Here is a 144,179-nt window from a genome sequence, read left to right as displayed (position 1 = left end):
AAACTGTAAAGATCATGGGTAAAGAATCAATACAGTGGGGAGCGGGTAACAGTGCCAAACGGGGAGGGCATTCGTCGTAGGGAGGGTGTGTTTCTTCTGTAGCCAAATTGCCCATTGTATCCAAACACGGGTTTAACAGAGGAAAGGAAGAAGCCATGGCCTCTATTGTGCTCGGGAGAATGGCCTGAAAGAAAGGAGTTATCAAACATCAGAATAAAATCATGACAATAAACATTCATACAATGTGAGTGTTTTAACCAGAGCATGGTGTGTCAGTACTATAGTGTATATATAATATTGTATCTTTTCCTGTTCTGTTAATGTATTGTGTGAATGTGCAGCGCTGCCTACACACAGATGGCTATATATATACAAATATACAAAAGCTATGGGACCTTAGTTGGGTCAAGTACAAGGAAATACTTTTTGAAATTTTGAATTATTTAATGAAAGTCTATGGAAGATGCCCTTCCCGTAATTCCAAGCTTTCTGATTAACGGGTTTCTGGATACTGGATCCTATACCTGTGCATGCAAGTGCAACCAATAAAATGTGAGATAGAGTGAACAGTTGGTGATTCTTGCAGGGCAATGCCTTGTAGGTGCGAGCGAATGCAAACAGCCGGTGCCACCGGGTACAGGGATAGTGTAGACCAATGGCAAGCTGGCATAGATTGGGTGCCAGGGGTAAGTTTCCAGCTGCCAATGCGCTGCTGCATCTCCAGGTTGGTACATTAACCTTCAGGTAAACCATTTGGAATTCTTTCTCAGATTTTAATCATCATACAAAGGGGGTATGTGCATTTATTGTCTTTAAATGTTCAGCAAAACAATTCTGCACACAATTTAACAACTGTATTTATTAAAAGCTTCCATATTGCTTGCTCTGCTCATACCAGTTATCCAAAGACGCAGTGAATCCGCTGCCCACAGAAGTCAAAAGATGATTAACTGAGCAATAAAATGTAATTAAACCAGCAGGAAAGTCCATATAGTACATATTAAGGGCAATTACAGTTCCGTACACCTCTCATTCCCTCTGTGCTCAGCTCATATCAGACCCACACTTGTCAATGACTTGTCATCAGATACCTGTGAGTGCTGAGGGCAATGAATGCCCGACCCCTACTGCTCCCCCCGTGTGTTCATTTAATGTACATGATGGCTTTGCCAATACTCATGCCAGTAGGTGACCCTGCTCCTTAAAATCCATTTTAAACAGAGAAACTGCTATGCATGTATTTAGGATATGGGATCCCTATGGGGATGTTTGTCTGCTGAACGTACCTGCCCCTGCGTTATTCCTGGTAAGCAGATACAGAGCGGCAGCTCCTTTGTACTGGAAGCGATCAGCCAGTTCCCCATAGGTAGATGTCCCTCCATGAGACTGGAAAAAAAGACCTCTTTACGGCAAAATAAAGTATTAAGAACTGAAACATTTTTAGGGACACATTGCTGCAGGTTTGGTGGATCACATGGGCTCAGGCCCAGACTGGCAATCTGTGGGTTCTGGCAAATGCCAGAGGGGCTGCTGTAAGATGCCATAGACACTCACTATTTATTGGGCCAGTGGGGGGGCTGTTTGGGCCTCTATGTACTTGAAATGCCAGGGCCTATTATGAATCTCAGTCCATACCTGACATGGGGCCTAGTTGCTACACCAAGCAGTTGGTTAAATTAAAGGCTCATACAACTGGAGCCCAGCAGAATGTATGTTATTCCTTATAATTCATATGATTTGATGGTGCATATGTGTATGGGGGCAGATGTTTATTGAGGTTTGAGGTGCTGGAGGGCTGGTTATTTGTGGGAACTGAGGGCAAGAGCAGTTCATGTGCTTATAGATAGAGATCTAGGAAGGATTAGGAGATCTCCATACAAACATTCATTTTTCAGTTTTAGCTTGAATCCTGGTATTTATGGGGCAACTACCAGGGTCGGCTCAAGAAGGATGACCTGTGTTGCTTATATGACATCATCACACCTGAGTGATGTCATCAGATACCATATAGAGCTCATGTGATAAACTAACAGGAGAATTGCAGTGAATATGTGGCTACAGCAGGCAGGGCAGGTGCAATAATAACAATATGGGCAATTCATTAAATGAACCTACCTGCCCAGTCTTCTGCAGCAGCGGGGGGACCGGCCGGGAGTGGAAATAGGCTCTGACATGGGGGTCCCGCTGGGAGTTGTACGGGGGGATGACGGAGCCGAGCTTGGGCAGGGAGCCGCTGTAGTCTCTGGAAATCCGTTCCACCGCCACACAGTCCAGAACGAAGCGCCTCTCCCTCGCCTGCAGCTCCGCCAGAGACGGGCCGGGGGCAAAGCGGCTCAATAGGCACGAAGTGACTCTCCTCTGGGCCGGATCTGCCATAGCGCTTCTACCGGGTAAGTACTGGCACCGTGTTACTCCTCTACCTGTACTACTGAGCGCCCAGAGCATTCCTAAGCACCAACACAAACCAGGGCGCGTTGCTAAGGCTACATGGAAACCGAGCGGAGGGGGGGTGGCTGGGCATTGGGCAGCTCCAGCTTTCTCTTCTCTGCACTGCCCAGCAGCAATCCCTGGCACCCACTGCCCAGCAGCAATCCCTGGCACCCACTGCCCAGCAGCAATCCCTGCCACCCACTGCCCAGCAGCAATCCCTGGCACCCACTGCCCAGCAGCAATCCCTGCCACCCACTGCCCAGCAGCAATCCCTGCCACCCACTGCCCAGCAGCAATCCCTGGTACCCACTGCCCAGCAGCAATCCCTGCCACCCACTGCCTGCCACCCACTGCCCAGTAGCAATCCCTGCCACCCACTGCCCAGCAGCAATCCCTGGTACCCACTGCCCAGCAGCAATCCCTGGCACCCACTGCCCAGCAGCAATCCCTGGTACCCACTGCCCAGCAGCAATCCCTGGCACCCACTGCCCAGCAGCAATCCCTGGCACCCACTGCCCAGCAGCAATCCCTGGCACCCACTGCCCAGCAGCAATCCCTGCCACCCACTGCCCAGCAGCAATCCCTGCCACCCACTGCCCAGCAGCAATCCCTGGCACCCACTGCCCATCAGCAATCCCTGGTACCCACTGCCCAGCAGCAATCCCTGGCACCCACTGCCCCAGCAGCAATCCCTGGCACCCACTGCCAGCAGCAATCCCTGGTACCCACTGCCCAGCAGCAATCCCTGCCACCCACTGCCCAGCAGCAATCCCTGCCACCCACTGCCCCGCAGCAATCCCTGGCACCCACTGCCCCGCAGCAATCCCTGCCACCCACTGCCCAGCAGCAATCCCTGCCACCCACTGCCCCGCAGCAATCCCTGGCACCCACTGCCCAGCAGCAATCCCTGGCACCCACTGCCCAGCAGCAATCCCTGGTACCCACTGCCCAGCAGCAATCCCTGGTACCCACTGCCCAGCAGCAATCCCTGGCACCCACTGCTTTAAATAGGGTGTTCATCAAATGTATTTGTTACTTTCTGGAAAAAAAGGTAGGAAAAAGGCAAGAAATATCCTCATAAATGTGACAAAATAATTATAATAAAAATTGTAATGGGAAAACAAGTGAGACCATTTGGCCTTATTCTTGGTCATTTCCTATTCTCTATGGGAACACATCAATTAATATAAAGAAGAATAGATTATAGTATGTACAGATAAAAAACTAGGAAAATATAGAGGTTGAGTGATAAGTGAATGAAAAATATTTCAAAGAGTGGGCCCATGGTCTGGTGGTTTTGTGGTGGGCCCCTGGCATCCCAGTCCGACACTGCATACACTCTCTCTGCAGTCTGTGTGCAGCACTAACACACATAAGGTCGCCAAATGAGCAGATCTTCCCTGATATACCCACCTAAAGTGGCCGATATTGGGCTGAAGCGACTGGCCCAGATCACAACAACTGGACGCCGGCTGCCGGGGCAAGGGCAACATGAACAAGCTGATGCGCTGCTCAATCCAATGGGAGAATCAAACCTGCCTGATTAATATCAAACAATTTTCCGCCAGATATCAGTCGGGCAGTTCCGCCAGAGGGCCCCATACACAGGCAGATAAGCTGAGTTATTCATGTGTGGCTTATTCACTTGTGGTTGTGACTTGTTCAAATTCTAATAGTAAGTGAAACACTGTAACATTCAGATAGGACTCTGCTAGCTGTCTTTATTAAACTGTAATTAGACTGGTATAGCTGGGGGTTGTAGTTCAGCAGCAGCTAGTGAGCCACAGATTAAAGATTCTGGATTTGCCACATGGGCCAACAATATTTTGCAAGGAATTAACCCCAAACATGCCAGGTAAACCTATGGGACCCATGGGAAATGTGGATGACCTGTGTGTGTCATTGTGTATCTGTGGGCAAGAGTGTATGATTGTGAGGGTATGTGCCACTGTGTGTGTCTGTGGGTGAAAGTGTGGGTGTGTAAAACTAATTATACTAGACAATGAAATGAAAAACAAAAACAACAAGTAAAGGATATTTCCATAATTAAAAGTTCAAGTTCCTAGAAAGCAAACAATGGAGTTCTAACAATCAGCATTCATCTATGGAGCTGGCTCATTTTCCCATGGCCTGGGAGCCCCTGTATTTATTCACGCCGACACAGTCCCCGCACACAAGTGGCCTTCAGAGGTACGGCTCAAAGCCATTGCAGGTGGCAGTGCAATCACTATCAATCAGATGGTTTAATCTCTCATTTGTTATCTTAACTCCCTGCAGCTGGCACTCACCCCCAGTCATCAGCATCACAGCCACTTGCTCTCTGCTTTCATCTCCCAGGTTCAAAGGGGGAACAGGAATGCTTATTGTGGAGAGGGGCTGCCCCGTGGCACCCAGTGGGAGAAGGTGGGTAAGGCTGTGAGTGGCACAGGTGGGCATGCAGCAGGGTGCAGGGGCAGCATATAAGAGCAAGCCCATCTATGTCTGAAGTTACCCTCACTGAATAATGATCCTATAGAGGCCGAACCTGGCACTTGTTGCTGCGGGGGGCTAAGCTGGCATCACAACACACTTCAAAGCTGAGTGAGTTTGTGCAGAACTAGGCCCTTCATTACACAATGAGCACATCTTAATTGCTCTTAAATGCAATGATATTTTAATGAATCTAGTAATGCCTAAACGTGCTGACTACACTACTACATGTACTGAGCTTGCTAAGCCTTTGTTTATATATATAATTACTGTGTAAGGATTGTCCTGTCTATTTCAGTGGGCCCAAAGGTGATGCCATTTCCCATGGTTTAACCCAGTGATCCCCAACCAGTGGCTCAGGGGCAACATGTTGTTCCCCAACCCCTTGGATGTTGCTCTCAGTGCCCCCAAACCAGGGAGTTATTTTTGAATTCCTGACTTGGGGGCAAGTTTTGGTTGAATAAAAAGATTTCCTACCAAATAAAGCCCCCTGTAAGCTGATAGGGTGCATAGAGGCCCCTAATAGCCAATCACAGCCCTTATTTGGCACCTCCATGAACTTTTATGGTGTTTGTGTTGCTCTCCAAGTCTTTTCACGAGTAAGAAAGGTTGGGGACCCCTGGTTTACCCTCACTTTATCATTAAAGGGGAACATCACGCAAATATAAAATGAAAGATGTAACTCCAAACAGCTTTCCAATATACATGCATTTGATATTTCATTTGTAAATATATTTGCAATTAAAATCAGTATCTGCCTGTCCCTTTCTATTCTCTCCACTGCCTATCTGGACTACAATTACCACTAATACATTGCAGCAGTGACTGACTTCTCCTCCCTAGCCTCTTGCCAGGACTTCAATTCCCGCAATGCCTTGCAGCCTTCTGTTATTGTCAGACCTGAGAAGATGTACAATGCAGAGGTGTGCATAGGGCAGGCCCAAACTGGCAATTTTTGGATTCTTGCAAATGCCAGAGCGGATGTTGGGGGACTTTTTGAGCCTCTGCGTAAATGAAATGCCAGGGGCCTACTTTAAATCTTGGTGGGGGGGTCAGGAGCACTGCAGATTCACTAGGTTCCCCTGGGTCTTTCTGCCCTGACCAACTGCACGGGAGTCAGGATGGAGAGAGATGATCTGACTGGATCTAAAGAGAGATGAGCAGAGAGCGGTACAGCAGTTACCGGGACAGTGGGAGAGGCAGGAATCATTTGCCCACACAACCTATCCATCCAGCAACACTCCATTTAGGGGGGCCCCAACAAAATTGTCTACATTGGGTCCCACAGAAGATAAATCTATGTCATTGTGGATAGTGTAGCAAGCAAAATGCACATGAAGACAGATGCTGACAGTGGGGTAACAACAAAGGGTGCACCCGTGACTTCATGTGCATTGAGGGTCACCTGTGATTTTGCAAATGTTGTGGGTTGGGGGTGTTCCAATAAATTGTTTCTTTGGGGGCTCAATAGGGGAAGCATTTATAGGGTTGGACTGGGTTGGTAGGGCACCGGGATGTTCGCAACTGGGGTGGGGGGCCCCGAAGGTGACAGACCCAGTGGGCACTGGACACTCCAGTCCAACACTGCATTTATATGTGTGTTGCAGTTGGTGGGATATATTCAGCTAATGAAATGTAAAATAAAAAAATGTACATTTTAAAGAACGACAATTTATTTTCTCTGTTATTTATTTCGGGAACCATACTGTAAGTAGACAAATTCCTTTTAATTCGCCTCTTAATGATGCAGCAATTTGGCCACTAGAGGGAGCTGCTTTAATTGAGTTTGGAATGAGTCTTCCTTTAAAAAAAAGGTAACTGACCTTTAAAAAACTTTTAATACAAAGTAGACAGTTTGTAATTGGACTTTATGTTTTATCTTTTGTGTTATGTGAGTTATTATGTTTAATTGAGCAGCTCTCTAGTTTGGAATATCTGCAGCTATCTGGTTGCTAGGGTTCAATTTACCCTAGCAGCCAGGCAGTGGTTTGAATGGAAAACTGAAAGATGAATAGGCGGTCTAAATAGAAAGATAAGTAATAAAAAGAAACAATAACAATAAAATTGTAACCTCAACGTGCAACAGTTTTTTGCTGCCAGGGTCTATTTGAAAGCTGGGAAGAAGCAGAAGAGGAAACCAAATAATTAGAAAAATACAAAAAAATTAAATTTGAAGTCAACTGAAAGGTCGACTAACCCTTAAGTATAATTATACATGTACATATAAAAACTCCATGTATATCCATTAGTTTTAGTTACCATTTATTGAAAATAAAGTAATTAAAATGTTGTAAATTGGGCATATTTCCCCATGGTTTCCAGGGCACATACAATGGAATCATGGTGGAGGATTAGCAATATAAAGTGTTATCAATCACAAGGAAATCAACTTCCACATCCAAGCAGAAACGGTAAGTTAAGGGTTAAGTAATAAATTGCATCATATGTAGAGAGTAAATGGGCTCAGACAGTAGTAAATTGACAGACGATTGCCTTCCATTCCCTGCCAGCAGCCAGATGGGAAGAGGCTGTTTCCATGCAAACATTCCTAGCAAATTCCAAGATTGCAGGTCACAGTTGGCTCGTACGTCTCCCACTAGTAGCCAGATCCTGCTGTAACCATCCTGTTAGTGCCACACAGGGCTGATTCTTGGCCTGTGGAAAAACGCAGAATATGAAGTCCTGGTAGAATGGAAACATTACTATGAAATCAATAAATGAAAATACCCTCTCCATCATATAAATGCATATATACAGTATTTCATGGCTCTGTAATTACATGCTCGGGATGATTTATTGCCATCCTCCTGTTGTACTGGAACGTGGGCCCTCTCTGTACTGTATGACAGGGATTGTTTAGCCCTCCCCAGATAGTGTACGGATAATACTGCCATGTAAAAAAACGTGAGACTTCGCATTTCCAGCCGATATCCGCTGCGTCTTAATGCACCAACATGGAGACAATGCTTCTGGGTGCAGACAAGGTAGTGGGCTAGTGCCAGCATAGGGGCTGATTATTGCCCTGCATTTTCCACAGACTGAGAATCAGCCCTGTATGGCACTAGCAATGACACATGGAGCTACTTGTAGCCAGTTACTTGTTGCAGCTACAAAATAGACAATACTGATAATTGTCTCTATGTGTATTTTAGCAGAGACATTTCTCACTATTGTCTATGGCAGGGTATTTTCTGGTATTTTGTAACCACAACAAGTATGGCAGGGTATTTTCTGGTATTTTGTAACCACAACAAGTATGGCAATGTATTTTCTGGTGTTTTGTAACAACAACAAGTAGCCCCTTGTCATAGCCCTTAGGGCTCTGGCACACGGGGAGATTAGTCGCCCGCAACAAATCTCCCTTGTCGCGGGCGACTAATCTCCCCAAAATCGCGGGAAATTTCCTCACAAGGCATTTTCACCGGTGGGATGGCCAGTGTGCCAGGACCCTTAGTGTTTGGAGTATGTAGCTAATACAAAACAATGAGATCTGTTACACAGTGTTGCTAAAGTCAGTACAAATGAGAAATGTGAACAAATACTAATAAATAAAGACTATATCCTATTCCATAGAATGGCAGGCATGAATAGCTGAAATGGCAGTATTATCCAGACACTATCTGGGGAGGGCTAAACAATCTCTGTCATACAGTACAGAGAGGGCCCACGTTCCAATACAACCAGAGGATGGCAATAAATCATCCTGAGCATGTAATTACAGAGCCATAAAATACTGTATATATGCAATTATATGATGGAGAGGGTATTTTCATTCATTGATTTCATTTTACCAACTCTGAACTTCACAATCTTAAGGTGGTCATACACGTTACTCCACATGTCCGAATCATCAGATATGCGGGTAGAAACAATAAGAATTCTACCCCTATCTGATTCAGCATTAACATACAGCCCATGTTTGATAAAAATGTTCCATCCTGCCTGATATCCAAGGCATTTGCCAATATGGGTAACCTACACTGCATCTTTCTGCTCTGGTTACAAACAAGATATCATCATCCCACAAGAGGGAGCCCAAGAGTCACATGTCATTTTTTAGGTTGGGGTTTGTATGAGGGACACAGCAAGCAGTACCTTCAGTTTTATACCCCCACCCTGAGACAGTTTTCTGCTTCTAGTCCAGCTACGTCTGTGCTATACTGCACCCCTGCTACAGGAATTACCCCCATTCCAGTCCCTCAAATTATCTACTCACGTAGTAGGAATAAAGCTTTTAAAGTTCTCTTTTCCTTCTGCAAGATTTTTCCCTTAAGCCCTGCACCTGAATTCTCATAGTATTCTTATAGTTCATATTCAGGGGCTACAGTGTCTTAAAAGTGAATTAGAAAGTTCCCATGAGCCTCCCAGGAGCCACAGTTCCCCCTTTTCTGTATGTTTCTATAATCCTTATGCATTATCATTAACATTTATTTATAAAGCGCCAACATATTCTGCAGCGCTGTACAATAAGTGGGTTTTATACATTGGACATACAGAGTAACATATAAAGCAATCAATAACCGATACAAGAGGTGAAGAGGGCCCTGCCCAAAAGAGCTTACAATCTACAAGGAGAAAGGGTTGAGACAGAAGGTGTGGGAATGGGCAAGACCAGAGTTGTGAGAGGTGTGGCACAGAGTATTGCTAAACTAGATTAGGGTAAGCCTCTCTAAATAAATGTGTTTTTAGAGATCTCTTGAAGGCAGAGAGATTGGGTGAAAGTCTGACAGTTTGTGGGAGCGAATTCCAGAGAAGGGGGGCAGCGAGTGTGTGAGGAGGGAATGAGAGAGGAGTTGAGGAGCAGGTCAGTAGAGGAGCGTAACAAGCGGGTTGGATGGTACCTAGAGATGAGTTCAGAGATGTAGGGTGGGGCAGAGTTATGAACTGCTTTAAATGTGAGGGTCATTAGTTTGAATTTTATCCTGGATGGTAGGGGAAGCCAGTGCAGGGATTGGCAGAGCGGCACGGCAGAGGGGGAGCGGTTGGAGAGGTGTATGAGCCTGGCAGCAGTATTCATTATGGACTGGAGAGGGGACAGTCTTTGGAGGGGAAGGCCAATTAATAGGGAGTTACAGTAGTCCAGGCGAGATATTATAAGAGAGTGAATAAGAATTTTGGCAGCATCTTGGGTGATAAATGATCGGATTTTGGAGATATTTCTTAGGTGAAAGTGACATGATTTGATAAGTGATTGGATATGAGGGGTGAAGGACAGGGCAGAATCAAGGATAACCCCAAGGCACCGGGCCTGGGAAGATGGGGTGATGGTAGAATTGTTAACCGTTATAGATACCTCGGGAACAATGTGGGCGTTGGATGGGGGAAAGAGAACCAGTTTTAGAGAGGTTTAATTTAAGGTAACGTTGGGACATCCAAGGAGATAGCGGACAGGCAGGAAGAGACGCGAGTTAGAAGCTCTGGGTTGAGATCAGGAGAGGAAAGATAGATCTGAGTATTGTCAGCATAGAGGTGGTACTGAAAGCCAAAAGAATTGATTAGTTTGCCAAGTGAGGAGGTATAGAGAGAAAATAGTAAGGGGCCCAGGACAGAGCCTTGAGGAACCCCGACAGAAAGAGGCAAGGGAGAGGATGATTCCCCATTGTAAGAGACACCTATTAATCCTGTCATTACAGTCCCCTGGTATAGTTCCTTAAACATCCTGGGCAATAAATAGACCCCCCCCCCTGTCCATACCTTATAGTCTGGGATTCTCTGCCTTATAGTGATTTTATAGTATTATAATAATTTAGGCTGGAAAAACATACCCCATCCTTTAAGTTCAACCATATAAAATGAAATGAATGGAACCCCCACTTATAAACAGAAGTATATTGAGGGCCAGAGAAGGGGGTGCTGGCACAGAAAACAAGGTTGGGGCCCACTATGTGAGGGGGTGATACATAAGTCAAGGGTATGCAGCCTGCAGTCCTCTAGCATCCCTGGCCCACAGCAGCATTCAGCTGGTATAAGATTACTGAGAGTTGCAGTACAACAACAGCTGGAGATGTCAATGTTGTATATCCCTCATGTATATACTATAAACATCTGGCCTTAGTTACATAATATATCTCCTATTTACTTTTAGCTCCATATCCTGCCCTGTAATATTGGAGGGCCATATTGTTGACAAAGATGCAGAAGGCTCTCTACAACCATGCAGTTGGTCTTGATACATCAGATATTATGCCTTTTACAACTTCTACCTTTTTCTTTATCCCATTAAGTTTCACAAAAAGAAGTCCAGCATATTCTTACCATCCTGGGTGACGAATGAGGGGAAAGAATACCAGAGGAAATCCCTACATAAAACACAAGGGGGCGCAAGATAGCTATCTAATGGCAATACCTTTGCCCAGTTATCATCATCATTTATTAACATTAGGATGTTCCATTAATAGATAACATAGATACATGGGATAAAATGGATAATCTACAGCCACTGGTCCAATAGTTTATTTTTACATGATACATGTGCCCAGATAGTACAGACTTTTAATTACACTCTGCAGTTACAGATTGATTGCTGTAAAGTTTTTGTTCTATAAAGGAATCTATTTCTATTTTCTTGGACCTACTGATGCCCAGGCCCACACTGAACCCTAACGTAGTGGCCTGCTAGATCAGTCCTGTATATACTCACAGGGTCAGTGCTAACAGAAAGACTCAGGATTTTATTAGGTACCAAAAGAGAGGGTTATTATTCTTTGCTTTAAAGAACCGATATTCTATATAGCCTTTTCTCTGAAGTAGCAACTATAAATTGAGGGGCCACATATATAACTGCAGTGCCCTTATCTTTTGGGTACTGTATAGGGTCAGGCCCCTGGGTGATACAGAGTAGAACTAAGTATTAGTTTGCTGGTACCTGTACAATTGTACCCACTGTACACTCCATTGGCTCTGCCAGCCCACATATGCCAGTACTGCAGCAGTGGAAACACATTACTACTAGCCCTGTCTGATGCAGGAAATGCAGTTACACCAGTGCCCATGCTAAGTGAATGCAGAAATATTAAAAAAAAAGGCACAGACTGGCAAAAGGCCTGTAGATTCTGGCAAATGCCAGAGGGGCTGCTGTAAGATGCCATAGACAGTCACTATTTATTGGGCTGGGGGGGCTGTTTGGGCCTCTGTGTACTTGAAATGCCAGGGCCTATTTTGGATCACAGTCCAGACTTAATACTGAATAAATGGGGCAAATGCTGTTCCTGCTATCCTGTTGTAGAGCTTGTATTTGGCACCCAGAAATCCACACACCAGTTGCTCACTCGGGGGAGTATAAAAGTCACAATTGCTGAAGTTTAAAAATGCTTAATCTTTATTGCCACATCTATACAGCCCATATTCTAACACGTTACGTGCCAGCAGACTTCCCTTCATTAACACCCATACTCATACCCATACTCATACCCATACCCATACTACCTCCCATACGATTACCATACATATGGTTTCTGTCAATAAAACAATTAATTAACTAACTTAAAATTTATAAATGTTCAACAAACCTATTTGATGTGTCAGATAATTGATACAACATTATTCAACAAGTTCCATTCTATTAAGTCAAATAAAATGTAATATATTACAGTCATGTTAAACACACTTAGACACATTGTTGCAGCTCACTGGTTACAACATATGGATTTACAAAAGTAACAATTTCTAAATATTACCCCCCCCCCCAATTCCTGTAATCTCACATACTCAGTATTACCCCCCCTACTCCCTGTAATCTCACATACTCAGTATTACCCCCCCTACTCCCTGTAATCTCACATACTCAATATTACCCCCCTACTCCCTGTAATCTCACATACTCAATATTACCCCCCTACTCCCTGTAATCTCACATACTCAATATTACCCCCCTACTCCCTGTAATCTCACATACTCATATTACCCCCCTACTCCCTGTAATCTCACATACTCATTATTACCCCCCCTACTCCCTGTAATCTCACATACTCAATATTACCCCCCTACTCCCTGTAATCTCACATACTCAATATTACCCCCCTACTCCCTGTAATCTCACATACTCAATATTACCCCCCTACTCCCTGTAATCTCACATACTCAGTATTACCCCCCTACTCCCTGTAATCTCACATACTCAATATTACCCCCCTACTCCCTGTAATCTCTCATACTCAATATTACCCCCCTACTCCCTGTAATCTCACATACTCAATATTACCCCCTACTCCCTGTAATCTCACATACTCAATATTACCCCCCTACTCCTGTAATCTCTCATACTCAATATTACCCCCTACTCCCTGTAATCTCACATACTCAATATTACCCCCCTACTCCCTGTAATCTCACATACTCAATATTACCCCCTACTCCCTGTAATCTCACATACTCAATATTACCCCCCTACTCCCTGTAATCTCACATACTCAATATTACCCCCCTACTCCCTGTAATCTCACATACTCAGTATTACCCCCCTACTCCCTGTAATCTCACATACTCAATATTACCCCCCTACTCCCTGTAATCTCACATACTCAATATTACCCCCTACTCCCTGTAATCTCACATACTCAATATTACCCCCCTACTCCCTGTAATCTCACATACTCAATATTACCCCCCTACTCCCTGTAATCTCACATACTCAGTATTACCCCCCTACTCCCTGTAATCTCACATACTCAATATTACCCCCCTACTCCCTGTAATCTCACATACTCAGTATTACCCCCCTACTCCCTGTAATCTCACATACTCAATATTACCCCCTACTCCCTGTAATCTCACATACTCAGTATTACCCCCCTACTCCCTGTAATCTCACATACTCAATATTACCCCCCTACTCCCTGTAATCTCACATTACTCAATATTACCCCCCCTACTCCCTGTAATCTCACATACTCAGTATTACCCCCCTACTCCCTGTAATCTCACATACTCAATATTACCCCCCTACTCCCTGTAATCTCACATACTCAGTATTACCCCCCTACTCCCTGTAATCTCACATACTCAATATTACCCCCCTACTGCCTGTAATCTCACATACTCAATATTACCCCCCTACTGCCTGTAATCTCACATACTCAATATTACCCCCCTACTCCCTGTAATCTCACATACTCCATATTACCCCCCCTACTCCCTGTAATCTCACATACTCAATATTACCCCCCCTACTCCCTGTAATCTCACATACTCAATATTACCCCCCCTACTCCCTGTAATCTCACATACTCAATATTACCCCCCTACTCCCTGTAATCTCACATACTCAGTATTACCCCCCTACTCCCTGTAATCTAACATACTCAGTATTACCCCCCCTACTCCCTGTAATCTAACATACTCAATATTACCCCCCTACTCCCTGTAATCTCACATACTCAATATTACCCCCCCCTACTCCCTGTAATCTCACATACTCAGTATTACCCCCCCTACTCCCTGTAATCTCACATACTCAATATTACCCCCCCTACTCCCTGTAATCTCACATACTCAATATTACCCCCCTACTCCCTGTAATCTAACATACTCAATATTACCCCCCTACTCCCTGTAATCTCACATACTCAATATTACCCCCCTACTCCCTGTAATCTCACATACTCAGTATTACCCCCCTACTCCCTGTAATCTCACATACTCAGTATTACCCCCCTACTCCCTGTAATCTCACATACTCAGTATTACCCCCCTACTCCCTGTAATCTCACATACTCAGTATTACCCCCCTACTCCCTGTAATCTCACATACTCAATATACCCCCTACTCCCTGTAATCTCACATACTCAATATTACCCCCCTACTCCCTGTAATCTCTCATACTCAATATTACCCCCCTACTCCCTGTAATCTCACATACTCAATATTACCCCCCCCTACTCCCTGTAATCTCTCATACTCAATATTACCCCCCTACTCCCTGTAATCTCACATACTCAATATTACCCCCCTACTCCCTGTAAATCTCTCATACTCAATATTACCCCCCTACTCCCTGTAATCTCACATACTCAATATTACCCCCCCTACTCCCTGTAATCTCACATACTCAATATTACCCCCCCTACTCCCTGAAATCTCACATACTCAGTATTACCCCCCTACTCCCTGTAATCTCACATACTCAATATTACCCCCCTACTCCCTGTAATCTCACATACTCAGTATTACCCCCCTACTCCCTGTAATCTCACATACTCAATATTACCCCCCTACTGCCTGTAATCTCACATACTCAATATTACCCCCCTACTCCCTGTAATCTCTCATACTCATTATTACCCCCCTACTGCCTGTAATCTCTCATACTCAGTATTACCCCCCCTACTCCCTGTAATCTCACATACTCAGTATTACCCCCCTACTGCCTGTAATCTCACATACTCAATATTACCCCCCTACTCCCTGTAATCTCTCATACTCAATATTACCCCCCTACTGCCTGTAATCTCTCATACTCAGTATTACCCCCCTACTCCCTGTAATCTCACATACTCAATATTACCCCCCTACTCCCTGTAATCTCACATACTCAGTATTACCCCCCTACTCCCTGTAATCTCACATACTCAATATTACCCCCCTACTGCCTGTAATCTCACATACTCAATATTACCCCCCTACTCCCTGTAATCTCACATACTCAATATTACCCCCTACTGCCTGTAATCTCACATACTCAGTATACCCCCCCCTACTCCCTGTAATCTCACATACTCAATATTACCCCCCTACTCCCTGTAATCTCACATACTCAGTATTACCCCCCTACTCCCTGTAATCTCACATACTCAATATTACCCCCCTACTGCCTGTAATCTCACATACTCAATATTACCCCCCCTACTCCCTGTAATCTCACATACTCAATATTACCCCCCTACTGCCTGTAATCTCTCATACTCAGTATTACCCCCCCTACTCCCTGTAATCTCACATACTCAGTATTACCCCCCTACTGCCTGTAATCTCACATACTCAATATTACCCCCCTACTCCCTGTAATCTCTCATACTCATTATTACCCCCCTACTGCCTGTAATCTCTCATACTCAGTATTACCCCCCTACTCCCTGTAATCTCACATACTCAATATTACCCCCCTACTCCCTGTAATCTCACATACTCAATATTACCCCCCTACTCCCTGTAATCTCACATACTCAATATTACCCCCCTACTCCCTGTAATCTCACATACTCAATATTACCCCCCTACTGCCTGTAATCTCACATACTCAGTATTACCCCCCCCTACTCCCTGTAATCTCACATACTCAATATTAACCCCCCTACTCCCTGTAATCTCACATACTCAGTATTACCCCCCTACTCCCTGTAATCTCACATACTCAATATTACCCCCCTACTGCCTGTAATCTCACATACTCAATATTACCCCCCCTACTCCCTGTAATCTCACATACTCAATATTACCCCCCTACTGCCTGTAATCTCTCATACTCAGTATTACCCCCCCCCTACTCCCTGTAATCTCACATACTCAGTATTACCCCCCTACTGCCTGTAATCTCACATACTCAATATTACCCCCCTACTCCCTGTAATCTCTCATACTCATTATTACCCCCCTACTGCCTGTAATCTCTCATACTCAGTATACCCCCCCCCCTACTCCCTGTAATCTCACATACTCAGTATTACCCCCCTACTGCCTGTAATCTCACATACTCAATATTACCCCCCTACTCCCTGTAATCTCTCATACTCAATATTACCCCCCTACTGCCTGTAATCTCTCATACTCAGTATTACCCCCCCCCTACTCCTGTAATCTCACATACTCAATATTACGCCCCCTACTGCCTGTAATCTCTCATACTCAGTATTACCCCCCTACTGCCTGTAATCTCACATACTCAATATTACCCCCCTACTCCCTGTAATCTCACATACTCAATATTACCCCCTACTCCCTGTAATCTCACATACTCAATATTACCCCCCTACTCCCTGTAATCTCACATACTCAATATTACCCCCTACTCCCTGTAATCTCACATACTCAATATTACCCCCCTACTCCCTGTAATCTCACATACTCAATATTACCCCCTACTCCCTGTAATCTCACATACTCAATATTACCCCCCTACTCCCTGTAATCTCACATACTCAATATTACCCCCTACTCCCTGTAATCTCACATACTCAATATTACCCCCCCCCACTCCCTGTAATCTCACATACTCAATATTACCCCCCCACTCCCTGTAATCTCACATACTCAATATTACCCCCCCCACTCCCTGTAATCTCACATACTCAATATTACCCCCCTACTCCCTGTAATCTCACATACTCAATATTACCCCCCTACTCCCTGTAATCTCACATACTCAATATTACCCCCCTACTCCCTGTAATCTCACATACTCAATATTACCCCCCTACTCCCTGTAATCTCACATACTCAGTATTACCCCCCTACTCCCTGTAATCTCACATACTCAATATTACCCCCCTACTCCCTGTAATCTCTCATACTCAATATTACCCCCCCTACTCCCTGTAATCTCACATACTCAATATTACCCCCCCTACTCCCTGTAATCTCTCATACTCAATATTACCCCCCCTACTCCCTGTAATCTCACATACTCAATATTACCCCCCCACTCCCTGTAATCTCACATACTCAATATTACCCCCCCACTCCCTGTAATCTCACATACTCAATATTACCCCCCTACTCCCTGTAATCTAACATACTCAATATTACCCCCCCTACTCCCTGTAATCTCACATACTCAATATTACCCCCCTACTCCCTGTAATCTCACATACTCAATATTACCCCCCTACTCCCTGTAATCTCACATACTCAATATTACCCCCCCACTCCCTGTAATCTCACATACTCAGTATTACCCCCCTACTCCCTGTAATCTCACATACTCAATATTACCCCCCCTACTCCCTGTAATCTCTCATACTCAATATTACCCCCCTACTCCCTGTAATCTCACATACTCAATATTACCCCCCCTACTCCCTGTAATCTCACATACTCAATATTACCCCCCCTACTCCCTGTAATCTCACATACTCAGTATTACCCCCCTACTCCCTGTAATCTCACATACTCAATATTACCCCCCTACTCCCTGTAATCTCACATACTCAATATTACCCCCCCTACTCCCTGTAATCTCACATACTCAGTATTACCCCCCTACTCCCTGTAATCTCACATACTCAATATTACCCCCCTACTCCCTGTAATCTCTCATACTCAGTATTACCCCCCTACTCCCTGTAATCTCACATACTCAATATTACCCCCCCTACTGCCTGTAATCTCTCATACTCAATATTACCCCCCTACTCCCTGTAATCTCTCATACTCAATATTACCCCCCTACTCCCTGTAATCTCACATACTCAGTATTACCCCCCTACTCCCTGTAATCTCACATACTCAATATTACCCCCCTACTCCCTGTAATCTCTCATACTCAATATTACCCCCCTACTGCCTGTAATCTCACATACTCAGTATTACCCCCCTACTCCCTGTAATCTCACATACTCAATATTACCCCCCTACTCCCTGTAATCTCTCATACTCAATATTACCCCCCTACTCCCTGTAATCTCACATACTCAGTATTACCCCCCTACTCCCTGTAATCTCACATACTCAGTATTACCCCCCTACTCCCTGTAATCTCTCATACTCAATATTACCCCCCTACTGCCTGTAATCTCACATACTCAATATTACCCCCCTACTCCCTGTAATCTCACATACTCAATATTACCCCCCTACTCCCTGTAATCTCTCATACTCATTATTACCCCCCTACTGCCTGTAATCTCTCATACTCAGTATTACCCCCCCCCCTACTCCCTGTAATCTCACATACTCAGTATTACCCCCCTACTGCCTGTAATCTCACATACTCAATATTACCCCCTACTCCCTGTAATCTCACATACTCAGTATTACCCCCCTACTGCCTGTAATCTCACATACTCAATATTACCCCCCTACTCCCTGTAATCTCACATACTCAATATTACCCCCCTACTCCCTGTAATCTCACATACTCAATATTACCCCCCTACTCCCTGTAATCTCACATACTCAATATTACCCCCCCCACTCCTTGTAATCTCACATACTCAATATTACCCCCCCCACTCCCTGTAATCTCACATACTCAATATTACCCCCCCACTCCCTGTAATCTCACATACTCAATATTACCCCCCCACTCCCTGTAATCTCACATACTCAATATTACCCCCCCCCACTCCTTGTAATCTCACATACTCAATATTACCCCCCTACTCCCTGTAATCTCACATACTCAATATTACCCCCCCACTCCCTGTAATCTCACATACTCAATATTACCCCCCCACTCCCTGTAATCTCACATACTCAATATTTACCCCCCTACTCCCTGTAATCTCACATACTCAATATTACCCCCCCTACTCCCTGTAATCTCACATACTCAATATTACCCCCCTACTCCCTGTAATCTCACATACTCAGTATTACCCCCCTACTCCCTGTAATCTCACATACTCAATATTACCCCCCCTACTCCCTGTAATCTCACATACTCAATATTACCCCCCTACTCCCTGTAATCTCTCATACTCAATATTACCCCCCCTACTCCCTGTAATCTCACATACTCAATATTACCCCCCCACTCCCTGTAATCTCACATACTAAATATTACCCCCCCACTCCCTGTAATCTCACATACTCAATATTACCCCCCCTACTCCCTGTAATCTAACATACTCAATATTACCCCCCCCACTCCTTGTAATCTCACATACTCAATATTACCCCCCTACTCCCTGTAATCTCACATACTCAATATTACCCCCCTACTCCCTGTAATCTCACATACTCAATATTACCCCCCTACTCCCTGTAATCTCACATACTCAATATTACCCCCCTACTCCCTGTAATCTCACATACTCAATATTACCCCCCTACTCCCTGTAATCTCACATACTCAATATTACCCCCCCACTCCCTGTAATCTCACATACTCAATATTACCCCCCCACTCCCTGTAATCTCACATACTCAATATTACCCCCCTACTCCCTGTAATCTCACATACTCAATATTACCCCCCTACTCCCTGTAATCTCACATACTCAATATTACCCCCCCTACTCCCTGTAATCTCACATACTCAATATTACCCCCCCTACTCCCTGTAATCTCACATACTCAGTATTACCCCCCCTACTCCCTGTAATCTCACATACTCAATATTACCCCCCTACTCCCTGTAATCTCACATACTCAATATTACCCCCCCTACTCCCTGTAATCTCACATACTCAGTATTACCCCCCCTACTCCCTGTAATCTCACATACTCAATATTACCCCCCTACTCCCTGTAATCTCTCATACTCAGTATTACCCCCCTACTCCCTGTAATCTCACATTACTCAATATTACCCCCCCTACTGCCTGTAATCTCTCATACTCAATATTACCCCCCTACTCCCTGTAATCTCTCATACTCAATATTACCCCCCTACTCCCTGTAATCTCACATACTCAGTATTACCCCCCTACTCCCTGTAATCTCACATACTCAATATTACCCCCCTACTGCCTGTAATCTCACATACTCAATATTACCCCCCTACTCCCTGTAATCTCTCATACTCATTATTACCCCCCTACTGCCTGTAATCTCTCATACTCAGTATTACCCCCCCCCTACTCCCTGTAATCTCACATACTCAGTATTACCCCCCTACTGCCTGTAATCTCACATACTCAATATTACCCCCCTACTCCCTGTAATCTCACATACTCAATATTACCCCCCTACTCCCTGTAATCTCACATACTCAATATTACCCCCCTACTCCCTGTAATCTCACATACTCAATATTACCCCCCTTACTCCCTGTAATCTCACATACTCAATATTACCCCCCTACTCCCTGTAATCTCTCATACTCATTATTACCCCCCTACTGCCTGTAATCTCTCATACTCAGTATTACCCCCCCCCTACTCCCTGTAATCTCACATACTCAGTATTACCCCCCTACTGCCTGTAATCTCACATACTCAATATTACCCCCCTACTCCCTGTAATCTCTCATACTCAATATTACCCCCCTACTGCCTGTAATCTCTCATACTCAGTATTACCCCCCCCTACTCCCTGTAATCTCACATACTCAATATTACCCCCCTACTGCCTGTAATCTCTCATACTCCAGTATTACCCCCCTACTGCCTGTAATCTCACATACTCAATATTACCCCCCTACTCCCTGTAATCTCACATACTCAATATTACCCCCTACTCCCTGTAATCTCACATACTCAATATTACCCCCCTACTCCCTGTAATCTCACATACTCAATATTACCCCCTACTCCCTGTAATCTCACATACTCAATATTACCCCCCTACTCCCTGTAATCTCACATACTCAATATTACCCCCCTACTCCCTGTAATCTCACATACTCAGTATTACCCCCTACTCCCTGTAATCTCACATACTCAATATTACCCCCCTACTCCCTGTAATCTCACATACTCAATATTACCCCCCTACTCCCTGTAATCTCTCATACTCATTATTACCCCCCTACTGCCTGTAATCTCTCATACTCAGTATTACCCCCCCCCTACTCCCTGTAATCTCTCATACTCAGTATTACCCCCCTACTCCCTGTAATCTCACATACTCAATATTACCCCCCCTACTGCCTGTAATCTCTCATACTCAATATTACCCCCCTACTCCCTGTAATCTCTCATACTCAATATTACCCCCCTACTCCCTGTAATCTCACATACTCAGTATTACCCCCCTACTCCCTGTAATCTCACATACTCAATATTACCCCCCTACTGCCTGTAATCTCACATACTCAATATTACCCCCCTACTCCCTGTAATCTCTCATACTCATTATTACCCCCCTACTGCCTGTAATCTCTCATACTCAGTATTACCCCCCCCCTACTCCCTGTAATCTCACATACTCAGTATTACCCCCCCCTACTCCCTGTAATCTCACATACTCAATATTACCCCCCTACTCCCTGTAATCTCTCATACTCATTATTACCCCCCTACTGCCTGTAATCTCTCATACTCAGTATTACCCCCCCCCTACTCCCTGTAATCTCACATACTCAGTATTACCCCCCTACTGCCTGTAATCTCACATACTCAATATTACCCCCCTACTCCCTGTAATCTCTCATACTCAATATTACCCCCCTACTGCCTGTAATCTCTCATACTCAGTATTACCCCCCCCCTACTCCCTGTAATCTCACATACTCAATATTACCCCCCTACTGCCTGTAATCTCTCATACTCAGTATTACCCCCCTACTGCCTGTAATCTCACATACTCAATATTACCCCCCTACTCCCTGTAATCTCACATACTCAATATTACCCCCTACTCCCTGTAATCTCACATACTCAATATTACCCCCCTACTCCCTGTAATCTCACATACTCAATATACCCCCTACTCCCTGTAATCTCACATACTCAATATTACCCCCCTACTCCCTGTAATCTCACATACTCAATATTACCCCCTACTCCCTGTAATCTCACATACTCAATATTACCCCCCTACTCCCTGTAATCTCACATACTCAATATTACCCCCTTACTCCCTGTAATCTCACATACTCAATATTACCCCCCCCCACTCCCTGTAATCTCACATACTCAATATTACCCCCCCACTCCCTGTAATCTCACATACTCAATATTACCCCCCCCACTCCCTGTAATCTCACATACTCAATATTACCCCCCTACTCCCTGTAATCTCACATACTCAATATTACCCCCCTACTCCCTGTAATCTCACATACTCAATATTACCCCCCTACTCCCTGTAATCTCACATACTCAATATTACCCCCCTACTCCCTGTAATCTCACATACTCAGTATTACCCCCCTACTCCCTGTAATCTCACATACTCAATATTACCCCCCTACTCCCTGTAATCTCTCATACTCAATATTACCCCCCCTACTCCCTGTAATCTCACATACTCAATATTACCCCCCCTACTCCCTGTAATCTCTCATACTCAATATTACCCCCCCTACTCCCTGTAATCTCACATACTCAATATTACCCCCCCACTCCCTGTAATCTCACATACTCAATATTAACCCCCCCCACTCCCTGTAATCTCACATACTCAATATTACCCCCTACTCCCTGTAATCTAACATACTCAATATTACCCCCCTACTCCCTGTAATCTCACATACTCAATATTACCCCCCTACTCCCTGTAATCTCACATACTCAATATTACCCCCCTACTCCCTGTAATCTCACATACTCAATATTACCCCTCTACTCCCTGTAATCTCACATACTCAGTATTACCCCCCTACTCCCTGTAATCTCACATACTCAATATTACCCCCCCCTACTCCCTGTAATCTCTCATACTCAATATTACCCCCCTACTCCCTTGTAATCTCACATACTCAATATTACCCCCCCTACTCCCTTAATCTCACATACTCAATATTACCCCCCCTACTCCCTGTAATCTCACATACTCAGTATTACCCCCCTACTCCCTGTAATCTCACATACTCAATATTACCCCCCTACTCCCTGTAATCTCAACATACTCAATATTACCCCCCCTACTCCCTGTAATCTCACATACTCAGTATTACCCCCCTACTCCCTGTAATCTCACATACTCAATATTACCCCCCTACTCCCTGTAATCTCTCATACTCAGTATTACCCCCCTACTCCCTGTAATCTCACATACTCAATATTACCCCCCTACTGCCTGTAATCTCTCATACTCAATATTACCCCCCTACTCCCTGTAATCTCTCATACTCAATATTACCCCCCTACTCCCTGTAATCTCACATACTCAGTATTACCCCCCTACTCCCTGTAATCTCACATACTCAATATTACCCCCCTACTGCCTGTAATCTCACATACTCAATATTACCCCCCTACTCCCTGTAATCTCTCATACTCATTATTACCCCCCTACTGCCTGTAATCTCTCATACTCAGTATTACCCCCCCCCTACTCCCTGTAATCTCACATACTCAGTATTACCCCCTACTGCCTGTAATCTTCACATACTCAATATTACCCCCCTACTCCCTGTAATCTCACATACTCAATATTACCCCCCTACTCCCTGTAATCTCACATACTCAGTATTACCCCCCTACTGCCTGTAATCTCACATACTCAATATTACCCCCCTACTCCCTGTAATCTCACATACTCAATATTACCCCCCTACTCCCTGTAATCTCACATACTCAATATTACCCCCCTACTCCCTGTAATCTCACATACTCAATATTACCCCCCCACTCCTTGTAATCTCACATACTCAATATTACCCCCCCACTCCCTGTAATCTCACATACTCAATATTACCCCCCCACTCCCTGTAATCTCACATACTCAATATTACCCCCCCCACTCCCTGTAATCTCACATACTCAATATTACCCCCCCCCCACTCCTTGTAATCTCACATACTCAATATTACCCCCCTACTCCCTGTAATCTCACATACTCAATATTACCCCCCCACTCCCTGTAATCTCACATACTCAATATTACCCCCCCACTCCCTGTAATCTCACATACTCAATATTACCCCCCTACTCCCTGTAATCTCACATACTCAATATTACCCCCCTACTCCCTGTAATCTCACATACTCAATATTACCCCCCTACTCCCTGTAATCTCTCATACTCAATATTACCCCCCTACTCCCTGTAATCTCACATACTCAGTATTACCCCCCTACTCCCTGTAATCTCACATACTCAATATTACCCCCCCTACTCCCTGTAATCTCACATACTCAATATTACCCCCCCTACTCCCTGTAATCTCTCATACTCAATATTACCCCCCCTACTCCCTGTAATCTCACATACTCAATATTACCCCCCCACTCCCTGTAATCTCACATACTCAATATTACCCCCCCCACTCCCTGTAATCTCACATACTCAATATTACCCCCCTACTCCCTGTAATCTCACATACTCAATATTACCCCCCTACTCCCTGTAATCTCACATACTCAATATTACCCCCTACTCCCTGTAATCTCACTACTCAATATTACCCCCCTACTCCCGTAATCTCACATACTCAATATTACCCCCCTACTCCCTGTAATCTCACATACTCAATATTACCCCCCCTACTCCCTGTAATCTCACATACTCAATATTACCCCCCCTACTCCCTGTAATCTCACATACTCAGTATTACCCCCCTACTCCCTGTAATCTCACATACTCAATATTACCCCCCTACTCCCTGTAATCTTCATACTCAGTATTACCCCCTATCCCTGTAATCTCACATACTCAATATTACCCCCCCTACTGCCTGTAATCTCTCATTACTCAATATTACCCCCCTACTCCCTGTAATCTCTCATACTCATATTTACCCCCCTACTTACTCCCTGTAATCTCACATACTCAGTATTACCCCCCTACTCCCTGTAATCTCACATACTCAATATTACCCCCCTACTGCCTGTAATCTCACATACTCAATATTACCCCCCTACTCCCTGTAATCTCTCATACTCATTATTACCCCCCTACTGCCTGTAATCTCTCATTACTCAGTATTACCCCCCCTACTCCCTGTAATCTCCATACTCAGATTACCCCCCTACTGCCTGTAATCTCACATACTCAATATTACCCCCCCTACTGCCTGTAATCTCTCATACTCAATATTACCCCCCTACTCCCTGTAATCTCACATACTCAATATTACCCCCCTACTCCCTGTAATCTCACATACTCAATATTACCCCCCTACTGCCTGTAATCTCACATACTCAATATTACCCCCCTACTGCCTGTAATCTCTCATACTCAATATTACCCCCCTACTCCCTGTAATCTCACATACTCAATATTACCCCCCTACTCCCTGTAATCTCACATACTCAGTATTACCCCCCTACTGCCTGTAATCTCACATACTCAATATTACCCCCCCTACTGCCTGTAATCTCTCATACTCAATATTACCCCCCTACTCCCTGTAATCTCACATACTCAATATTACCCCCCTACTCCCTGTAATCTCACATACTCAATATTACCCCCCTACTCCCTGTAATCTCACATACTCAATATTACCCCCCTACTCCCTGTAATCTCACATACTCAATATTACCCCCCTACTCCCTGTAATCTCACATACTCAATATTACCCCCCTACTCCCTGTAATCTCACATACTCAATATTACCCCCCCACTCCCTGTAATCTCACATACTCAATATTACCCCCCCACTCCCTGTAATCTCACATACTCAATATTACCCCCCACTCCCTGTAATCTCACATACTCAATATTACCCCCCCACTCCTTGTAATCTCACATACTCAATATTACCCCCCTACTCCCTGTAATCTCACATACTCAATATTACCCCCCCACTCCCTGTAATCTCACATACTCAATATTACCCCCCCACTCCCTGTAATCTCACATACTCAATATTACCCCCCTACTCCCTGTAATCTCACATACTCAATATTACCCCCCTACTCCCTGTAATCTCACATACTCAATATTACCCCCTACTCCCTGTAATCTCACATACTCAATATTACCCCCCTACTCCCTGTAATCTCACATACTCAATATTACCCCCCCACTCCTTGTAATCTCACATACTCAATATTACCCCCCCACTCCCTGTAATCTCACATACTCAATATTACCCCCCCACTCCCTGTAATCTCACATACTCAATATTACCCCCCCACTCCCTGTAATCTCACATACTCAATATTACCCCCCCACTCCCTGTAATCTCACATACTCAATATTACCCCCTACTCCCTGTAATCTCACATACTCAATATTACCCCCCTACTCCCTGTAATCTCACATACTCAATATTACCCCCCTACTCCCTGTAATCTCACATACTCAATATTACCCCCCTACTCCCTGTAATCTCACATACTCAATATTACCCCCTACTCCCTGTAATCTCACATACTCAATATTACCCCCTACTCCCTGTAATCTCACATACTCAATATTACCCCCCCTACTCCCTGTAATCTCACATACTCAATATTACCCCCCCTACTCCCTGTAATCTCTCATACTCAATATTACCCCCCTACTCCCTGTAATCTCTCATACTCCATATTACCCCCCTACTCCCTGTAATCTCTCATACTCCATATTACCCCCCTACTCCCTGTAATCTCTCATACTCCATATTACCCCCCCTACTCCCTGTAATCTCACATACTCAGTATTACCCCCCTACTCCCTGTAATCTCACGTACTCACATACTACATTCCTTTAGCCTCTCCTTTAAGGATCTATTAGTGCAGCCAACATATTGTTTCAAACATCTTGTCCAGGTAAGTAAATAGACCACCAACTTGTTATTACAATGTATATAAGATATTATATCACACCATGTATTTGTTATACTGCATCTAAAGGAATCAGAGACCCACCCCAGCATCACTCACCTGTTTGCTCCATACTTACACATCCCTTTATACTGTACCAGGTAGTTTGTTGCTTATTCCACATATAAAGACTGGGGGCTAGGATAGAAGCCAATGTGGGGACCTTTTTAGCCCCCATCTGGAACCCCAAAACCCTGATCAGCATGTAGAACTGGCAGCTACTTTCCCACAATCTGCTTTATCTGCTCAAACTGCCCAATATATTTTGTAATAAACATCACTGGGCCCACATCGTTTTTCATTTTTACCACTCCATTTATTTTTATTTTTCTCTTTATCAACCAGTCTGCATCTATCCCTTTCTAGTGTAGATCTAAATGTGCAAATGAATAACAGTAAATGTCCCCCCTGACGGTAATAATACAACCCCTGCAATAAAGTTGCCCACATCGCTGCATGTTATATCAATCTACAGAACTACAGAGCTCAGCTATTGGGTTAGGGGGGGGGGACAGCAGGTTTCTTCCAAATGCAAGTTAAGATGGCTGGGACCTCAAAAACGAAGAAAAATCTATGAGACAAGGGGAAGGGGGGGTATACCTAAAACTGATGGACATAGATGCCCCTTTAACTACTTCATCCCTGCTGTGAAAATGGCCATTCTTTTTTTTATATTCAGATCCCTCCCCCATATTGCCTTTATAAGGTTGATAATGGACAGCACAAACAAGACTGCAACTGATTGTAAGCTCTGTTGAGCAGGACCCTCTTGTATCAGTCAATACTTGTATATGTATGATGTATGTAGTCTGTATGTATGATGTATACGCCCTTCTATTGTAAAGTACTGCAGAAGATGTTGATGCATTATAAGTATGTGTTGTTGATATTATTAGTATTGCTATTATATATTTTTTATAATTATAATTAAAAATAGTAATAATAATATTAATAGTAATTTATACGTTGTAATTATAAAATGCCTATGAGTATATAAATTCAAACAATACGAGTTAAAACCCCCTTATGGGGTTCGGACCCATTACTAAGGTAAGAGATACATGAAACTAAGTTGTATTAGTGCCGTTCCATATAACAGCAGCAAATAAGCATTCAGCCCTCAGACTCCCTCCAACCGGCCTTTATGCCTCCTCCATTACTCTTGGGGGGGGGGGGGGGGGGTAGGAGAAATGATGAGGATCAGACACACTTCTTCTGTCCTTTGGTCTCCCCAATAAATCTCCCTTTATTCATACAGCCCAGGGTTACCTGCTCCCCTTGTAGACACCATGAAAACCATCCATAAGCGACCATGTCATCGGATTTGCCAGACAATCTGCCCAGCGCTTGCCCATCATTTATTACGTTCATTGAGCGTTTTGCTCTAATTGTGTGCGTTTGTGAAAGGGAAGCGGAGCCCCCTCCCGGCTGCGGCCGGCACAAGTGTTGAGATTCCCATGGAGCGCCTCACAGTGCAGCTTGGCTCCCAGTCTGTCCCAGTCTGTCCCTGCAGGCAGAGCGCAGCCGCCCGTGTGCTGTCAGGGCTGAGAATGGGGCCCAGGTACAAGCGCCATCTCTCACTGCCAGCCCATTCACTACCCGCCGCCCTTGCAGGTGCTGCTTTTCAAGCGCTCATTAAGTCCGAGCTGTTCTTTCCTTAGTGCGCACTTGGTAACCCCGGAGCGCTCCTAATTGTTCTCTATGGCAGCCCCTGCCTGAAGCACTGTCTCAATGGATTCAGCTAGTGGGGAAACTTGTCTTTGCGCTTCTTATTAAGAGCTTTCCAAAGTACCGGGGGGGGGGGGGGGGGGGGGTCTTTCCCATAAACTCTAGTGGGACCCCAGTACCAACACACACTCAGCTTCTATAAGGATATCTCCCTGTAGCTTTATATACTGGGAATAACAAGTGTGTCTGTGGGATCCGATATTAGTGATGCCATTTGTTAAGTATTATAAGTAATAATGAACCCCCTGTTGTAATATTAAACGTATGTATATCTTTATATATATTATATATTTATAAAGCGCTACCTATGTATGCAGCGCTGTACAGTAGAATACATTAATACAAACGGGGGTTATTAAGATAATAGATAAATACAAAGTATAACAATAAATACAAATAAATACAAGATCCAGTTGCAATAAGTTAAGAGTCAAAGACACAAGAGGATGGAGGTCCCTGCCCCGTAGAGCTTACAATCTAAATGGGAGGGTAACTTACAGACACAAATAGGCAAATATAAGCGCTGTAGGTCACAGTAGGTGACACTATAATATAAGTGCAGTTGTGTTTTAATAGTGTATTTAAAAGAAGTCATAGGTAAACTCAACCCCCTGTTGGTGATTTATAATATCCTTACAATTTACAATAGGAGGTATATTATTCCCTATATAAATGTTGTATAGTTCAAAGGGGTCTGTAATGGTATTTTAACAAGAAATGGATGAGCACATTCATAAATGTTACTGGGAAAAAAATGAAGGTATTTTGTATTATATATTTGATATTTATATTGGGTACACTGTGATATGGAATTAGCAAATATTTCATTTTATCCAGAATGAGAAAATAGAAGGGGAGGGAAGTTTAAAAGTGGAGAAAGAGAGAATTGCCAGAATTATATATGTAATTAACACAGTACAGTGCGTAGTTCCATATGGCTTCCCTTTAATAACTATGTTACTCGCTGGCCCCAAAGGCTTGCACTCGCAGCTGGGCCACTCGCTGGGAAGGGGCAGAAAGCGGCCAACAAGTCGGAGTAGGTTTGTGTGCAAGTCCCCACACACACAAGTGATACTATAAGGAGAATACACATTCATGCACCAGTGAGTGGCCCTAATATGACTGATAATAGTAGGCATGTAATTAAGGGAGCTGATGCCTGGGGCCCGGCTGGGGAGGGGCTATGGGTACCCTGTCACTTGAGTCTGTAGATCGATGCTCCTCATTTGTTTTCGTGCTGCTGTGCGGGGGGCGGGGGGGGCTGAGAGCACAAGTGCTGGGATTCCCATGGATGTGCAGGCTCTGCACCTTGCGCAGCAGTTACGGCTCCAACAGGCAACGGGGCGGGGGGCACACACCCTGACCTCCCCCCATGAAAGGGACTGCCAGGAGGGTCTCTATGGCACATTACCAGCAAAGGGCCCAGGTACCAGCTCTGTACAGCTTCCACCCCACAAATGACAGGCGCTGGGTTTGTACATATGCTAATAGCCCCGCAGTGTTTGTATTGGGGAATAAAACTGACGGAGAGGTCCACGAAGCGGGGGACAATGGGCCCTTAATTGCCGGCTGCGTTCCGGGCACCTAGTGGCTGCTTCTTAACTGCGCTTGTTCATTCGCGGTGTGACTGAGGCGCTGCAGGGGGTTACTCGACCTGTATGTTATTAGGCCACTTGTCTGCGCAAAGGATCTTAGCGTGTGAGTGCGCCCTCTGCTGGTACTTACGGGAGTACATTGGGCACAATGGGACCCGCTCTCTCTCCTGCTGGTCTGCCCGGTACCAGTGCCGCTTGGGGCAACGCTGCCACCCTAGGGACCCCCAGCCGCAAGCCCGCAGCCCTCTCCCTACATATCCGTTCGTTCTCCCTATATATTGGCCTATATTAGCGCTGCCTGATATGAAACTGCTAGACTAGAAGTTTCTTTAAAAACAAAAACAAAAGACAATAAATGATTATATGGCAGAACTATCCCGTCTCCTACAAGAGCTGAAAGTACTAATGTACCTACCTAGTGGGCCTGTGCTAATGCCACTTTTGCCCATTTAAACCCTTCTATGTCACCGTCTTCTGATTTTAAAATTCATATATCCAGCAGCTTTATAACAACTATATATCCTGTCACTGAATGACTGTATGAACCTCCCTGCTAATGATTATTGTACATAAGAATTCATTGGAATAATATGCCAACACTGCGATACTTCTATTTTAATAACGAATAAACTTTATATCAATTAATTGGAATAATATGCCAATACTACACACAAACAAGTATAGGACATATTAATTCATTATTTATTTGAATGTTGCAACCCTGCTATTTTATATTTAATAAAAATACTCCTGCTACTTAATTAGTACTCACATAGAAGGAACCATACATACTTTATGTGTTCCCCACCTCTAGGCCCCTGGGCCTGTTGCTGGACTCCATCTTTATATCCAGCTGGGGGGCAGAGAGGGGCCCTTCTATCGATACATTGGGTTCCATAAAGGCAGAGATCGCATCCATTTCCCAGGCTAGAAGTGACTGTTCTATTGGGCTGCTCTTTAGGGAAAATGAATGGTATTACAAAGCCCCTAGTATATATAATATATCCCATATTGCAGCCATAAGGCACAGCAGCTGAGATGCAGGCAGATATCAAACAAAGTCTATTCAGATCATGGGGGAGGCAAATGACCCCGTATCCGTGCTGTAGTTCATTATCCAGCAAAGACCCCCGTTTAATCCAGTCCATTGAATAGAGTTCCCCTCCTCTCCCTCCAGCCCTGGGAAAACAACCCGCAGTTTATTGAATAGAAGACAGAACTGCGCTTTGTTCCCCAACCTCATTGCTTCCCACTTTGTTTACTGTAACTCCCACATTACACATTATTAATCGCTTTACATGTGACCTTGGCATTTAGATCCAAAGAAAGAGCACGGAATAAATGATCGTGTTTGCTTTGCCACTTGCACATTATGTAGAACAGAGACATGAAAGTAGCCTGGGTTACCCACTCCTGCTTCGCCTCGCTGGGGTCTGCAGACATAGACAGATGCGTATTCTTCATTAATATAGTATTGATATTACATTCAGTGGAATTTCACAGCAATGCCCCACACACTGAACTGGCATCGAGATAGGAGAAATCTAATTATGAGACCACAATCTGCTCTGGAAATGAGCAATAAATCTACTTGCGCCGCGACTGTCGCTGCCACTGAGGGTTTGCTGAGGAGGGGATTCTGGCAGCTGTAGTTTGGCAAATGTTGCTTGTTCCTAGGTTAATGGAAATTATATTCTGCTGAGTAGTAAGAGGGCTACCAAAAGAAAGTAACTTTTTACATACTAAATACTATAATATGAGGTCCCTGTGTATGTATAACGGGGGTAACTATTGGTATTCAGGGCCCTGGCACAGAGAGCCCCCCCTACAGTTGCACTGCCTGTACCCCACTGATGGCTAACCTGCATAGCAATATCAGGTCTCATAGTTATTAGCAAACAGCTAAGGCACAATGGCGAGTCGCCTCCCAGGCAGATTTGTGCCACTTTAACCTCTTCGCTCCCTGAGTTCCAAGAGTCAATGCCTGACTTCCCTCTGTAGGAGAGACACAGGGAGTTGAGACACAGGAAGCTGTGCCAGACTGCCCCTTCCTTACCCCCCCAGCAAGGTACTGACTAGCGAGTGCCACTTGTTGATTGATGAGGATCGCAGGCCCTTTATGCAGACAGTCCTATAAACAGTCACATCAGTGGGGTCAATTGGGGACAATTGCAAGTTTCCTTAAGTGCCATACGGGGTTAACTAGGTAAGTTTATTGGCAAAAATGCACTTGATCTGTCAGGCGGGAGAAATAAATGGGGAGGGGGGTGAAAGTAATAGGGGATTTAAAAGGAAAAGCTAAAATGGTCAGGTAGGAAAGCCCGACAGATAGAGCAGGTATTAAGGTAATGGCCATGTTGCCTGGCGAGTCTGACACCTTATTGAGAAGAGAGGTTTCTGAGTAATTTGTAACACTATATATGGGGGTGCAGCCAGTAACGCTGTATATGGGGGTGCAGCCAGTAACGCTGTATATGGGGGTGCAGCCAGTAACGCTGTATATGGGGGTGCAGCCAGTAGCGCTGTATATGGGGGTGCAGCCAGTAACACTGTATATGGGGGTGCAGCCAGTAACGCTGTATATGGGGGTGCAGCCAGTAACGCTGTATATGGGGTTATAGCCAGTAACGCTGTATATGGGGGTGCAGCCAGTAGCGCTGTATATGGGGTTATAGCCAGTAACGCTGTATATGGGGTTATAGCCAGTAACGCTGTATATGGGGGTGCAGCCAGTAGCGCTGTATATGGGGTTATAGCCAGTAACGCTGTATATGGGGGTGCAGCCAGTAACGCTGTATATGGGGGTGCAGCCAGTAACGCTGTATATGGGGGTGCAGCCAGTAACGCTGTATATGGGGGTGCAGCCAGTAACGCTGTATATGGGGGTGCAGCCAGTAGCGCTGTATATGGGGTTATAGCCAGTAACGCTGTATATGGGAGTATAGCCATTAGCGCTGTATATGGGGGTGCAGTCAGTAACGCTGTATATGGGGGTGCAGCCAGTAATACTGTATATGGGGGTGCAGCCAGTAACGATGTATATGGGGGTGCAGCCAGTAACGCTGTATATGGGGGTGCAACCAGTAACGATGTATATGGGGGTGCAGCCAGTAACGCTGTATATGGGGGTGCAGCCAGTAACACCTATATATGGGGGTGCAGCCAGTAGCGCTGTATATGGGAGTATAGCCAGTAACACCTATATATGGGAGTATAGCCAGTAACGCTGTATATGGGAGTATAGCCAGTAACGCTGTATATGGGGGTGCAGCCAGTAACACTGTATATGGGGGTGCAGCCAGTAACGCTGTATATGGGGGTATAGCCAGTAACACCTATATATGGGGGTGCAGCCAGTAGCGCTGTATATGGGAGTATAGCCAGTAACACCTATATATGGGGGTGCAGCCAGTAACACTGTATATGGGGGTGCAGCCAGTAACGCTGTATATGGGGGTGCAGCCAGTAACACTGTATATGGGGTGCAGCCAGTAACGCTGTATATGGGGGTGCAGCCAGTAACACTGTATATGGGGGTGCAGCCAGTAACACTGTATATGGGGGTGCAGCCAGTAACACTGTATATGGGGGTGCAGCCAGTAACGCTGTATATGGAGGTGCAGCCAGTAACGCTGTATATGGGGGTACAGCCAGTAACACCTATATATGGGGGTGCAGCCAGTAACACCTATATATGGGGGTGCAGCCAGTAACACTGTATATGGGGGTGCAGCCAGTAACACCTATATATGGGGGTGCAGCCAGTAACACTGTATATGGGGGTGCAGCCAGTAACGCTGTATATGGGGGTGCAGCCAGTAACGCTGTATATGGGGGTACAGCCAGTAACACCTATATATGGGGGTGCAGCCAGTAACACTGTATATGGGGGTGCAGCCAGTAACGCTGTATATGGGGGTGCAGCCAGTAACGCTGTATATGGGGGTGAATGTACTGAGCAGAAGCGCAATGCTATGTACTATAAAGCTACACGGCGCAGTATGGTGCTGCTCTCTGTATACTCAGCGCTCTCCCTATTCTGTGCAGCATCCCAGTGCCACATACTAGGGGACAGGAAACCCCCTGGCACCCAGTAACATACAGTAAGGATGTCGGTGCCATTCCCGGTGCCTGGGAGGAGCTGTCAGTCGCTGTTACTGGTGCCTACAGGAGATGCCAGGGGATTCTCTGCCCCAAAGCGCAGATCTGACAGGGACCATGTGGGCACCCGATGCGCCGAGAGCTGTCACTGTACCAGGAGGCGTGTCCCCCGGGGCCCCTCCCACCAGGCAAGGTGCTGAAGCGGAGAGGGGGAGGCAATGGAGCACTGTGATTGGCTGCGGCTGCGGGCATTGGCACGCTTGCTGCTTGTACCTATAAGTACTCCCGTGTGGGACTTCAACTTCAGCCTCAAAGTCCCGAACCGAGTGAGGAGCCCCCGGAACCGCAGCATCACCCGGGCCGGCACCATGGAAACGGTACTGGAGCAGTTCGCAGGTCTGGAGTCCTTCCCTTCCCCGTACTTCGATGAGGATGATTTCTTCACTGACCATTCCTCTAGGGACGCCCTGGACCCAGACGACTTTTTGGAAGACGATGTGGACTTCTTGGCCGGTCAGATCCAAGACTATTACCGGGACAGCCGGGGGCTGCACACTGATGATGAATACTGCGATGCCGGCAACTTCTCCTTCTCATCCTCCTCTTCGGGGGGCTTCCCCTATGAATGTGGGGAGGGAGGCTGCGAATTGTCGCCGGGGATGAAGGGAGGGAGTCTGGTGATGAAGAGGAGGAGGAGGCTGAGGTCGGACGCGGAGATGCAGCAGCTCAGGCAGGCGGCCAATGTCAGGGAGCGGCGCAGGATGCAGTCCATCAATGACGCCTTTGAGGGGCTCCGCTCGCACATCCCCACTCTGCCCTACGAGAAGCGACTGTCCAAGGTAGACACCCTGCGTCTGGCCATAGGCTACATCAACTTCCTCAGCGAGTTGGTACAGTCCGACCTGCCTCTAAGGAACCCCAACACCGACAGCGGCCATCAGCCCAAGAAAGTCATCATCTGCCACCGGGGCACAAGTGAGTACCATTATTGCCCCTTGGGGTGTGTACCCCCAACCTACTGTCTGTGTGTTTGTAGCCATAGGCTCTGAGTTAATCGTGACCCAACATAATATATATATAATACTAATACAGCGCCAAATGTATGAAGAGAGGCTGTCCCCTATCTTTCTATGCAATATTTTCTAATAACAGATATTCCCAGATTCTTTCCTGACAGCCCAATTGCATTCAAAAGTTTCTTTTCCATAGATAATTCGTTTGCAGTTCTGTGTTACTAACAAGCCCTCTGCTCCCTGGCATTATTATACGGGTTATAGTAACTAGCACGTCGGTTACTTTAAACTGAATGAAAAACAAAAACATTAGTTCGTGTTACTATGACAACAGCATGATTAATTGTACTTCACTTATTAGCCTAATTAGTATATGGTATTTCTATCGAATACTTTGGTGCGATGATGTCTAACGTAAACTTTTGTCCGTTCCCTTATAGGGTCCCCATCCCCAAGCGACCCCGACTATGGGCTGCCTCCCCTTGCGGGCCATTCTCTTTCCTGGACTGATGAGAAGCAACTGAGAGACCAAAACGTTGTCAGAACGGCCAAAGTGTGGACCCCAGAGGACCCCAGGAAATTAAACAAATCCTCATTCAGCAACATTGAAAACGAACCCCCTCTGACTTTGTGCCTTGATATGTGACTATTTGAGCCGGACTGCTTGGTACCAGTCGGTACCGATGTGTTAATATGTACATAAGACATGGGACCATTTAATTTATAGCCCTGCTTTTTATAATTCCAATGGCAATCACCACTTGTGTATTTATATATTTATTACCGGTTTGATTAATTGTAATTGGGATTTGAACGTGTAATTTATATAATTTAATGACATATGCAATAAGAGCACCTTTTTTTGCTACAACGATCTAATTTTTATTACAATATTTTGGAAGAAATAAATCTAATTTATTATTTAAATGCAATCTACTAAGGTTTCCGCGTTGCGCTCTATGTATTTCATGGCAGGATTAGTCGCTCCTTATTGGGTGGGTTTTGGGGTCCCCTTGACAGAAGGGATGTCACAATGGGATTCGTGTTCTAACTGGAACTGAGCCTCAGCGCAAAGTCTGCGCCAGATATGAGCAATTTGCCCAAGTAATGAGCCGGGTACAAGAGCTGAAGGCTCAGTGTATCCAGTCCGCTTCGCTTCATTGTTGCAGCTTTAGAAACGCTGGCTGGTTATCCGCCTTATACCGGCGCTATCATGTGATTGCTTTAGCGCTATATATACCTTTGCGCTTCAGGGCGCCTCAGCCGTCGAAACTCATGTCAAGGGATTCTGGGAGCTGTAGTTCCACAAGATCTGGATATATTCTGGCTACAAATCTACAATCCATGTAAAGGGGCAGTGCTGATAGGTACAGCTATGGGCCCTCCAATCTGCTGCTCCTCTGGGATATTGAGCTTATATAGGAAATGTGAGGGGCAAGTTGGGTTACTGGCAGATGAGACAGAGGGTTAATCGCCATTTTTGTAGGGATAATTAAAACATGAGTATATATGGGGCCAAATTAATGAAACTGCAGCTGTAACTGTGATATGTTTTACCTAGAAAAGGAGGTTCTAGTTTGTGGGGATGTGGAGCCCAGTAGCAGTGAGAAGGGCCCCAAGATGGACAGTATAGTCACCCATAACATGCCCACCCCTTGCAGGTGACTGGGACCCCAGGGGCCACTAGGAAACCTCAGCCATGGGCCAAACTATCTCTCCAAACTATGTTTCTTCCTCTTCTCATTTAACCTCTTGGTTTTACTAGTCTATTTTCTTTACATGCTATAATCTATTCTTTAAGCAAAAAAAAAGGGAATAGCCATGATATAGGGCAAATGCTTAGAGGCAGAAAGGCCCCCTGACACCCGGGCCCCCCGGGAGTTTTCCTGGTATCCCTGTGGGCCAGTCAGACACGGGTGGCAAATACTAAACACAAACTGCTTCTCTCCAACCCAACCTGTCTGATTATGGCGCTACTGGGTATTTCATGGGCAAGTTGTTGTTGAGCTTTACTGTTCCTTATTCACCTTTCCCTTTGAACAGACACGCAAGCTGCCCTGAGCACAAAGCTCTTCAGATGGAGCACAAAGAAAATGTTGGGACCAGTAAGGGTAAAAACACACAGAGCTACTAGTAGCAGCTACTTGTCGTGGCTACTAAAAGAGACAATGCTGATCTTTTACTGATAATTGTCTGTACAAGTTTTTTTAGCAGTGGCAGTTTTAAGTATTGTCTATGGCAGGGTATTTTCTGGAGTTTAGTAGCCTTGAAAAAGTAGCTGCTACTAGTAACTCTGTGTGTCTTCAACTTAAATGTGGGCAGAGGTGAAGTCCGAAAGTCAGCAGGGTCAGAACATTGCCCAAGTCTTCCTTCCCCAAGCAGAAGGCTGCAATTAGCTCATGTAGAGTGCCACTACACACAGAGTGCCACTACACACAGAGTGCAACTACAGACAGAGTGCCACTACACACAGAGTGCAACTACACACAGAGTGCGTCTACAGACAGAGTGCAACTACAGACAGAGTGCCACTACACACAGAGTGCAACTACAGACAGAGTGCGACTACAGACAGAGTGTGACTACAGACAGTGTGTGACTACAGACAGAGTGCCACTACACACAGAGTGCAACTACAGACAGAGTGCGACTACAGACAGAGTGTGACTACAGACAGAGTGCCACTACACACAGAGTGCAACTACAGACAGAGTGCGACTACAGACAGTGTGTGACTACAGACAGAGTGCAACTACAGACAGAGTGCGACTACAGACAGAGTGCCACTACACACAGAGTGCGACTACAGACAGAGTGCCACTACACACAGAGTGCAACTACAGACAGAGTGCGACTACAGACAGAGTGCCACTACACACAGAGTGCAACTACAGACAGAGTGCGACTACAGACAGTGTGCGACTACAGACAGTGTGCGACTACAGACAGTGTGCGACTACAGACAGAGTGCGACTACAGACAGTGTGCGACTACAGACAGTGTGCGACTACAGACAGAGTGCGACTACAGACAGTGTGCGACTACAGACAGTGTGCGACTACAGACAGAGTGCAACTACAGACAGTGTGCGACTACAGACAGAGTGCAACAGCAGACAGAGTGGGACTACAGACAGAGTGCGACTACACACAGAGTGCAACTACAGACAGAGTGTGACTACAGACAGGAATGATACAGGACTGAAGCTAGGGGACTGGGTCAGGTTAAACTACATGAAGGGAAACTGACAGTGCAGGGGAATTGGGAAAGATTGTACCCCAGGGAACTTTCTAAGCATCTTTCCTTTATTCAATTATTGCAAAATTTTTAACAATGTGCTTAGTTATTTGTAAATGTAATTGCTGCTGAAAACAGTACTTGTCCCTTGTTGCTGGCTGCATTCACTACTACCTTTGATTCTTCTGGAGCAGAAGTCAGTTCTCTCTTGTGGGTGGAGTTCCCCTTTAAGGACGTAACAGTTATAGGCCCTGAATGATCCATGTTGGTGTGGCGCAGAGTATGGTGCAGGGCATGATAATCTAATGGAAAGTGCAGTGCAGTTCATTGTGGGTGTGTAGGAAGGGAATGCATTGCTCTGGGTCTGTAATGGCTCTGGGAACACACAGTGCAGGTGCTGGCCCTGCTGATTTTCCCACCATATCCCAGTCTGGGCTACTCATGCAATAGGGCAGTCTGAGCCTCCAACAGATGCCAGGCAGTACCTAGGCCAGTAGCTCCCAAACTGTGCAGCTGCCCCCACCCCCCTTTGGGTGGCCCGAGGCAGTAAGCCCAGCCTGAAGGCTTTTTAGTATAGGATTTGGGCTGAAAACATATTTTCTTCATATTACTGGGACCATAGTAGAATGGCAAATACACAAAAATGTAATATTCCCATAGCCTTGTAATCAGGTAAGCGGTGACCAAACTTGGTTGGCTGCACCCTAAGAAGTCTGTAATATTTAGCCTTATTCTCTGTGGGTGTCAAGGGTCCACATTATCTTCAGTTTGATCACCTTCAGTGTCATTAGAACCAGCAAATATGTGCAACATGGCCAACACATCAGAACAATAGCCAGAGGGCCCTGCCTTGGGAGTAGGAAGGATGAAGGAATGAGATGGGGGTACAGGTTTATGGCTGGAGGGGATCAAAGCAGCTGGTGCCTCACTGGTGGGCTCACTGGTAGAGATAGTTAATGGGGGGGTTGTTATACTGGGGAGAATATATATTTGCTAACAGATTTAAGAATATGCACCCTGACATTGATATTCTGTGCTTTGGGTGTCTTTCTGTGGTCTGCAGAGGCAGGTCATTATCTTTTGCTATTTGACATCAGTATTGTGCACTGTAATTGCACCCACCTACATCCCTGCTGCAGAGGCTCCCAGACTGGGGGACTGTTTCCACTAAGCGGCCAAAGGAGTGGAAGGGGCCCAGTCTATAAAGCTATCAGGGTGGGGTTTGGGTACATCATCATCATCATCATCACTTACTTATATAGCCCCAGCAAGTTACAAAGCACTTTATATTAATATACAACAAAGAAGGATCTTGCAATAGTTCAACAAACAAGGGTTACAGAATAAAATCAGATCAGAAGGCTCTGCTCACAAGTAAATGTTTTTTTCACTCGTGGATCTGACTGCTTTATATCAGCGTCTGATTAATTTGGAACACTGGCAATAGCCAAGGGATGTCTGACAAAAAATGTTCTCCAAACAGGGTGGGTGCTTGAACCTAAAAATGGCCACAGGGTTTGCAACAACACTCCAAAAGCATTCTAATGCAGTAGCACTATTTTGCAACTAGGTGGCGCTCTATGGATTAACTCATGTACTATATGTGCCTGAGGGCTCATATGGTTTGTTCTGCTGGAGACTTTATTGGGCTCATCAATGTGAGTGCAAAGAGTAAAACCGCTGCAATTCAAATGCTATTCACAAAAAAACTTTAGTCTAAACACACTATACTTGCACTTTGTGCTAAAAAGCTGGTGGAGCCAGTTTGCTGCAAAACATTTAAACACAAAAGCATGTATATGTGTAATGAATAGGGCTTGTGCTGAACACACTTTTTGCCCATTATTTTACTGACAAAATATCTATGGTTTTTCTTATTTCTTGGGCTAAACATGGGAAACAGGGGGATTTAGATTCTGTCAGACTGATACATTACCAGTGCAAAGTGCCCCCCTGCATACAGGACTTGTGCTTACCTTGGGCCAAATCATTCACAACAAAGTGTGAAGGAAGGAGCTGTTTACTGGGGATCTAGGATTAAACAAACAAAATATGGAGTAACTTTAATATCACTGTCCTGTTTAGCGCAAGAAATTGAAAAAAAAAAAACAACAAAAACCTAGATTAGGACAATGGCAAAAAGTATGTTTAGCACAAGCCCTATTTATTGAACTCATATTAAAGGAGGGTACACTGACCCTTTAAAAGTACTGGCAGCAGGGTGCACTGTACCAAGTGCTGTGTTGGAAGGACTTGTCTGTGATTATGCACTATCCAATGTAAATAAGTAGGTAAAAAGGGCAGGTAAGCCTGAAACATGCACCCCCCATCTGTAATAAAATACACTATGTTTGCACAGGTGCAGTAACCCATAGCAACCAATAAGATGTTTGCTTGTGAACAGCTGATTGGTAAAAGCTACCTGCTGATTGGTCTGTATAGGTGAGTAGACCTGAATCAAACTTTACAGCATAAGTAGTGCTTTGTAGCACTCTCCCTATCTGCTTTATATATTTTATATATATATTTTATATATAAGCAGTAAAATAAGATTGGCACCATGCTAACGAATGCTTTGCACCAACATTGTTGCACCCCTAATGCATGGGCCAAAGTGGCAACTATTGAGAATAAGACACAAAGTACAATACTGTTAGCACAATGGGGGCCTTTGAGCAGGGATTAAGCCTCAGATAGAAAAACATTTGTGCCAACAAAATAACATGGAAGGCGGGTAAGAGAACGCCCACATTGATGCCCATTTAATACACACACAATTAACAACAGGGTGTACATTTTGAGGTATTATTGATGTATAAACTGAACAATAAATTTATGTCCCAATCTCTGCATTTGCACATTTTAGTAACAGTATTTACTAAGAACCATGGAATCTGAATGAGCTGAAGCCTCTCTGTGGTTGGCCCTGCTGCCCAGTAACTGGCACTAATTATAGTAAACTTACCTACATCTACTTATTACAAATGTAGGGAATTAGATCTGTGCAGATGCAAAGAAAGGCATTTATGGGTAATGCTAAATAGCCAGGGATATGGTACAGACAACACTAGGACAGAGCATCTGGGCACCTCTAGGCACCTCTAGGTACTATGAGTTTACACATTGCTTTTTCGCAACACCAATATTTTTGGTTTTGGTAAAACATTTGCGTGTCGCAGGTAGGGTGCAACTCTAACTGCAGCTCCTTGTGGAACCAAGGGTGCCTTCAGCTTAATGGCTGCTGGAAACCAGAAGGGGTGAATGGAAACTTGTGAGGACTGAGTAGATGTATTATTAGCCATATACCCTGTACCCTGCATATTCAGTACTGGGAAGCTGCAAGCACAAATTTGGTGTAAAGTACAATATTTCTGTGCCTCAAGGTGCAGACACCCAGATTGTGTTCCCTACTGGCACCCATATTATTTGTAGGCAGTTTGTGCTGCTTTTGAAAGAAACAAACAACCATTGTGACATTGTGAGCAGCAGTGTTTGTGAAGGTAAGTGTATTTATAATGGTGTGCAAACCTGCCCGTGTAGGGGCAATAGTACATATCCCTGGAGATAGTACACTGGATGTTGATGCACTTTGGCCACACCTGTTGCTGGCAAAGTAGATCGACCAATCAGCCCAGACAGAACACATTCTGTAATGTTTTGGCCAATTAAATGTGATGTGCATGTGTAAAAGGGCTTGTTTACCTTTCAGGTAGCTTTTAGTATGATGTAGAGAGTAATATTCTAAGACAATTTGCAATTATTCAGCAGCTCTCCAGTTTGGAGTTTCAGTAGCTATCTGGTTGCTAGGGTCCAAATTACCTTAGCAACAAGGGAGTGGTTTGAATGAAAGACTGTTATATGAATAGAGGAGGACCTGCTTAGAAAAATAAAAGTAATACAAAGTAACAATAACAATAACACAGTAGCCTCACACAACAATAGTTTTTGGCTGGTGGGGTCAGCGACCCCCATTTGAAAGCTGCCAAGAGTTAGAAGAGGAAAACAAATAAAATGAAGACCAATTGGCAAGTTGCTTGCATTTGGCCATTCTATAACATACTAAAAGTTAACTTAATGTTGTGTATTGCATGTACTAATAATACACCCATCTTACACTGCGGTTTAATGGCCACAAACCCCGCACACAAATAACAGGACCCCCAGCAGTTACAGTCGCACCAGGCGCAGAAGTCGCCGCTCTGAGAGCCCCCCGGTTTCTTGCCCCCCCCATGCCCCCCATTGATGCTCGGATTGACATGCAGTAAATAAATGCCCTTTGGAGGCAGGCAGAGGTATAATTCGATTTAAGCCAAACATTAGGGGCTCATTAAACACAGTAAATCGCTCCTGTACAAACGCTCCCATCAGGCATGAAATCTCATTAAACTCATTACAAAGTCAAATGTTAGTTCATTGCACTTAATTAAAAGATATGGAAGTGCCTGTGCCCTTGTGTGCCAGCCTGTAACCTCCCCCCCCCAGACTGGCGATACAATGTGCTCCTGTTGCAGTTGGCGCTATTATATTTGGGGGGCTCTGGAAGACAAAGGGTTACTGAGATATAATGGGGGGCACCTTCCTATACCATTACATGCGCCCTATTTGTATAATTCCCCTCGTACCTATTATGTGGCGCAGACTAAGGAGAAACCCGGGACTTTGCGCCGAGACGGGCCCCTAGGGGCCCCCCCTGACTGTCCTTGTTTCACCCCGTAATTCCCCTGGGACAGGCTTATAGCTCTTGTTAGGGATGTGGCCTTTGTTTCCCATGCCCCATGAAAATAAACTCTATATACAGTACTTAATACATGGAATCTATTGCACCTCCCAGACTGGCAGCCCAGTGGCATCTGTGCAGGCTTCTGTGCCAGTGTGGGCACTCGCTAAACTCCCTGGCTTGGGTGCCCTAACGCTATTCAATTATCCCTAATCACATTGACCTTGCCAAATGCAGAAATGCCCCAGTATCCAATATTAACCCCATTTGGCCGTCTAATCTGCATGAAGACCCATATGAATATCATAAGGAACATTATTGAGGGCAATGAACCGGAAAAAGAAAAAACGGCGCAAATGCATATACTGATATTTACTGTGCAAAAAGTAGTCGCTGATACAAATAACATAGACGTATGAATTAAATAGAATTAAATCAACCTAAAATAACAAATAGTTTTGGTGAAATATTGTATTTATTTGCGAGAAGAACCAAACACATTTCCCATTAACACAATGGTTATATATATAAATAAATATGTGTGTATATATATATATATATATAGTGATTATGCCATATGGCTAAATGTACCTGACCTAACTGCAGCAGTCATTCTGACAATCATGTGCTTTTCCCATAACCAAGGAAGATGGTGGGTGATTGTGTGTATGGTGCAATGGGGGCTACAATAACGCAGCGGCTAGGGGAAGCTTTGTGCATTAACAGATATTAAGGGATGATCTATATCCTATGTCTGGAAAGCCTGGGTATAAAGATGTTTCCTGTCTGTGAATCTGCACCAATCCGATTCCCATGCCTCCTAATCTGCCAATAGTGGGATTAGCGCCCTATAATATACAGGGTGTGAAAGATCCTAAATCCATGAACTCATCCCATGTTCATTAATGTATCTCTCTCTGTGGCACCGAGTGCCAGCTGCCAGGTTGAGAGGGAAACACACTAGAGTCTCCCTGGTACAAACCCCTGGCTAAATCTCCCTCTTTCTCCAAGTTCACTGTCTGTGAGAATGACCCCAAATCGTGGCACAAATAAATTGTACTTGTGTCTATGTGGAATCGCAGGGAGGAAACGATTCCCACGACGGGATGTGAGGTCTGGCCAACAGGTGTTCGGATTTGGCCGAGGGAGACTCGTCTTGTACGGAAACCCAGGGAGGGAGAGAGGGGGCTTTAATGGCAGAAAAAGAGGGGTTTGCCTCGGCGCTATTTTTCCCCTTTACATGGCGTGGAGGCTCCAAACAATCGAAATGATATCTTTATTGCTAGGTTCATGTCCTGGGCTATAACATATCAATCCCTGTCTTGGTTCTCTGGGGTGCACCTGGTAGTTCAAACTTGTTCTTTTTTTGTGCTTTCTGGGTCCTGGACTGCAGCTGCCTAAAACAAGCAAAAAGACAGAGGCCTCACAATGTCTCCAAGAAGTGTTGGCATGGTTTGCTTGTCTTTAATGTGCCATTAACTATTGTCTTTGCACAATATGGGAACTGTAAGGCATGGCATGTGTTATAATAAAACACATTGTCAGGGATAAACTTGGACTTGAAACTGGGTTGTAAGCAAACAAGTCCCCCCAAGTCTTGTTTTGTCTGCTCTGCTAAGCTCCCTGGCAATTAAACTTCAGACCATTTTCCCTCTGATCAGCCAATTAAATTTTATGTCTTCTAATTTTTTACATAGAAAAAAAAAGACATGCTTGGCCCCTACAGACATTGATTTTCCTGCTATCACCTGGTGTTCAGACCTTAGTTTCATTTATCAAGAAGGGAAATGTCAGGCGTTCCATGAAGTGACTCTGTTACCATAAGGCTCTCACCATCCTGCCCCATTGTTTTCCCTTGTTAATAACTCATTACCAGGATTTAACAAATCAACCATTACATATGTTTTGTGTCTCCATATTTTGATCCGTACGATTAAGCAGATGTTACGATTGAAAATTGAAAAGTCCAAGGCTGCTTCTAGGCTGAAAGAAAAAAAAGGGACTCGACAGCAAAAGCTCACAATGAAAATTCACAAGATCTTCAGAAAAAAACATTTACTACCAATAAACAGACTCCAACCTGCTCCATTTCAACCATTGTTTGGCTTTTTGAATAATTACGTTTAATAGGAATAGGTTTGTGAGACTGTGAATGTCAAGACCACAGGTGCAGGGTGGCATGATGAATGATTGGCTTGATTTTTGCCAAACTCAAGGGCTCTTCTCTTGGACTTTCAAGCAGATAGAAAATATTGTCATTTCTTTAATTCACAGCATTACTTTCAGGCAGAACAAAGCCGGCTGATGAAAAGCTTATGCTGTAATGAAACACGCTATGTGGCGGCTATTGGGCTTCCCAATGAAAGAGAAGACTCAATGGCACAAGCGCCGTGCGTTTTCGCGCAAGGACTCTCTGTAAACCACACAAAAGTTCTTTTCTAGTCATTTAAAGCTTGATTTTTTATCTTTTCAAGCCCATACAGCTTTATTCATGGGCCATACGGTGCTCCAGCAGCTTGCATTTGCATTGCCAATGGCACCCAGCCTTCATTATCCATGGGGGGAAACTTTTTAAACTTTGGAAAACTTTCCGCACCTTGCCTGGCTCTGGATAAGTCAGTAGGGCGCACATGCGTAAGGCACTTTCTCCGGCCGATTCCTTCCTCTGTGAGGTGCAGGTGACCCACCAAAGCACTGGTGGATGTGGCACAGACCCTCTTGGATATTTTGGCCCGTTTATTTTACATTTAGGGGGAATATATTCCTGTAACTATCTTCAGACAAGCGCAGTAGGGAGGAAAATGCTGATTACGCATGGAGGTGCCGCGGGCAGTAGAGGGAGCCCCCAGTTAGAAGGGTCTGGGTATAAGCGGGGTTTGGCTATGGCTTCGGGTTTACTTGCATTTAAGTGTCTCTGTGCCCTGTCCAGTTCTCACACACACAGCCCCAGTCCCTGCAGCTGCTCTTCCATTCCAGCACAATGAATTCTAACTAAACACCTTGCCTGAAGGGCCTAACATAGTAGGACTGGTGATAAAAGAGATGGCTGATTCCCCTACAGCCCAGATGAAGAGCTTTTCTGCAACACCTGCTCCCACCGACCTGTTGCACCAAATGTGTGATTCCCATGCTCACTACAATGGCTGGTCAGTAGGGCACCATGCACACAGCCAGGCTCTCCTATGTACAACAATGGTCAATGTCATGTCATTTCTTTGTTGTTCTTGTATTCACTTAAGGGCAACAGGCTAAAGAACAAGCAGATTGTTTATTCAGTCGGCATAATAAATACCAAATTAATAGTCTCCTCATTCTAAGTGTTTAGCAATATTGTGCAGTAAGGTTGCTGAGGTCTGGAAATTTTCTCCAATAATATGGGCGGAATATTTTAGTTTAAATATGGTTTAAATATACAGGTATCTGGATTAATACATATTAAACTGAGTGTAACAGAAGCCATCTTGATGTAGCACCACTCCACTTGTTAACTGCAATTGGCAATGAATGGGTTTAAAAAGTATCTACCAAAACATTCACCATCATTTGTTAAGCAGCTTTGTATGCTATTATGCATCCTGGCAGTGCTGGTAGTGAATAGAAACAACCATATGCATAGGATTAAAAAAAAATCACATAAGCAAATACACATATAATACACAAATAAAATGAAGCACAATATGAACCATGAGCGCAATCGTATGAAAAAAGTCTGCTTTCCTATTGATTAATATTAACATTTGCAAATAATACGTCTTGTAGATCAGAAATCAAACCTAGAACCCTGAATATTAGTAATTCGGTCTCCCAAGTGAGGCTGCTCAGCTTATTTGCGCTGCTCGGATACCTATGGATACAGGTGCGCCCTATGCTCTTATGGTTCTTATTGATGGAGAATGAGCGCTGGGCTGTTGCAGGTGTAGAGCGCCGCTAACAAGCATGCATGTGTGCCCACCAACGGCGACAGTGTGACAGGGACATCTGGCTCAGTTTACACTGTGAAAACCCCCCCTTGGTGGAGCAAACACAGAGACTTGACCTTTCTGCAGGGGAATGAGAGACGAGCACTGAGCTGAATTAGCCATAAAGGCGTCTTGCTATGACTTTTGTTCCTCGCCAAAGCCAAGGCATCCTGCGTTTAATGGAGAAGCCTGGCTCACAGCTTTTCGGTGCCCGTTAGCAAATGTGATGGAGTTGATTTACGCACAGTGACTGGGGCTGCGCAACAGAGACGCACAGTTACATGAGCATTTAACAACTGCTGGGGTGGGATTTGTTTAGAAATTGCTACTCAGAGCCAGTAGGCACGATCCCAGGGTAGCTGTTATATTGCAAAAAGTCTTCTCTCCTTCACAGCCCAATTGTTATTTAATGTTTCATTTGGTAAATTAAGTGAACAAAGTCATCCTGCACACTTTGAATTTTGGGATGCAAAAACATGATGAAACAAAGAAACACAGAAAATAAATATTAAAAGAAAGCTGTCCTACAATACTATATACACGCCCATTGCAGTGGCTACTTTCCTAGACCCCTCAGGACAACAGCTAAAGGTGAAATGAGAGAGAGAAAAATCAGCTTCAACATATCTCAATTATGCAGGCAGTGCAGGAGCACATTGAGTAGCAGTGGGGACTGCAGCACTAATGTAGTAGTACTAGCAGAGTGGGGAGGCAGTGGGAACCTCTGGGAAGGGACTGGGGCTGTGGGATAGCAGGTATAGTAGGGAGAGATGGTGCCTATAGTAGCAGTGGGGGGTTAATAGCCTCTGGGAAGGGACTGTGGCTGTGGGATAGCAGGTATAGTAGGGAATGATGGTGCCTATAGTAGCAGTGGGATAATAGCCTCTGGGAAGGGACTGGGGCTGTGGGATAGCAGGTATAGTAGGGAGAGATGGTGCCTATTGTTGCAGTGGGGGGAAAATAGCCTCTCGGAAGGGACTGGGGCTGTGGGATAGCAGGTATAGTAGGGAGAGATGGTGCCTATAGTAGCAGTGGGATAATAGCCTCTGGGAAGGGACTGGGGCTGTGGGATAGCAGGTATAGTAGGGAGAGATGGTGCCTATAGTAGCAGTGGGGGGATAATAGCCTCTGGGAAGGGACTGGGGCTGTGGGATAGCAGGTATAGTAGGGAGAGATGGTGCCTATAGTAGCAGTGGGGGATAATAGCCTCTGGGAAGGGACTGTGGCTGTGGGATAGCAGGTATAGTAGGGAGAGATGGTGCCTATAGTAGCAGTGGGGGGTTAATAGCCTCTGGGAAGGGACTGTGGCTGTGGGATAGCAGGTATAGTAGGGAATGATGGTGCCTATAGTAGCAGTGGGATAATAGCCTCTGGGAAGGGACTGGGGCTGTGGGATAGCAGGTATAGTAGGGAGAGATGGTGCCTATAGTAGCAGTGGGGGGATAATAGCCTCTCGGAAGGGACTGGGGCTGTGGGATAGCAGGTATAGTAGGGAGAGATGGTGCCTATAGTAGCAGTGGGGGGATAATAGCCTCTGGGAAGGGACTGGGGCTGTGGGATAGCAGGTATAGTAGGGAGAGATGGTGCCTATAGAAGCAGTGGGATAATAGCCTCTGGGAAGGGACTGTGCCTGTGGGATAGCAGGTATAGTAGGGGGAGATGGTGCCTATAGTAGCAGTGAGGGGATAATAGCCTCTGGGAAGGGACTGTGGCTGTGGGATAGCAGGTATAGTAGGGAGAGATGGTGCCTATAGTAGCAGTGGGGGGATAATAGCCTCTGGGAAGGGACTGGGGCTGTGGGATAGCAGGTATAGTAGGGAGAGATGGTGCCTATAGTAGCAGTGGGGGGATAATAGCCTCTGGGAAGGGACTGTGGCTGTGGGATAGCAGGTATAGTAGGGAGAGATGGTGCCTATAGTAGCAGTGGGGGGATAATAGCCTCTGGGAAGGGACTGTGGCTGTGGGATAGCAGGTATAGTAGGGAGAGATGGTGCCTATAGTAGCAGTGGGGGGATAAAAGCCTCTGGGGAGGGACTGGGGCTGTGGGATAGCAGGTATAGTAGGGAGAGATGGTGCCTATAGTAGCAGTGGGATAATAGCCTCTGGGAAGGGACTGTGCCTGTGGGATAGCAGGTATAGTAGGGGGAGATGGTGCCTATAGTAGCAGTGAGGGGATAATAGCCTCTGGGAAGGGACTGTGGCTGTGGGATAGCAGGTATAGTAGGGAGAGATGGTGCCTATAGTAGCAGTGGGGGGATAATAGCCTCTGGGAAGGGACTGGGGCTGTGGGATAGCAGGTATAGTAGGGTGAGATGGTGCCTATAGTAGCAGTGGGATAATAGCCTCTGGGAAGGGACTGTGGCTGTGGGATAGCAGGTATAGTAGGGAGAGATGGTGCCTATAGTAGCAGTGGGGGGATAATAGCCTCTGGGAAGGGACTGTGGCTGTGGGATAGCAGGTATAGTAAGGAGAGATGGTGCCTATAGTAGCAGTGGGGGGATAATAGCCTCTGGGAAGGGACTGTGGCTGTGGGATAGCAGGTATAGTAGGGAGAGATGGTGCCTATAGTAGCAGTGGGGGGATAATAGCCTCTGGGAAGGGACTGTGGCTGTGGGATAGCAGGTATAGTAGGGAGAGATGGTGCCCATAGTAGCAGTGGGGGGTTAATAGCCTCTGGGAAGGGACTGTGGCTGTGGGATAGCAGGTATAGTAGGGAATGATGGTGCCTATAGTAGCAGTGGGATAATAGCCTCTGGGAAGGGACTGGGGCTGTGGGATAGCAGGTATTGTAGGGAGAGATGGTGCCTATAGTAGCAGTGGGGGGATAATAGCCTCTGGGAAGGGACTGTGGCTGTGGGATAGCAGGTATAGTAAGGAGAGATGGTGCCTATAGTAGCAGTGGGGGGATAATAGCCTCTGGGAAGGGACTGTGGCTGTGGGATAGCAGGTATAGTAGGGAGAGATGGTGCCTATAGTAGCAGTGGGGGGATAATAGCCTCTGGGAAGGGACTGTGGCTGTGGGATAGCAGGTTATAGTAGGGAGAGATGGTGCCTATAGTAGCAGTGGGGGGATAATAGCCTCTGGGAAGGGACTGGGGCTGTGGGATAGCAGGTATAGTAGGGAGAGATGGTGCCTATAGTAGCAGTGGGGGGATAATAGCCTCTGGGAAGGGACTGGGGCTGTGGGATAGCAGGTATAGTAGGGAGAGATGGTGCCTATAGTAGCAGTGGGGGGATAATAGCCTCTGGGAAGGGACTGGGGCTGTGGGATAGCAGGTATAGTAGGGAGAGATGGTGCCCATAGTAGCAGTGGGGGGATAATAGCTAGAGATGTAGCGAACTGTTCGCCGGCGAACTAATTTGCGCGAACATCGGGTGTTCGCAAGTCCGCAAATTCGCGAACTTTTCGTGATGTTCGCAATTTGGGTTTGCCGGCACAGAAAAAGTCGCAAAACTTACGATAACGTTACGAATGCTCCGAAAAAGTCTCAAAACTTACGATAACGTTACGACTGCTCCGAAAAAGTCGCAAAACTTACAATAACGTTATGAATGATCCGAAAAAGTCGCAAAACTTACGATAACGTTACGACTGCTCCGAAAAAGTCGCAAAACTTACGATAACGTTACGAATGCTCCGAAAAAGTCGCAAAACTTACGATAACGTTACGAATGCTCCGAAAAAGTCGCAAAACTTACGATAACGTTACGAATGCTCCGAAAAAGTCGCAAAACTTACGGTAACGTTACGAATGCTCCAAAAAAGTCGCAAAACTTACGATACCGTTACGAATGCTCCGAAAAAGTCGCAAAACTTACGATAACTTTACGAAAGCGCCGGAAATTACGAAAAAGTCGCAAAATTACCGATCATTTCGAAAAACGGCGTGTGCCAATTTTTCAGAGAAGTTTTTGCCCTTGATCCCCCTCCTGCATGCCACTGTCCAGGTCGTGGCACCCTTTAAACAACTTTAAAATCAGTTTTCTGGCCAGAAATGGCTTTTCTAGGTTTTAAAGTTCGCCTTCCCATTGAAGTCTATGGGGTTCGCAGAGTTCGCGAATATTCGCAATTTTCGGCGGAAGTTCGCGAACAGGTTCGCGAACTTTTTTTTTGAGGTTCGCTACATCCCTAATAATAGCCTCTGGGAAGGGACTGGGGCTGTGGGATATTAGGTATAGTAAGGAGAGATGGTGCCTATAGTAGCAGTGGGGGGATAATAGCCTCTGGGAAGGGACTGGGGCTGTGGGATAGCAGGTATAGTAGGGAGAGATGGTGCCTATAGTAGCAGTGGGGGGATAATAGCCTCTGGGAAGGGACTGGGGCTGTGGGATAGCAGGTATAGTAGGGAGAGATGGTGCCTATAGTAGCAGTGAGGGGATAATAGCCTCTGGGAAGGGACTGTGGCTGTGGGATAGCAGGTATAGTAAGGAGAGATGGTGCCTATAGTAGCAGTGGGGGGATAATAGCCTCTGGGAAGGGACTGTGCCTGTGGGATATTAGGTATAGTAAGGAGAGATGGTGCCTATAGTAGCAGTGGGGGGATAATAGCCTCTGGGAAGGGACTGTGCCTGTGGGATAGCAGGTATAGTAAGGAGAGATGGTGCCTATAGTAGCAATGGGGGGATAATAGCCTCTGGGAAGGGACTGTGCCTGTGGGATAGCAGATATAGTAAGGAGAGATGGTGCCTATAGTAGCAATGGGGGGATAATAGCCTCTGGGAAGGGACTGTGCCTGTGGGATAGCAGGTATAGTAAGGAGAGATGGTGCCTATAGTAGCAGTGGGGGGATAATAGCCTCTGGGAAGGGACTGTGGCTGTGGGATAGCAGGTATAGTAGGGAGAGATGGTGCCTATAGTAGCAGTGGGGGATAATAGCCTCTGGGAAGGGACTGGGGCTGTGGAATAGCAGGTATAGTAGGGAGAGATGGTGCCTATAGTAGCAGTGGGGGATAATAGCCTCTGGGAAGGGACTGGGGCTGTGGGATAGCAGGTATAGTAGGGAGGGATGGTGCCAATAGTAGCAGTGGGGGGATAATAGCCTCTGGGAAGGGACTGTGGCATAGCAGGTATAGTAGGGAGAGATGGTGCCTATAGTAGCAGTGGGGGGATAATAGCCTCTGGGAAGGGACTGTGACTGTGGGATAGCAGGTATAGTAGGGAGAGATGATGCCTATAGTAGCAGTGGGGGGGATAATAGCCTCTGGGAAGGGACTGGGGCTGTGGTATAGCAGGTATAGTAGGGAGAGATGGTGCCTATATTAGCAGTGGGGGATAATAGCCTCTGGGGAGGGACTGTGGCTGTGGGATAGCAGGTATAGTAGGGAGAGATGGTGCCTATAGTAGCAGTGGGGGGATAAAAGCCTCTGGGAAGGGACTGGGGCTGTGGTATAGCAGGTATAGTAGGGAGAGATGGTGCCTATAGCAACAGTGGGATAATAGCCTCTGGGAAGGGACTGGGGCTGTGGGATAGCAGGTATAGTAGGGAGAGATGGTGCCTATAGTAGCAGTGGGGGGATAATAGCCTCTGGGAAGGGACTGGGGCTGTGGGATAGCAGGTATAGTAGGGACAGATGGTGCCTATAGTAGCAGTGGGATAATAGCCTCTGGGAAGGGACTGGGGTTGTGGGATATTAGGTATAGTAGGGAGAGATGGTGCCAATAGTAGCAGTGGGGGGGATAATAGTCTCTGGGAAGGGACTGTGGCTGTGGGATGGCAGGTATAGTAGGGAGAGATGGTGCCTATAGTAGCAGTGGGATAGCAGGTATAGTAGGGAGAGATGGTGCCTATAGTAGCAGTGGGGGGATAATAGCCTCTGGGAAGGGACTGGGGCTGTGGGATAGCAGGTATAGTAGGGAGAGATGGTGCCTATAGTAGCAGTGGGGGGATAATAGCCTCTGGGAAGGGACTGGGGCTGTGGGATAGCAGGTATAGTAGGGAGAGATGGTGCCTATAGTAGCAGTGGGGGGATAATAGCCTCTGGGAAGGGACTGTGGCTGTGGGATAGCAGGTATAGTAGGGAGAGATGGTGCCTATAGTAGCAGTGGGGGGATAATAGCCTCTGGGAAGGGACTGGGGCTGTGGGATAGCAGGTATAGTAGGGAGAGATGGTGCCTATAGTAGCAGTGGGATAATAGTCAATATCAATGTAACCCATTACCTTTGGCTGTTATTAAAGTACAAGTTCAAGGTAGGTGCTAGAAGTTGTAATGCTACAGTATCTGAATGCCTGAATGAATACAAAGTCTTACTTGCCCCAGCCAAAGATGGCTCTGTGTTTTAACTATCTTTTCACTGGCCTTAGGTTAACAGAGGTTACTAGATGTCATAGTTAAACCAAAATGATGCAGCATCAGAAAATGGCAAATTTGTGTAAATCGGGTAAAAACATGGATTATACCAGAAACATGAAATAAGAAATAAAAAACCACTAGAGAAGCAGATCAGCCCGATCTCCCCATCAGATTTCCCAGATAGAGAATCCGTTCTCCCCACAGAATACAATGCAGCTCGTTGGGACTCTCCCTTGTTATTGTGGCAGTCCCTAAGTTATGCACAGACTCTCTGCTCATGCTCGCTCTCTTTTTTATAGTCCGTTGTTATTTACATAGCAGAAAAAAAATGCTCAGGCCAAAATGTGATAAATTACAGATATGCAAATGTCTTTCAAGCGTGTGTAGCCGGAGCTGAATGAGTCCATCGCTGGGGATGTGTGGGCCACTCAGGACCCCAGGGAGCTGATCAAAGCACCCATTCTTTTTCATGGTCTCCCATTCTCTTCCCAACTATCTCCATCGAGCACTTAATATGCCAGGACATAGAAGCCATTGCAAACTCACTGCCTGCCGGACCCCTTTTGTTCCCAGGCGCAGAGTGAGAAAGGAGAAGATTCTGTCACTTCCCAGCTTTCTGAAATGGAAAACGTGTCATTTTTCACTAGTTTTTCCCCCCTTGATATACTGAAAAGGCAACTATAAAACAGTCCCAGCTCTGTTTTGGCATTAATTACACTGCTGTCCAGCAGATCTGCCGTTTCCCCTATTATATACAATTCTCAGCAGGGCACAAGCTCAGCGCTATTGCAGCTGGGAGGGAAGCTATGAATGAGTTTTATCCCTCTGAAAAAATGAGCATGGGCAGAACGTATATAAAGGGATGAGAACATCAGGATTGGATCCATGGATTGTTCTGAGGAAGGGGGACAAAGGGATGCACCAATACATAGTTCTGATGGGAGAACAGGCACCATGGTTTGGCACTGTGTCACTATTAGCATTACCATAGGAAATATTAGTGCAGGCAGGTCCAAGCTGCAGTCTCCAATCTGTTGTTGATATACAACTATCCATGCTACACCCAGTAGTTGTAGATCAATCCAAAGTGAATGGCTGTGGGTTGGCTACTCTTGTTTATGTAGGACACTACATAATTCAGTTTAAATTGCAGTAAGTCTGTGTAATGTAGTGCATACCAGAACTTAATGTAACACAGCACCTATGATCTGGGTAAGAAGCAAGCAACAGCTTAGGCAAGTTTTCAACAGTCCTAGCAATACAGAGTGTCAGGCAAGATAATAGGAATGGCATAGGCTGAAGGCTGGAGTAAAGACCAAGTAAAGGTGACCATACAATCTAAGTTTGGAGCCTAAAGGGCTAGAAGTTTGTGATCAGCCCAAAGCCTCAAACAATTGATCACAGGCTGATCTATGGAGATCCAAAACCACAGGGGAGAAATGGAAATCCATCCTTACCAAGCAGCTCTGAATGTAACCATCACCTTTAGTATCGAAAAGCCTCCGGGTCTTAATATCAAAATATTCTGTGGAATCCAAATAAGGGTGCCAATTACACAGGACTGGAGGGTCAGAATAGGCAGAATACGACAAAGGTTTACAGGCAGAAGGGTAAAGCTGGCCATACAAGCACCAATATTATCGTACTAAAGTAGGTTTTGTATGATATTCGGTGCATGTATGGTGGATCGACGAGATGGCCGATATCGCAAAAGCCTTGGATATCTGTCATTTTGTTAAATGGATGGGACAAAAGATTTTGATCGAGCACCGTTGAAGGCCCCTGAGCAAAAGCTGCATTTAGGCCTGAATCATCACATATAATGGTAGAAACAATACGAATTCTACCCCTATCTGACCTGAACGTCAGTGGAGGGTACGAGCGATCTTTCCTGTGACCAATAGTGACAGGAAAGAATGTAATTGTAACGTGTATGGCCACCTTAAAGCACATCATAGGATTATTCATATAACAAGCCAAAGGTAAAAACAGACACCCACCAGCAGAAACAGGCAAGGAGCAAGCAAGGAAAAGTGCAGACGTAGGTATTGGATAAGTAACAGAGTGACCTACTGTAGATACTCCAAGGAAAGACATTTATCCTGGGAGGTCAAGTGATGACCAGACAAAAATGTTTGTGCCAAAAACCACCACAATACAATTTATGGCCAGCTGGCTTGCTACTGCATAGATGCCAACCAGGTATATCCAGTACACTAATGTGCTTGCTTATGTACATGGCAGGCACTGGTCCAGCATGCATTAAAGCTAAACAGTGCCGACATGTCCAGCTCTGGCAGGTATGTGATATTAAGCAGTGCCCTATACTAAGCCTACACCCAGAGCAATAATATTATTACTTACCAAGGTTATTCAGCTTTTCCTTTTGTGGCCAGAGCTGATTATAGTATTTTAGAATCTGGTTGTGAGAGGGCGCATCATACAGCCACCGGGTACTGTTTTAAATGCCACTTCCTTTCACTTAAACAATTTAAAGAAAGACATTTTACATTTGTGTCCTTTTTGTCATCTGTCAGTCTGTGACCTGTCTGCCTGTCTATCCGTCATCTATATAGTATGTTTGGATGCTTGCATAGTCTATTTAGCTCAGAAAAGCTGCAAAGTCTGCCCATATCTATGTGTGTTTCCGTCTATGTACTTTGGCTGGATGGCGACCGTGGCTGGAAGCCAATTCTGGGAAAGATTCCAAATTTGACTCCTATTAACCCTCTCTGGTAAAACTCTGCTGGAAACCCACTCACCAGCCATTGCCATTTATCTGCTTACTAATTAATCCAATTCATCTCTGGAGGAGTAAAAGAAACCCTTTTCTGTGGTCAATGGAATTGGAGGATATTTGAAAGAAGCGCCAAACTGTGTAAATGTAATTCAGCAAGGAGCTGCCTGAACGAGTCCTTGATATATAGCAGGAGGTTTAACAGGGTTCTTCAAGTTTCTAGGGCAACCCTGCCGTGGCGACTGGTACAGGGCACAGCATTTGTAAGGAGTCGCCTGTTGCTGCCATTAGCAAACAATACCTTGCGCAAAGCTACGTATAGGCTTTACTTTGGGGTTTTTTTTCTTTATCCCCTTTATCTCAGATGCCAGAGCATCATTCCAACACGCTGACAGTTATGTTTAAAGGAAATAATGCTTACCTCACAATTAGAAGAATAAGGCAAATAACATAAAAGTTCCTACTGGGTAAATCTTGAGTATTCTGGAAAAACGTTACAGCCTCATCAATCTATAACAAAAAGCATGGAAGGATCCTGAAAACACTATAGAAATATTACATTCATACACACATATATTCCTGGACTAACAACAACTGAATGGATGTATGTTCATATTTAAATTACGTCGATATATGGCAATTATTTTCACAACTGTGCAATGATAATGCATTCAAGAACATGTTTATTTACGAAGGCTTATATCACACTTGGGGAATACTAGTTGCTAATTGTAGCTGCCTACAAATAGGTTTAATAGGGTTTATGTCACATAGGATACAATAAATAGTAACTGTAGATAAAAGTAGCAGCTACTAATGAAGCTGAATGATACAAGTGAGCAAAAAGAAAATAAAAATACTGGGATTTATTAAATGTTTGCCAAAATGAAATAGAGCTTACTACATAAAACTTATCTATGCTCTATTCATTCCTATAGGAATATTTGAAGTGTATCTATCGATAGGTGAAATTTAGAGTTCACCAATTGATAAATACGCTTCTTAAGATCCAATAGGAATGAATAGAATGTGGGTAAGTTTTTATGTATTAAACTCTAAACTCAAATCTGCCCCTAAAAGTAGGTACCATTTTGGGATGATACAAACCCTTTCAAAGGATACTTATCACCACAGGAATAGGGCTGTTTTGTGTGTCTGATGGTGAGAGGAAAAATAAAATACGACCAGTAACATATTTTTAGAACCTGTTACCAGAACTGCATGATAATGGTTTTACCAATCACTTATCAAACATAGACAAGGGGGCACATTTACCAATCCACGAACGTCTGAAAAGCGGCTGAATGCGTTTTTTCCGTAATGATCGGTATTTTTCCGTCGCCGTTTTGTGACTTTTTCACGAATTGTCACGACTTTTTTGTCGCCGTCTCGAAAAAAACGGATTGGTTTTTCCGCCGTTTACAATTGCTCAATACGAAAAAAATCACGACGGCGACGAAAAAGTCATGCAAGTATCACATGTAAACGAAGCTGAAGATGGAAGAACTACCAATAACAAATATAAATGAAAAGACGGCACTTACATAACAATCTCAAAATACAGTATAGGAATTTGGTGCAAAAGCAACCCAAATATTGTACCCCAATATAGGGTACCAGAGTAAATGTATTTTTTATAAAATAAGGGCTTGCACTCAAATAATGAAAGGCACAGTGGTAGTATTAAAAAGTAATTATCTTTTATATAGTATACAAAAGAATTAACAAAATTCAATTTTAACTGATACAGTCAGTTTCACATAATACTATAAGATAATACATACCACAAAAATGTGCACAGGTAAAGAAAAAGGACACACAGGTAAGCAGATACACTTGCCAAAGATGAGAATTACCCCAACAGTTCGGCACAGAAAGCCTTTCTCAAGGGGAATCCTTGATGGAAGAACCACCAGCCAGACAAAATGATATTGTAGGTTTATAGCTGTAGAACCCCACAAGTGCTGTACTTTTACTTTATATTGAGCTACAATTTCTTTTCCTATGTCTTTCAGCTCTGAGCAACTTTAAATATGGCGGCCTGCTCCCTTTTTCTGATCCACCACTTTCCCTTAGCCCTGAGTAAGACTCACCCAACTATTTATTGGGCTGGGGGGGCTGTTTGGGCCTCTGCGTACTGGAAATGCCAGGGCCAATCCCATTCCAAACCTGTTGTATGTGCATTTGGAGTGATTTTTGGCATGCAGCAAACTGTATAGGAATGTTATGGATGGGAAGGGACACTACAGCTCTAGGCCTCACTACAAAAGATACTGGAAAGCATATTTGGGGGTTAAGGTTTTCTTTAATTGTCACAGAAATTATATTTAAGTAGAAAGTAAATGTCTTGTGACTATTTTCAGCCTAGTGTCAAAAAGACCAGGTCTCCTGCCTGAAACACTGAGGCATTCAATGATTTGCAACACTCTTTGATAAAAGATTTAGCGGCAGATGTATCAAAATGTGAGATTAGGGCCCATAACAAAAAAAATCACCCACTTTCTACTCATTCCTATGGATTTTTAGATGCATATTTATCAAATGGTGAACTTGAACTTGCACCCATTGATAAATACACTTCTAAAAAGTAATGAATAGAGAGTGGGTGAATTTTTCTTTGGTGAGCTCTAATCTCTTATGCTGATAAATATGCCCTTTATTCTCATGGGTAGGCTTTCCCTTGCCTTCATGGATAGTCACAACTCAAATGAGGTGTTTGTTGCCTTCAGGTTACACAATGCAGCTGAGAGGGTGTGGTGTTACTCTCTGGGATGTCACTGCTAACAACCCCCTTAACTCCAGAGTTCATTGGCTGCTTAAACATCTGCCCCGTGGCCCCATAGCTTGCAAGGCAGATGGATGTACCATGTGACAGGCAATTGCGGGAATATTCAGCTGTCTGCGCCTCACACTGACTGTGGGCGTCAACCGTCGTTCGTGTAATCTGCAACACAGAGCTCAATTGTTCATATTTTGGATGGCTTCCAGCAGTAATTATATTGCTCCAGCAGACCGGTCCATGTATGTACGCTTAGCAGAATTAATTAGAGCGGAGCAGTGAATTAAGCACGCAAGGCTGTAGAATTCAAAAACTACATTTAAAATATTCTTTATTAGCCAGGAAATAATATTTTGAAAATATATATATGGGAAATATATACATATAATTGACCTCAAAGAGCTATATTTTATATTAATACATCAGTTTTTCAACCCTAGGTATGGAGATCATGGAGAGGCCCATGTGTAGGGTCGAAATGTTGACATAAAAATCATATTAGTCCTAGGAGTTTGGTTATTTGTTTTGTATATTATAGCACCTTGACCCTATATTAGACCATGAGTACTCTCAGTCAGCATGTACTTGCATATCCTATACCCTCAAACACTTGTACATATATATACACAGATCAGTATAATGTTATTTTTTAATGTAGACATGAAAGAGGCCAACCTGTGTTTCCAGTTTTGGGTGCCAGTTCTGAATACTACAATAAAACAAAAAGATGAAGTTATCCTATTGGCTAAACCATTGTATTACTAAGCCAGTGAGGACCTTAGCCTCTGCAGTGCAAGAGTGAGACTCACCATATACTATTATATAATACAATGCACAGAATCAAATTGCTGTACATTTGAGGGTACATCTATACATTTTAACATGAAGTTTAAAAAGGGCACTTTCTGCATGTATCATACAAAATCATCATATTTATGTCATATTTATAATAAGACTTAAAAACTATGGTGGAAAAAAAGGTGGCTCTTGATTTCTCCTTTAATTTATATTGGGAGGCGGTGGGAGAGGATGAACATCTTCCAGATCCTCTTCATCGTCAGACACAACCTGTAGCTCTAAAATAAAAACAGGAAAGGTTTAAAAACGTATTATTTATTCTTTATTATTTCTGTGACATCATCTACACACAGGACACCAATAAGTCAAAGTCCACAAACTATGCCAGGAAAAAGTAGCCGTGACTACATGCAGGGTGCCAGTCTCCCTGGTCCTTCCTTCTTCTGTACATGGTCATGGCCCAGCTGCACAACTGTTAGACCCAGTACTGGGGGCCCTGAACCTTTAATCATGGTCAGTTACGAGGTTTGGGAGGTGATAGGGGGCCCTGTGCGACGTGGCTATTGGCTTAAACTAATATTCTGCACAAATGAGTTTACCATTTAAGCACTTGTTGACATATTTTAACCTAAATTAACAAATAATTAATACATGTGTTCAATGTGGGAACCTTTAATCACACAGATAGTTAATCTGGGATTCTAAGGACTGAAAAGTTAGATTACCTGCAAATAATGAATGGCCAATTTGTACTAATTGTTCAATTTGCACCAATAGCACCAAAGGACTGGATAAGAAGAAGCAAGCCATTTTCAACCACATTTGGAAAGATTTACATCAAACCAAAGAGATCTCTGTCTGTACTTAATGTGACCAAGGGACCGAATAGGACGAAGCAAGCCATCTTCCACCACATTTGGATAGCTTTACATCAAACAGGAGAGATCTCTGTCTGTACTTAATGTAACCAAAGGACTGGATAGGATGAAGCAAGCAATTTTCCACCACATTTGGATAGATTTACATCAAACAGGAGAAATCTCTGTCTGTACTTAATGTGACCAAAGCACTGGATAGGATGAAGCAAGCCATTTTCTACCACATCTGGATAGATTTACATCAAACCAAAGAGATCTCTGTCTGTAATTAATGTGACCAAAGCACTGGATAGGACGAAGCAAGCCATTTTCTACCACATTTGGATAGATTTACATCAAACCAAAGAGATCTCTGTCTGTTCTTAATGTGACCAAGGGACCGAATAGGACGAAGCAAGCCATCTTCCACCACATTTGGATAGCTTTACATTAAACAGGAGAGATCTCTGTCTGTACTTAATGTAACCAAAGGACTGGATAGGACGAAGCAAGCAATTTTTCACCACATTTGGATAGATTTACATCAAACCGGAGAGATCTCTGTACTTAATGTTACTTTGCCCACCACGAAGTACATTTGGGAAATGTTCCTTTGCAGGAAGTATCCATGGACAAGCAATTCTTGGCTGCCCTACTACACAGCCTTCACATTCAATATTACACATTATGAGTACCCCAAACAGCCTTTTGGCATTCCATAAAAGCAAGCAGACAGAGCAGAAGTGCTGGCATCTTATAAAGATGAGTGGTAGCAAGGCACAGTAATCTGCTGTGTGCCCAGTACAATTGCATTATTATTATTATTATGGCTTCTAGGTAGCCGGATAGGTTTTATGGAAAGGCACAATCTAATTAATAATCAGACAGGTTTAGTCCTGCTTTTTAAAAAAGTTTGTTATCAAAACAGGAATTTTTTTTAGTCCATAGGACCATTAAAAGACAGTGTGACATAACCATTCCTCCTCTGATTAGATAGAGGGTAAGAAGGGGTTATATACTGCAGAAAGTGCGCTGTATAATAAAAAAAACAGCAAGGAGACTAGGGAGGATCATGTCAAGAATCTCAGCACCATCATCTGTAAGTTTGTATATAATTAAACTATGTTAAATAGGGAAGGGCTTAAAGAATAACCATTATTCACCAGGCACTCAGAATAGGTACAAATGGCCAGTAACCAGGCGTAAAAAACCTTTGAAGAGTTCTGCTCTGAGATTTCTCTATTGACTTAATACTAAAAGTCAGTGTCTAGACATGCCTCTTGTTGCCATATCTGATAGGTGGCTTTGATGGCAGGCAAACATGCAGAAACAAAATGGACACAATGGCCAACATGCATACAAAAAGACATCTTCCACAATCCTTAAAAAAGGCCAAACAACAAATCTGCACAGGATAAAAAATGATTTACTGATTGTGTGTCTCGGACTCACCTCCCTTCCCATCATGGTTTCTGGGAATCACTATTTTGCTTGTGAGCAAACATCACTATAACTATGGACAGTCAAAATTTTGAGCGATTGTTAATTCAATAAGCACAGTGATTCCCAATAATCTAAGTGGCTGTTCCTAAATATATCCCCACAAACCTTGCTTTTTTTACAAAATAATTTTCATTTATTGTCTTTATTTTCTTTATATTTATTTACAACCTAACCAATAACTTTTGCAATCGGTGAAGAAAGATCTCTGCAAAAGTCCTTCGAAAAATAGTAATGTTGTTAAGACTCCAGATAAGTGGTGTCCAACTTCTTAGAGTAGAAGGATCTTCCTCAAAATTATTTTATATCCCTTTCCATTCTTCTTCCCCCAGTCTTCTTATTCTCTCCTTTTGTTCTCTCCCCCCTTGTCCAATCCCCATGAGGCTTGCATCTCTGCTGGTATTAGAGCACAATCACACTGGCAAACAAGGGAGCCACACAGCATTGGGACAAGCAGCATTGTTGTCAAAACTAACCAGTGCCAAGCCCACACACTTTAACGCCATTTTTTTACCATAATGTGGGGCTTAAAATAGGTATATATTGAAATATGACATATTATATGATATATTTTCATATAAGTATATATGAAATTCATGGGCTGGGGATGTCCTTGCAAAAACACCAGAATATAAAGCCAGGCATAGCTAAGTGATAATGAATGTAGCATGTTGGGTAATGTGAAATCCTGACCTATAGGGATCACTTCTATTGGATAAAAATGCACCGTGTGTGGTATGCTGTAGTGTGGTAAAGGTGTCTGTATTGTGGGGTAATGTTTTGCAGGTTAAGATTAATTTATATCCTTCATGGACAACTCAAGCAAACAAATATTTACATATGCTGAATTATAATTGTGTGTTTAATGAAAGGAAACTTTTACATCATGGGCCTGACTTACAAATGATCACTGTGCTCATCAGAGCCAATAACGTGGACGCCCCTTTTGTGGAGCCATAAGTCATGTGACCGCTCACAGTTTAGCAAGCGGCGGGTAGTTTGTAGTAGATCCCATATAGTTAAGAAGCACTGAGAAATCACGAGAGGCTTCACTATTCTGTTATGACATCTGGCTCTGTGGCTGGCAGTGTGCTTTTTTTGACACATTATTATCAGCACGAAAGGGCTTGTTGCAATTTTGATGATGATGAAAATATCAAGATTGCTCGTCATAGGTGTTTAGGTTAGTCTTGCCTGCTTCTCTCAAGAGGTCCATGTATGGTCTTTCATCAATTTGTATTAAGGTGGCCATACAGCTTTAAGCTGACAATTCAGACCAATTTGGCAGCTTATCTGCAATGTATGGGGCCCTCAGATATCAGTGCAGTGATGTCCTTGCCTGGCGTCTTGTAGTCCTATTTGTCGTAATCCAATTGTTTGGCCCTAGGGCCACGATCACCTACCTTAGGTGGGCATATTGGGAGAAAGATCCACACGTTTGGCGACCTTGCCAAAAAAGCAGATCTTATAATACTGTATTGCCAGCTTTACAAAGGGATTTTTATCATTAATAGTTTGTATTGTTGTTGCATTAATTGTATTAACTATATTTATTATATTCATGTCATTTTGATTGTACCACTGGGGTTAATTAACAGCTGCAATGTATCTATTATAAAATATGGGACACAAAAATTCCATTTTGACATCCTACCCCCAGAGGATCAAGAACAAGTTAATGTTTGTGTTAAAAGGGATTTGAGACTCTCTCTCTCTCTCTCTCTCTCTCTCTCTCTATATATATATATATATAGTAAGTAAGGTTTATATATTTTACATTACATTACATTACTTCCTATTTAACATCCTGGCAGTCCCAGGTGGTTCGAAACGTGTTAATATCATTATGGTATAATGATGGTACAATAAAAATGTTGTATTTTTTATGTCAAATGCTGTGAGTGCTTTGCATTTATTACAATATATATATATATATATATATATATATACACATACACATCAAGACAACGGTCCCAAGTGGATCAAAACATGTTGATGTCTATGGCATTTTGATGGACTAAAAACTTTTTAGTAAATGCTGTAAATGCTTTCATAACCAACTATATATATATATTATATATTTGAATGAGAAACCAGCAACACTGTGAATTTCTGAATTTCAAAGTGTGTCATTAAAGTTTTTTATTTAATATACTGTATATATAAATTACACTATTTTTAATATACTGTATAAATAAAAGCAGTAACATTTTACAGAACAATGTTGATGCCTCAAGTTAATATAAGATACAAATAGTTTCCAATATATTCAGAATAGTTTGGATGGCAAAAACAGCACCAGAATGGACTGCAAGGTAATTAGGCTAAACAAATCTGAATGTAATAACGTCTAAAATATAATTATTATCAGATTAAATTACTTGCTGTCACTTTAGAAATCTTTACATCACTGCAGCCTTGTAGCCTTTGTGGAATTATGGCCGTCCGAAGCCGATAATCCCCTAAAAGACTAATGACATTTCACAGGTAATGTAATTTAGAAAGTGACACTTCCCTGTTTTCTTTTCCAACAATGTGAATTTTTGTAAACTGCTATAAACTGCAATTCAGAAGCACTGATCCTACCATCCCCAATCATTTTTATACGGATCAAATGAATGCAGATACTCCCATCTGGGAGGGGCGACATGACATTTCGCTCGGCACTTCTAAACAGGTCAGCGACCTCTCGCAGACCCTAAGGCAGTGGGAGGGAGTGCTTTGCTAAACCGTGTAACCAAATCAAACCAGTGGTTACCCCTTTTCAATACCAATGGAATGGTCTGCACAATGCCATTCACATAGCAGCACAGGGACTGAAAGAATGGTCATCTGATGATGGAGATATCTTTATTCTTTGTCTGGGATTACGAGCCTCTTACAGCAATTCTCTGGTTGGATCCATAAAGAAGAGTAACAAGACTTTTGAATTGGAGTAAAAAAAAAAAACGGCTATAGGTAAAGGCATATCTAAAAGTGAGTTTATTTCATGAGTGTGATGGGGCTTTGTTAGAATCCCGGAGCACAAAGACACAACAAGACTGCCCTGGAGATGACCTATTGCTTTCAAGTAGCTTGAACACATCAGAATTCCTATTGTTAGGGTTGATTAATTGAAACTGATAAGTTACCATGAATAAAGATTGTTTTTCTGTTTAATGTAGTGGGACTGATTTAGTAAATGCCTTATTCATGTAAGCTTTGCAATGCAGCATATGGACAGGGATGCATTCAGTATCATGAACATATACAATTTATTATGCTCGCATGGCCGTGGCCAAAAAGCCTTTTCTATTTTAATGGCCAAGTGTGAATGAAACTTGCCCATTTAAAGAGCCAGTGGTATCATTACAAGGGACTACAATGTAGTGGTGGCTGCGTCTGCATGGCTGTGAATGAGAGGCTCAGAATGGGAGGACGAAAATATAAGAAGAAAATACAAAGTAGTAAAACCAAGTCTGCCCTTTGTATGTTCTGAAAAACAGCCAGTTAATGAATAATAAACTCCCCTTACACAAGGGAGCTAACAAAATGTGGTTCCAATTTTAACCTGAACTAACATTTAGAGAAATTTTATTTAAAAAAAAAAAAAAAAAAGTAAAACATGAAAATTTGGAGAACAAAACAAGGAATTCATTAACATAATTTGTGTGATTGTGTCAGATACTGAAGCCTTGGAAAGGCAAACATTGATTTGGGTTGTTGCCTATAGAATTGATGGCAGTGTGAAACAGCATTACATTCAGCCTAAATGGGATAATCGGATTACACAAGCACTAACAGACTTAGTGCGTAAAGCAGTGGGCAAAGTGCAAAAAAATGAACGATAGCAGTCTCCCCCCCACTTTGTGCACTGTGTTCTGCATTATAAATAACCCCTTATTTATTTATATAAAATATGTAAAGTGTAGAAACTGAAGCTATTCATTTTATTATGTAACAGTATTGTAATACCATTAAGTAAGCACTGCTAGTAAGAAATGATAACCAAGGACATAAGAGGGCACTTTTAAAAAGAACCAGTGACAGTGTTACAGTGGACACAACGTAAAGCTAAACACACACAAACCATTCAGTTGAAAATAATGGGCTCATTGGAAAACTGAGTTGCGTCAAATAAAAGCGTCAGTCTAGTAAAGCTGGCCATATATGTAAAGATCTGCTTGTTTGGCATGGTCGCCAAACATACAGATATTTCCCCCTCATGCCCACCTTGAGGTGGGCAATATCGGACCGATGTGATTGTTTGGCCCTCCTGATCGAACCATAATTGCCGCTATGCAGGCCATCAGGACAAGCGCAGCATCAACACACAAATGTTGCCCTTGATTCAACAGAAAATCAAACCTGCTTGATCTGGCCTGTTGCCTGCCAGTATCCCCTGGCCAATAAGTATTTAGCTAGTAGCTTTTGGTCAGTTTAATCCCACTGTGCCCAATAAAGTTCTTTTGTTAATATAAAGAATCTAGAGTTGCTATATTATTTCATAAGTTTGTATCACTTAATAAGGGAAAAGAATTCACAGGGTTAACCTGCAGTAACCCTTTAGACGCTGACCAAGGTGCTGCTCGGCAGTTCAGTTCAAGGCAAGAAGACTTTGGGCCCTATTTATAAACTGCAAAAATATGACAATTGGTCATTTACTAGCAAGGGTGATAAAAGCCACTTAAGCCTCAATCCTCACAGTGACAAACAGAATGATATTAAAGTTTGCCCCAAAACTCCTATAAATTGGTAGGGTGTCTGTGCCACATGGCATATAGCAATCAACTACTGGGGGGGCAGGAATGTGTCTTTAGGTGAGACCTAATGTTATCATTTCTGATAATTGAGAATGCAAAATGGCTCAGTGTCCTTCACTGGTCAAACAACTGGGAAATACATAGAGTGTGCTCCTAAATGCAAATTTCAGATTCTCATTGGAATCAGTATATTACATTTTCAGCTTGGACAGACACACTGGGAGCCAATAAAAATGTATGGTTATAACTGCTCCATACGAAATGCTTATATGGTCAGACAGTTATGTAGTATGGACAAACTGCACAACAAAATCAGGGCATGCATGTCCATCTTTAGTCCTCTATGACTCTTTTAAAAACCTATATAAACAATACTGATTTGAGGGGAAACATGCAGAGTCCTTTTCTTACCAAAATGAGCATTTTCATGTGGAAATGTGATCACACCTGTGCTTCCCTGTTCCCAGTCAGTGGAATCCAAGGGAACTGGCCACTGGCGTCTCTCCGTGCTAGCAGGGAATCAACTACGTGACATTATCTCAAGCTGCTCAAATACCCTGCCTATAACTAGTCAGTTGGACACATTTATACATCAATAATTCCAAAGCCCTCAAAGGCTCAACCACTCACAAAACTGGCCTGTGGTTCAGCTTAAACCCACTGGCCATGTTGGGGTATCAGCCAGCTTGGAACTGGTATTGGTTACAGTTGTTCAGACGACTAAAGTAATCATATCATTAAGCCTAAAAGCTAAACAGTGCCATTTTTGGCCCCCAACACATTTGAACAAATAGCACACAAGCTGAACATCACATCATCCATTTTCAGTCATTGTTCCCAATAAATTTAATCTCTCTGTTCCTTCGTTTACATCTCTCAACAGCTTCTCGCTTTCCAATTTTTCTATTGCTGTTCAACTGGTCCCATGTCATGAGTATTTTTACTGGTCAATGCCAGGTTCACACCTGCAAAAACTATAATCAATGCCATACAAAGTAGCCTGCTGGCAGCCATTAGAATTCTTTGTAAAGTGCATCTGACCTGAGGTCCAGTAGGCATTTTTTAGAATATTTGCCCAACCACCTATTGGTTTAAAGAGCAAGTGGCATGTTCCCACTACAGTTATTATTACAGAACCTACTTCAACACTGCTTAATTAATGCTGTTAGTGAGTTGATCAGGTCCACTTATTTTCCAAAGCCCACCTTCTCAAGTCGTTCGTTTGTCTTGTCCTAGACCAACCCCAGCAGCTGCAAACATTTGCAGTGGCAACATCTGATACTAATTCATTTTGTTCACGGGCCAAAAATATCACTCTTTAAAGTTAATAGAACACATAGCATTTGCTCTATTGGTGTATTTCCATTGACTGTGATTGGCTATTTGGTAGCCCCATGTGGACTGTTAGCCTTCAGAAGGGGTTTGTCTCTGTTCTTCCAAAACTTGCCTCTAAACCAGAAATTTAAAAATGGCCATCTACTTTGTGCTCACCAACCACTGGTTGGGAAACACTGGCCTAAAATAAACAGGTCAAATATAGAATTGGAAGGGGTTTATGGATATTTGTGTATATGTAAAGCAGCATGAGGCACTTTCCCCCACTTTTGTACATATGGCTAAGCTGCTGTATTTCTTGACCATCCTCAGCATTTTTTTTATATCTACCACTGACTAAAACCATAGACCCAAAAACCGATGTTCTCTGGGGAAATGAAATAAAGGGAATTTTAGACATGGTTTCCACAGTTTTTTTTTAAAGCTAAACAATGCTTTCTTCTAAAAGATAGCCAAACCTTACCCAGATTGTAGAGTTCTGTGCTATACATTTATGGGTATTTAATAATCAAATTTAATTTAAGATCCACTAGTAGCTTATCTATAGCTCCCTTAAGTGTAGGATAACCTCAGTCCCATTCCACAAACACATTATCAGGGGGTATTAAGTAAGAGAAAACAATGTAATCTTGTAGGATTAAGTGTGTGACTTCTGTGCATCAGATATTTATGTTTGAGCTTTCTCTTGCTGACAAGGTGGTGAAGAATCACTGTTACTTTAGGGTTCCTTATCTGCAGGATTCGTGTCTTTGCAGCTCATTAAGAAGTTTTCTAATGACTAGAAAGTAAACAGTGCTGAATTACAGGACTGTGAGAAAGGTCTTGCGTACATAGATGCAAATGAAGCATGTTAAACTATTATCTAGTTATATATATATATATATACATATATATATATATGTTTGGTGTTCTGAGGTCCTGTGAGCCACTATATACCAGTATACTTGCCTTTACATTTATCTCTCTCATAATGTTGGTAAATCCAAATGACAATTGGTATTAAACCTGTAGTATTCAATCATCATCCAGACAGAGTACCTGTCTCCTACACCACTTAGTCATTTAGGCAACTGCAGGAAGCCTGGAAGCAGCCCTGCATTGGTCAGGCTGGGGCCCCAGGCATGTACACCAACGTTCTCTCCTTTTAAACATGGAGTGCAATGAGCTGAATTGCCCATGGAAACACCCCTTAAGAGCATTTACAGGGGGGATGACAAACAGTATAGTTTAAAAACATCTTAACGACAACAAGGCTGGGTTAGGCTTCATTATTCTCAATGTGTTAAGAGTAAGTGAAGCCTCATTATTGTCAATAAACATTACTAAGTTGAAGTGAAGTAGTATTAACATGCATTAACATGTTTCCCAGTACAGAGCAAAGTAAGGAAGTATGCATCAAATATAAAAAATTATGTAGAAAGATAAGAACCTTGCTGTCAGCCATTGCGCACTCAGGGCCAGCAGCTGAAAGATTATAATTCTATGCAGGAGGCTTTTCCATTCTGATGCCTACATCAATCCACGTTTATTGAAAACCACTTCCCATTGTATCAATGAATGGTCATAGGATACAGAAATCTGATAACCTCTGGAACATCAGTTGCTCACTATATCACCCCATGTGTAGCCAGCACTGGGCGCACACTTGGCAAAACGTAAGAAATCAGGGCACAATATCAAAGAAATGGGATATAGTTGAAGGCAATCACATTTATAAGGTGTACAAGCCTAAAAGTGGATAGAAGATACACCATAAAGTTAGGATATCTCTGGGTAAGGTACAGGAAGTGTAACTGATAGAGCCATTCTGAACCAGTATTTGGTATAGTTCAGTATACCCAAGCTCCCAAATGTTATGTTATACGTGGGTGCCTGATGCCTTCCATGAGGACCCCTGTTGATGATTATGATTCTTATCATTATTTATTGATATAATGCAACCAGATGACTCTGCACTTTATGAAGATTAGCCTTTTGTCCCTCAAAAAAGCTCTTAAAATAACACATAGCTCATTCAGTAATTGCTTCTACTCTACTGCAGTCTGGACCTTACCGTTCTCTGTGACCATGACTTGTTCTTGATAATCTGCGTAGCTGTCGGCCATGTGAGTTAAGCGACTTGGAGATGTCTTGGTTCCTATTTGGGGCTAGACAGGATCATTCCTTAATTACATTCTCAGCTGGATTATGACATTATTTCACTCTCTGCCACTTTAGATAAAGATACAGAAATTAACCAATTACATACCAAAGGATTGGCAGGAAAATAGAAGCTATTTTTTGGACCAGCACTTGAAGGAATTTCGCCAGTGTTTTCATTTGTCTACTTGACAGAAGGAAGCAAATACATTTTATGAGACATTTGTCAATATATCTTTACAGTCAACAACTTGATAACAGAGAAATCAGACCCTGCAGGGGGGGGGCCCCAGGACCCTAATTAAGGAGCAATTATTACTGTAGAAACGGTCAGTTTACTAATATTCTGGGGCCCTAAATTATTTGCTGTAGGGCCCTGTAGCATCTATTTACGTCACTGTTTCTCAAAACATAGCCCCCGAGGTTTATTCTAGCAAAAACCCAATACTGCCAGCACTAACTTGGACTCTGGTATGTTCTTTTATTTCAGTTTAAACATTTTTTATTATTTCTATGTATTTCTAATAAAAACATGCATAACAACATTACCATATAACTGACGGATACTTTCTGAAGGCTTAAGGACTGGCGATGCAGCGACTGTCTCAGGAACATCTCATCCTTTATAGCATGAAAGCTAAAGAAATGAAAAGAAATACACACATCTTAAATGATCTTAAAAGAAAGGTTTGCCATCTAGTTGTAACTATAAAGCTGAATTGCCCCCCCGGCACTCTCCATTATTTATAGTGAAAATGTCTACCTCATTTTTAAACAACAATCACCCAACTATTCACAATTAATATCACTATTGTTGTGATACCACAGTAAAAAGGGTATCATAACAATGCAGAATGTGGATATTTTGCATAAAGGGTTTAGGAAAGGCATTGAAAGCCACAGGCCCAGACTGGCAATCTGTGGGTTCAGGCAAATGCCAGAGGGGCTGCTGTAAGATGCCATAGACAGTCACTATTTATTGGGCTGGTGGGGGCTGTTTGGGTCTCTGTGTACTTGAAATGCCAGGGCTTAATTTGACTCCCAGGTCATACCTCAACAACCCTACTCTTCAGTGAAATTTAGCTTGAAAAAGAGACTTTGGCTTCTGAACCAAAATTTGTTAGAGCCACAAACAACACAGGAACCCCTAATATATCTATCACTGTAATCTGTTCCTTCAAAAAGTATGAATATATACCATTTGCATATGCTGAAATCCAGCTGCAAAACAGTTACTCATTTCTGCATCATTTGAAATCCTGGCAGGGAAGGAGGGACTAAAACATGATGTTAAAAACTCCTCCACATCTTAAAGTGGCCACACACGTGGCGATCTGAGATCTTTCGTGTGACCATCGGTCGCACGAAAGATCGTCAGATCCGCCACTAACCTTCAGGGCTGAAACAGGCAGATAAGGAGGTAGAAACAATAGGATTTCTACCTCCTTCTGCCGATTCAGCGATGAAGGCAGATTTTGGTCAGGCGCCTTCTATGGCGCCCGATCAAAATCTTTTAACTGGCCCGATCGGCGAGTCAACCGATATCAGCAGCTTCCTGCGATATCGGTCAACTCGCTGACTTGCCATACACGCACCGAATATCGTACGAAACGAGGTTTCGTATGATATTATCAGTGCGTGTATGGCCAGCTTTATAGAGAGCATGCAGGAACTACATAACAAACAATTAATTGCACTGTGAAGGCTTAGGTAACTGTTCCAAACCATATTATTACATAAAAAATCATGAAAAAGCTGCATATTTTTTTAACAGATGTATATTGCAGAGTATGGTAGTTGTTATATTTTCTATACTATGAAATAAAAGGTATTGTGAAAATAAGTAAAAATAAGTAAATAGAGAGTAAAAAGAAAGAAACTAAGATACTTGTGGAGACACAGACAAACATGAAATGATAAGGAGAATGGTTAATATGACAAAAGATAGTGAAAGGGAAAATATGACTCAAAGCGCAAACAGGTAAAATCGGGGCACGTGAAATGAAAGTAAATGAGGGCTAGATAACGGACAACAGGTATCCTTCTGCTTATCATCCAAGGGCCACAAATCATAAAGCTGTCGTTACTTATCTGTGCTCTGGGTTACTTGCTGAGACCATAGCACAAGGTTACAATTGTAGTCAGCTATTAGCAGCATCAGGCCAAGCAAGGCAATATAATTAGTCAATCATTTCTAATCTGAAGAAACTACTCTCATTTTTTGACATTTTTTTTCAACATTCCCTAAGGAAGAACAAAATCTTATCGCTAATAAGTGAAACACCTTATCTTATTCTGTTAGGGATTATACAGGAAACCAAGAGTTCTATTCACTGCTTTCTTCCTAAAAATGGTCTCTAAATATATGATGTACATATTTATACAGTATTAAAAATTTTCACTTATTTTATTGGAAAGTATAGTCAGATGTTTTGGTGGTTCAATGACATTTGCTTTACATAAAGCTTCTTACTGTTGATTCTTTTCACTGTAGGAATCACTATGCGCTAGGAATCACTATGGGCTATGGCGCAATTGTGCAATTATTCTCAAAAGGGCGCATTCACTTACCAAGGTGCAGTGAGCAAAGTGCAATTTTGAGTGCAATCAGCATGTTTTTTCCTGTAATGCTGTTTTTTCCCAAAATTCTTGCACCACTGTTGGATGCAAACGGGGAATTCTCTTAATGCAACTAAGCTGCGCTTACCACTGTTGCATCCGATACAACAAAATGGATGCAACCGCTGCATGTGCGCTTTGATGCACATTGGGCACAATTGTGACAAATATTTTGGAGAATTGTATGGTGCTGACGTGTGCTGTACCTACCACAGATGCCTCTGATTCACCCAAATGGATGCACACCAAAGTAAAGACACACAGTGTGTGTCCTTTGTCGCAAATTGGATGCAAGTATTTTCAAACATTGGCTGGTGCCATTTATGGTGTTCAGCGTGCAACTGACATGTGAGACTTAATCCTTCGGCACAAGTGTGCTGCGCCTATTGACACTAGGCACTGAGGGAACCCTGGAGCTACCATCTGATCCGAGGTTGGCAGGGTTACCCGTGTTGATAGGCGCCTGATTTGAAAAGGAAAGAAGGAAGGAAGGAAGGGGTGTGTGGTGCCAAGAGCAATTATATAGAAGTGCAGAGAGCGCATTTTGATCCAAGTACCTTTAATGAAAGTGGTTTTACATGCAACCCATTGTGGGGAAAGGACAAGTTGCCCAATGGAACTTGGAGAAGTAAATGGGGTGGTGTTAGCTTACTAAGTCAATTTTCTTCCCTGCTGCTATTCCCTTGTACCTGCCCCAAGCATTTTCTCACAGAAGCAAAAAACACAACAGTTACCACCAGTTGTGATGACCTTCCCTACAGTAAAAACAATACAATGTACAACACAAGTATATACCTTTGTTTCAAGATCTCAAACTTCTTCTCCCATGTTCTGTTTATCCGGTCCAGCTCCCTCCGAAGCCTATAAAGAAAGCAAACATGTATTTTAGATTGTAGCAAAATAGCATATAAGCACTTTTGCACATGTGGAAATAAGTAATACCCTTCTATATTTTTTTCTTGCTCTTCTTTAACTGCTGCAAGTTTCTTAATCTGAGCAAGTAGCGTTTCAGTGTCTCTGCTTACATCCTGAAACACAAGAAGAAAAACTGGAGATATTAAATATGTCAAGCTTTTTTCCCAGGCATTTTTTTGTCTGAAATAAGCATGACAGTGCATATGTGGTAACCCCAACCAAACACTTGGATGTTCAGTTGGCTGATAAAACTATAGTGTGATGGCCAGTCAAAATCTGTCCCAAATGGTTACATGTATAGGCTTATTGGATGACCTATGGGCCTGCAATTCAACCTACTGATCTGACACCTTGATTTGTGGTATGCATTGACCAATAACATTGTTCACGAAAGTGAGTGGGACAGGCATTATTAGAGCGTATGTCTAGGAAAATCATTTCCCACCATTTGTATTTTTGCATTGCATATGTATGTATTGCTGCTTTGCTCCTGTCCTGTGTAGCTGAGTGTAAGTTTTGTGCCTGAATCACTTTAGGGTTGGACTAGGTTGGTGGGGCACTGGGCCAAAACTAGGTGGGCCTAGCCCTCATGGGCCTCGAATCCCCCCTGACTCAGGGTCAGCTTCCATCAGCTTTTACATGACCTGGCATTTTACCTTCAATTTTTTTGCCATTGTTTACCATTATTCAAAATCAAGATTAAGTGCAAAAAATTTAATTGCAAAAAATAAAATAAAAAATAAATACAAATGTTGATAAATAACCCCCTATGTGGCAGGTTTTAAACAGAAAAAATTCACCCCTCTGTAATTTCTAAGGGCTTTTTAAAGCCAAATTGAAAACTCAAGCTTTCACCCATTGCTGAATATCCCATAAAATATCCCATAAAATCCCAAAGATTTTTTCATAGAAATTAATAGAGAGTGGTTGAACTTTACTCTGGTGAGATCTAATCTCACACTAGCCCAGAGATCCCCAACCCTATTCATGAACCACACTCAGATCTAAAAGTATTGGTGAGCCACACAAGCATGAAAAAAGTTCTTTGGGGATGCCAATAAGGGCTGTAATTGGCTATTTGGTAGTCCATGTGGACCCTGTGGGAGGTGCTGCTTGGAATAAAACGGTGTCTCTGGGCTTCCAAAACTTGTCTCCAAACCAGAAATTCAAAAATGGGCACCTACTTTGAGGCCATTGGCAGCAAGATTAAAGGGAGCGGTGAGCAACATGTTGCTCATGAACCACATGTTGGGGATCATTGGTTTAGCCTCTTAATGATAGCATTTGCATAAATACATGTATATAGATATGGGTCACTGTGTGACATACCGGCGTCTTGATTTGAGGGCTTGTAGGCTTTGCTGATTGCAGTTTTTGTTTGATAGATTCTGCTTCCCGAATGTGCTTCAGTTTTTGTCTCTGCTCTTCAAGGATTCTACTTTGGTATTCTTGTTGCATTTGTTCATGCTGAAATAAATTGTCATACGTGATTTAACTTTCATAAGAACAAATAATATCTGTTGCATTTATGTCTAGCTTCTTATATGTAGGGCAAGTTAGAAAGCAGGGTGGTCTGACTGAGCAGATTTTCACCCATGATTCAGGACAGAAAGACTGGAAAGACTCTTCCTAAACTGTTGCACTTCGCCTGACGCAGCCTGGAGACTGTGCTCTAAAGCTGGCCATACACGTAGCAATTTTGATCTTTCGTGCGACCATTGGTTGCATGAAAGATCGTTCCCATCCTCCACTGACATCCAGGGCTGAATCGTCAGATATGGAGGTAGAAACAATAGGAATTCTACCTCCACTTGCCGATTCAGCACTGAATGTAGATTTTGCTTGGACGCCTTCAATGGTGCCCGATCCAAATCTTCATTAATGTGTGAATTTGTTAGAATGTATTCGGCTGCTTTGAGCAGCCAGATACAGGAATTTTGTACATGGCATTAGTGCTCAGTGCATCTCAGCAACAGCACCAATTTTAATCCCCTCATGCAACAATTCTGACAATTATTTTTCAGGCTGGAACGACTCATTCCAGGACAAAAAAATAAATAATTAAATCTGCAAGAAATGGTATTTTTTTTTTAATGATGCTACATATTGTTACTGCTCTTGTACAATAGTTGATAAATCGGCCTCCAAATCTAAATGCAAAATATAGCATAAATGGTAAGTTTTATATACAGTATATATACTATTAGGAAAGCCCTTTTATCACTCCAGCAATTTATTCCTAGCCCATGGAAACAAGGGAGAGGCTTTTCTGATTTACACCATTATGAGCTGAACTTTAAACTCGCCGGCACTGCATTAGATTGAACCCTGCTCCTGTGCACTTCAAGGCATCACTTTGTTTTGTCAGCTGCTGACACATTCCGCTTTCTCTGCACTCATCTATATGGTCATCTTTTTGACAGGAGCAAACATGAGGCTCTCGGCTTCTTTCAGACCACAATTTTTATGACCCCTGCCATTGACGAGTCCCTTTTGTTGCGAGCTACACAATAGGTATAATGATGTGTAATAACCCTACATGGGCTTTAAATCTTCTGATTATGTTAAAAGGCTGTTTGCAGAAGGGAACCTATTTTTGATGAACTCAGTGTACCTACTTACTTAAGTTAGCAAACAGAAAATATGTGTATATATATATATATACAGTATATATACTTTGTATATATATATATATATATATATATATATATATATACTTGTAAAAAGGTCATTTAACATTATCTTCTTCCCCTCCACTGTCACATAGAAATGAGTTGTACCCGGCTGTGCGGAGGTTTAACTGGGCAATCTGAAACTTGCCAAAGAGATCCTATAAACATTACATTCATTATACAGGTATGGGATCCATTATCCAGAAAATACCAAATTACTGAAAGGCTACCTCCTTTAGACTACATTGTGAGCAAATAATTCACATTTTTTCCTCTGTAAAAGTGAAACAGTACCTTTTATTTGATCCTAAGATATCCTTAATCCTTACTGGAAGCAAAACAATCCTATTGTGTTTGTTTAATGATTTTTCAAAACTTATGGTATGGAGATCCAAATTACAGGAAGATCTCTTTACCTGGAAAAGCCCAGGTTCTGAACATTCTGGATACAAAGTCCCATACCTGTACTGGATACAGAACTAACCAAGGCCTTTTTATTATAGGGTGGGGGGAACAGGATTTAAAGGAATGGGAACACCAAATAATGAAGGTGTTTTAAAGTATTTAAAAAATAATGTACTGTTGCCCTGCACTGTTACACTGTGTGTTTGCCTCAAAAAGACCACTATAGTGTGGCACACAAGGCAAGCCCCCAGCCTTAAGTCAACTAGTCTCTCGCCACCAGTGCAAATAATTTCTTGCACTGGTACTTGTGCACCCCTAGCTCAGCAACAACTCTCTCCTACTGTGTTTTCGCTTAGCAAGTTCTCTCTCCTGCCACCTTAATGCTGATCTAATGGGAACAGGGCCTAAGTTAGAGGAGGCAGAAGAGGTAGGTGCCAAGAGTCCTACCCCCCCATCCTTGGACCCTAAGCATCTGCCTCTTCTGCCTACCCATAGTTCCCAACAAACTTGAATTTTATAAAGAACAGTTATGTAATGACATCTAGTATGGTGGGTCCAGGTGCTCAAGCCCCAGGCCTTCAGCTTTGGGAGCTATTTTTCACAGAAAATTAAGTTTATATTAAAAGCATTCCAAGGATCTGGAGTCATTCCAGATGATTTTCTATAAAAAAACTGTACCCATAGTTCCCACCCTGCTTGATGTTCATAGTAGTGATTCGTGGGTCAGGAAAAACTCAACCTGCGCACAACCCTAACCCACAAAATCTTAACCCGCACACCAAACCTACTGCCACTGTAGGACCTGCATGCAACCTGTACCCATGTCTTTCTGTTCTGTGCACTAATTCTGCACTTGCCTTGGGTTCCAAGACAGGGAAAGTTCATGAGCAGAGGAAGAGTGTATTTCCCCAGTCTGACCAGCACCCACAATGGTCACCTAAATTTCAACCCTAAACCGCCTGACCTAGGATAAGCCCATGGGTCCTGGGTCAACCCACACATCACTAGTTTCTGGTCTCTCAAATGGCAGTATAGGCACAGTATAGCATACTTAGGAGCAAGGGAGCTCAGTATCGAAGACCAGCCTTGACTAGGAGGCAAATATAGGCTTCTTTGTATGTTGGCACCAGCAGAAACATTAAATATCTCAAACTGGAAACCTGGAAGCAAATTCTGAGAAGCAATACCCTGGGTCAGTCACAATGCTCTGCTTTAAACCTCCACTTCTACTCAACACAATACCTGGCGTGATGCTTCCTGAAACAGATATCTGACGTAGTCTCCATTGTACCCAGTTATTAATGTTGCCATTAATGCCATTTAAGTTCTTGTTTCACGTGAGTCAACAATATCATTGACTGTAACACAAGAATACGGCTCTTGACCCCATATAAAGATAGAGAACCATGAGCAAACAGGCTTCTTCAAAAATAAATATCAAGCTTTATAAAGTCTCTGAATTAGATGCAGGTGTCCGGAGCTTTTTATGTGCTTATAGAGCGCCCAGTCGCTGTTACAACTTACAGTGCAAACAAAGAACAACCTGTTTGCTAGCATTATGCAAGGATGTTTAATGGTTAATGCACAGGCTGCTTTACAATGATTATTTATTTTAAATATCTTACCAGGAAAGGGCACATTGTAAAACAAACCAACAAATCTCATTTCAAGTGTTGGATATGAATACAGAAGACAAGAAAGATAGGGGCTAATAATAACAGTGTATTTATACAGTTCCAGTCTCTACGAGACCAAATAAAGCAGCCGCGCAACTGGCACTTAGCAGGATGAGAAATCCATGCGGAATTGGCCACTGATCTGCCAGGCTTTCACTGCTACCTGCAGATACTGGGACTGGGTTGATAATTCTATCACTCTCATCGTCATCGTATATTTATATAGCGCCAACAAAGTTACACAGCGCTTTACATTTCTTTTCTAACAAACAGGGAGCTTATATAACAAACAAGGGTTAATGAGTAAAAAAAGGATCAAGGGTTTCAACTCACAAGAGCTTACAATCTACAATAAATAAATTAAACAGAAAATTAATTCCTCTTGACAAACAGGAGCAAACTTGCATTTCATATCAAGGTAACAATGTAATAAAGTAATTCCTCTTTTTTTAATTTTGATACTTTGATACTTGTGAAACAGGAGGTCCAATTTTCATACATTTTTACTAAATAGAGGTATAGGACCTGTTATCTAGAATGCTTGGGACCTGGGGTTTTCCAGCTAAGGGATCTTTATGTATTTCAGATCACTATACTTTGTCTACTTAAAAAGTATTTAAACATTAAATAAACCCAAATGATTGTTTTGCCTCCAATAAGGATTAATTATATCTTAGTTGGGATCAAGTACAAGGTACTGTTTTATTATTATACAGAAATCAATTTTTAAAATGTGAATAATTTGATTAATATGGAGTCTATAATTCTGAGTTTTCTGGATAACAGTTTCCTCGATACAGACCTGTACTTTGTGTTTGCTGTGCTTCGGCTTTATTCTCTCACCTACTCTTTCATTTGCTACCCAGGTCTTGCTTATACAGGTAACTGAATTGCCCTAATACGGGGCCTGATGTCCACACTGGTACCAAGAAATACATTCTCTCTGCAAGTAGAATATGTCTCTCTGCTATGGGGGGGTTCCATTCTCGACCCTGTTTAGATGCCCATGTCCCTTGGGCTGTTATGCCACTCTCCATTCTGAATTCTAGTTGGAGAATAACAATAACAATATGGGAAATCTATGAGAAGTGACAAAAAAGGTTGTGGAGTTAACAAAAGACTTAAGGTCCCCATACACTAGATCCGCTCGCTTGGCGATGTCGCCAAGCGAGCGGATCTTTACCCGATATCCCCACCTACGGGTGGGTGATATCGGGTAGGAAGTTGGTTTAAAAAAAAATAATCCGATCGTTTGGCCCTGAGGCCAAACGATCGGATTAAATTTGCGGCCTCGGGCAGTCGGTTCGGGGACCGCATCAACGAGCCGATAAAAACTTGTTGAGATTGTGTAGAAGTCAATGGCAGATGTCCCTTCCCTTTCTTGGAGGATCCTTCTTTGCTTTAAAACTTTAGAGGTTTTAATATTTTAGACCTTGGTTTTTTTTTGGCGACAATTCAAAAAAAGTAGAGGTTTCGGTGGGCATATCTCATACACTTGGATTGTGGGGAAGTTTCCTGCTGCCTGTAGAACGTTTCAGCTGTAAGATTGCCAGCTTTTGGGTCACAGGACAGAATATTTTTCACCTTCTCAAACAGTGTTGGTAAAAAAGCCAGTGGGGAAGTGTAGGAAAAGCTTTGGTAAGTGAGCCAGAAAGTTAAAACTGTTTTGACCTTTGGCAAATAGTTGAGTAAAAAACATATTTTGTTTATATACAAAGTTTACTTTGCCCAAAATTTGCTATACATCTTCCCCACAGGCAAAAAATGAAATTTTAAATACAACAAAATCTACCCATGAATCTCAGCTGAGTAATACACTTGGAAACAGATATCTACAAACTTAAACTTAAATCAGTAATCTCTTTAAGACACATGGGCCACAACTTTTTAAAAAGTCTCAGTGACTAATCTGTCTAGCGAAAACTCGTGAGTGATTAGTCGCAGCGACTTGTATATTACCCTATGGCAGAAAAGCCGATGCGATTAGTCACCACAACAGACTTGGTACATAAAAGTCGCACCGAGTAATCGCCCTGTGTGCCTTCGCCCTAACACAGACTGAACTCAATTAGCTTTCACATTTATGCACTACAATAAAAGATATGGGAATGCCAGGGGCCTGGGGTTTTATGGATAAGGGGTCTTTTTGTATCTTGATTAAACTCGATTTGGATCTCCATACCTACAACTATTTTTTTACTAATAAATCATTTAAACATTAAATAAGCCCTCAATAATGATTAATTATATCTTAGTTGGGATCAAGTAAAAAGAGGCCATAAATATATATTTTTTAAAATTTCTGGATAAGGGGTTTCCAGATAATGGATCTCATACTTGCACTCCATTTCTGCAAGAATATAGAGAATATATTCTAATTCCCAAGCATATTAAGTAGCAAATGACCATGAGTGAAGTGTGCTAATGTAATTGCTGTTACAAGGAGAAGAAGTGATTATTTTGATGGCTGTTGTCAGTTCTTGGCACTACTTTCAATAATTATCTCACTTAGAAACCATTGTAATATAACAATTTGCAGATTGTGGGATCATTACAAGATATACATTTAAATCTGTGTTTTAGTTCATGGCTAAATTAACACTGACCAACCAGTTAATCAGATTAATACACAAATCACTTTATATTGAAACTTAAGAGGCCAATTTACTAATTTCCAATGAGTCTTTTCTGAAAATTAGGGTCAACTTTATCAAAGTGTGAGATTAAAGCTCACCACAGAAATTTCCCCCACTGTCTATTCATTCCTATGGGATTTTTAGAGGCATATTAACTGACTAGTAAACTCTTAAGTTTTACCCATTGATAAATACGTCTGCAAAAATCCCATAGGAATGAATAGAGAATGGGGGATTTTAGTGTTGTGAGTTCTAATATCACGCTTTGATAAATCTGCTCCTTAATCATGAATAAACTCGATCATGTTAATTTGCAAAATAAAAATCTGACCAAAAAAACATAAATTTATTAAATAGCTTGAATGTAAAAACCTCATAATGATTTCACTGTGAATTCACTGTGAACTGTGAATTTCGTTTGCTGCAATTTATTGAATTGTAGCAAAAACTCAAATAAATGTGGACCTTAGGGGCAGATTTATCAAAATGTGAGTTTAGAGCTTAATACATAAAAACTTACCCACATTCTATTCATTCATATGGGATTTTAAGAAGCGTATTCATTAACCGTTGAACTCTAACTCCATTCATAAATATGCTTCTAAAAATCCCATAGAATAAATAGATTGTGGGTGAGTTTTTATGTATTAAGCTCTAAACTCACATTTTGATAAATCTGGCCCAGAATATTTGTGTCAAACTATAGAGAATCTTTTAAAGAAAAAAAAGCCTAGAATTTGCCCATTTTTTTGAAAGCCAAATTTGTTTTCCTACATTTCATTTGCTATTAGCAGAATTGTTTACCTATATAGTTCCCTGCTAAGATCTGTGTTTTATATTGAAATGTATTGTTGTAAATGTTTCATTTTATTAATGTAGCCCAAGTCAGAAACAAATGAATAATTCTTCTTATTTAAGATTACATGGAAAGAAAAGCCCTCTCCCAGTATCAGTATTACAATAATGCTGAATTATAAGATAACAATGACTGTTTCATTACATATTATATCATACAGAGCAAACAGTTCCCAGAGCCAAAGACAAACAGCTTGCACCTGCTTTACAATCTCCTCAGCCGCACATAAAGGAGCCCACGTATGAATGCTGGAGTATATGGGGCTGAGATGCCATGCTGCCTAGTTAACATCTGAGCACTTGGAAAATAGTTTATAAAACAGTCGGTTTTTATTGAATCACAATAGCCCTTGCTGGGAAGGGTAACTATTTGTGAAGTGCTTTCCGCACGATAAAGACGGTTATATTTACATATTCATTAGCAGAATGGTCCCTGGGGGTGTCAATAAACAGTTCATTAATGCAAAGCAGCTTGATCCCATCGTTGATTTCACAACAGGCAGATTTAACATGGGCAATCGCCACATTTTCAAAGCCGAGTCAGGATGCCGGCAAAGGCGAGTGACTCCACAGAGCCGTAATGATTCTGTAATGGAATACACCAAAAAGGGCTTCGGAGGTATATATCCAATACTGATTAGGGAGGCAGCGATAGAGATAAATATACCTAAAAAATACTACTACTAATAATATTATGTAATTATAATAGTAGCATATTTTCTCAATTTGTATGTCATTTGTATGTTTAATATATACATACCTGTTAATAATAAAAGAAATAATAGAATACAAAACAGAACTTACAACACAGAATAAAGTGCAATGACACTGGTAGATGAAGAGAACTGGAAAGCATTTGTCCATGGTTAAAGAGTTCCTATAAATAAAACTTTATAAAATAATAGAAATAAAATACTGCTTCACCAAACAGATTCCATTTCCACTTTCCAGTGAGTGCATCTATGCTAGCTGAACTCTTGAAAAACATGTAGTATTATTACATGTAGCCATTTCTGGTATGATGTAGACAGTAATATTCTGAGACAATTTGCAATTGGGTCTTGATTTTTTATTATTTGTAGTTTTTTAATATTTTAATTTTTGTTCAGCAGCTCTCCAGTTTGTAGTTTCAACAGCCATCTGGTTGCTAGGGTCCACATTACCTTAGCAACCAGGGAGTGGTTTGAATGAGAGACTGATATATTTATAGGAGAGGACCTGAATATAAAAATGTTATATAAAGTAACAATAACAATAAAACTGTAGCCTTAAAGAGCAATAATGTTTTGATTGACCCCCATTCACCCCAGCCACTCTGCAATTATGCCCAAACCCTGCCCATTTCCAATGCAATTCGTGCCCTTTACATGGCCCACAATTACAGCATCTCAAGATTGTCTCTGTCACAGGGCTCCTCACTTTTCTTCCTCTGATGGTGGTCCTGGCCAGGGTTTGCACTTGGCCATTACAAATTATGATTATTCATAATTAGTTAATTAGTTTAATATTAGTTTATAAAGGTAAATAGACATAAATATTTTTACTGCACTTATATTCACAATGGACACCTATAGGAAACTTGAAATGAAAAGCTTGAGCACCCAGGGCCCCTGCATTTGGTTCTTTACTGATTCTCAGATCTGCAGATCTGTCCAAAACAGCTTAAAGAAAGAGAAAGGAGCTCAGTGACTGCTACCAACAGCTTGGAGATTCTTGATGACTAAAGCACAACAAACCTGCCCTAATGTTATAAAGTCCTTATCAGCTGTCTAACAGGTCTGGACTGGGATTAAAAACAGGCCCTCGCATTTCAAGTACACAGAGGCCCAAACAGCCCCCCACCAACCCAATAAATAGTGACTGTCTATGGCATCTTACAGCAGCCCCTCTGGCATTTGCCAGAATCCATAGATTGCCAGTCCGGGCCTGCAGTCTAATGTTGCCATCCCCTATCTCATAAGCTCTGCTTACCTCCTTTATGGTGCATAGTTGTACAGACTTTGGCTTAATAAAGACCTACAAGCATGCATGTACTACATAAATACAAAGCAGGGCGTTCCCAATGACTGAGGAGCACACAGTGAACTTTACATAACACTTGCCTTATTATTTTGCAGCAAGCTCCAGATATAATGGAAACAAAATTGAAAAAAAAAAATGTGCTCAACTATATTGTCCACAGTGTCATGGGGCAGCTTCTGGGAAGTCCATTCTTTCTATATCTCCTGGGTCCATTTCCACCTGCTACAGCTCAACTTCACCAAAGCATTATCCCTGCACAGAGACCTTAATAGAGCTTAACTGAGCAAAGCATAGAGGAACGAACATGCACTATAAAGGGGCACAAACCAAAAGGCAAAAAGAGACCCTTGTTATAAAATGCATAATGGGCACTAATTCAATCACCAAGGTACTTTACACAAATAGTAACTGGCCATACCTAAGGAACACAACCATCCAAAATGTGGTACTTTCATGGTTTCTGACTACTTCAGATTGGGACACATTATATAGAATGCATGTGATATCCTTATTTATTGTAACTAGAGTCTTCATCTCGTAGATAATGACCAGTTCCACTCAGGCACACATATTTTTTTAGCATATTTCTGTGAGGGAGCATTGATCATCCCTAAGGCTAATGGCACACCACAAGTGCGCATTTTCAGGATGACTGAAGGGGCACATTGTATAACTGCCTGACATTATACAATGTCAGACACTTACATTTTTAGTTTTAGTTTCCAACTTTGCTTTATTATTCTTGGGTTCAGCTCCAACTAGATGCTATTCTGATGAAGAGCCCAATAACGCAAAACGCGTTACAAGGGTGGAGCTCAGGGATCATGAAGCACTGTGGTACCACTGTCATTTTAATATGGTATCATTTTTGGATAAAAATTGATTTGTGCAACAAACAGACATTTTCATCTGCTTTGATTGACTATTGTACAGTTCCAATAATACCATTACTAATAAAAGTTCCCCCTTGACCCACTCTCCCAGCCCAGGATAAACTTAGGGTCCAACACTAAGACAAAATGAACTGTGCACACCATGGAGGGACAGATCTGTCAATCATGCTGGTAGGGGGCACTGCGATTCTCCTACAGCTTTAAGAATACATGTAAATAGTACTCCGCCACCTTACCATTTAAGCCCAGCATGACTGTCAGACCTGACTCTCCATTGCCCACACACTAAGCATGACTGTGTGCCAGAAAGCTCAGGTAACACTGGGCTAAGGTCAGAGGAGTAGCTAAAAGATACTAGGCCTCTTAACAAAATAACTTTAGGGTCACTCTAAACATCTCTCACAAACATATACTGAAACTGCTTAGGACTCAATGCCCCCACTGGGCCTCCTCTACCTCCAAGGCCCTCCCAGCAGCCACGGGCACTACTTCCTTTATTGTTACCCCCCTGGCTGGGGTCACTATTCTCTATGACCTGTGAAGTCATGCGTGTACACACCAGTAATTACAGCCTTGCACACAACAGACTGTGTATCCCACAGATATTTTGTATGCCCTCCCATATTTCAGTACTTGCTTGAACCCCCCTCTTGCTCTGTGCACCACAGCTCATTTTGTAGTAATGATCACTGTCACTGTTTACAAAAAAACACTGATTAATATTAGAGATGGGAACAATCATTATCATGCATAGCAACATGTCAATATAAATTAAAAGACACACATTTTAAAGAACGTATGTTATTCATAAAACGTTCCCCATAGAGGAATTGTTTTTTTCCCTTAATATGTTTTGCCACAATGCAATGCTGCTCTTAGGAACTCGTTATATATTGCAAAAAGGCACTTGTGCATTAGCTTTTCAGTTTTCCCATAAAAATGAATGATAAATCTTATGGTTATAAACAAATAATATCTGTTAACATAAACAGTGTTAGCCTAATGTGCTGTCCATGGCTGTAAATTTACAATTTAATGATCTGCTTCGTTAAATAGTACGATAGCTCTTGATATCAACTGGCCGCTGGAACTGTAGATTTACTGGTAACATATTTATCTGTTTATATGCCTATCATTTGCTAGAGGCGCAGCTAGATGTTTCCCTTATCGTAACATGTGCCTGGTTCCCACCAAGTGTCACAATTGCTGAAAATAAGTGTGATTAATATGATGGAGCAAACAGCTTGTGTAATACGGACAAGTTCCAATCAATTAAGGCAATTCATTCGAGGGTACGTAAATGAGAGACCAAGCGCTGACCTGTTACTTGCCGTCCTTACGATGGTGTTAACTAGCTGCCTATAGAGATAAGGGCCTGTCTGTATCTGAAGTATTTTCCGTTGTGCAATTACATTTTTGCATTGCTTTTTAACGTTTTGCTCAAACCTTTGCAACTGGCAATTTAGTATAATCTTACATTATAAAAAGGGGGAAGAACAAAATCATAAAATATGTTTTTTTATAATATAAACAAACATTTGCTACACATTTACTATGTATATTTAATTTCTCTTTTAAATGTTTCTTTATAATTTATCTAACATTGCTTCAAATATTTAAATATTTTGTACTACCCCAACAACCAGTTATTAATAAGGATGAGAATTTTTTTCGCCTGGTATAGATATTTTTGTGAGTTTGTGCTAGAATTTCCAGAGATTCTGTTTTGCCCGGAAAAAGATCCAGTATTTTCACACCCATTGACTCCAGTGCAATTGCCACATGAAAAAATGTCCAATGACTTTTGGAGTATTTGAAGTGAGAAGATTCCTGAGAAAACACCTATTGACTTCAATGAATTTAGTATAAGAAAAAGTACCCATTGACTCCAATGCTTTTGAAGCAACAACAAAAAAAGGCCTACTGACCAATGCATTGATTGGGGTAAAAATGCACCTTGATTCCAATGAATTTTGGAAAAAACACAGACCAACTTCAATACACTTGAGGGTGATTTAACAGTCAAGTTTGATTTTTTTTCTTGATTCGAGTTTTTTTTGCATTTAAAAAAACTACTGTTTGAAAACTCAAATGTCTGGTATTTGTTAAGTGCAAAAAAGCTGAAACCAAACCTTAAATGTAAAAAAATACCATATAAAAGCTTGTGAGTTTCAATAGAAGTCAATGGGAGTGTCATAGGCAAAGTCACGCAGCCATATTCTCAAACTCGAAATTTTTCGGGTTTTTAGAGCTCGTAAACTCAAAGAATTTAGGGTATTCGAGTATTTTATTCGAACAGGTTTTCCTTTTTAATAAATAACTGAACATTTAATATGCGAGTTTATTCGTTTTAGAAAAACAAACTCGAAAATTCATAAATAAGCCCCTTGCAGTAAAAAAATTTGCATTTGGTGTGATAAAAAACTGCAGAAACCACCTATAAACTCCAAAATTGTACCATTTTTTAAATTGTTGTTGTTTGTGCCAAATTTTCAGTGAAGCAGTTTCACTCATAACTACTCTGCAATAATTTGCCTTATGTCTCACTCAGAACTCACTATAATGAAGGGTTAAAAAAAAGACAACATGTCCAACACAGGTCCTATATACTAAACTAATGTTGAGTCCTTTAAAACTTTATTCTTTTTGAAAAAGAGCAGAAAAAATATCATACATTTGTGCCTTAGGACAACTGGTTCTAAGTATCATACATATTTGTCCCACACTGTAATGGTATATTATTTCACAGTCAGAAATACTGTACATCTGTTAATTAATATCCAGGCTCAGGCCAGATAAAGTGAAATGTAAGGCCATGGGAGTTCAGCTTGCAAAACAGTAAACATATATACATATAGATAGAAATCTATAGCCTCTCCTCTACCTTTTTATTAATTCTCAGCTTAATACCCTCCATGCCTTATTATTCCATACCTTGCTTGTTGTAAAAGTGTAATTAAAATGAGTGATAAATAAGGCAAACTATTAGGGGCAGATTTAGCAAAATGTGAGTTTAGAGCTAAATGCTAATAACTCACCCATGTTCAATTCCCTATGGGTTTTTTAGAAGAGTATTTATCAAAGAGTATTTATTCCATAGAAAGGAATAAAAAGTGAGTTTTTATAAAAAACTAATAAAAATATTATAAAATTATAAAAAAACACCATACCTCAAAAGGTTTTTGTTTCATCGGTACCTCACTTTAATTAGAGTTTGTTTAAACAAAGATAATGAGCTCTGTATAAACAAGCCTCATCATTCTCCCAGCTGCAGCCTTTGTCTCAGGTTTACAGATGAGGAGACATTATATAGGGGGGTAATTGGGAAGAGTAATTTCACTAACTTTTGTTCCTCCAGCAACTGTTCTGAAACTGTTCTGAACTGTCCTGCTTTGTTTGCACTGTTAGTAGAAGAAATTACGAAAAAAACAAAAAACCCCACAGATATTAAATGGCAAAGATTATATTAAGCCATATATGAAGCCATATTCACTGAACACATGCTGAACAAGGGGTTATATTGTCCCTTTAGGCTAATGCCATGCAGGGCTGATTCCAAATCAAATCTGAATTCCACAAAAAGTACTGATATTCACCCATATCGAACCCTGGATGGATCTGGTATATACAATAATTCTAAGCATAAGTAAAATAGACACAAGTTGTATGTTAAGTATTTTTGGACTTCAATTTACTTATAGAATAGAAGGTAAAAATCAATATATTATACCTCTTTTTCCTTTTCCTTTAGCCTTGTCTTCATTATTCCTTCAATCTCCTGTTTTTGTTGATTAAACTGTAATACACAGTTGAGAAACATCAGTGTATTTAAAAGTATTTAGGTGCCCTTTAGTGCCAAATTACCCATTTATAAATCTGTGGCTTTTTAAATGTATAAAACTGCTACAAGTCTACTTGTGCTTATCTGTAAGCCACAAAATAGTCGCAACAAAGACATGAAGGGTGGGGCTTGTTTACCAGTAAATTATCTGACTCGCAAGAATCAAATATGGAGACGCTTTAATTTTCCTGTTTGCACTAATTAAGATGGTGTCAAAAACAGTGTTGGTATACAATCCATTAGATGCAAAAAACATGGCAGAAAAGGTGCAACACACAAATGGTGCCCTCAAGTTATATCTCCTCAAGGAAGGAGGCGGATCTGCATCTAGGAGTAGGAAAAAGCGAAGCACATGCTAATATTTACCAACAAGACTTCAGTTACACTTAGGGGCTGATTTACTAATCCACGAACGGTCCGAAGGCGCCCGAATGGTTTTTTTTCGTAATGATTGGTATTTTGCGATTTTTTCGTAAATTGTCGCGACTTTTTCGTAGCGTTACGACTTGCGCGAATTGTCGCGACTTTTTCGTAGCTTTCACGCCGAGTGCAAAAAAGTCGTGACAATTCGCGCAAGTCATAATGGTTACGAAAAAGTTGCGACAATTTACAAAAAAGTCGTAACGGCGACGAAAAAATCGCAAAAAATACGAAAAAGTCGCAAAATGTTTGTTTTCCAATCGGAATTTTTCCCATTCGGATTCGTGGGTTAGTAAATCAGCCCCTTAAGGTGGGATATTATCTGACTTTTTATTTTTTAATGCACGCACCACAATACTTTATATACCTGCTTTATGGATTAGTTGGAGGTCACAAATGATACACTTGTATTCCTGGAATATACAGATTTAGATAACTTACAACATTAAGGCACTGTTTACTCTTTGGTCAACTCTAAAGGTGGCCATACACGCACCGATAATATCGTACGAAACCTTGTTTCGTACGATATTCGGTGCGTGTATGGTATGTCGGCGAGTCGACCAATATCGCAGGAAGCTGCTGATATCGGCCGACTCGCCGATCGGACTAGTTTGAAAATTTTGATCGGGCGCCATAGAAGGCGCCTGACCAAAATCTCCCTTCAGCGCTGAATCCTATTGTTTCTACCTCCTTACCTGCCGATTCAGCCCTGAATGGTGTGTGGCGGATCTGACGATGTTTTGTGCGACCCAGCTTAAGATTATATCAATTTCTGACTGTGGTACTTGTTTACATGTTATCTGAGTCTCTAACTGCTGCTTTATATTGCTTTATGAGATAGGGATGTTTTAAACCAATTGGTATAAGGTCTCCTTAACAAAGAATGATTTGAGGATTTTAGTGAAAAACAGACAGTGCAACTCTAGGCAGTGTCTAAAGTGAATAAAAGGCTGTACTTGGTCTACTCTCTTTTTTCAACTCAGGTTAACTATGTAATTACAGGGCTCCCTTGGCCCTAAGAGCCCACACTTTATTAATGCAGGCTAAACAGAGTTGCTCTAGGTGATAATTACGGGGGGCATGCCTAAATGCAAGTACCTTTTCGAATAGTGCTTTTAATTTCCCAGCAATGTTGCACTTGCATATATAAATATGACTTATTTTCTTTTAACCCATTGCTCCATATAATATGTGTATCCATTTACTGCACATATAAAAGATTCAGTTTTAGAGCAGATAGTCTGTGGGATATGTGAATCACAGAAATTTCTGTCACTGTCATTATCATTAAATTTGTGCCTGAAAACAATATGCAGTGTTTAGTATAGTGAAAAAAACAAGTAATTGACTGAAATTTTAAAAAGTTATAGTCATATATGTGCTTTTTCTGTAAGGTGGGCATTTCTGACAGTCAGGAAAGGGTTTAATGAACTGGCTTAGTTATTCAAGCATTGCATCCGTTTCCAAATGTGCTTTTTTTGTCAGAAAGTGTTTGCTAGCTAAAACTTCTCAAATTCCATTGTTTGATATAATATACAGGTATGGGATCCGTTATCCAGAAAACTCTGAATTGCGGGAAGGTCATCTCCCATAGACTCCATTTTAAACAAATAATTCCAATTTTTAAAAATGATTTCCTTTCTCTCTGTAATAATAAAACAGTACATTGTACTTGATCCCAACTAAGATATAATTACCCCTTATTGGGGCAGAACAGCCCTATTGGGTTTATTTAATGGTTAAATGATTCCCTTTTCTCTGTAATAATAAAACAGTACATTGTACTTGATCCCAACTAAGATATAATTACTCCTTATTGGAGTGGGTTTTATTAATGTTTAAATTATTTTTTAGTAGAGTTAAGTAGAGTTTAAGTAGAGATCCAAATTAAGGAAAGATCCTCAGGTCCCAAACATTCTGTATAATAGATTTCCCTACCTGTACAATATCTATAAAGTTGCTGAAAAAGGATGAACTTTGTACACAATGAATGTATATTAGCTAATAATAATAATAATTTAAGAATCATCACAATTGTTTTTCATAGTGAAATATTGCTGGATAACAATCTGGATTGTTCTTTTTTGTTATTTGTATAAGCAGTAATTATAGTTTCCATTCATAAGAAACAAATGAATGCTAAATCTGCTGCTGTGTTTAATCACACTCCTGGGTTCATCCTAATGGCTCACCTGTTTCTCTTGTTCCTTTAGCTTGGCTTCTAATAACATTTCCATTTCGTCCTTCTGTTGATTAAGCTGTAAATATTTAATTAGAGAAATATGTAAGTAAATGTTTCTCCACTGGAAATGGGAAAAAATTCAATTTTCTCTATGCAAAACTCATTGATGGTGTTAATATATTACATGAATTAAAGGAATACTGTCATGGGAAAACATGTTTTTTTTCCAAAACACATCAGTTAATAGAGCTTCTCCAGCATTGAAATCTGTTGAAATCAAAAACACAGATTTTTTAATATTTAATTTTGAAATTTCACATGGGGCTAGCCATATTCTTCATTTCCCAGGGTGCCACAGCCATGTGACCTGTGCTCTGATAAACTTCAGTCACACTTTACTGCTGAGCAGCAAGTTGGAATTATATCACCCCCTCCCAGCAGCCGATTATCAGAACAATGGGAAGGGAGTAAGACAGCAGCTCCCAGTAGGTATCAGAATAGCACTCAATAGTAAGAAATCCAAGTCTGGCTTGGGACTCAATGCACTGAGATGACGTCTACACACTACTATTACAACTAAAAAAAAACAAGTCTCTTGGTTCAAGAACAGATTTTAAATGGTCGAGTGAATTATTAAGATAAACAGATGAAGGAAACTGAAGGAGCAAAAAATCTTTACATTTAAACTGACTTACGGATAAACTCAAAGTGAAGTGAAGCTCATTTCAGAACTAAAATATATAACTACCTCACACATTCTGGGGCAGATGTATCAAAGTGTGGAATTAGAGCTCATTACAGAAAATCTCACCCACTTTCTATTCATTCCTATGGGATTATTAGATGCGTATTTATGAAGTACGCTTCTAAAAATCCTATAGAAATAAATAGAATATGGGTGAGATTTTCTGTTGTGAGTTCTAATTCCACACTTTGAGAAATCTGCCCCTCTGTGTTAACAGTGAAGTGGACAGGTATGGGATCTTTAACCCAGAAACCAGTTTTCCAGAAAGTTCTGAATTAAGGCAGGGCCATCTCCCATAGACTCCATTTGAAACAAATAATTCAGATTTTTAAAAATCATTCCCTTTTTCTCTGTAATAATAAAACAGAGCATTCTGGATAACAGGTCCTATACCTGTATCTTTAGCTTTGTAAATCTACAGCTATACTCTTAGGGACAACAACTTTTAATAGCTGCCAAAGCTCTTAAGTGTTAGACATCCCTTTAGAAGAACTATTCAGCTTCATAAAATACAGTATAGAGAATATTAAAAGAAATGAAAAAGGAACAGTAGGGCACATTAGTCTAACCTGCTGCAGTGAGCAATGTGCAATATCAAATCACCATGTTTTAACCACAAAGCACTGGTCAGAAGGTGATGGTAACTCCAGGGTTCACACAGCGCCATGCGTCAATAGACAAATTTGGAACAGAAGTATAGACATTTTGGTTTTCTATGCATTCAGATGCTATCCGAAAATACTTTCTAGGAAGTATATATGTATAATGTACAGCCCCAGGATTTGTGGCAAAGCCACAAAGGCCCGGGCCTAGGGCGGCACAAACACAGGGGCGGTGTGCCGCCCCGCCGCAGGCAAATGTTTACATTTTGCTCCCATACGGAGCAATGGGGACATCTCCCCACAGCTGCATATGGGAGTTTTAAGTTTGGCGCTTGCGCATGCCCTCAACCTGCAGCTTTATACATATATATATATGCTCACAGAACCCCTCGGTGACTTATAATATCCTTATATTGAAGTGGTTGTAAACCCATTAATGTTATTTTGGCTAAAGAAAGAAAATGTAATTCTATGCAACTGTCCAATATCCATTAACATTTGAAATGGTTTTAAAGGTATTTGTAAATGTAATTGCAACTGGGAGCAGTGTGTGCATCTGAGTTTTGTCATGAGTTTAAGTCTAAAAGAGTCTTGGCTAAAAGAGACATGGAAATGATGCTCCCAATTGTACTAACATTTATAAATAATATTAAACCCATGGAAAATTTTAATTTATGCATAGTGTTTGTATGTATTGTATGCCTTTCCACCGGTGATTCGCTATATTGCTGGTGGAAAGACATTTTGGGGAGGTTAGGCACCCACAGTAGCTGAGATTAACTGCAGGCCACTAATCTCCCTGTAGGCTGGCACAACATATAACACGCTAACATATTTGCTTTCTGTTCTTTATTAAATTTATTTTTCTGGGTTTTTTTTTAAAAGTGGAACTTTATGGCCATTACCTTAAGTATGTGTGTAGGCAATGCATTGGACTGGAGTTTTATAGGTGTCCCAGGATTTCCCTTTTGAATTCTGGTAACCTAATTGTTGCTGAGAATTTTATTTTCTTTCATTGGGCAAAAATATTATTTAGGTGTTTCTAACTCCTTAAAACATCAAGGGTATATTGTCCCTTATATACAGACAACATACAGTTCATAAAGATCACTAATTTGCATTAGATGAGCCAGAAACTGGTGCAGCGCAGACCACACACCTAGGAAACAGGTTATTCAGTTTAGTCACCTGTATCTGAACTGCATCACCACTGGCCTACGTGTGAATTAGTGCAATGAATAATCCCAATCAAATTAGTCCCCTAAAACATGACCCCCATTAGCAAGTGTACAGATTCCTTGGTCAACCAGAAACAGAATAGTGATGCAATAGTAATCAGGCTGGTCTGTTGGATCATTGGACCAATCAGAATCAACTTACTGTGATAAGTTATAACTGGAACTTGTCTAGTTAATAGGGCTAATTTACATCCACAAGTGCAGTTGTGGTCACCACAATTTCCCTGCAGTCAGTTGCCCATTTAACCATTTTCATTAAAAGTACTTGTGTCAAAATGCACTCCCTGTCCCTGTCTATTCCCTATAGGCTGCTCAGTCCTTCTTGTCTTCCGTTATGAATCAAGCACTGCTGTGACTATTGATGCAGGGGAACCCCAGAACTACCCCCACCTCTTGACCAGGCGGTAGCTCCAGGGTTTCCCCAAACACCGGAAATGACGCCAGCCAGACTTTTGTGGTATTGCATCTGATTTGCGATTAAATGTGCATACGCTTGCATTAATTTCTGTGAAACTGATGCAACTATGGCAGAAGCAACGCAATTGTGCCAAGCGCATGTCTTTTGTGTCCAAAATGTTGCTGGAATTCTGGGCTTCAGTAATCACGAAGGAAACTCTATGTGAATTCCTTAACTCATGGGGGTTTCCTTCATGATTGTTATGGGCAAAACTACCTCGTTAGTTGAGGCTTTTTCCCCCGAAGGGGTTTTCTCAAATTATAAAAAGTTCAGCACCTAAAAGCTAAACTTATGCAGGGTTTTCTTTATGAATGCTTGAATGGAAGGCTTGAACAATTCTAAATCTGGCGCTTATTGTACTGAGATCCAAATGACAAATCTCCCCTTTTCTGGAGAACCTCAGGTCCCAAGCATTCTGGATAACAGGTCCCATACCTATACTCATGTGAATCATACATTACAGGTATGGGATCCCTTATCTGGAAACCCATTATCCAGAAAGCTCCAAATTACAGAAAGGCCATGTCCCATAGATTCCATTATAAGCAAAAAATTTTTAAAAATGATTTCCTTTTTCTCTGTAATAATAAAACAGTACCTGTACTTGATCCCAACTAACATATAATTACCCCTTATTGGGGGCAGAACAGCCCTATTGGGTTTATTTAATGGTTAAATGATTCCCTTTTCTCTGTAATAATAAAACAGTACCTGTACTTGATCCCAACTAAGATATAATTACCCCTTATTGGGGGCAGAACAGCCCTATTGGGTTTATTTCATGGTTAAATGATTCCCTTTTCTCTGTAATAATAAAACAGTACCTGTACTTGATCCTAACTAAGATATAATTAATCCTTATTGGAGCTAAAACGAGCCTATTGGGGTTATTTAATATTTTAATGATTTTAGCAGACTTAAATCTTAAGTGGAGATCCAAATTACGGAAAGATCCTTTATCTGGAAAACCCCAGGTCCTGAGCATTCTGTATAACAAGTCCCATACCTGTAGTATGTTACCAGTCTATTTCCATTATTCATGTTAATATATATAACCATATATATGCTTAATAAAGCAGTGTCCCTAAATCATTGCTGAAAAGAAATAACACATATCCCAAACAATAAACAAACTGACATATTAACCTGAAACAGAAACATGTGGCAACCTTAACAGCCTACAGTGAATCCCAGCCTCATCAAGCTGCTGTATGCAAATACATTTACAAGAAACTGCTCATGGTGCTAATAAGATGATCTATTTCCCTTCCCCCCCTATCTGTAGCTTCGGATAAAAAAGCGTTACCCAAATCCAAAAATCAATGTATTAGTTATCCTTATTGAGCCCTTGCAACTTAATCCAAAGGGCTTTTAAAAAAAAGTTAAAAAAAAAAAAATCACAAAAATGAATTAAAAGGCAATTAAAATATAAATCCTAAAATTCTAAAACATTTTTTTCTGTGTCTGGGTTGCTTCTATGCCTTAAAATAATGAAAAATATACAATCAAGTGATAAGAAATGGGAACTGACTAGCAATTTTGAGCCAGACATTTATCAAAATGTAGCCGGAGCAATGTGACAATTTGTGATTTGTCTCGTCCCCAAGCATGAAATTATGTCATCAGTGGACAATATGGAATTCCAGCAAATTGCATTCATTAAACAACTTCTGCTCTGCAGCAGGTGCCGAAGGAAGGTTAAGGACGCAGCAATGTTGATTGATATTGTGCCTGAGAGTGGCCATTTCGGCAACCTACTCTGGGGAAGCCTATAAACATCATATGCTAAGTCATCATTAGGAATATATTTTGTGATTGCAGAAGAAATCCTAAAGTGCCAGAATCAGTTATTTTACATATATATATATATATACTTAATGAAGGGAGCGAGGCTACTAAATGTTGCACTTTAATGCATACGGCTTTAACATCTACAGATAGAGAAAAGGCGGAGGAGTCCGGTCATGGCACTGGGTGCCTTTAGCAAGTGATATGATGCCACAAGAATAGTCACAAGTACAACAGTGTCTATGAAAACAGACGTCCGACCAACCCCTAAAGGTTTGGGCTTTGATCTTTGAGGCTGAAAATAGCTCTTCATTGATTGCAATGTATGCATAATGCTACAATAGAAGCCGTGGGATTTCCTCCGTTTTGCCTAAAAAGCTCTGCTGGAAATAAACTGGGGCTGCTCAGGCTCTTTAGGGATGCAGCAATAACTGTGAAAACATTGTTATTATCGGCATTTAGCTCAGACTCCCCGCAATTGACACAGTGCCCTATGAATGGTGCATTAACTATCAGAAAAATGTCCAAAATTTCTCTGACATTAAATAAATATGTTTATTTCCTACAATATGTATTTTTTAAATAAAATTTGTGTGTAATTTATACCTTGTATGAATTTATTCAAACGTTTTACATGCAGTAATTACTTCTTTTCTGAAGATGGTATGTGTTTATAGACCAGGCTCCAAAGCTGATGCTCAACTTACACTCTCATTGGCCAGTACCTATCCACATATATGGACCATGCACTCAAATTGGTCATGTCTGTGAGTTGGTTTAATTTGCCCTAAAAATCTTAAAACTGTGTAAACCCAAGTGGGTAGGAAGAATTATTAATTCTCTAATATGAGTTTAAGTCTCCATGGTTGACTTTTTTGCATTTTTATATTCATGATGAATTTAAAAAAAAAATTGAGTTCAGGCAACATTAAATAAAAAAAAAAAATGGAGATCTTGTTTTTTGCTGTGATTTTATCAAACCACAAGCTCCAGTTTTAATAAATGTGGCCATGGTGACAAAGCCCAGGATACTGAACGCATGAAGGCATGTCCGACCACATTTTAATGCATTAACTGTTCAGCCATTATTATTATGTATTTATATAGCCCTATGTTTAGCTATTAATGTCACTTCTTGTCCCAGTGGAGTTTATAATATTATTATCATGAACCACACAAATACACACAGGGTCAAGTCAAACAGGTGGCAATGTGCCTCTAGATTTTTGATAGGGACGAAAGGAAGAATTCATATGTATGTATCCTCTCTTAGCTCTTTAATCCTCTCATTATCCCTGAGCTAATGGCATCTCAGAGGGGCAGGGAAGAACTCATTATACAGAACTCCCTCCTTACAAGGCTCTTCTTCCACACGGACTCTTCAAATGGAAAATGGCAAAAATAGTGCATGCTGCTAACTAAAAGCAGAGTATATTGCAAAGGAAATATATGTCCTATATGATAAGCAGAAAGCCAAGTATGATTCAGCCAACAGAGGCAAAAGGGTAATTAGGAATCTATAATTGTATCAATAAATGCAATGAATTGAATAAGAAATAATGTGGACTTACATCTAAAGAGGGCTCGAAATTTATCAAGGCTCTAAGTATTAGTTAACCAGCTTTGATTATTCAGATTTTTTCTTTGTCTTTTTAACAAATTTAATTTTACCCCCAAAATAGATGTGAAACATCAATTTTACAAGCATTCCACTTTGGCGTATAGCTACATCTAATTCTCCACTTCCAAGCAGGAATAAACCATTTAAAATAAAAAAAAAAGAACTAAAGCCCATAATAAGCACTGCCTGCAGTGACTGGTCCATATGTACTGTGCTGTGGAGATACTGATGCCCTATGCCAGGGGTGCCCAGACTTTTTCCCCCGGCGATCTACCTTTGACTCCTCCCCGCATATGTATGTGACGCAGCATACGTACGCATACCCAATAAACGTGCCGCACTTCCGCATCCCCCCACTTAGACGTGGTCCACCAGATTCTCTAATTCTTTGGACTTGGTGCCATGTCAATGTAAATCACCCGTGGGATGGCATACGCTGCGCAGTGAGGAAACTTCGGCAATTTCAGTGCTGCGTATGCCATCCCACCGTCGGTTTACATTCTAGCCGGTGAGACGGCATCTCAGGGAGATTAGTTGCCCGCGACAAGGGAGATTTCTCACGCGGCGACTAATCTCCCTGTCTGCCATGGCCCTAAAGGGGCCAATTTTTTAAATTACTGATCAATTTTAGCCCAGAGTGAAACCAGCACCATATATTACTAATTATTGCCTACACGATTAGGGCTCTGGCACACGGGGGAGATTAGTCGCCCGCGATTAACTCCCTGTTCGCGGGCGACTAATCTCCCCGAGTTGCCTACCCCTGCCATCCCACCGGCGAACATGTAAGTCGCCGGCGGGATGGCAGACGCGGCGGCGCGATTTCGCGCAAATTGCCGAAAAAGACACGCGAGTCTTTTTTGGCGATTTCCGGAACAGGGAGTTTTATCGCGGGCGACTAATCTCCCCCGTGTGCCAGAGCCCTTAGAGGGGTTTTCACTAATATGTCCCCTCTTAAACTGCAGTCAACATTTATTAGATAAGCTCACATGCATACATATGCCAATCACAGAAGCTTATGATTATTACAGGATTTATTGCCCTTCTAAAGCCAGTGAAGATTCCAATTACACCCCTAGATAAACACTGATAATGATTACAAAGCATGCAAACAATAGCTTTAATCCAATGTTAAGCAGCTAAGGTGCTAGCAGATGATGAGCCATGGATAGTTTCCCCTGTTAGTTTCCTTTTCTGGCATTGGATTGGATAATGAAAGTAATTTCCTCGAATGGCTAACATTTACTATAAAAATCCGAAAGGAAAGGAAAAGTCTGGGCGACAAAAAGATGAAAAAAACTTGAAATTTTCGAGTTGTAGCTCCGAAATCTCAAAGTTTTTGAATTATTTGAGGTCACTGACCCCGGGCAGCAAAAAAATGACTGCTCTATGAGCTGACAATTTTATTATTTTTGTTACTTTTTATTACTTATCTTTCTCTTCAGTCCCTCTCCTTTTCATAGTCCAGTCTTTCATTTAACCCACTTCCTGGCTGCTAAGCTAAACAAAACCCTAGCAACAAGATAGCTGCAGAAAATCCAAACTTAAGAGCTGCTTAACAAAAAGCTAAATATAGGCTGAGAGTACCTTATATTTTAATAAGTTTAAATGAAAAGCAATTTACTTTGCATCAAATATTTTTATATTACTGTACTAATTAGACTAATAAGAACAAAATGTACTCAGCATAACATTGCAAAATGATTCATTTTTATTTAACTGGACAATTATGAATTTACCCTAATGCAGGATGGGCAACACAAGAGTTTCGATATTTCAGAATTTAGAATTAGCTGAACATGCCAAAGGACCTTTCTTTATTAAACTCAGCACAATGCGACCAAGCTGTTGACGTTTAGCTCTTTGCCCTCACCAGTTCGCTTTATAGAAAGTTCCCATTGTAATCCTGAAGTATCGTTTTTCATGTATTTCTATAACAGTGAGTGCAACAATGCAGGATGCTGAGTCTGACAAAATGAAATGAGTAAAGTCGCCCCGAATTGGCACAGAGTTTGACAAGCTGCGAAAAAGTGGCTCTTTACATATCTAAAGACATAGGCAGTGTTATGCTGAAGGTTTTCTTCATTCAACGGTGTCATATTCTTTTGCTGCTGCAGATGAACGTTGAACACAAGCTGTGGCCACTCTTACTATAACAAAAGCATCTGTGCTGATACAATACTACTGCGCAAGCTAAACGGATCATGAAGAGCGGACCGGGGGGTAGGAAATCTGACTTTTTTTTTTATCAAAGAAAGAAAAATGGATGCATTCATGTACTGCAGATTCCTCAATCTACACACAGTCTACACACAGTGAAAAAACAACATATTTTCTGCTTAAGGGGGTGGTTATAGAAAGGCCAAATCTAAGCAACTTTTCAGCTGGCCTTCTTTATTTTTATCGTTTTTGAACAATTTGCCTTCTTCTTCTAACTCTTTGCAGCTTCCAAATGGAGGTCCTCTGACCTCAGCAGCCAAAAACAGCGATTGCTCTGTGAGGCTACAATTTTTGTCCTATTTATTCAGTAAATGACTGAAGGCATGAAGGTGATCAGGCATTTTTAGCCAGCATACTTCAGCTATACTAAGGGGCAGATTTACATTTAAAATGTGAGTTTAGAGCTTAATACATAAAAACTTGCTCATGTTCTATTCATTTGGGATTTTTAGAAGAGTATTTTTTTAATGAGTGAAAGTTAGAACTCACCATTTGATAAATACACTCATAAAAATGCCATAGAAATGAATACAAAGTGGGTGAGTTTTTATGTTTTTTTATGTTTGTATTAAGCTCTCAACTCACATTTTGATAAATCTGCCTCATAGTATAGCTGAAGTATGTGGCTAAAAATGCCTGACCCCTTTCATGCCTTCAGTCATTTATTTGAATAGATGTGAAAACACTGACCTGTTGCCGGTTCCGTCCATGTAATGACAAGAGGAACAGGAGACGACGGCCATGCCTTAGGCTTATGACACAATTTATATAATGAAAAGTCTATGGGGTAACCTGGACTTTAAAGGGCTTGTTCGCCTTTGAGTTCACTTTTAGTTACATTAGCCTAGGACATAAGGCTAAAGGTGGCCATACACGCACCGATAATATCGTACGAAACCTCGTTTCGTACGATATTCGGTGCGTGTATGGTATGTCGGCGAGTCGACTGATATCGCAGGAACCTGCTGATATCGGCCGACTCGCTGATCGGACCAGTTGGAAAATTTTGATCGGGCGCCATAGAAGGCGCCTGATCAAAATCTCCCTTTAGAGCTGAATCGGCAGAAGGAGGTAGAAATCCTATTGTTTCTACCTCCTTACCTGCCGATTCAGCCCTGAATGGTGTGTGGCAGAGTAACAGCAGAGACTTGGTTAGAGATAAGGCATTTTTGGCACATCACAATACACATTTATAAACATTTCTATCACAGAAATAAACAGAAAGTCAGAAAAGGAACCAGTTGACATTTTAGGACTCTATCTTACCAGTTTTGCTGCGGTTGCTTTCTCATTTTCAAGATCAATTTTTAGTTTCTCTTGAGCAGAAGACAACTAGAATTGCACAAAAAACATATTTAAGAAGAGAATCAAGAAGACACATTTTTGAATTTTATCTCAAGTAACCTTCTAGGGATGCCATAGACAGTCACTATTTAGTGGGCTTGTGGGGGGCTGTTTGGGTCTCAGTCTCAGTATACTTCCCTCCTCCAATACTCAAAACTCATGCAGCATGATGCACAGGTTTCAAGTGGAGGTGTAAAGACTACACTACGCCACATGCTTGTCCTTATGCATAAAGCAAGAACAGAATATCCGCAGAGGTCAGAATCCCTTTAATTACCTGTTTTTTTTAATACAGGGCTCATTGCAGTTCTCTACAGGCAACTTTCTCAACTTTGCCCTATCAAGAGCAGCCTTAATAACTTACCTGCATAAACAGTAAGGGGACTTTAGGTGGCCATACAAGAGCTAATTATAGCTGCCGATATCGGTCCCAGGGCCAAACAACCAAATTAGCCAGATATCACCCACCCGTAGGTGGGGATATCGGAAGAAGATTTGCTCGCTTGGTGATCTTGCCAAGCGAGCGGATCTTAGCATGTATGGCCACCTTTAGGGTTATGCCAGCTCTGGATATTTCATTCCCTTAAAAAATAAGTAACACGGTTAGATTCAAAGATTGCTTTGAAGGTTAGTGACCATTGATTGGAGTTTACTCTGATAGCTGTAGCCGCAAGAATACCCTGAGCGCAGTTGCAAAGAGGAGGTACAATCAATGAAGCGTCTAAACCTCAAAAGGTGCTGATCCAGGATCAAAATCCAGAATCAAAATCTTTTGTCCCTAAGACCAACTTTTCAGTCTTAAAGGTAAAAAATTCAAGTTAATTAGGAATTTTGAAATAAAAAATTAGAAGCTCTGAATTCTTCCAAATTGGTATAAAAATCTTGTGACAATCTGACCACTAAAGATCACTGTTCCACTGCAGTCTTTAGGGCATGATAGTATGACTGCTCCCACTTATATGAGGAAACAAAAACATATAGCTAAATAATGCTGATTTGGTCAAAAATTAAAAGTGATTAATTTAACGAACTTCATTTAATTCCTAACATAAGTTGTTGAATTTCTGTTCCGCTACCACAAACCTAAATTCACTAGATTTCCAAGAGCACATCTCACTTTGTCATCTTTTCATCTCTTTCAAATAAGCCATCAATCTGGACATACAAAAGTTTTGCTCATCCCCCCTTTTTAAGGAATATTTAGATGCAGATTGAGATATTGCTACAGGCTGCCTATTAACACACTCAGAAAAAAGCCATCACTAAATGTCAAAAGTCACACCTTTTCAATGGTCTGTTGGTCTTTCTCCATTTTCTGTTTCATGGAACCCACGTCCAGATCTGTAACAAAGGAGAAGGCAAAGCGTGAAATCCCATTACTCTGATAAAGCATTCATGTTGTGCAATTTAGTGCACTTTGTTAGCCCCGGCCATTGCACAGTGGTCCAAGAGTCCTAGCATCACTGTGACCCTTGTAGCTATCCTTGACATTCAGGGTCCTTTGCCTGCTGTTAAGCAGGCTGGTCAAATAGAACGTAAGAAGTAAGTTCAAGAGCCAAGTGTGGCTTAAAGCCTTCACTTCTTTTGATCAACACCAGTAGTGGACATCCATGCTGTTAGTCAAAGCAAATACAAACTGCTTTAGCAGGTGGTTCTCCTCAGCATGTAAAGAAAAGATGGCTTGTTAAGTTACAGAGGAAGCATATGTGCTAAATATGGTTAAAACCACATACCCTACAATGAAAGAAATAGAATATATTTATATACGTATACATACATTGTGAAAAACTATTTGTCACATTAATTGGTTTGGGAAAATGCAATATTAGAGAAAGGGAACCACAGTAAAAACCTAACACAGTTTTTACATCATCACTGCATTTATTTAAGTTAAATTAAGTTAAAATGAATAACCCTGTAGTAGCAATAACTGCAACCAAACACTTTGCAGAATTACTTTTATTGGGTTCAAGCTAGGGTATTGACTTTCACATTTTGGATTAAACCAATAATGCTTATAGACAGATTTTCCCACCAAAACCTGCTCCAATACAGCAGCAAGAAGCGAGTGCAAGTGGATTGGCTGTGATAAAGACACGTGTGACTGTGAGCAATCAGCTGAATTTTATAGTAATCTGAATTTGGTCTGTTAAGGTTGCCATACATGGGGCCAATAAAAGCTGCTGATGTTGCTTATTGGCCTGTGTATGGGGCCCTTAGACGGACCTACCCAACCAAATTCTCCAGATGTTAAACGGGCAGGTTTAAAAATCCTGTTGGGGCGAGGGGCGAATTGGAGCATGATGTGTTCCTCTTCCCAATGGCCTACATCCTGTCAATGTAATACGATTGCTTGGCTCTTGGGCCAAATGACTAGATTAATAAAACATCCCCTAGCCCAAGGTGGGCATGTTGGTTAAAGATCTGCTTATTTGGCGAGGCTTGCAAACCCTTGGTTGACTGGGTACTGGATAATTGTGTTTCTGAATAAATGCAGCAATAAACACAGTGCTATGTATTTATTTAGGTTCCCTTTGTCTAATATTACATTTTGTTTACAGATCAGAAGCAATTAAGTGTGGCAAATATGGAATAAATACCTTTTCATATCACAGTAATAACATTAAAGGGACAGTATACATCAAAAAACATCTTTGCTAAAAATTAGCACATTAAATGGGACTCATGCCCCCTGTGCCCCTGGTGAGTAATTGTTCCAATGCTTACTGGATGAATCGCATGTCCAGAGTGGGGTAGGGGGCCCACTTGCACATCCTGCACCCTGGCCCAGGCAGGGCTGGTTATGCTAGTGATAGGACGTGTATTGAAGTTACATTCTGTCTATTATTTTAATGAAAAAAAACATATTTTCCTATTTTTTTTGTCATTATAGAGCAATAATTTGAAAGTTGAGCTATGCTCACTTAACTCACCTCCCCCTTCCTTTATATATAGGGCAATTTGTTTAGAGCTTCCTATCTACCTTCGAACAAGCAAACCTCTCCCTTATCTAAGCAGCAGCCTATAAACAGCTTATTATCAGAGGCTTCTCATGGACTGGTAATTAGTTTTATCACCTCCTTTGGTCCATCAGCCAATGATCTGATCATAAAATGGTTCTATGCAAGCACAGTCGAAATGACTGCAATAATGGTGCTGTCCTTGCCCAAATGGGAATATCCAACTTGCCAGATAGATTATTGTCCAGTTTGTGTTTTAAACTAGGTTTAAAAAAAAATCCCACAGCAATGAAAATAAAGTGGGTGAGTTTTTTTGTGGTGAGCTCTAATGTGCCCCATAATGTTGGTCCATATATATCCAGCTTAATTGTCTTATTAAACTATGTCTATAATTATGGAACAGAATGGGCAAAAGATATGTAAACACAGAAAAATAAGACTAAAGATCAGACTTTAAGTAAAAAGTTCTACAAGCACATTTGTTTGGTTTTTTTATACAACTAGTCCTTTAAGATTTATTAAAAAAAAACAACAAATGTTTAAATTATAAGAAGAATGAGGGAAACACCTGCTGTTATGTAGCAGGACTGCCGGGTTACCTAGCAAGCGAATCTGCTTCTCCTTCTGTCTGAGAACATCTTCCAGCTTCTGAGCATTTTCATACAGCTCATCAATTTTCCCTTTCATTTCTTTATTTTCTTCTTCCAGTCGCTTTTTTTCTGGGTCATCTTCTGCTTCGAAAATGATCTGAAATTATTAAGGAGCCTTTTATTTTAAGGAGAGAAAAAAAGAAGAACAAAAGGCCGGAGCATGCTGTTGTGAGACAATAATGATACAGCACGGCCTTCATATGATTTCCTGCATTCTGCTGCATATTTAAAATATGAATAGGGAAAAAAGGAAGGAGGCTAAATAGACCCTTGCTGGAAGAAAGACGGCAGTACATTACGTACAAAGACCAAAACACATGGGGACATTTTTATTGACAGGAATAATGCCTATCATACTGTTTGTGTGCCCCCATCATTCAGGTCAATTTATTATGGAAGCTGTGTCCAGAAAGGCAGCTGGGGCCTATCCACCCACATGTCCCCTCTGTGTGTTTAGGAAAGAGTTGTCCGTAACTAGGCAAAGCAGGGAGTTTGTGGACGGGAAGCGCGGGGGGGTTTGCAAAGTGCACAGCTAAGGAGGGGGGCTTGTTGCCTTTGTACCACTCCTCTGTGACAGTGCTGCCAGTGTCACGAGGTGCACATCACATGTCAAAGTGCTGAAGTTTTCAGCCTGGAAGCCGCATGGAGTCCATCAGGCCCTCTGATAGCGGCACAGTTGGTTTTTTACTAGGCTGCTGCTGCAGCCACCCGGAGGCCATTCATATTCTGAGCATTAACATGGCTTTGCATGCTTGTCACACATAGACTGTGCGGGCGTCTCATGCTATTGAGCTCTTTACTTGAGATCTCTTCGCAAACAGTGATTACCTTGTAAGACGGTTTTAGGATAAGGCTTCACAAAAGGCATTAAAGTTAGAATTTGGGTAAAGGAAGCTCATTTGCATCTTTATTATACGTGCCCTTCAGTTTGGAGCTTGCTGCTCCCATTCAGAGGCCTCTATTCTTCTCCAAATGTGCCTATTTCAGAGCTATTTATTAAGTCTTAAGGTACTAAGCTCTAAGACAGTTTACCCTAGGCTAACAAGTATGAATGTCTTAACCCACTTAAAGATCAACATCTCTTGGACAGAGTCGAAAGAAATAGCTTTAATGTCTTCTAAACAATAGGCAAATGTCACATTTAATTTAAATAGAAAGAAATACAAAAAAAAACAATGATCCCATTTTGTAATTTAATTAGGGCTATCACTGAGTAGACTACCTTCTCTTGTGAAAAGAAAAATATATCATTTTATACACATATCTGTATAAATAAATATATATAAATATAATATAATAATATAATATATATAAAAGACAGCACATCCCCAGAGGGTTCAGGATCCGCAACACCCCTACGATCGGTCGTAACAACGTTGATTTCTGCCAAATCCTCAACAAGTGTTCCATGGACTTAATTTTACTTGTCATTGAAGAGGTCAGTAGAAATTTAAAAATCATCAACACAGAAATCTCTGCCTTTGAAACAGCACATTTACATACTCTCACTAATGACAAAGACCACAAGTGGCTTGAAAAATTACAGAACCAGATTACTCAGTACACCACCGACTTACATAAGTTTAAAAAACAGAAGGTGACCACAGTATCTGCCGATTACCAGAATAGACGGGTATACCGTTGGTTGACCGGGGGGGAAACAGTGTCCCGTGGTAGGAGAATCCATACTGCCCTGAATCCACATACTGAAAGGATTGACTCCTCTCCCTATACCAATACATCATCTGACTCTGACACACCTGACAGGACACGGGTTTTCCATAGGGGAAGACAATCTCGGGCCCCCAATTATCCAACACCCCGTACAGATTCACCCCAATCTCATTTTTTAGGACCAGACTCTCGCCCCCCATCAGGGGGCGCCCCAATAAGAGGCGAGGCGGGCACCAACATCCGTTCCGCAAGAAATTTGCGGCCACGGAACAAGTAGTCTTTAATTTAAGTACTCATAATTTGACTGAATCAGAACAGTCTCTCCTTTCAAAAGGCTTGTCTTTTGTACCTACTTCTAGAACTAACACTCTGGATACAATGATTGATATCCATAGGTTTCAACGCAGCATGAAACTGCGAGACCATTTTCACACCACCTCCTCCTCTATTGATCCGACACGGTTCAAAGCCCCTAGTCAGTTTGAACCCCCCAACACTCCCAAATCAATTACAGCTTTCACTAGATTACTTATTGATGAGACCGAAAAACATATACATTCTAGACCCACATATCCCAATCTTACTAGTAGTGAAAGGGAAGCTATTACTTCCTTGTCCCAAAACCCCAATATCACGATTCGCCCTGCAGACAAGGGAGGCTCCGTGGTAATCCAAGATTACTCGGATTACAGACAGGAAATCTTACAACAGCTTGCAGATAAAACTATATACAAGAGACTTGATAGGGATCCTGGTCCTACCTTTAAAAAAACCATCGACAACTCACTGCGACTAGGTTTGGATGGAGGCTTCATTACCAACGATACCTTTAAGTTTCTAACCAAAGAATTCCCCAAATGTCCCATCTTTTACACTCTGCCAAAAATACACAAGAACTTAACTACACCACCAGGCCGTCCTATCGTGAGCGCATGTGATTCACTCCTACAACCACTATCCATCTATGTTGACTATTATCTACAGCCCATTGTACACAAAATGGATACTTATATCCGAGACACAGGGGACTTATTAGTGAAACTACAGGAACTTTACCCTTTGCCTAACAAACTGCTTCTGGCCACTATGGATGTCTCTTCACTATACACAGTCATTCCAATTACTGAAGGTGTGGCCGTTGTTCAAAAATTCCTACAGGATCACCCTAAAAAAGACAGACCACCTACAGAATTTTTGATAACCCTCCTTAACCACTGCTTGACATTGAACTACTTCAAATTTGAACTTGCATACTACCTACAGATCAGCGGCACCAGTATGGGCTCCAATGTCGCCCCCTCATTTGCAAATTTATTCATGTCTAATTTTGAAAATTCTCATATTTTTCCTAATTATGGTAAACACATCTTCAGTCTATTCCGCTATATCGACGACCTATTGATCCTCTGGTCTGGTTCGCAGGAACAGTTTTTGACCATGGTCCAAGAACTGAATGATCTCCCTACCACCATCAAGTTTACAGCACATGTAGACCCAGTGTCGGTTGCTTTTCTGGACCTAACAATCATACTGTCTGGTTCTACATTTATCACAACTACCTATAGGAAGGCCACGGACCGTAACACTTTATTACATCATTCCTCCTGTCACCCTCCGCACCTACTCAGAAGTATTCCATACTCACAAATGGTAAGAATGGTGCGTAACAATTCCGATCACACACTCCTACACCAGCAACTCGATGATCTAGTTCAACGCTTTCTACAAAGGGGCTATAACTTACGGGATCTCCTTCAAAGCAAAGAAAGAGCACTCCACTTGCCTCGTGCACAAACTTTGGACACGAATAACCATTCTAAACCAAAGAATCAGAATGAAAGATTGACATTCATTACAGCATTTGCCCCCGACATGAAGCCACTCACAGACTCCATACTATACCACTGGTCTGTAGTACAAAAAGATCGATCACTTCCCCCTATTTTCAGAACCCCCCCACGCATCGCGTATCGAAGAGGAAGAAGCCTACGTGATCTACTTGTTAAAACGGACCCTCTCCACAGTTATTCTACAGTGACACCTACCTCATGGTTACCATCAGCCCGACTTGGGTGCTACAGATGCCCCAACTGCACTACCTGCAGCTCACTCATCACTGGTCCGGCGTTTAATCACCCACATACTGGGAAGGCCATACAAATACAACACAGATTGACATGCACTTCAAAGTATGTTATATACTTTATCAAATGCCCCTGTGGCCTTATGTACATTGGTAAGACCATTACCTCCTTTAGAGACCGGATGGCAAATCATAGATCAGCGATACGTACAGCCCTAGCCACAGGAGTGGCTGATACCCCTGTGGCTGCACATTTTCTGACAAACAAACATTCACTGGCTAGTCTACGTACCATGCTTATTGACTTTGTTCCCCCCCGTCAGGGGTGGGGACCGTGAGAAACTACTCTTACGCACAGAACTAAAATGGATGCATAGACTTAATACCATTAATCCACATGGCCTGAATGAAATGGTCTCATACTCCCCGTTTTATTTGAACTAACATTGACTCTTATCTCGACGTACAGCCCTCCCAACATTTACTATTCTGTATGCTTTATTATCTCGCCTGTTAGCAACCTTCTGTATCATTTCCTCGGATTGCTACATTGTTGTGGGCATTTAACCTGACGTTTGGATACATTGTTATGGACCTTTAATCCGCCCTTTGGGAACTGTTTCAAATTCTTTGTGTTGCTTTATAAGTTGTCTCCCTGGTCTCTGATATTACTGGGCTTTATTTAACCCCTGTTTACAGCTCTTTAGCTATTTGAATATGTTTTCCAGTGGCTTCTCCATCCTGCTTTTAGCATATTGCTTTTAACTCACATGTCACTTTTCCCTTACCAGCTTGTACCTTACTGTACCGTTCATTGCACACTCATGTCTAGTACCTGTATATTGCCCTATATTCTGCGCATGTCACACTGCCTTGCTATGGACTTATGTACAGTGTATGGCGGTTCACCCTTTGCCGGGCACGAACACCAACACCCTACCAGTCCACTTGTTCCACATCCTTTTCTGCCCTCAATAAACGATAAAAATCGGTCATTGACCCCTTAAGCAGACCCTGCATTGGTCCCTGGATGGTATAAATATGTGCACTGTATTGACGTATTGGGTCCTACTAAATATCAAGGACTCCATGTTCATACGTGACACTAGCTATCCTGGCCGCAATCCGCTATTCCTTTGAACTATAACTTTGTTCTGCGCTGATTAGCGCAACTTGTAGGGATGTATACCGCTCTCGGGCCCTGTATCAATTACCGTGACGGATGTCACGTACTTCCCCGTATGATTGCCCGCTCTAAGACGCACGGATGAGCGCAACACATTCGGGCTACTGCTGCTCCTAGACGGTCCCGCCCGTATATAACAGGCGTCACCGTTATTCTAACAAGTGACAAGTTCTACTGGTGCATTCCTCATGCCGCGTATCTTACTCGGCACAACATCCCTCTAGGTACAAATGATGCGAGTTACAGTTCAGTACAAGTGTGTACAAGCTCCTTTTATTTCATTTCTTTTATTTCATTTATTATACACTTTCTGCCACACTGGGTGTCCCCTCTACCGTTTCACTCTCTATGTTTCTATTTTTATATTTGATTTTGTAACAGTTTTTGTTCGGTTCATTCATGTATCTTAATACACACCCCCAGTGGATGACGTCACACTGGTTTTTTGGCGCCATTGTTGGGTATATTTGGGGAATTTGTTTGTTTCACATCCACTTTGAGAAAGGCTGCTGTGCCAGCCGAAACGTTAGTCGTTTGCCAAATAAAATATTTTTTGTTTTCCTAAGTCCTGTGAGTGCGGATTTTATTTACTGTTCGTATCTCTGATGGTCTGCACCCAGGCACATGAAACCTTTTTTGATACGTGAGTGCCTGATCTCGAACTGTTTATATATATATATATATTTTGTTGATGTAGGAGATTTGGAGACCAAAGAAGTACAATGTTGCACTGGCCAAGGTGAGAGCTACATCAACCCTAACAAAAATGGTTTCTAGTTCCCCCTTAAAAGCTGTACTGATTTTCTGCCAGCACAGCTGAAATTCCATGATAAGTGCCCACCTCACAATCTACTGGGGTGGGGGACCCCCAGGTGGGAGCCCCAGACACCCCAGTCTGACCCCTGGGGCTGCAAATTTATTGACAGTTTTTTATCCTTCTTTCAAGAAGGCTGAGACAGTGCCACCACATGACAATTGAATTAAGATGCAACAAATTAATTTTCAATTACATATTTCTAGAGCACTGGTGCTGAAACTGGGGCTGCCCCCTACTTTGGTCTTTAAAGGAGAACTAAAGACATAGGGTAGAGATGTTGTATATTATGTGTTAGGCTTCTGTACCAGCCCAAGGCCCCCACTGCCCATTAGCAGGTTAGATATGTGCCAACCAAAGATGCCCCAGTAGCCCCCCATCTTCTTTTCTGCTGATTCCCTGCACATACTCTGTGCTGCTGGCACTTACCTGAGCTTAGGGGCCCACTCACAATATACTGTATATATAGCAAATACATGTCACTATGTAAGGCTAAATAATAATTAATACAAATAATTTCTACAGCTCTGAAACCAGTGCAATTAGCATCAGAATGTAATAATCAGCCCTGTAGCATTGGCTTATATGACAGACAAACCTCATTTTCTGCTTGCTAATTTGCAACAACCCCTATAGCTTAGCTTTTCAACAGCCCACTGAGCATGTGCAGTGTCACTGACACCCCTAACAAAATCCAAGATGTGGAGCTCCTGTGCACAACTTTGAAGGTCTGAATCATTACTGTTATAGAGATGCTGAACCTTTAGGCTGGAGCAGAAAGTTCAGTATATAAAATATGGCATTTGCAGTTTAGTTCTCCTTTAACTGCCAAAAATGGGAACAACTGGCAGAATAATTAATTTGTGTGGCCGAAGGCGCAGGCTGCAAATAGGGTCCTATGCTAACAGGAGCACTGGCCTCGAGTATCATGTAAGTGAATACAATCACTGGGGGTGCCTAACCTTTGGACAGGGCTGGCATGAACCCACTGATGCTGCTCTCTGCACTGAGCGCCGGGGATCAGTAAGTGACCCCTACTGAGTTACACAATCCAAACTGGACAACAATATTATGCTGTCAAATTACACTTTTCTGTGTAACATTTTTTTATTTGTAGGTGGAGATCTCCCTAAAGTGTAAGCCTGTGTTTCTGCTAGAGTGTATGCACAATATTGTCAGTACTGTACTTCCTTTTAGCAAGTCTAGGGTTTGACTGAGCTCAGTACTTCTTTTCATTCATCATTTTCTCATGTGTCCATTGTAATGCATATTCCTCTTATTTCCAACATATGCCTGTCAGTGTGCTAATGAGCAAAAAGGGATACGTGGGTGTCCATACAGAAAGCATACAGGTGCCAGCTATGTATTGGTGCCTCCATCTGTCACCTAAACAATATTTTTAAGAGAAAAAAAAAATGAAATAATTGCTAATAGTCACACTGAAAAAAAGTGCATGAAACCTAATCTCAAACTCTTCTGCCATCGTCTGCTATGAATAGGAATTACAGGCAATTAACTATTCTGCCTCCTGTTGCAATCAAGATGCTCATTAGCAAACATTTATATATGCATTATCTGGCCTATATACCGGTATATATATATATTTTTTTATTATTAAATTGCAACTTACCTGTTGCCAGGGAGAAAAAATGGTTCACCTTTAAGTTAACTTTCAGGGTGTTATAGAATGGTCAATTTTACGCAACTTTTCAGTTATTTGTTTTTCATAGTTTTTGAATTATGTTCCTTCTTCTTCTTACTCTTTGCAGCTTTCGAATGGGGGTCACTGACCCCTGAGCCAAAAAACGATTGCTCTGTGAGGCTACAGTTTTATTGTTATTGTTACTTTATATTACTTATATTTTTATTCAGGTCCTCTCCTATTTATATATCAGTCTTTCATTCAAACCACACCCTGGTTGCTAAGGTAATTTGGATCCTAGCAACCAGAAAGCTGCTGAACAAAAACTGAAATAATTAAAAAAACACTATAAATAATAAAAAATGAAGACCATTTTCATATTTATATGACTTTAGGTTCCACTGGATTGTATAAAAAAGTAAAATCTTAGAAAGAAAGTACCAATAATTATCTATTAAATTAATATACAAACGTATATAAACGTATCATTAGTGCCTTATTCTTACTTATAGCAAAAGAAAATTGAAATCCTTAAGCGACAGAAAATTGAAATCTGTTTATTATTTACCAACTATGAAATTAAAAAAAAGAAATTAAGGTTAAGTAACCTATTGCGCCATCATCTGCTCTAAGCGGGAATTACAAGCAATTAACTATTCCATCCCCTGCCGCAATGAGGATGCTCATTAGCAAAATGAACAAAGGGCTAGCCCTGTGTAGCTACAGTCATCTGTTACACTTAATGTTTTGGTTTTGTGATAGTATTCTCCCCGCCATCTGTCCACAGCGGTGGATTTTGACTTACTGAATCCCAGAGCCAAGGTTAAATAAAGATCACTGTTCAATTGTAAGCCCTTCAGAGAACATTCCTTTCACTCAGTGTTTTTATGGTTAATGGCAGTGGACAGCGTTTCTATGACTGCATTGAAAATACTGCTTTATAGATTTATGGAATAATGATGATTTTTCTCTGGTTAAGTGATGTACACACATTCTGAATTAAGGAATAATTAGGGTATGGACGACACAAGCTCTGCAGGATCATTGTCCTTTGGTAGCAAAATGCTTGTTTAATTCTACACAGAAGTGGGATTTAATCTTGTCACTGTTTCCTGATGGGGAGGTTTAGAAATTATATATAGTTTAGTAAAATAACCACAAAAAAATTATATAATGACATTATCATTATTTGAAAATCACCTATTGTTATACAAATACAAGACACTTGATTATCTCTTTGAAGTGGTATTTGCTTTTTTATTTGACGTCTCAATATATTATTATCAGATCTATGATTAAAAGACATTTATATAATTAATAATCATTAGCCACTCACAGGCCTCACACACAAGCACACTCTCCTGAGTTTTATTTATAGTTTTATCTTATTAGAAGGAAGATGCAATAGGCTCCTGCCATGGGGCAAGGTTGAGGTTGAGCAGCCACTTACTGGGGGTGGCCAAAGTCTACCTTTGCTAACAAATTACAAATGGACATTCAGATCTTCTAATGCAGAAAGAGCAGTAGGACTCTCTGCACTATCAATGCTGCCCGCTTGGCCCAATCTTATACCAAATAGGTAAGTGCAGCGTGGCGTGGCGTGGGGGGGGGGCAGCAGCAGCCCCAAAAATGCCCCTGACAATAGAGTGATTTATAAGCACTAGTGCAATTGCAGCCACCCACATTTTCCCACAGTCAGCTGCAGAAAAAATCCCAGTCATTAAATGTACTCTTTTCCCACTTCTGTATAGTGGCACTCAATCCCTCCTACCTCCTCTTCTAAATTGAGCCTCTATTGAACCCTATTGGGGTTGCCCCTCCAAACCAGGCGGTAGTTCCAGGGTTCCCACAACGTCCTGCATCAGTCCTGGCCTTTGATTCAAAATAGGCCCTGGCATTTCAAGTACACAGAGGCCCAAACAGCCCCCCACCAGCCCGATAAATAGTGACTGTCTATGGCATCTTACAGCAGCCCCTCTGGCCTTTGTCAGAATCCAGAGATTGCTAGTCTAGGTCCGGCATGCATCAATTACCACTGCGTAGTTTCACCAAAAGAGTATGTGACGCCAACAGGAAAACAAAAACATTTTCAGCACAACTGTGTCCGATTTGCATCAAAGTGCATGGACTAATTCTTGGTGAGCACAACAATGCTGAAATTCTGAGAAAAAAACACTGCAATTGTGCTCAGAATTGCACTTTGCTCACAGCATTTGCCATTGCAAATGACCCCTAATATGTTCAGCTACATATTCTCCCTAAGGGCCCCTCTGATAGGAGTCTTGTGCAAATGCCCTATACTAGAAAAGGCCCTAGTGAGGCTGAGTCATGGTACAGAATGCACCCAGATGGCAGGAATGATTAAAACATATTCATGTACAATTGCTAATAGTACAGTTTTGGGTGCTTTTGCAGTTTACATTTAGTGGGTAGTTCACCTTTAGGTTAACTTTTAGTATGTTATAGCAGCCTATTCTTAGCAACTTCTCAGTTAATGATATGCCTTCCTTGTCTGCACCTTTCCTTTGAAATGGGGCTCACAGACTCTGTGATGTTACAATTTCACTGTTACTTTTTTATTACTTATGTTTCTATTATGTTTCTTATGTTTCTATTCAGGCCTCCTCCTATTCATCTTTCAGTCTCTCATTCAAACCACTGCCTAGTTGTTATGGTAAACTGGACCCTAGCAACCAAAATACCTGTTAAAATTCCGAGCTGGAGAGCTGCTGAACAAAAAGCTAAATCATTCAAAAACCACAAAAAATTAAAAATGAAGACCTATTGCAAATTGTCACAGTATGTCACTGTCTACTAGAAGTTCATTTAAACGGGGACTACCCTTTTAATTATACTTTTCTAATTTTCAAGATCACTAATACAATTAATTTGAACCAACATCGCCACCTACTGTTCATTTAGGTCAATTGGACACAGACGGTAGAAAATAGTGAGGAAAAGGAAAGTCCTGTGATGTTGCTCAGTAAATGAAGTTAGTGAGCCGAGGAATCATTTGAGATTTCTCTGGTAAGTGCTCAGCAGAGCAAGCTCCTTTGATAAAGCGTCTAACAAGAAAAACATGTTGGGGGGGGGGGAGCTCAGGGACCATGGAGCACTGAGGAACCTCTGTCCTTTTGGTGTGGTTGATGCTGAATACATTTATTATTTTTTTGTTCACCAAAAAAATGTTTCATGTGTGACATGGCCTACTATTTGTATTATTATTATATAAGTTCTTAGCAGAGCAACATCACAAGGCTCTTCTCACTTAATTTTCTGCCAACTGTGTCCCTTTGCCTAAAATGAACAATGAATAAAATTCATTATATTAGCAGTGTCGTAATGCAATGTAACAGTTATAAAATAAGTATATGCATGACCAGTGTTCATTCTGGTTTACACAGGGACAGAATGTGCATACGCTGTACTTTTGGGCATGATCCACAGAAAAAAAAACTCCACACATAACAATTATGGATTTCGAGTTTGTGAATTTACATTTTTTTTTAAAAAAAACTTGAATGTTTGCTTATTTATTTAAAAGTCATATAATCAAATCAAATATTAATTTGCCAAGGACAACTGCTATTGGCTAAGTTTTTAGATGCCAAAGTTTTATATTCAAGTTCTTGGATTTTCGTCACTTAATAAATATCGAACATTCAAGTTTTGATCCATAATTCGAATAGTGGGAGTTTTAGCACAAAAAATGTGAATAGTGGGAGTTCAAACATTGATAAATCACCCCCTAAGAGTAGATATGAACTCCTTCCTAATCCCAGCATCATATTCCCCCCAGGATCAATAACCATGCACAGTTGCAGTAGCTAAAAATACCTAATTATTTCTTGAAGAGCATGTAAAAGCCAAAAATAAAATGTTGCCAAAGAAAATGTAATTCAACTTTCTAAATTAATTCAATAATTCCAGCGGTTGTACAGCTATTTGTAAATATAATTATTAACTTGAAAATGGAACTTTCATATGAAGTGTAAAAATGCAATTATCAGTCAAAGCCATTTCTGACCCAGAAAAAGCACTGTAAAGAGTATCGGAACTGAGCAGCAAGGACTGAGCCAATGGGGTACACTGTTCATCTATAGTTATCAACGCAGAACCCCAAAAAGCTAAACCATTGAGAGTGAGAACTCCGGTGGGTTTGACCAGTCTATTTTCTCCAGGATCACTAACTGATAAGCGCACACACACCAACGACTACACAGCACAATAACTGCATATTAAAAATGGAAAAGGCCATTTCTGGTAGAAAGAACTGCTCTAAGCTTGTACTCTACTGCCCCCTTCTGGTCACCTTTAACATAATCAGTAAATGTGGCCAGTTTGTCACAATCATTAAATTCATTAATATGAAGCCATACTACTTATAATTAGATTAAGATGGTCCTGTAAAAGATGCAGTTCGACCTGCTTTTATTGTGCACAAAGGTAGAACACTGCTGATGTAGCCTACAAACATACTGAAGGGAGGTTATTCAATTTGCAGCATGGTGAAGCTATAAGTGAAATATACCACAACAACTATTACTTTAACACTATATTCTTCTATGGAACTGTGACACTTAGGGAGATCGTGGCTAAAACAGTGGATTTATATATTGCACTCTCTATGATGGGATTGTGAGAAACAGTAGAAAACAGTGTCGAACTATAGTTTACAGAGCTATTGGATAGGGTGGATGTTCATTTTAATTGACTTTGATAACATTTTGGTCTCCTCTTTTTTTATTCTATTCTATTGATCTATTAAATGAATTTTTACTTCTTTGCTTTACAGGTTTTTTTTTAACTCAACAGATATTTAGCTTGTTTATTTTATTTAATTGTGATATATGTGATAGACTGGCCAGTCATCTTTATCCCATTAGGGTTATTGTTGCTGGTGCCGTCAGCTGGTGTGACTGGATGCCCAGTAAATTAAAAAAAAAAGGCATGGGAATTTGATATATTATTTATTAATCGGTATATTCTTTAGAGCTTTAAAGAGATTATACATCATTTACATCAGTCCATGTCTCAATGGAGATTACAATCTAAGGTCCCCTATCACATTCACACTTACTGGGGTCAATATAGAATATGCAAAAAAAAACCTGGTATTTTTAATAAATATATAACATGACAACTATTTTATATCTGTACTAGTACCACTGATCACACAGCTTCATGGTCCTTAGTGCATGTTTCTGTTTCTCTGTCATGTTATTTGGTTGGTCAAACTCTAACGGCAACCACAGCTGATTGGCTAAAACAGAAAGCATGGCCAAGCAATAAGCCAGTTCTATTGGCCACCCCAAAAATGTGCAGGCCGGCACTTTCTCTCACTTCTTTCAGATTTGAGCAATATGAACAGCCTTGTTTTTATATTTAATGGGGCATGGTACGTAAAAAATATTCTGAACGAGTATAAAGATGGACAGGAAAAAAAACAAACTAGGGGAATAGGGAGCTGGCACCCAAACTGAAAGTATATACTTAGGGTTAATAGAAAACATTAGCAATATCTTACCATAGCCATGGTATTACAGCAACAAAACTGCACATCTATTAAAGCCCCAAAACAGAGGTCCCAACCCCTGTAACTTACCAATACAGTATTAACAACTAATTTCTTTAGTGAGGCAGCAAGGAATCAGCAATGGTCTAACTACACAGGCCTAGAACAACCGTTTCTGTATAGTGGGAGAGAGAGAGGCCATTTATTCCCTTCTACTCTCTGAAGTTGCTCAGTTTAATACAGACCAGCACAGACCCTGTGGTTAAGGGAAGAAATAAACAAAGCGCACTTATTTGTTGCTGCTCGGTCAGGTTGTAAAGCCACATTTGTTCAGTGGCAAAGGTAGTAAATCAGCCCCACAAATATATACTGAAATACGTACGTATGTATATACAGGTATGGGATCCGCTATGCAGAAACCCTTTATCCAGAAAGCACAGAACTGGAAGGCCATCTCCCTTAGACCTTATTTTAATTAAATCGTTCAGATATTTTTAGTAGACTTTAGTAGAAGGTATGGAGATCCAAATTATGGAAAGATCCCTTATCTGGAATACCCCAGGTCCCAAGCATTCTGGATAATAGGTCCCGTAGCTATATTTTTCTTATATAACCTAGATCAGTGGTGGGCAAACTGAGGCAAATTAGCAGGAGGGGGTGGTCTTTGGGCTATGGGAGACACGGCGCAGGTGGGGGGTGGGATACGCAGTGCAGGGGAGGCTCGCTCGTTTCATGCACGAGTGAGCCAGTGACAGTCTGCAAAAAATGTGAAAAAATTTGGCTCTCAAAAGAAATTTCAATCGCTGTTTTGATATTTGGCTCAGTTGACTAATAAGTTTGCCCACCACTGACCTAGATAAACAGTTTCAGTTCTAGCACTAACTAACTAAACATTACAGAGGTATAAAGGTTTTTGGCATAGTATAGCATAGTTTGTATAGTATCCCCTTTATGTAATAAAAGTAAAGTAAGTAAGTAACCCATAGCAACCAATAAGATTTTAAACAGATGACCAGCAAATTCTACCTGCTGATTGGTTGCTATGGGTTACTGCTCCTGGGCAAACTTAGAGCCTTTTATTACACAACCCCAGTGGATGGTTAAAGCTCAGATAAAGCAAAAGAGGTAACAAATCACTGCATTAGAAATACCTGCTTCGGGTGATCACTTTGTTCCAGCTCGGAAATCCGTGCCTCCAGTGTCTGAATGACAATATCTTTCTCAAAGAGTTTCTTTTTCAATGTCTGGACCTTAGCAGAAGAGGCAGATCCTGAAAGGGCTGTGCCCCCTGTATAAGAACCCTGCCAACAGAGAGAGAGACAGCACTTAGGGCAAATCTGTGCACTGGGCTGCAGCACCACCTGGCAAAGACATTAGTGTGGAACAAATAACATAGTAAACTTTTTGTGATAACATAGTAAATTTTTGTGATTTATGTAACTGATTTATGTACTGATTAAAAAGGTGCACTAATAACGTACATACCCTGTAGCAAAACCTAAAGGTGACCATGCATAGGCTGATGAAAGCTGCCGACCAAGTTGGCCTATGTATGGGGCCTTCAGACAGACCAGCCTCACCAATATCTGACTGAAAATCATCCAGATGTCTATGGCTAGGTTTAATTATCAAATCACTCTGCCTCTTTAAGCGCTCCTCACCCAGATGGGATTTTTAAATCTGCCTGATTTCTGGGCACATACTGTTTGGCTCGTCTGAATTCCTCATACACGATTTTGCCCGACTGACAAAAATCAGGCTGAATTGCCTGGGTCTATATTACTACTTGTTCACAGCCCTGATTCATATGTATGTTTTCTGAACATATTCATCAAATAGCTGTACACAAACTAAGCCTGAAATATAATTAAATGCATTTTAAATGCCGCCACCAACATCTGCCATAGGCTCTGATTTAGGACTTAAAACTGCTTAAGACAAGGAATTGCATGTTGGCCACCAGGTTTTTGCCTGCCAAGAGCTATGTGGCAGTCAAATGCCCACTGGGGCTTAAGACTCCATTGTGTCTGCATGAAAGGGCACTTCTCCAACCTTTGTTGGGGAGTCCAGCACAGGAATGGAAAAGGGCCTTTTCATGCAGACACAGCTGTGTTGAAAAATCAGAAGTGCTTGAGTTCACATGGCTACGGCCTAAGAGTTGTGTTACGGTCTACTGATACTAGAGCTGGAGGAGCCACCTTATTAGCACTTATAGTCACAAGCTAATTTTATTAATGCATCTGAAGAGGTTGCGGCAGTATTTAGCAATAATTATAACATATCTATTTACCTCTACTTTGTATCCTCCGTTTGGGCTAAGTCCTGACTGTATTTCAGGAGACAGTTACTGTATATTTGGTGTCAGATAAACGCTTCTAATTATAAAACAGCTATAGATTGGGGAGCATCCTATGATAGTATACAAGCTCCCCCTAGTTGACAAACAAACCAAAGTACTAACACAGCAACTATATTGCTAATTGGCAAAAAAGCCAGAGCATAATAAATAATACTGAAAGGGTCTTCATGCAGGAGTCAGATTTTGACTGACAGTTAGGTCAGCTACATTGGTGTATTAAAGCTAAACGTCTTTCAAAATGACCAACTCTGATGTAGAAGATCAAGCTATGAGACAAATACTGCCAGAGTAAGGATGCTGTGAGGAAATTGGAGTAGCCATGCAGGCTCCATGGACAGATAGTGCCTAGGTTGGTATGAAATTTGGACCCCATGGCTACAATGCAGCAGCACTAACCACTGAGCCACCGTACCACTAACAAAAAACACATCTGCCCATTAATGATAAAGGGCATCCCCCACTTAAATAACCGGGAAGGGATGTTTGGTGCTCACAATAAGCTGTACTCTTATACGTTACAGGAACAGCGGATACCTATTGATCAAATAGCAGCTGTGGGGATGTTGCCGAGCACAGGACCAAGGAACATGCATTTTGAATGAGTGAGACCTACACCGAGTAATGTCATACACGCAGAGCTTTAAGCAGCAACACGGATAGTATTTCACTGTAAATAAGACCATAGATTCACTTCTTCCTACTTAAACCACAATGCAACACTTTTAATCACAGCTAACAGATGGCTATTCTTCTACCCATTGCTTTCCATTGACTTGTATGTATTTATAATGCCAGCTGTGGGTGTAACTATAGAGGAAGCAGGCCCTACTGCCGGGGGGTGGAAAGTATAGAAATGGTTTCCATAAATGTTTATTAAAAATATATATTTGATTTCAAACTGTTTTAAGCCCAAGTTTCAGTTTGCTGTGAAATCATACAGGAAAGAACCAAGGTGCTTTTCAAGAACACTGGATTGTCACTGCAGTGACTCCTATAGGCTGCTTATAAAAGATTCATGAAACGTTAGTCCTTGGATGTGACCACATGGCTTACTTCCCAAGAGTTACAAAAAGGGGCTTATTTATTAACATTTAAGAATAGGGCCTTATTTATTAACATTTAAGAATAGGGCCTTATTTATTAACATTTAAGACAAACATCACTGGTGACATTGCCTGTAGCAACCAATTAGATCTTTGCTTTTGTTCTCTAACATGTAGGTGACCGTTCAAAATATAATTGCTGATTGTTTGCTATGAGCAAAATCACCAGTGACATTTTTCTGCAATGTTAATAAATACTCCCCAAAATGTACCGGAAAAGATCCAGCCAATCTCATTCAGTCAAGTGGTTGGAAAATTGGATGAAAAAACTCACCTCATAATTTGCCTTTATTACAGCAAGGCTATTGATCAGTTGCTGCTGGTAGCTCTTCCTCAGCGTGGAGACCTTCTGCAAAGCAATTTGTATAGTGGTTAAAGGGCAAATAAATATCAAAAGAAACAATCTCCATACACAAAGATTGTTATTGTTAACTTCTAGCACTGATGTCCAACTTGTAGTCTTCAAATTCTTGCTTTCATTGTTCTATTGGCTGCAAAAATCCCAAGCACTGACTGGTTGCTATAGGTAGCTGCCCAGGTGTAAATGTGTCCACTGTTTATAACTGAGCCCCAGTGTGTCTTAAAAGGGTTTTGTACTTGTAAATTAACTTTTAGTGCAATGTAGACATTGATATTTTAAGACAATTTGCAATTGGTTTTCATTTTTTATGGTTTTCAGTTTCTGTTCAGCAGCTCTCTGGTTAGTCTCTCAATCAGTTATCTGGTTGCTAGAGACTTGTTAATCTTAGCAACTAGGTATTGGTTTGAATAAGAGCCTGGTATATGAAAAGGAGAGGGCCTGAATAGAAAGTTATGGAATAAAAAGTAATAATAATAAAATGGTAAGCTCATAGGGCAATGGTTTTTTGCCTCCCAGCAGTGACCCCCAACTGACAGCTGGAAAGATGTAGAAGAAGGCAGATAACACAAAAACTATAAAAAGCGAAGACCAATTGCAAAGTTGCTAGGAATAAGACATACATTCTAAAAGTTTACTTAAAAGTGAAGTGTTGTACATTATGTTCTGGGCTTCTGTACCAGCCCAAGGCCCCCACAGCCCTTTAGCAGGGAAGATCTGTGCCCCCAAAGATGCCCCAGTAGCCCCCCCCATCTTCTTTCTTGCTGATTCCCTGCACACGCTCTGTGCTGCTGTCACTTACCTGAGCATAGGTACCCACTCATAATATACTGTATATATAGAATATAAACGTCACAATATAAGGCTAATTAGTAAATAATACAGATTAGTAGTACATGGTAGCTCTAAACCAGTGCAATTAGCGAGAGAAATTAATAATCAGCCCTGTAGCATCACCCCCTATGACAGACAAACCTCATTTTCTGCCTGATAATTTGCTTCTCAGCAGCTGCTCAGAGTACACTAAGCACGTGAGTGTCACTTCCCAAGATGGGAAGCTCCTGTAACAGGTATGAAGATCATTGCTGCTTATGAGATGCTGAACATTTAGGCTGGTATATAAAATATGGCATTTCTAGCCATATTTATTTTTAGGGTTTAAAGGAAACCCCTATGATCACAAACACAATTCCTTATGGTTTCAAAGCCACATTTGTCAGTAACGGCTGAAAGAAAAAAAAAATCATGCAGGAAAGCACGTACCTTTTTGTAAACCTCCTCCAGATCCTGTACGGTACAGGTCATCTGCTCATACAGCTTCACGGCTTGCTCCTCAATCTTCTGCTTGTATTCTGCTTGCAGGAGATTTTTTTGGTAAACAATATCTTTCTTCAGGTCATCCACAGACTTACATGGAAAAAGATTATTATTATTTTTATTATTATCCCTCCTTACTTTCATAGGCATTTTGTAATACATTGTCTGGGTTCAGATGGTGAGAGGAGCAGGGAATTATCTGGGCTTGGTTATGCACCTTACACACAAGGTAGAATGGACCTTGCCTTATGTGTTATGCCCGAGAGCAAAGGCAGGCATACCATGGTTGGACAGGGGTGTCCGGGGTCCACCGGGGCTTGACGCACCAGTCAAGAGGTCAAACCCCCTCCTTCCTCCTTGTTGCCGCGATGGGGGGAAGATGTGCCTGCGCCCACACTTGGCACAGGAATCAGACTGGTTTGGTGGGAGCTGTGGGGCCCACCAGGTTTCTTCACAGTGCCCCGCCAGCCCAGTCCACCCTGGGAATTATCATGATAATTACACAGCAAATCTCACCTTCACAAGAGATTGCATTACACCGGTCACTTCCTTTAGTTCCAGAACTTCGCTTACATCTGTTTGGGTTGCATGGTCCGTTCCAAAGAAGCCCACTCGCAGCTGGTCTGAAATCGAAGGCCTGGAGATACATGGGATTGTCATTTGTTTGCCTTTTGCTGCTACATCTCAGCCTGTCCAACTAGCGTGGCTATGTACTATAAGAGGAGGAAGTGGCAAAATAGACAAATTGAACTTCCACCACTGAGTTTACACAGTATTTGTTTAAAGGAACACTAATATAAGAACATACACTGTCAGTGCATTTATAGCAAATGCTGGTATCATTGGGAATGCTTCCTGCTCTGGTACAGTGACTGAGTGACTGGCACTGGGACTGTTGCATTATAAAAGAGAAGCTTGGGCAGCATTCAGGCTCAGTGGTTAGAAAAGCTGCTTGCAGTGCTGGGGTGCCTATTGGTACATAGGGTTGCCATGTTTTCGGGCTGCCTATACCAGCCGGGCAGGGGGCGCTCCTGTGAGGGGCAGCCTGTGGCATAAATGTGTGGCCCCCAAGGATTAAACCAGAAAAGATTTAGAAAGTCCATCTGAGCTAGGAGGGGAGAATGGGGCAGGCTGGGGCAAATCGGAGGAGGACCCAGGGTGAAAGGATTAGCAATTACAAATATTCCGGTACATTGCTGGTTAATTTGTAAAACCAGCCCCAGCCTTGGCTGATATTTTACCAGCTGGGCCCTAAAATCTCCAGCAAAACCAAGATCCAGTATCCAGAAGGTTGCCGGCTTATGGGACTGCATTTCCCAGTTGGTGCATTCACAATGCCATATCTGATTTGGAGCTGGCTTTGCACATGCCCAGTGTCGGTGACATTTGGAAGTACCTGAGGCGGGATGAGTTGTCGTTGCCCAAAAAAGCCCAAAAAAGCCCCCAGCCCTACTTTGGATTTGAAAGGCAGGTACAGCAAATGGGGCAGTTTGACCCCCACCCCAGTAGGCAGGAATCTGAAGAATACAATCTATTACAACTTGAACTTGCAATTCTCAAGGAAGCAATATGATAGTTGTAGTTCAGTAACTGCTACAGCCCTACAGGCACTATAGGGATCAGACTCCCAAGTTTGCTCTGTACCTCAGAAGCATCTCTATGGTAAAGCATTCCTCCGAATCCTCTCCCGCCGAATTCCCTCTGGGTTCCATGCTCCCTGGCAATTCTCTGCCACTGGGTATTCAGCGTCAGCGTCGCCATAACAACAAGCAGGCGGAAAGGTGGCAAGTTCTAACTTCCGTTTCTCGTATAACCATTGTCTTTCAGGACCATGTTTCAGCGCCTGCAAAAAGTACAGTGACTCCTGATAATCGCTAGGTGGCGCTGTGCGTTAATCTATAGCATACTTTACTATGGTGTGTTTAAGGCAAAGCGCCACCTAGGGGCAGTCAGGAAAGTATAACAAAAATCGCCCGACGTTCATTCTTTATATTGGGAATCTTACCTTAACATTGGGCCGAATTTACCATGCCCCTAGGTTATGCCATATCAGCAGGTTACAACACAGTAGGGTGGCTATTGGAAGCTAACTACCAGGGGTACTTACAGGAAGGGGCTTGCAAGTTAGTGGGTAGATCATTGGCTGAGTTTTGGCATAAATGTGGTTTGGTTGTGGTAGATCAGGGGGTATGACTGAGTGTGTGACTTGTTAGCAGGGCCACCACCCAGGGGTACATGTAATTAGTGGGCTAATAATTGAACTTATGGCAACCCTGTTTGTGGGGTAACCTTTCTGGTCATCCCCACTATTTTTCTGCAGCCCAGTGAATTGTTCTGTTCCTACCAAACTCTGTTAAGCAATCCTTATTCCTATACATCCTGCTCTGTTTATATCTACAGTGGCTTGCAAAAGTATTCGGCCCTATTCCTATTAGACATATATAATGGAAGGTAAAGGGATCAATTAAACTATACGGCCATTCAAACTTGCATGTGAATATCTAATCATCTGTGTTATTGCAGACACATGGACCTAGTTAGACTGATATTTATAATTGTTCTGGAATACAGTATACAGTATCCAGACAACACATATTTCCCCATATTTATATGTATGCTGTTACAGGAAAAACAGGTTTTGTGTGTGAGACACTGGTTATGTGTAAGCGATGTGGCATTGTTTCACTGTGTGTAGCAATATTGCTGGGCAACTGATTATAATCAGGTTATGTAACAGGTATGGGCTGACTGGCTGTCAATACAGTGCCCTGTTTAATTACAGGGTATAGGAAAAAATAAGAGCACAGCAAAAGCATGGGAGATATAATTATGTTTGCAAGTATTCTGTTTGGCAAAATGAAGCTTAGGGTGTTTCTCAGTGTCAGGCTTCTCGGTACAGATTTATTATATGTGTATTGCCCTGTGCTGTGTTGCAGTGTGTGACATAATTTTGCACATATCAATAAAATTTTTTATCCTTGCACTTGTATACAAGGGGTTAAACACTTTGGTGCTCCTCTCCTTGTCCAGAAATGATATCTGCATGATATATAGGGTGCAATTGATAGGCTAAAATAATTCTTCCTTGCAAATTGTCAACTTATGGTCTGGGTTCTGACTCTTATATATACAGGTATGGGATGCCTTTTCTGGAAACCCATTATCCAGAAAGCTCTGATTACAGGAAGGCCATCTCCCATACACTATTTTCTTTTTCTCTGTAATAAAAATTGATATTTTTCATGATTTAAGGATTTATACCAGAAATATTTTTTATTTCATGGACAAAACTTCAACTGATTTGGAAAGCCTCATGTCTACCGAACGTGCCAGTACCTGATATGTATAGTTTTATGAAGATTTCTGACTTCTATAGATCAAAAAATACAAGCAGTAAATTACAAAAATGTTCAAAGCATTACAGCAGAATACTTTAGTTTCCAAAGCCAAAAATCCTGGAACATTAGGTTTGCTCCAGGAAACCATATGTGTTTTAAAAGTACACATTCTGCCGAATCCGAAATCGATAACCATGTCTTGCAACTTCTAAGTACCAAACAGCAATGCTTTCCTTAATTTAGCAGTTTCTATAAAAAATTATGAAAATTCTAAAAAAATCACCTCAAAGTTTCCACTTTCAAGCATCATATCTCCCACATAACATAAACATGAAAGCCAAGGGTCCATGGAACAGTTTGGTGCCCATTGTGCATAGGATTACTAAAGTATCTGGAATTTAGAGACCCCAAAAGGAACTTAGTACATACAAGTTGCCCCTGAGATCTCTTTAGCTACTGGAAATTCAACACATTTACTGCAAATGTGGGGTAAAAACACAAAAACATACATTGACCCCCCCAAAACCATATATTTTTGGAAAGTACACATTCGGGTGAATTTAAAATGGGCACCCATGTCTTTCTACTCCAGTCGCAATGCAGTTGTGATGAAAAACCTGAAAATCTTTTCAAACCTTCCACTTTCAAGCATCTTATCTCCCACATAAAATTAGGTACCAAGAAAACACATCCTAAATATGAAAGCCAAAGGTCCACTGAACAGTCTGATGCCCATTGTGCATAGGATCACCGATGTATCTGGCATTTAGAGACCCCAAAAGAAGTGAGTGCATACAAAGTGCATACGCTGCAATATAAACTCCCAGCACGTGTATTATGTGCCATAAAACCCCCTAACAGTACGGAGAACCTAGAAAACCATATATTTTCGGAAAGTACACATTCTGACAAAACAAAAATAGGTTAATACATCTTTCTACTGCAAACTACCAAACAACAAAGCTATGCTAAACATAACGGTTTTTATAAAATTTCTGCAAATCGTCACAAAGCTTGCATTTTACCCCCTTATGTACCCACACATTTTGTAACATATCAACATAAAACATTCTAAATCTAACAGACAGGGGTCTACTGAACAGTTTGATGCCCAGCATGCATAGATTTACCAAACTATGTGGGGTACAGAGACACCCAGATGAAAATAGTTCGGCTTTAAAAGCCGCTCCTCCGCTCCCAAGCCCGGAAGTACTGCAGGATGTAGAATCCACGTTCTGTGGCACTTAAGGGTTAAATGATTTTAAGTAAACAAAGTATGGTGATCCAAATTACAGAAAAATCTCTTATCCAGGAAAACCTCAGGTCCCAAGAATTCTGGATATGCAGTACTATACACACACTAGGTACTGTACTTGTTGCTTTGTTAGCTTTGCACAACACCACACAATGGCTAACACATTAAACCTCAGGGTATAGAGGAATGCTAAAACATAATAAACACCTTTATTTATTGATATAACAATATATACACACAGTGGCATCACCCATGGATATAATTATTGCACGTGGTTCTAGTCTGACATACACTGCTCCATGCAAGTATCAAAAAACAAAAGCATAAGATAATATTAAAACCAGTGTTGCCAAAACATTTGCTAGGAGCTTGGCATGTTCAGCCATCCTGAACATCCTTACATTGCTAGACTGCTTCATAAGACCTAGGTAATACCTGGAAATGTTTGGCATCGGATTAAGACATGGTTGGGTGTGCTTAGCATATTGTAAAATGCCACTGAGCTTCTCATTGTATATTCTGAGGGGTTGTTCACCTTTAAAGGTCTTGTTACCTTAGCAACCAGGCAGTCGTTTAAAAAAGAGACTGTAGTATGACTAGGGGCTGAATAGAAAGATAAGTAATAAAAAGTAACAATAATTATAAAATTGTAAGATTACAGAGCAATAGTTGTTTGGCTACAGGTGTGAGTGACCTCCATTTGAAAGCTGACAACATGTAGAAAGGGAAGGCAAATAATACAAATGTTATAAAAATAAATAATGAAGACCTATTGCAAAGTTGCTTGAAACAGGACATTCTATAGTATACTAAAAGTAAACCACCCCTTTACCTGGATCCTGATAAAACTGACCCTACTGTGTTTTTTTTTATGACAGAATCCTTAGATTGTACAGACAGCAACAAGAGGTCGTCTGCACTCACCCATTCCAATATATTCTGTGCATTAAGCTACCAAGCAATGCCCTCCCCTTTAAGCAAAACAGGGATTGTTTGTCCATATACTGCAATATACTTCAAGCTAGCAAACTACATCAAAGTCATTCCCGGTCTGGCCAGTCCTACACTCACTTTCATCTGATTCATTAACAATTCTACTGCTTCATTATACATTGGAAGGGTGGGAGCTACAACATGGAGCTGGCCACTGCGTCTGTATAAACTATAGCAAAAAAAGTTGTGCTCACCACTAAATTTAAACTATTAGGCAGTGGAGCAATGAGGCTGTGACCACAAAATTCATATAGACAGAAACAACAACTAGAAAGGGAAGTTTGAGAACAAACTTCATGTTGGGTTGAAAAACGTGAAGTCATGAAATGAAATCTGATCTGTTGTTGACTCCGCCCACTTTTTCTAACCTTGGACCCACAGTTATATAGTAAAAACCACTGTGAAAAGTTTGGGGACCCTGGTTTTAATAGTGTCTGAATGGCAGCAATTTAAATTTCCCCACTGCAGTTACCCAGTGACTAACTCTGCAAAGTTTAGGGACCCAAGGATTAATAGTGAAAGAACGGCAGCAGTTTAAATTTAAACCAATAAAAGTCAATAGGTAAATTGTGATTGGTGGTTGGTGAGTGTGCCCACTTTTTCTAACCTTGAGTCGAAGTCACCCAGTGACATTGGGCACCCTGGCATAAATAGTGTGAGAATGACAGCATTCTAAATTTAAACCAATAAAATTCAATGGATGAAATCTGATTGGCTGTTAGTGGCCCAACCCACTTTTCCTATTTTTGAACTGCAGTCCCCCAGTAACCAACTTTGCAAAGTTTGAGGACTCAGGCATAAACATTGTGAGACTGACAGCATTTTAGACTTTACCATTGAAAGTAAATAGGTGAAATGTTATTGGCTGCAAATACCCAGTGACTAACTTTGCAAAGTGTAACAACCCTGGAATTAATACTTAAATAATGGCATCTGTTTAAATATAAACCAATGAAATTTAATGGAAATGGATTGGCTGTTGGTGGCTCCGCCCATTTGTTCTAACCCTGAATACGTAGTCAGCCAGTGACTGACTGGGCAAAGTTTTGGAACCCTGACATAAATAGTGTGAGAAAGACAGCATGTTAAATTTAAACCAAAAAAAATTCAATAGGTGAAGTCGGATTGGCTGTTGGTGGCTCCACCCACTTTTTAAAACCTAAAAATGCAGTCCCCTAGTGACCCTGGTGTTAATACTGGTGTTCATAATAGCAGCAGGTTGCATTTCCATTTCCATTCCCACCCACTTTTCTAAACTTGGAACACAGTCACTGTGCAAAGTTTGGGGACCCTGACATTAAACATGTGAGAATGGCAGCAGTTAAAATTTCCCCACTGAAAACAATGAAAGAAATGTGATTGGCTTTTGGCGACCACGCCCACTTTTTTAACCTTGAGTACGAAGTCACCCAGTGACTGACTGTGCAAAGTTTGGGGACCCTGGTGTTAATACTGTGAGAATGGAAGCAAGTTGAATTTCCCCATTGAAAGTCAATAGATAAATCTAATTGGCTGTTGGTGGCTCCGCCCACTTTTTCTAACCTTGAACCGCAGTTACCTGGTGCCTGACTCTGCAAAGTTTGGGGACCCCGGTGTTTTTAATGTGAGACTGGCAGCAGGTTGGATTTCTGCCAAGTCAATAGGTAAAATCTGATTGGCTGTTCACAGCTCCGCCCACTTTTGGGAATCCAACAATCATCATATTTTCATTCAGGCTGACCCCATGACTGTGTGATTCAAGTTTGGGGAGTGCAGCCTCAAAGCTGTAAGATTGGCAGCAGTTTCAATTTCCCCATTAAAGTCAATAGGTGAAATTTGATTGGCTGTTGTTGGCCCCTCCCACTTTGGGGTCATCCAACAAATGTCGCTGTTTTATTTGGGGTGACCCCATGATTATGTTATTCAAGTTTTGGGGGTGTAGCTTCAAAGCTGTAAGAGTTGCAGCAGTTTGAAAATCTTCCCTGTCAAAGTCAATGGGAAAATTGGGGGGTTCGGAGGAGGCGCCACAGAAAGACGGGGGGGCGGGATCGCTTAGAAAAGCACAAGCAACCTGCTCCACTATAGGGCGAAGAAGTGTGGAGAGTTTGGGTGTTGTACCCCTAAAACTGTAGGAGGAGTAGCGTTTAGATAATGGGGGGCGCTAAGAATAATAAGAAGAAGCGGAAGAATAAGCCAAAGTGGAAGAACAGTCTGTGGGGTTTCAACCCAACATAATAAACAAAGAGTTGGGAAAATAAAATGGGATGTAATTCTGTGTAATACACATATTCCACTCAAGTACTGAATTTTAGTTGAGGTTTAGGTTCTATAAAATAATGAAATAGTGTAGGAAAAGTGTTACTCATAAACTGATAGAGAGATAAAGACAGACAGACAGAGTGGGAGACTGATAGACAGACAGACATAAATAGACATAAACAGACACAGACAAACATAGATAGACATATACAGACAGACACAGATTGAAAGACGTATAAAAACTGAGGGCCAGATCCCTTGGGCCGTACGGTGGCTCAGTGCATAGCACTGCACGTATGGAGCGTATGGAGTCTCTATGTCCTCCCCGTGCGGGCAGTGGGTTGCGCCCCCACAGCACAAAGACATAAGTTGCCAGTTACAGTTCCCGGGAGTTGGCCGCTCCCAAGTTTTTTATGTGCAGTTTAAGGGTAGTTATGTCACATATTAAAGCCTTAAAGGGGAAGGAAAGGCAAAGTCACTTGGGGGTGCCAAAATGTTAAGCACCCCCAAGTGACTTTAACCGCTTACCTTGTACCCCGGGCTGGTGCCCCTGTTCGGAGAAAATAGCACCAGCCCGGGGTACCTGGAGCGCAGCACTTCCTCCTTCCGCCTTCCACTTCCTAAACTGCCGGTGGCCGGGCATGCACAGTAGAGCGAAAAAGCCGACTTAAATGTTTAAGTTCGGCTTTTCACTCTACTGCGCATGCGCGCGCAGCGAAGCCGGAAGGAGGAAGCGCCGGCAGCTACCCCGGGCTGGTGCTGTTTTCTCCTGACAGCGGCACCAGCCCGGGGTAAAAGGTAGGCGGTTAAAGTCACTTGGGGGTGCCTAACATTTTGGCACCCCCAAGTGACTTTACCTTTCTTTTTCCTTTAAGTCATTAGATCCATTGCACTTTACCTATTGATCCAATTCATCTATGGTGGAGGCCATTATTGCTTCTCTCCATCTTTCTTTGTCTCATTTGGACAAAACAAAATACTTATGTAAGGATGTTGTTTATTGATTTTATTTCTGCTTTTAACACTGTTATTTAAGAGAGTAATTTGTAAGCACTGTAACACTCCCCCTATATATATTTAAAGTTCATTTTAAAAATGACCACAATGTGGGTTATTGGAGAGAGAGTTTAGATAGTTGATGGCTGGCCAGCCAATATCAATGGGGAAAAGTGATTTCACACACACACTAAAGCAGAGCCATTTTCTGAGCCAGCCTCACTCTCACACACAGAGCATCATGTGACCAGGCTGGGGCTCAGAGAAGATACAAGGGAACACGTTTTAGGCTGCAGCAACTGCCAGAAAGATGGCCAGTATTATCATGAGAGAGACCCAGAATCAGCACAAGCTGAGATCTTAAACACCATTATGGCGACCTGGGGCACTTGTACTTGCCCTGTTTGAGGGGGAAATTCTGGGGGGCAAGTGCCTCCCTTGTCCCTTACTGTGAATGCCAATGCTGCTGGCAGTAAGAAACCATAAGAAATAAACAAAGAGTTGGGAAAATATCAGAGGACATTATAGGCATATATCATCCCTGAGATTGTGGAAAAGCCTCTTTCCCTATGCTGTGAGACTTATTAATACATAGCTGTTTCATATAATTAAAAAAAATGGGATGTAATTCTGTGTAATACACATATTTCACTCAGGTACTGTATTTCAGTCGAGGTTCAGGTTGTATAAAATAATGTAATAGGGTAGCAAATGTGTTACTCATAAACTGATAGCGGAAGAAGAAGAAGAAAAAGCGGAAGAATAAGCTGAAGTCGAAGAACAGTCTGTGGTTTTTTTTTAACCCAACACAAGAGCCCCTCTGCACCCATTATCAATAAATATAGGTCATTAAGATATACTGTGCATTAATCTACCAAGCAATGCCCTCCCCTTTAAGCAAAACAGGGATTGTTTGTCCATGTATTGCAATATATTCAAGCTGGCCAACTACATCAAAGTCATCCCTGGTCCTTAGATGGTAAGCTCCACTACCCAGGGACTGATGTGAATGATGAACTCCCTCTGTAAAGTGTCTACCATGGGAGACACAACATATAACTTAGCTCAGTGATCCCCAACCAGTGGCTCGTGAGCAACATGTTGCTCTCCAACCCCTTGGATGTTGCTCCCAGTGGCCTCAAAGCAGGTGCTTATTTTTTCATTCTTGATTTGTAGGTTGTATAAAAACCAGATATACTGCCAAACAGAACATCCTGTAGGCTTCCAGTTCATATAGGGGCTGCCAAATAGGCAATAACAGTCCTTATTTGGCACCCCAGGAACTTGTTTCATGCTTGTGTTGCTCTACAACTCGTTTTACATTTCAATGTGGCTCACGGGTAAAAAAGGTTGGGGACCCCTGACTTAGCTTATATGTAGTGATAAGCAAAATTTTTCACCAGGCATGGATTCGCAGCAAATTTCCACCTTTCACCATTGGTTGATTTTTTCTGTTAAATGGGCACAAAAATTCACTGCAGAAAAAAATTGTTGCGTGACAAAAAAAAGTATAAAAAAAAAAATTTTTTCTTAGTTTTGCAAATTTTTTCACAGTTTTGCAAATTTTTCGGCAAAGCAAAACAGGACAGATTCACTCATCACTAGTTATATGAATTAAACACATTGTTTGGGAACCCCACTAGGGCCCCTCTGTAATGGAGCAAACTTTATACAGTCATCATTTTCCATCATTTTAATAGATCCAAATCACACCTTTTTCCATAGAAATATATGTTGTCCCAGGAAAACTATACTGCCTTGGGAGTCTGTTGCTTCTAATGCTGCAGTTTGTTTCCCAGCATGGTTAATAGTCACTGTTTATTTCTCCCATGGATAGGCTGAAGGAAGTGCTAAATAGTAATTACAGTTCAGCATTCAGGCCTGATCTACTAATTCCAGGGAATCCAGCAAATATCTGTGCATTTTATGGATTACAAAAGACCTTTTTATGATGAAAACTCCAAATTCTGATTCATAAATAGAAACCTTCCTAGCCATGACATTTCACATTGAGCAAAAGGACACATTGCAACGTCTGAAGTGGGATTATGTCAGCTCGAGAGTATTCTGTGACTAGTCACCCACAGCAGCTGTCACCCTAGTGGCTACGTTACAGCCCTCTCAGTGTTTCACATAGTCTGTAGAGCACGTAATGGACTTCTGTGGGCTGCTCTGTGTTCATGACATAGTTTAAGGATTGTGAACACAGATGTAAATAGAAGATAACATCAATTATTGCAATAGAGTACATTTCCACTAAATGGTATACAGTATATGAACAGTATTTATCCATATCTAACTACAGTATCTATCTGTCTCTCTGTACCTATCTATCTATCTATCTATCTATCTATCTATCTATCTATCTATCTATCAATATCTATCTGCCATACCTTTCTGTCTATCATATCTTTCTATCTGTTGTATTTCTGTATTTTATCTTTCTGTCTATTTGTCATATGTTTATGTCTGACATACTATCTTATCTATCTATCTATCTATCTATCTATCTATCTATCGTATCCAAGGCCAGAACTAGGGGTAGGCAGAAGAGGCACCTGTCCAGAGTGCATCAGTCACCTTGTCACTTGTCATTTCGCAGGGTGCCCAGTTGGCTTGGTCTGCCCCTCTTTCTATCTATCTATCATCTGTCAATCTTATCTATAGTATCTATCTCTCTGTCTATCTTATTGTATCTACCTTATCTATCATATTTATTGTATCTATCATATCTGTTTGTCTCTCTATCTGTCTGTCTAATCTGAGCAGGGCAGCAACCAGGGGATTATGGGGGGAATATATTGGTGGCAGCATTAATCACTTGCAGGGCCCTAAAAGGTATTCATAGACTGGGTCTTCTTTAGCTGGGGTACATCAGGCTTTACATGGCTTAATAATAATAGCAGGAAAGGCTGTTCAACTCATGGCTCTTCAGTTGATGTTAACGTACAACTCCCAGCACACTGATGTCACAAGCGCTCCTGAACAGCCTGGGATTTGGCCAGTGGAAGTAAAACAGCTGGGTGGTGCCACAAGGTTTTTGGGGACATTTGTATCTGACCAAAATGTTTCTATTAGAAGTAATAGCTATTTTAAAGGTGCGTAATACATTGGTAAATTAAGTGCTGCCATTAGCACACTAACCTGTCAACCTGCTGGTATATTTTTTGGTTGCATTTTGGTTATGCCCCGTTATATCCATGACCATACCTCCAGCTCTGTCTAGCACTCCTGCTACCCCAGGTAAAAACTAAGTAAGCTTTATCAAAAAGGTCTATGTAAATACAGCCATAAGCACTCACAGAAACGCTGCACTGACTTCTCTGAAAAAAGATTTCTTGGGTCTGTAATTCCTGTGCCACAGACACGCAGCTTTCTGCTCTCTCCTGCTCCCCCCTCCCTCAAGAATGCTAAGAACTCACTCCCCCCCCTTAGGAATGTGGATCTGAGCCAATCAGCAGGAATTCGACTCATAGGGGCTGATTTACTAACCCACGAATCCGAATCCGAAAAATTCCGATTGGAAAACGAACATTTTGCGACTTTTTCGTCGCCGTTCCGACTTTTCGTAAATTGTCGCGACTTTTTCGTAACCATTACGACTTACGCGAAAAGTCGCGACTTTTTCGTAGCCATTACAATTTGCTCGTATCTTGTTGCGACTTTTTCATATTGAGCGCTCGTAAGCGGCGGGCGAAACTTTCAGACTTAGCATCATTTTGGAAGCCTCCCATAGGACTCAATGGCATTCTGCAGCTCCAACCTGGCCCAAGAAAAGTCACCATACTGAAGCTTGAATGAATCCAAAACTTTCGTACTCGGTGCGAAAGCTGTGAAAAAGTTGCGACATTTTGCGAAACAGTCGTAATGGCTATGAAAAAGTCGCGACAATTTCCGAAAAAATCGCAAAATACCAATACGCATTCGGACGCCTTCGGACCATTCGTGGATTAGTAAATCAGCCCCATAGTCTAACTAACTGAGCATGTACTCTTGGTCTCGGTGCAGGAGTGAGGCATTATGGGAACTTTCTTTACACAGCACAGCGTTTTTTCTTCCTGTTTGGCTTCAGATCTTCTGAACAGGTGAAATATGGGGAGACTTAAATGAACAGTAACACCAAAAAATGAAAGAGCTTTTAAGTAATAAAAATATAATGCACTGTTGCCCTGCACTGGTAAAACTGGTGTGTTTGCTACAGTAACACTACTATAATTTATATAAAAAGCTGCTGTGTAGCCATGTGGGCAGCCATTCAAGCTGGAAAAAAGGAGAAAAGGCACAGGTTACATAGCAGATAACAGATAAGTTCTGTAGAATACAATAGTGTATCTGTTATCTGCTATGTGCCTGTGCCTTTTCTCCTTTGAATGGCTGCCTCCATGGCTACATAGCAGCTTATTTATATAAACTATAGTAGACTTTCTGAAGTAAACACACAACTTTTACCAGTGCAGGGCAGCAGCACATTATATTTTAGTTACTTTTATACACTTTTTTTGTGTTACTGTTCCTTTAAGGGAACTATTGAGAGAACTGAAGGTATGCCTGCAGCTTGAGATTAACTCTTTACTAGCCTTTCCTTCTCCTTTAATGCAGGTAGGGCTGCCACCAGGCTGGTAAAAATCCTTGAGGTGAATGTTATTAACAAGAAAAAAAATATATAAAAGGGCTGGAAAAGGTGACAACCTTAACTGCAAAAGTCCTAAACACTCACAACCCCCAAATAGGGTTGCAATCCTTTTGTTATTAGAATACCAGCCTGGGATGGGTCCATGATGTAAGAGATCAATGAGTTGAGAAAATTTTTATTAGCAGAATAGTGATCTGTGGGATGGCGGAGGTGTTCAGAGAGGGGATTTGGACATGCCAGGGGATATTGCAAATTTACCAGCAAGTACATTGCTGGTTAATTTGTCACATCGGCCCCTGCCTTGGCTGGTATTTTATCAGCTAGGAAATTAAACAGGTCCAGAGTAGGAATCAGATTAGGCCCTGGCATTTCAATTTTATACAGAAGTCCAAACAGCCCCCCCTCAAGTGACTGTCTGGGGCTGCTAGAGGCTGCGCTTGGAATGCCAGGGTCAGTTTTAAATCCCAATCCGGGCCTGGCATCCACTGCAGGTACAGCCAATAGGCTTGAACACACGGGTGTAACTATAGAAAAGCACTTTCAGGTGAGACTACACTTATTACTAAAAACTTTATTCACAGATTTTATAGGATAGACCCTAAACTGATTTTGCAGTAGGGCACTGTAACTTCTAGTTATACAACTGGGGGAAGAGCTGCCTTATAGTCCGACCTACACTCTGCAAAAACAAATGTGACTATTAAATAAATGTCTTATTTAAGCCAGTGTGACAGCTGCTCATCTACTGTTCCACAAATAAAGTTTGCCTCACACCGTGACTCCGACCGAACAGTTCTCTCAATAACAAACTTAATACTACTGACGCAGGTAGCTAGTTAGCAGTTGATAGACTACAAGCAGCTGGCGAATGATGTAAAGCGATTGGCCCGCAACGGATCACGTGATACAGCCGCCTCTTAATAGGCGCTTTTAGAGACGGGACCTTATTGTGGGCGGAGCTCGCCCGCTGTATGTCACTCAAACAAAGAAAAAAAAGGGGGGCGTACGACAAGAAACATTGGCTGGCGTATGGATTCCAATGACGTAGGGCCGCTTTACATGTAAACAAACCCAGAGTGTTGTGGAACGTGCGAGAACGTTGTAAAGGCTGCTGCGCCATAAAGGGTACTTCCGCAATCCGAGTCCTTGTTAGTTTGTCTGCTGTTGCGGGGAATTCCATTTTGGCGCGCAAAGTTTGCCTTTGGCTGTTCGGACGTCTCTTGTATGTGGCTGGCTAGCAGGCCGCCATGTCCACAGTGCACTTAGGTGTATAGACATTAGCTCAAAAAGAAGGTCCTACTCACGTCTCACTTACAGCCCCGTTGTAGCCCGATGCTACACTGCAAATATTTATGCTTGAAGTGAGAAGTAGGAGATATCAATATGTACTAGATTTCTCCTGCATCCCACATGAGTACTCTCTATTGCTGCTATAGCATGCTAGCTTTCACAGACATACCAATCAGGACCCACCAGAGACACAGATGACAACTATTGGAATAATGGCAACAAAAGCAATTACATTAAAGATTGGGAAGTGAATGACAGTTTGCACTTTACCTGCCACATGCAGGATTACCTTGTAACCACCCTTTCTATTAACAGTGCTCCCATGCACAATAACAACTAGCAAAGTGCTGGTCAGGAACAACTCAAACTGCATCTGACCCCTGAACCCTCTGTGTATCCAATGTAGGACCCATGCTCAACCTGTACCCACACCTTCCTATACGGTACACTGCTTTTACATGAGATTTTGGTTCCAAAAAGGGACCTACAGAACCAGAAGAGAAGTGTGCTTCCTTAGTCTGACCCAAATCCAACCTAAACCTGAAATAGTTGCCCAAATTTCAACCTGAATCTGACTGACCTGCACATCACTAATAACAACCTCTTAACTGAACTCCTGGCTCCCCATTTACCTGCTATACTGGGAAACACCCACTGCTCTACTGACAGTGTTTCCTATAAATATCCCAAAAATATTTAAGTACAATATCCCATTATAACAGTGTGTCATGGATAGCTCCCTCTGCTACACTAAATTATCTGCCAGATGTATAGGAATACTGTGCGACAACCAGCAAGTCTAGGCTGGGATTCAAAATAGGCCCTGGCATTTCATGTACACAAAGGCCCAATCAGCCCCCCACCAGCCCAATATATAGTGACTGTCTATGGCATCTTACAGCAGCCCCTCGGGCATTTGCCAGAATCCACAGATTGCCAGTCTGGACCTGGCACTGGCAAACTACTTGCATGATCATTCTGAATTCTTGGATGTCTTAATAATGAATGTAAGCTATCCTTGGCATGGGGATATTATATGGGATATGGGATATTATAGTTCAGCCCATTCACCGGCATACTCCAAGTACATCTTACAAATATGAGATAAATACCCTAGGTCATGTGTGTATTTCCTTTATAGGTAAATTAGACAGTAAACTCTACTGAGAAAGGAACTGATCTGAATAATTATACATTCTCTAAACTGCCTTCTTGGGCATAAATATGACTTTTTCCATACTTTTTGTTTTGCTATTAATAACAGGCATCCCTTGTACTGCACTGCATATGCTAGCTTTATACAAATAAATAGGGGTTACCAGATCACTTGGAAATGTAGGGAGACACCTAATAAATGCATGTTACAGGGCTGCACTGATTGCTTTTAAATTACATTTCCATCAGCACAGCCCCTCCAGCTGGATTTTCTAGATGTGTCATTGTTTAAGTGATCTGGTAACACTAAAATAAAGCAGAGGGGTTTTTTTGTTAATGGAAAATTATTGTTTATGTGTTGTTTCTCCTGCACACATGTAAAATCAGATCCTTAGTGCTACAGGGTCTGATTCCTTCACAGATACCACATTTGAGGTGCCAAAAATAATCGATTCATGCTTGGTGCTGAAAACACTGTCATCTTATGGTGTAGGAAAAGTTGATTGGAAATGTATAGATGTATTAATGGTGTGTAGACCTACAGAACACCAACTAGCTTTAAAAAAAACAATAGCAAGTCATTCTGTAGTATTATCCCTACTTGGGGGAGGAGGGGACTGTCGAATTTTATTCTCTTGTTTAAATTGCAACAAAATGTAATACGATGTACCATGCCAAAAGTATCCAGATAATGTAACAAGTTTGATACAAATCAAGATATTCAAATAATAATGAGTTTAATGCTGTTTGGCTGGGGCACCAGATGAGACAGAGACATATTTGCTATATAAAGCATAAGAATGATGGGGCATAGTGAATATGATTCGGTAGGTAAGATGGGAAGGGGCGGTTAGAGCTGAGAGCTAGGGGCAATAGTACTGAGTCACTGGCTGTGTGAGGCCGCACTGTCATTGAGATATTAGCTGCCAGTGATGACATAAGTTATTTTTACCCGGGGGGGGTACATACAGTCACACACAGTACTATATAAACAAGCTGGTGTGGGAGAGTGGTACAGTAGCAGCATTGCCTTCTCTCATAAACTCACACACACCTCCTCCTCCTCTAACATGCCCGCCTTCTCCTGCCTCCCCAGCGCTGCGCTCGGCGCTCACACCCACTTAGAGTCCATGTGCACCCCGGAGAGGATAGTGCCCGTCCGCCTCCTGCAGCGAAGCCCTAACGGGCAGCAGCGCTACATCTCCGAAGCCACAATGCACCTGTCTGCGCCCCAGGAGCAAGCCCTAGCCCCCGCCCAGCAGCCCCAGGATATCCATGCATGGCTCAGCGACATGGTGCAGGAGACGATCCCCAGGCCCGACACCATCGCGGCTCCCATAGAAGATCAATGCTACGAAAGTAACAGCAGCAGCAGCGGCGGCTTTTGGCACCCGGAAAGCCCGGAGACGACGGCCGCACAATCGCAGGCCGGTAACAGGGAGCGGTTGGCCTTACACCTGGCCGAGCTGGAAAAGCAGGACAAGTACCTGCGGGAGGAGCAGCGCTATCGCTTCCATATCATCCCGGACGGAAACTGCCTGTACCGGGCCGTGTGCAAGGCGCTATACGGGGAGCAAAGCCTACACGCCGAGCTGCGGGAGCGCACCGTGCACTACGTGGCCGATCATCTAGACATTTTCAACCTCATCATCGAGGGCGACATTGGAGAATTCCTCATCAACGCCGCCCAAGATGGGGCCTGGGCGGGATACCCGGAGCTCCTGGCCATGAGTCACATGCTGGAAGTGAATATCCGCCTGACCACCGGGGGCAGGCCCGAGTGCCCCACCGTCTCCACCATGGTTCATCGGATCGGAGGCGAGGATCCCAGCCGGCCTAGTATCTGGCTAAGCTGGCTCAGCAACGGCCACTACGACGCAGTATTCGAGCAGCCCCTGCCCAACCCAGAGTATGAGCGGTGGTACCGGCAGAACCAAGCGCAAAGGCAGCGGGACGAGGAATTGGCCAAGTCTATGGCCGTTTCCCTCTCCAAAATGTACATCGAGCAAAACCCTTGTTCGTGAGGCATCAGCAAAGCTGGCAAAGCATGGCACCCTGGGGGCACCCAGGTAGGCTTCCCTGCAAAACTGGCACATGTGGAAAGCGCAGCCATGATGGATAAACACAGGAGACAGCGGTGCTGGGGCCTTGCACTCCGGGCCCGTTACAAGCAGCTGGGGCTTTGCGTTAGGCTCACAGTTCTAAAGGGACACACTTGGCACCCTTACACCAAAGGCCTCAAATTGCCAGTGTCTGGAGCAGGAAATATCACAGGCACTACCAATGGCCTCTCTGACTCTTTGGGTACCAGTCAGTGTTTCCTAATACGTTCTGCAGTCCATGCAACACAGGGTGTGCCAAGCCTTGTTCCAGCTGACTGCCAGTTGCCAGGCCCACTGTGTTGTGTATATACCTGGACTCTCACCAGTGGAAGTTTGCTGCACTTTAAACCTTCTCATTTACCACTTGATGCCTTAACTCAGGGATGTCCTACCTTCACCCCCCCCCCAATAACGATTTCCAGCATCTGTCAAGGCTTCTGGGAGTTGTAGTTTAGCTAAAGTTGCAGGGCCCCAGGTTGGATGCCTCTGCCTTAACTATTTTTTTGTAACATCATTTTAATGGACAAAGACTTCCGCTTGCCAGTTAATAATAAATGGACATGTGGTATTTATATCTAAGACATTTTCAGTTGTTATTTACAAACCTGTTTCTATATGAAGGGTTAACATTTTGTGTTCATTTGTTTTTGTTATAGTGGAAATGACTGGACTTTAGCTTTTTGGCTGGTGAGATCCAAGTGTGTAGGAAACTTATGGGCCACATGACAATGTTTGTTTACATTTGTTTTTTTCTCCCCATTGCGGTTCAGTATTTATTACTGTTGTTTATACTTAATGATTTTGTAAGAATGGCGATTTCTATCCTCTGCTGATTAGTTACATTCCCAGTTAGTACTGAGTTAATAAAAAAAAAAAAAAAACAATTTTTAACTTTTTCATTTTGACCATTCTTGTTTTCATGGACCTTTTGTTTAATAACAGGTTTAACTGGGGGTAGGCATAATCCCTGTGTGCCTGTCATATTTAATTGTGTAATTGCAGCGAGATGGGTGTAATCCCTGCAAGTTACTCCTGCCATGAACATGTTGAAATATTCTGTTCTACATTCTACAGTAGTGAATCGGAGACTACACTTTTCTAATTGCATGTGCTGCTTCTTGCAAGGTCCATCTGAAAGTTAAAAAACTTGTAAATGTGTGTATATATAGAGAGAGAGAGACTGACTTTGAAAGGCAGCGTGCTCACCAAGAAAGGCCCAGGTGCTGCCGCAAAAATATCAGCATGTAGAACACAGAGCACTCATGGGACTTAAATTGTGTGCAAAGATGTCAGTCGTGTTCTACATGCTACATATATAAATGTTGAAGGCTTAGGCACACACCCATTAGGACCTTAACCTGGGTGCAAATCAGAAATCTAATACAAAATTTGAGGAAACGCTGATGCACACCATTTGTATTTTTTTTTTTTTTTTATACTTACTTATTTATTGGATCTGATCCAGTAAATTAAGTATGTTTTGGTATAAATTCCTAGTGTGCTTCAGCATTTTCTTGAATTAAATATATATATATAACAGCACTTTAATCTTCAAACATTGTACAAAATTCCAAGTGTGCAGGAATTTAACTACTGTAGATTTATTTAAATATATATATAATATATATATATATATATATATATAAATTAAATATACAAGGAAGAGTGGAGCACACCCTATAGAAGTTCAAACGCCCTGGGTGCTGGCTAAAATGAGGCAATATATGGACAGAGAGCCACACACACAAGGACTTAGTAATGTAGTGAAAAAATTTAATTAAAAAAATATCCAACGTTTCGAGTACTGACTGTACTCTTCCTCAGGGACAACCCTGTCCCTGAGGAAGAGTACAGTCAGTACTCGAAACGTTGGATATTTTTTTAATTAAATTTTTTCACTACATTACTAAGTCCTTGTGTGTGCGGCTCTCTGTCCATATATTAAATATATGTATATATGTGTATATATATATATATATATATATATATATATATATATATATATATATATATATGAGAGAGAGAGAGATTGAGATTTAGAATGGGGAAACAAAAAGAACCATCTCAAGACAATTTGGTCCTGAGAATGGCAATGCTGTTCCTCCTCAATGGCGACCACAAATGACAAAGTTACTGAAAAAAAAACATTTGTTTATGGCGTAAAATACCAGCTTCAAATTTTCAAATGTGGAGGCTACACTTTTATTGTCACTTGCTTTTTATTTTTCTTCCTTCTATTTAGGCCCTTTTCTGTTCATATTCTTGTCTCTCTTTCAAACTACTGCCTAGTTGCTAGGTTAAATCGGACCCTAGCAACCAGATAGCTGCTGAAATTCCAAACTGGTGAGCTGCTGATCAAAAAGCTAAATAATACAAACAGCTCAAATAATCAACTGCAAGTTGTGTCAAACATCATACTGA

At 41.8% G+C, this 144,179-nt stretch overlaps 4 protein-coding genes across 8 annotated transcripts in view; 2 read left to right on the top strand and 2 right to left on the bottom strand.

Moving 5' to 3' along the window:
• The window catches only part of LOC100494322 (uncharacterized protein C17orf98), a 3,804-nt gene extending 1,333 nt beyond the window's left edge, over window positions 1-2,471 (bottom strand). The window contains exons 1-3 of the mRNA XM_002933136.5: window positions 2,116-2,471; window positions 1,287-1,386; window positions 1-184 (exon numbers count right to left, since the gene is read on the bottom strand). The exon at window positions 1-184 is cut by the window's left edge and continues 1,333 nt beyond it. Coding sequence (XP_002933182.2) covers window positions 27-184; window positions 1,287-1,386; window positions 2,116-2,445 — 588 coding nt within the window. The 5' untranslated portion in view covers window positions 2,446-2,471 and the 3' untranslated portion in view covers window positions 1-26. The remainder of the gene's footprint in view (window positions 185-1,286; window positions 1,387-2,115) is intronic.
• Window positions 2,472-35,122: 32,651 nt separating this feature from the next.
• Window positions 35,123-36,787, top strand: ptf1a (pancreas associated transcription factor 1a). Its single transcript, XM_002933135.5, has 2 exons — window positions 35,123-35,813; window positions 36,292-36,787. Exons 1-2 carry the CDS (start codon window positions 35,207-35,209, stop codon window positions 36,495-36,497), a joined length of 813 nt encoding a protein of 270 aa, XP_002933181.5. The 5' UTR covers window positions 35,123-35,206; the 3' UTR covers window positions 36,498-36,787.
• Window positions 36,788-55,960: 19,173 nt separating this feature from the next.
• On the bottom strand, window positions 55,961-125,600 carry c10orf67 (chromosome 10 open reading frame 67). 5 transcript variants are annotated; one of them, XR_001924728.2, is made up of 18 exons: window positions 125,403-125,553; window positions 124,275-124,395; window positions 123,705-123,848; window positions 122,358-122,432; window positions 119,773-119,922; window positions 105,657-105,804; window positions 103,380-103,438; window positions 102,020-102,085; window positions 92,093-92,158; window positions 89,367-89,432; window positions 75,807-75,944; window positions 74,505-74,590; window positions 74,358-74,423; window positions 71,493-71,580; window positions 71,053-71,127; window positions 70,858-70,951; window positions 60,248-60,648; window positions 55,961-57,303 (listed from the first exon to the last, which is right to left on the bottom strand). XR_001924728.2 is itself a non-coding variant. In XM_018094779.2 (18 exons), the coding sequence occupies exons 1-18, from the start codon at window positions 125,468-125,470 to the stop codon at window positions 57,288-57,290; spliced, it is 1,560 nt and encodes a 519-aa protein (XP_017950268.2). In that variant the 5' UTR covers window positions 125,471-125,554; the 3' UTR covers window positions 55,961-57,287. The 5 variants fall into 5 exon arrangements, 4 of the variants coding, with proteins under 4 accessions (XP_017950268.2, XP_012821097.2, XP_012821096.2 ...); XM_018094779.2 differs by having other exon boundaries at window positions 60,248-60,281; window positions 125,403-125,554; XM_012965643.3 differs by lacking the exon at window positions 55,961-57,303 and having other exon boundaries at window positions 59,401-60,281; window positions 123,705-123,793; window positions 125,403-125,600.
• A 14,944-nt stretch (window positions 125,601-140,544) lies between these two features.
• otud1 (OTU deubiquitinase 1) lies at window positions 140,545-142,650 on the top strand. Its single transcript, XM_002933134.5, has one exon. The coding sequence runs from the start codon at window positions 140,727-140,729 to the stop codon at window positions 141,678-141,680; it is 954 nt and encodes a 317-aa protein (XP_002933180.1). The 5' UTR covers window positions 140,545-140,726; the 3' UTR covers window positions 141,681-142,650.
• The last annotated feature ends 1,529 nt before the right edge of the window (window positions 142,651-144,179 follow it).

This window comes from Xenopus tropicalis, chromosome 6 (genome assembly GCF_000004195.4).
Source record: "Xenopus tropicalis strain Nigerian chromosome 6, UCB_Xtro_10.0, whole genome shotgun sequence".
NCBI classification, from domain to species: Eukaryota; Metazoa; Chordata; class Amphibia; order Anura; family Pipidae; genus Xenopus; species Xenopus tropicalis.
This window is presented reverse-complemented; position numbering and strand designations above follow the sequence as displayed.

Coding starts and splice junctions, on each gene's coding strand:
- otud1 (XM_002933134.5), top strand. CDS start 140,727: ATGCCCGCCTTCTCCTGCCTCCCCAGCGCTGCGCTCGGCGCTCACACC.
- ptf1a (XM_002933135.5), top strand. CDS start 35,207: ATGGAAACGGTACTGGAGCAGTTCGCAGGTCTGGAGTCCTTCCCTTCC. Junction 35,814..36,291: donor CATCTGCCACCGGGGCACAA/GTGAGTACCATT, acceptor GTTCCCTTATAG/GGTCCCCATCCCCAAGCGAC.
- c10orf67 (XM_012965642.3), bottom strand. CDS start 125,470: ATGGAACCCAGAGGGAATTCGGCGGGAGAGGATTCGGAGGAATGCTTT. Junction 124,396..125,402: donor ACCATAGAGATGCTTCTGAG/GTACAGAGCAAA, acceptor ATGTATCTCCAG/GCCTTCGATTTCAGACCAGC. Junction 74,591..75,806: donor GCCCTCAAATCAAGACGCCG/GTATGTCACACA, acceptor CTTGTGTTTCAG/GATGTAAGCAGAGACACTGA.